General features: G+C 41.4%; 4 protein-coding genes, 1 long non-coding RNA gene and 1 pseudogene across 11 annotated transcripts; all 6 read left to right on the forward strand.

Moving 5' to 3' along the window:
- Positions 1–7155: 7155 nt before the first annotated feature.
- Positions 7156–32446, forward strand: LOC104608746 (single-stranded DNA endonuclease family protein). 5 transcript variants are annotated; one of them, XM_010274825.3, is made up of 15 exons: positions 7156–7360; positions 7537–7610; positions 7735–7892; positions 9198–9259; positions 9384–9511; positions 12142–12193; positions 12284–12356; positions 12487–12560; positions 13112–13171; positions 13421–13589; positions 24430–24529; positions 24687–24769; positions 26318–26418; positions 31303–31433; positions 31707–32446. In XM_010274825.3, the coding sequence occupies exons 2-15, from the start codon at positions 7543–7545 to the stop codon at positions 32182–32184; spliced, it is 1737 nt and encodes a 578-aa protein (XP_010273127.1). In that variant the 5' UTR covers positions 7156–7360; positions 7537–7542; the 3' UTR covers positions 32185–32446. The 5 variants fall into 5 exon arrangements, with proteins under 5 accessions (XP_010273127.1, XP_010273128.1, XP_088746875.1 ...); XM_010274826.2 differs by lacking the exon at positions 7156–7360 and adding an exon at positions 7413–7431; XM_088890749.1 differs by lacking the exon at positions 7156–7360 and having other exon boundaries at positions 7553–7610; positions 9380–9511.
- A 14974-nt stretch (positions 32447–47420) lies between these two features.
- On the forward strand, positions 47421–51254 carry LOC148790767 (short-chain dehydrogenase/reductase 1-like). 2 transcript variants are annotated; one of them, XM_088889275.1, is made up of 5 exons: positions 47421–47647; positions 47745–47988; positions 48821–48889; positions 49185–49367; positions 50489–51254. In XM_088889275.1, exons 1-5 carry the CDS (start codon positions 47607–47609, stop codon positions 50852–50854), a joined length of 903 nt encoding a protein of 300 aa, XP_088745401.1. In that variant the 5' UTR covers positions 47421–47606; the 3' UTR covers positions 50855–51254. The 2 variants fall into 2 exon arrangements, with proteins under 2 accessions (XP_088745401.1, XP_088745402.1); XM_088889276.1 differs by lacking the exon at positions 49185–49367.
- Positions 51255–61379: 10125 nt separating this feature from the next.
- Positions 61380–65606, forward strand: LOC104608745 (short-chain dehydrogenase/reductase 1-like). Its single transcript, XM_088889878.1, has 5 exons — positions 61380–61568; positions 61666–61909; positions 63148–63216; positions 63503–63685; positions 64871–65606. The coding sequence occupies exons 1-5, from the start codon at positions 61528–61530 to the stop codon at positions 65243–65245; spliced, it is 912 nt and encodes a 303-aa protein (XP_088746004.1). The 5' UTR covers positions 61380–61527; the 3' UTR covers positions 65246–65606.
- A 4358-nt stretch (positions 65607–69964) lies between these two features.
- On the forward strand, positions 69965–70765 carry LOC148790768 (uncharacterized). The gene is made up of 2 exons (XR_016077275.1): positions 69965–70324; positions 70424–70765. It is a non-coding gene; the product is annotated as an uncharacterized LOC148790768 (long non-coding RNA).
- Positions 70766–82256: 11491 nt separating this feature from the next.
- LOC104608793 (short-chain dehydrogenase/reductase 1-like) lies at positions 82257–84422 on the forward strand (annotated as a pseudogene). The gene is made up of 5 exons (XR_016077098.1): positions 82257–82409; positions 82504–82747; positions 82836–82910; positions 83079–83258; positions 83684–84422. The product of XR_016077098.1 is annotated as a short-chain dehydrogenase/reductase 1-like (transcript).
- Positions 84423–89421: 4999 nt separating this feature from the next.
- Positions 89422–91792, forward strand: LOC104608743 (short-chain dehydrogenase/reductase 1). The gene is given in 6 exon segments (XM_088889879.1): positions 89422–89621; positions 89737–89942; positions 90093–90200; positions 90331–90498; positions 91002–91228; positions 91230–91792. Coding segments are annotated over 5 exon segments (792 nt in total). The 5' UTR covers positions 89422–89621; positions 89737–89801; the 3' UTR covers positions 91378–91792.
- The last annotated feature ends 33725 nt before the right edge of the window (positions 91793–125517 follow it).

Genomic DNA, 125517 nt, shown 5'->3' on the forward strand with positions numbered 1-125517 from the left:
AATTTAAATTTAAAGTAGGAGTAATTGACTAATTAATAAAAGAAAAGTTAGAATTGACTAATCAAGTGTATTGGGATATATCAGATTGTTTTGAGCTCGTATCAGTCAATACAAAGCCAAAAATAACCTAATACGAGCATGTATCAACGATACATATGGAAAGAAACGGAACCGATGATTTCTACACATTCCACATATCAGGCTCTTGTTGGAATGATACGTATCGGCTAATATAGCCTGATATGTTACGAAATTTTGAACCTTGTGTGAGCCTTCCCAACCCATGTATACAAATGTGAATAGTATGTCAAAATCACATATTGCTAATACATTTGAACCGCAATTCTTCTTCCTATATAAGGAATTTTCTCTATAACTAACACAATAGCTAAAATATGTGTGTGCCGTCCATCATAGCCCCAAGCAATCCTAATACCATAACCCAATATAATTATAGTACAATATGAAAAAAATTTAATAATGAACCAACTAACCAATCTCAAATGGAACAATTACCTTAATCAACGGATAATATCTCTCTAAAGTCCTAATAAATGTTGAAATTTCATTGAATGATGGTAGATTTACAAGCTCTCTCCTTAACTTACAGATTGCTATAATACCTTCTTGAAATGTGTGTTGATTGTCCAAGAAGAATGTTGGAAGCACTCATCCATTATATGATTTCTCTCATTCTGACCAATCATTAACAAGAAGAATGCAAAAGACTCATTAATTGTGGTCTTTCGTATATCGTTTAGATATTCCATCCGCCTAATAAAATTTGCTAAATTTTTTGAATACATATCTCTCTATCCTAAATGAATTATAATATCTATTCGCGTGTTCTAAGTCATTTAGAACTTCATTCCAAGCATATGTGTGTCCACTTAAAGAATTGTCATACATGGTTGTTTAGAAATTCATGTACTATATAACTCTGATACTAGAGGGAATACGTAATACATCATCATTTCTTTATCCGATGAAGATGATTTTTTATAACTATCATCAATTGAATACATCTATTCTGCATATACAAACTATCAAGTTAACGTTAACATAAATATCTCAACCTAAAATTTGTTTAAAGCATGGTTTTCAAAACCGGACCAGACCGAACGGTCAAATCAAAAAAATCAGGAACCGATCAGGTGACCAGTTCTGTTTTTCCCCAAAACTGGATTTTTCCCAAAAACCATTGGTTTTGGTCAACAAACCGCTGACCTAGGCGGTTAACCGTTCGAACAATTTTGACCATTTTTTATTTTTTTATTTTCTTAAATTTTTTTGTCAGAACAGGCCAACCGTTCGATTCAAACGGTCAGACCGTTCAACCCGTTAACCGGACCCCTAACTGGTTCATTCTCTAGGTCGGTTTTAAAAACCTTGGTTTAATGTATGTGGTGGCACATAAACCATAAAGTAAAGTCATCAAACATTAAAGTTTAACATAGAGACCTAAACTAATATAACTATAGTACAAACTAACAAAGGAGGGAATAAGTCAATTACTCAAATTAATTGCTTAGTTGTCCATTGCCCATTAAAACATGCAACTGAGCAAGCCTTAGTTCTGGTGTCATTATGAGGAAAGACTCCCACCTCTTTATATTATGGAATAGTTCAATCGCCTTAAAATAACAATAGTTGGGGAATTGTGAAGCTTCAAAAACTTCATTGAGAATCAAAATACATCGTTGAATACCTGGAAGTTCTCTTTGTTCCCTCCCCCTATCCCTAGCTACCATCCTCTCCTCTCTCTCTCCCTCTCCTTTTCCTTAATCATCTTTATTTGTTCTTTCTCTATCTCCATCTATTTTTGCATTTCCCTTTCATTCTCTTTGATCTTGATAGCATCATCTATACATAACTTCTTTAACTCCACCCATGAACTAATGGCATACTCAGTGCCTTAAATACGATAAAAAAAATAGGGATTTGTTAGTGAGTCTCCAATGTATGGCATGTCATAGTCATCAAGAATATCAATATGATTACTATTCATTTGTTGGGTGGAATCAAACACTTGCTCAAGGTCCTTGATGGTTGAATAGTGCCTACTACTAGTTGCTTGCGTTGTATTAAAGACATATTCTAACTCATCCCAAAACCGGTAATTCTGCATCCTGAATTTCTTTGCCCATTTGTATTTCTACATATATTAATTTATAGTCAAGATTTATACCAATAAAACATGGATATTATATTAGGTATAGTAATATACTTACCCTATATATGTTCAACCATACATCCTCATTAGCAATTGGCTTCTTAGTTATTAAGTCTACCATGACATCGATGTGGGAACAAATTTTATGGTATTGTTCCATACATTGGTATAAATGATTGTATTTGTTCTTGAATTATAAATGGGCATAGCTCTTATTATGGACCTTCTTGAAATTGTCCCTAATGTGAGCCCAACCCTCATTGTTAAAGCTTAATATAGGCCTATTATTGGCCTTCACCATCTTCATCATTAATTTGATAAATGTTTCCTCCTCTAAGTCTGTCCATGTGGCTGATAAATCCACCGCCACTTTATTATCATCATAAATTTTGTTACATAATTCCATCTTGTTTGATACACCAATAGCAAGAGACCCTATCAATTTTATGTTTACAAGTGAGTTCACAAAAAATAAGATCTGAAGTTTTTCATTTTATGATGGATAGCCACTCTTAAAAAGTGTTTAATAGCAAACATGCTTGAAGGAAAAAGTATGATGGTGGAACCAAGCATATGTGTTATGTGTGTGGTTTGTCCTATTCATGTATATTTTGTTACAGATGTGTAGTTGTAACAACATTAACAATGATTAAGGTGTGTTTCTTTAGTTTATTAAGTCATTTTCTAGTACTTTTATTGTAGTAGTTGTAGTAACTGTTGTTGTTTGGTGTTAAAGGTTGTGCATGTACTTTTTATTTTGAATGAAATAGTTGTAAGGGTTTGTTATGAAAGTATCACAGTGCATGTAGTTGAACAAATTAAAAGATATAAACTAAATTGAAGAACCCCAAATTAAACCTAAGAATCTTGTGTTTGCAATTATTACTTTGTATTTGCTTTAAATTAAATCTTTTATGAGAATTTGATTAGTTGTTGATATGGATTTAATATCGAAATTGGTGTGGCTTACAAGAAGTTTGATCATCTTACATCATCATATATGGTTTGATAATGTTAAACAAAACATATGAAAAACAAACTAAAATTGTAATTATGTTGATCTTCTTACATCATCTTTCAAAATCTTTTTTGGGAAAAACTATATTTTTTTAATATGAAGATCTTTTTTGTAAACAGGTTTGGACTAATATAATAGTGAATACTTGTCACTTCTTGTATATTCCCATGTACAAACCCTAATTGTACAAGGATTTCCATTCTCTTTTAATCAATATAATACATTACATTTTTAATGGGTTTATAGTTCTATACCCCACTCATTTTTTGTTATAACTACAAAATTCAGCCATTCAACCTTAATTGGTTCCATTGTTCTTTGTTGTATAACAAAGTAGAATTCTTCATTCCAAACCTGAGTTATTAGTTCCCTAACTATTTGTTGTACATCGCTATTCCTTGTTTCAAAATTAGATTGAAATTGTTGAAATATAGATCTTGTTTTTTTGCTAAATGGTTTGTTATCCTAATTTTCTGGTATGATTTTTTTTTGTTCATTTGTTAGTGAAACCCCATTATATTCATTTCACCTTATATAATATATGAATGGTTATTTTACCTTTTACACATGTTTGGTTTGATAGATGAACAATGAGTTGTTGTATGTAATCACTAGAGTTGTAGTGGCATTGAGTATTTTAGAAAAATGGATGAACTACATGGATAAGGAACCCTTTGTCGGTTGGGGTTATGAGGATATTGATGAAGGAGATAATGTTGGTGGCTCTACTATTTAAGCTAAGACACTAGAAGATGGTAGTTTTATTAGGGTTGCAAGGTATTAATGCTGGTGTCACAGGACTTCCAATTGTATGGCTAGGATTCTTAGATCATGGGAACATAGGGTGTTGTTGGACTAAAGGTAGAACATATTGAACATGCTATACACATGGAAAAAATTGAGTTGATAGAAGAGTGATTGTTGGAGGTTCTATAACAAGCAACTATGGTTTTTGTTGTCATCTCAAATTTTTAAAAGTGCATAGACAAGAAAAATAAAAGAGCAAGGTGCAAACCAGCTGGTTGGTAAGGTCTCTTCCTGGTCGTAGCGGAGACTTGGGATCTAATCCCGCTTGCACCTGGTTGGGGTGGAGCAAGGTTTAGTTGAACGCTTTAGTTGTTTAGTGGGTTGTGGAACCAATGATAAGGTTCCACGCCAATATTTAAATACATAGCCCCACATTGTTTACAATGGGGCCATGGATTTATTATTGGCGTGTAGGGCTGTTAGTTGGTCGGGGCCGACCCGATGGACCCAAACTGATTGGGCCGGTTTTGGTTCTAGGAACTAGAATCAACAGGTTGGTTCCAGGTCCTGATATAGGGTCCCGATTACTATCGGTTTGGAACTGGTTCCACCTAGTTCCGAACCAATTTAGACTCAACATATATATATATATATATATATATATATATATATATATATATATATATTATACATATAATATAGGGTAAATCTCTTAAACTACCCCTACTATTTGCAAAATTGACTAATTGTACCCTTACTATTTACATATTGTCTTAAACTACCCTTACTGTTTCTAAAAATTGATATCGTCGTAAAGTGCTAATGGAAAGAAACGAAATGTTGAATTTGCCCTCCACTATTCCTCAAATTTTAAAATAAAACCCAACTGGAAGAAACAAAGTGATGTTTCGGAAATGGATCAAATTGGTCTCCGTCTGAAATGCAAACCCAAAAACTAACTACCATTCTGTGTCCTCATCGACTGGTTTCAGAACCTGTTGCAAGGCAGACATGAGCGAGAGCTCCCCTGCAAGTACGGAGCCAGTTACAATGGTGGCCAAACAGTAGATACATCTAACGGTCATGCCTTGAAAAGACTAATCGAAAGCCTTCCGATCTGAATACTTTCTACATTTTATGTGAATTTGAGATCCTCTTTCTGCTTGCTTTTTTCTGTCTTTGGAGAATGGGGATTTACCAAGTGATGTGGGTGTTATCACTAGAGCTATTCAACAAATTTTGAACCTATGTAAAGCTCAAAATGCCGAGTATAGTATGAAGGTTACATTTCTATCTAAACAATGAGGAAATAATAGATCTTTTGGCTCCCAAAAAATGCACACAATTCATTAATGACAATCCCTTGTGAAAGATGGAAAAGGGGATGTTTTTGGAAAGAAAACAGAGCCTAGACATCTTCTTGCTTGTCTTGCTGCTGCAATAATGGGTTTGCTTCCAACTGATATCTTAGCATCTGGTTTGCCTCTAACTTCATGCTTGAGAGGATTTGATTGCTTCCAACTGATATCTTAAAAGGTCCAAGTCCTGGTGGTTGTTGTCGTTCAACCAGAATCATTTTTGTATTTTAGAGGATAATGGAGGATTTTGTTGCACCTAGCTGATATCTTACAAGGTCCAAGCCTTGGTGCTCAAACCCAAAACCATGGAAGCTTTAGCAGAGAAGATCTTACAGCAAAATTTGTAGACAAAAGAAAACTGAAATTTTCTGTTGTCGTTTTTGTGAGCAAACAAACAATCACCAGAGACTGTAATAGTCCTTCTCAAGTGGCTCATGGATCTCTGCAAATGTTTTGTGATTCATCTTTCGAATTGTACAGGTGAACAAGAAGATTCATCTTTTGAATTGTTATATGAGATCTCGGTGATTGTCACTCCTAGGGACAGTTCGGAATTGGAATCTGAAAGATGGCGAGAAGATTGTTCTGCAGAAAAAAAGAGAGATGGTCTTCTACAGTGGAGATATATTCTTATGAGATTACGGGCTTGGAAGCTCTTCGACCGGCAAGTCCTAGTGGTAGTGGAAGCGGTGGAGGCGAAGATTCCAATTCTACTTGAGAAGTGGATTCCATGTGGGAGAAATAAGGGTAATTGTGATGGTCGTCGGAAACTTGGGTGTCTTTGGCGTATCCGATCCTTATGCCAACTCTTTTCTTCTTTCGGGAAATCTGGCGAGAAACAGTTGGAATGGATGTTATTACAGTTGAAGAAGAAGAAGAAGAAGAAAGAAGGAAGAAATAGAGAGAGAGAGTGGGGGGCTCAGGACGAGGGTAATATTGGGTTTTGAAAAAAATTTATAGGTCACATGGGGTCACATGTGCGTAGATCGTGATGGAGCATTAACGGATGCTAACGGTAGGGGTATAGCTAGTCAATTGTTAGAAACAGTAGGAGTAGCGTTAGACAATATGTAAACAGTAAGGGTACACTTAGTCAATTTTGCAAACAATAGGGGTAGTTTAAGAGATTTACCCTATAATATATAATATAATATATAACATAATATATAGAACATTTAATATATATTAAACATAAATATTTATTTTTTATTTATTATAATCGGGTCTGTTGGGTTCGACCCGATTGTCCCAAGAATCGATCGGTTTACAGAACCCATTAGGTTTGGGTCCTCAACATTTCATGTTGGGTCAATTCCGATTCTAGTTGGTTCTAACCCAAACCCTACCCATTGGCAGCCCTATTGACGTGAAACCTCGTCATTGGTTCCATAGCTTGTTGAGCAACTAAAGTGTTCAGCTAATCTGAATTCATTGGGGGTAGGGGGTTATGGGTTGGGGGATGGGCTACCCCCATTGCGTAGAACTTCGAAAGAAATAAAAAAAAAGTTAGAGGTTTTAGGGAGAGAGATATTAAGCTTATTCATTTGCTCTGATGTTTGGCATATGAAAGTGCAACAATTACATTAAGGGATATATTGGTATTGGTGAACTTTTCTTTTCTTTGAGCTTGAATGCAGAGAATGTTATTCTGAATTTTGAAAATTATCAAATGTTCATTTTAACCCCATACATGAAAACTTTTATTTGCCTTTTGGGGGTATTATTAGAAAATAAAAAGTGTAAGATTCTTCTTAAGAAGAAAAAATGAATACCCATTTTCCTCTTATCTTAAATTTATAAGATTCCTCTCAAGGCAACGAAGAGGCCCATCCATTCCTCTTTTGAGTTGTTGGATGGATGACTGCCTCTCTTCTTCGGTTTGCATGCGGCATTCCAACGGAGAGGATGATGAATAATGCACCCTTGAAGCAAAGTTAAAGGGTGTTTTAGTAAATTTACTTTCTCCGAACAGGGCCAAAGGTGTTGGAATCTGAAAGTTAAGGGGTCTTTGTCGCGAATGAATGCTTGACGGTGGACCAAGTATCACTACCTCGAAAGTACAGGGTGATAATCTGTAAAATGATAATCCGAGATTCGAAGCATAGATTTATCTTTTTCGTGAAGTTTAAATTCAAGTTCTGGAACTTCCTTTCCCTCCCTCCTTTGCTCCTTGTCTGATATTGTTTCTTGGATGCAGCCAATGTGAGAGATTTTGTTTCTTTTTTTTTTCCCCTTTTCAGAACAAAATGGGAGTAAAAAACCTATGGGATATCTTGGAATCCTGCAAGAAGATTCTTCCTCTTCACCACCTCCAGTAATTTCTCTCAAGTCTAATACTCCGTTTTTTCTTTTGTTCCCAATATTACTACTTTTTTGAACAATTTCTCAATTACTAATTACTTGCTGTTTTTATTTTTTTCACGTTTTAATGGGAATAGGAACAAGAGGGTCTGCATTGATCTTTCATGCTGGATAGTTCAGCTTCATAACGTCTGCAAATCTCACTCCTGCATTAAGGATAAGGTTTATCTGAGCGCTCTATTCCATCGCCTTAAAGCCCTCATTGCCTTGAATTGTAGCCTTATATTTGTAACAGGTCATCCTCTCGTCTCTCTCTCGTTACTCATATCATATCATATTGTCTTTTGGTGTTGTAATTGTATATGGAGGATTAGTTCCAATTTATACTGTAGCTTGTTTATTTAGCTTCAAGGAAGTTTAGGTTAGGGGTTTGCGTTTTTTTTTTTTTTTTTTTCTTGAAATAGCCGGTTTGAGAGGTGAAAATGATGTTTCGTTCATATGATCTTGGTAATTCTTTGTATTTATTGCCGATGGGTACTTTTCTTTTTGTCATTATATTGCATGTAAAATATTGATTTCATAGTTCCGCATACTTTACCTTATTGAAATGCAGCCCTTGCTCCATAAGCCTATGCCATTTTTTTTGGTGATGAACTCTAATTTCTAAATAAGAAACAGAAGATTAAAATAAGACAGTTGTGATGTTTTGAAGTCTTTTATAAAATTTGTTCATCTAAATATGTGAACTATAGGATTTTGAAATTTTTGGTGGTCTTTTCAGCGTCATTTTTCTAGGTGGTTTGAGGAAATTCGGTCAAAATTTCTTTTTAGAATACCCATGGCTGTATCCATAGATGGTGCTAATTATGTTGAAAAATCAGGTCTTTTCACATTGGTGGACCTATGGATAGGAAAATAAAGGTTCCTGATCATCATCATCATCATCATAATCCAAGCCTTGTACCAAGTGCCAACTATGTGGGGGTTGGCTATGTGAATCCTGTTTTGCCATTCCCTTCTGTTTAGTGTCATATCCATTGTTAAATTATGAGTGCATAAATCATTTCTTACTACTCTGAGCCAAGTCCCTTTTGGTCTACCCCTAGCCCTTCTATCCTCTTCAACTTGCAACAGATCACTTCTTGCGGGTGCATACTAACGTGCTGATATGGCATAAAATTCATTAATGGGATTAGATGTGGATATGCTATTTTCTACTCAATGAATGAGAACTGGGTTGACAATAACAAAATAAGCAAAAGGGGTTATATTTGTTTAAAGTTTGTCCTGATATTGGTTAGTCATAGATGACACCACTTTTGTTTTTGAGTCTTTTCACTAGTTAAATTGGTAGTAGGATGATTTTCACTAGTTATATTGGTAGTAGGATGATTTTCATATGTTCTTGTGGTCTTTGTTTTAAGTAGTCCTGCATTATGCTAGTAGTTGGAATATTTTAAATATTCCCTATGATATTTCTTTTGTTCAAGGTGTTTTTTATTTCCTTTTGACTCTATGTTTTAATTAGTAAATCCTCCCTTTTATGTTTTCAATTAGATGGAGAGATATTAAGGTGTGAGTGACCTTTGTTATTTGATAGATGGATCAATTCCTGCCATCAAAATGTCTACTTACAGACGGCGTTTGGGGTCAGAAAATGAGGTAAAACTTTCTCTGTAGTCTTCCTGTCCTTGCTGTTTGTTTTTTTTTTTTGATCAATTTCCGTTCTTGCTGTTTCTCCTTCCCTATTTCTTTTTCTGCTAACATTGTTACATGATTAAGACAGGCTACTCGAGATGAGATGAACTTACAGAAGGTTTCTTCACTTCCTCGAAATATGGGATCTGAGTTTTCTTGTATGATAAAGGAGGCAAAGGTCCTTGGCATGGCACTTGGAATCCCATGCTTAGATGGGTAAGTGATGCAGGAGCTTTAGAGTCAAGATTGTAATTTTATGTATTTCTGTATTTTTGGACAGTAGGGGTATTTTTGTCATTTTACAAATTTCTGTGGGGTCCAATGATAGGATTTAATTTGTCTAGTTATAGTTTGTTGATGTTTAAAATTTCAGAGTCATTGAATAAGTAGGATTAGAGTTATTGAGCCTTTTTGAATTGACATAGGATATGACAGTTTAGTTCAAGTCCTACTAGGATGATTATGAATCTAACAGTTTGACTTCTAGTATTATTATGGTAAGTGATCCCCATACCCTAGAGATTCTAGGTACCCTGTGAGTGATTCTGGGTAGTCTGTCTCTTCTTTTTCTCTTTCTATTTCCTTCTTATTCCTTCAAGAAGCCATTGCAGCCATCAACAGCCATAAATATCTGATCTAGGAAAATCCTTCAACATTCTCTAAGGACTGGAATTTAGTTGGTCCTACATTAGTTTGGTATCAAAGCTAATGGTTATTCACTATTTTATCACTAAGTGACCGGTTCTATAGGCCTAGGGTAATTTCTAAACAATATCACAGATCTAGAATCCATGATAATTGAGTTTTTGAACCATATGAAGGGTCTTTGGTTGACTTGTTTGAGAAGATGGAGGAAAATAGATCTAATAATGATGACTATAGGAGTAAGGCTTTTAAGAATGTTAGTGGAGAAAAGGAAATACCCAGATTTCAGAGGAGATGATGACCCAGAAGTATTCTTTGATTGGATTGCTGAACTAGAAGAGTATTTTGATTGGCATGATATGTATGATAAATGAAGGATTAGATTTGCATGCATAAAGCTCATAGGTCATGCTAAAGTATGGTGGAGAATTCTTTAGCAATGCATAATAAATAGAGGTGATGATCCTATTGCTACATAGGCAAAGATGAAGAGGTGTTTGCAAGAAAAGTATGCTCCATTAGACTTCCATGATGATCTATATATGGAGTTCATTAATCTTAAGCGGGTATACTATCCATAGTTCGACATGTGCATAAGTTTGATGAATTATCTATTAGATGTGACACCACAAAAAATGAAATGCACAAATTAGCTCATTTGAAGAATGGACTACAGTTCAGATTTATGACTTAAAGCATGCTTTTGAATTGGCTTTCAATGTAGAGAAGCAACAAATTACAACAAAGAATTTAAAGCCAATGGGCAGAAGGTATGAAGTTGAAGATAAAGTAGACGATTTCTTGCATGTTGATGATTTAAGTGTTCAAGAAGCTGATGTTATTGGTGATTTAACAAAGATGGTTATGAAAGGAAATGTTTTAGAAATACATTTCTTTCCAGATCCTTTTCAAGTTATGCATGTGGCATCTATTGTACAGTCCAAGCATGTAGCTGTGTGAAGTTCAACTTTTGTCGCTGGGGCATATCAACTTTTCATCCTCAAGTTCTTCAAAACTTGAGGACAAGTTTTTTTGAACTAGGGGAGAATGATGCAGGAGCTGAAGAGTCAAAATTGGAATTTTATGAAATTTTATGTATTTCTGTATTTTTGGACAGTAGGGTGTTTTTGTCATTTTGCAATTTTCTGTGGAGTCCAATTATAGGGTTTAATTTGTCTAGTTATAGTTTGTTTATGTTTAATTTTAGAGTCATTGAATAAGTAGGGTTAGAGTTATTGAGTCTTCTTTGAATTGAAATAGGATATGACAGTTTAGTTGAGTCCTGCTAGGATTATTATGAATCTGACAGTTTGGCTCCTAGGATTATCATGAGTTTAGAGTCTATAAATATGTATGACGTTTTACAAAAAATCAATGAAATTTGAGTTTTTGTTATGCTAGTTATGGTGAGTGATTCCTATACTCTAGAGTGATTCTAGGTACCCCGTGAGTGATTCTGGGTATTCTGTCTCTTCTTTCTCTTTCTATTTCCTTATTCGTTCAAGAAGTAATTCAGCCATGAACAGCCTTAAATTTCTGATCTAAGAAGACCATTCAGCATTCTTTAAGGACTGGAGTTTAGTTGGTCCTACATCAGTAAGTTTGACTACAGTGGTAGATTTCTTTTGCTGTTTGCTATAGAGCACATTTAGTTTACAGAGAAAATGATTGAAGTAAAGTTGATACACTCTTAAAAGCTAGATCCTCTTTCATTGTTTACTACATTAACTTTTTATGTCATTGTAACTTGGTCAGTTGATGGATTTAGCATGATTTAAGGGCTTTGTTGCTTAGAATGACTTGAAACTTTGATGCCATGAAAAATTAGTTTGATAAGATTTGTCCAATTTGACAAAAAAAAAATAAAGAAAAAAAATAAAACAACAATCCAAGTGAAAGTATATGTATCAGTGAAATAGATAAAAGCCTTTAAGTTTTCTAAAGAAGCTACTCTTGATTATTTCTGAGTTCTTAGTAGTATTGTACTATTGTCTTGCCAAATTTGCAGAAAGTTCTATGTATGAATGAATGAATGGATGTATGTATGTATATATGTATGTATGAATGTATGCATGCATGCGTACATGCATGCATGTATTTATGAGAAGGTAGGCAATCCAGATTATTGACATAATACTATAATAGTGAACACTCCTTTTCTTCTCCTTTTTTTTGTTGAAAAAAACTTTTTCTTTAACTAGGCTTGAGGAAGCTGAAGCACAGTGTGCCTTACTGGACGCAGAATCATTATGTGTGAGTAGAAACTGTTTTTCTTGAATTCTATTTGGATTTTCTGATACCCACCACTGAGAGAATCATAATGTGCTATACCATCATTTCCAGGATGGATGTTTCAGCACAGATTCAGATATCTTCCTCTTTGGTGCGAGGACAGTTTACAGAGATATCTGCCTAGGTGAGTTGATCCATTCTGAAGTTCTCTAATTTCTTGACTTTCTATTCTGTACCAAATTCTAAGTGTATCTTTGGATATTTTTAACTCAATTATCTTATGTTCTGTTGAAAACTCTTTGCTTGTGAATTAGGGGAAGGTGGTTATGTTGTTTGTTATGAAATGGTGGACATAGAAAGAAAACTTGGATTTGGAAGAAACTCATTGGTAAGTTTCTCTTTTGTTCTTAACACTATTTGTTGATGGAGAAACATGTTGCTTTTTCTATTTTGCTTTTAATTTTCTCTCGGTTCTTTTGTGCATTTGTGTTTCCTTCTAATTTATCAATATTTTGAACACAAAGTTGGTTTTGGTCAAAACTTCCCAGCAATTGGTAGTTGCTTTATCTAACAAACAACGGTGTTCTGATTTCCAAAATAATGTCTCCTTAATATTCGTTCCTTTGTAAGATGAGTTTTGACAGAATCTCAGGATACTGAAAATAAATCTTGATTGTTGAATTCTAGTTTTTGTTATTCTTTGAAGGCAGGCCTATTTCTAGTTTTATTATTGAAACATAAACTGCAGATTTGTACAAAAATTGTATGATTTTTTAGTTTTCAACTTATACAATATATGGTACTACCACAAGTATTAGTCATGGTTCCTGAACAGAACTCCCATGAGACTATCTCATATTCTGAGCTTTATGGACGTTTAATGTTACTAGAACTGGGTTTCTTTTTAGCTTAACAACTTTGATGTCTTTCAATTCTCAGATTACACTGGCCCTTCTTCTTGGAAGTGACTATTCTCAGGGAGTTCATGGGTTTGGCCGTGTAAGCTCTTACTTATTATTGTTATTTAATTTTTGGAGGCTAAATGGTAAAACATGTACAAAGGCTATTTGCCCCAATTTTGCAGAAAGAATGGATTCTTAACTTTTTTTGTTTTGTTTAATTTTCCAGTCTGATTCATCTCATATGTATTAGAAGCTTTATGTTCATCATGAAATGTAGTGGGTGTATCAAGTTGGATACCTTTGCCCTCTTTCTTTCTCACACATTTTGCATTTGAATTGAATATAGGAGACAGCATGCCAGATTGTTAAATCAGTTGGGGATGATAGTGTTCTTCAGCGTATTGCATCAGAGGGATTGGCATTTGCAAAGAAGATGAGAGGGCCAAAGAAACAGAGTCAAGCTTTAAAATGCAACACGAATCAAGAGAATGATTTGGTTCATAATGTGAATATTGGTAGTAACTATACATACCTTCCATTAGTGATTCTTGTTGGATCAGAACCATGTTTGGTTCCTTTTATCAGTATCAATGTGTTTTAGTCAGGAACCCTGTTGGATTGAGGAAATGACTTGGTTTGTGTTAGGATTGAACCATTGAATATTCAAAAACTTGAAAAGATCAGGTACTTGATAAACTGTATCTACCCAGTACTCGAACACAGAAAGGCCAGTTGAGTAGCTGACTGAATCTAGGAAGTCTCATTGAACCTAGGTATAGTCTTGTACTGTGTTACCTGGATATGGAATGAGTAGAAGATCAAGACTGTAATCAGTCTTGAATCCTAATAGGTTTTAGGTTTGCAAAACAGAAGAAAAGTGAGAGAAAGGAGAGAGAATAGAAGAGAAACAAGAGAACACAAGTTGTTGAAAGGAGGGACAGATTCTAAAACTGATCTGCCGCCGCCACTCTCTTAATATTTATAGGTTATGTTTAGTACATAATGGAAAGGACACATCTGCCCTTAGTACTTACATAATAAATAAAGTAAATAAAAGCTGAAATAAATAACAACTGAATTAACAAACTGACTCAAACTGACACTACTATATCTGAAACAAATAACTACACTGCTGTCCTACGAGCACATTGGGGACCACTGCAGTGGGGCCCACATCAGTGTTCTCTACACTCCCCCTCAATTTGGGAGTAGATATCTATCGTTCCCAACTTGGATAGGTCTATCTCTAACTTCTTCCTTGGTATAGCCTTGGTGAGGATATCCGCAAGCTGCATATTAGATGTGATGTACGGAAGACACACTTCTTGTGATGTGACCCTTTCTCGCACAAAATGTCGATCAACTTCGATATGTTTAGTTCTGTCATGTTGCACTGGGTTGTGGGCTATATTAATAGCTGCCTGATTATCACAATACAACATTAAGGGCTTTTCATAGTCAATACCCAACTCTTCAAGTAGTGACCTCAGCCATAAGATTTCAGCAACTCCATTAGCCATTGACCTGTATTCCGCTTCAGCACTGGAGCGGGAAACAACACTCTGCTTCTTACTCCTCCAAGAGACAAGGTTACCTCCCACCAGGGCACAATATCCAGAGGTAGACCTTCTGTCATCAACACTTCCAGCCCAATCGGCATCTGTATAGACTTCCACCCTCATGTGATTATTGTTCTTGAGCAATATACCTCTACCCGGGCATCTCTTCAAGTATGCTAATATTCTCTCTGCTGCAAGAAGATGAGAAGTTCTAGGGGAGTGCATGTATTGGCTAACAACACTAACTGCATAACTAATATCCGACCGAGTGAGGTAGAGATATAGAAGCTTTCCAACCAATCGTTGGAACATAACTTTGTCTTCAAGAGGCTCCCCACCCTTTGCACTAATCTTGTGATTTTGTTCGATGGGTGTATTAGCCGGCTTAACACCCAACTTTCCAGTTTCCGCCAACAGATCTAGAACATATTTTCTCTGAGAGATAAAAATCCCCTGCTTGGATCTAGCAACCTCAATACCCAAAAAGTACTGTAGTGCACCAAGATCTTTCACCTCAAACTCTTGATGAAGGAGCTGTTTGAGAGACTCAATCTCATGACTGTCATTTCCTGTCACCACAATATCATCAACATATATTGCTAGTAGTGTCAGAGAGGACTCCACCCTCTTGATGAATAGTGTATGATCTGACTGGGCCTGTACATAACCAAACTTTCCAAGGGCTAATCTGAACCTATCAAACCAGTCTCTAGGTGACTGCTTCAAACCATACAATGCCTTGTTCAGTCGGCAAACCTTCTTACCTGTCTTTGTATCATAGAATCCAGGAGGCAACTGCATGTAAACCTCTTCTTGTAAGTCTCCATTCAGAAATGCATTTTTAACATCCATCTGAAACAGGGGCCAAGAATGATTTGCTGCAAGGGATAACAGAACTCAGATGGTGGTCATCTTGGCTACTGGGGCAAAGGTCTCCAAGTAGTCTATACCATAAGTCTAAGTGAACCCCTTTGCAACCAGCCGGGCTTTGTACCTTTCAATAGAGCCATCAACATTATGCTTCATAGTGAACACCCATCTGCATCCCACCGGTTTCTTTCCTTTTGGTGGGTCAACCAGTGCCCAAGTATTATTCTTCAACAGGGCATCCATTTCGACTTGCATTGCATCTTTCCATTTTGGAACTGATAAGGCTTCTTGCACTGTTCTTGGAATAGGGACATCGGCAATGGAAGTGAGATAGGACCGGTAAGATGGTGACAGACGATCATAGGATAAGAACTGTGAGCTGTAGAAGTGGTGCAATGTCGTTTCCCTTGGCGAATGGCAATAGGAAGATCAAGGTCATCCACAGGAGGGGAAGTGGCAACAGTGAGAGGTATCTCAGTAGGCTCTGGATCTGGAGCCGTAGAAGGAACTGGAGGTGGCCAGGACTGTCGAAGACTAGGATCAACATGCCTGCATCGCCTGTGATAGACTCTCAACTCCGGCTCCCTTTGACCACCCTCACCACTACAACCTTCATTACCCAGTGGAATAGGTAAAGGAACAGCCCCACTTCTACCAGCCCCACTTCCACTTTCACTGCTCTCCCCCTGAGGAAAGAAACTCAAAACAGCCCCATTCTCACTGCTCTCCCCCTGAGGAGAAACCCTAGGATAATAGGGTGTCTCCTCAAAGAAGGTGACATCCATGGAGACAAAACGTTTCCCTGAAACCGGATCATAGCAGCAATAACCCTTTTGAGTTTGTGCATAACCAAGGAAAATGCATTTGGAGGCCTTAGGTTCAAACTTGGAATGATGAGGCCCAAGAAGCTGAACGAAACAGGTACAACTAAAGGTTTTAAGGGGAACAATGAACAACTCCTCGTCTGGGTATAGAAGGGAAAAGGGGGTTCTCATATCAAGGACCCGGGAAGGAACTCAATTAATGAGATAAACTGCCGTGAGGATAGCATCACCCCAGAAGCGAATAGGTACATTGGAGGTAAACATAATGCTTCTAGCCACCTCCAAGATATGCCTATTCTTCCTTTCGGCAACACCGTTCTGCTGTGGTGTATAAGGGCAAGTACTCTAATGAATAACTCCATGGCTAAGAAGGTAGGAGGTCAATGATTGAGCAAAGTATTCCTTTGCATTATCAGATCTAAGGACTTTGATTTTGGTCCCAAACTGAGTGAGAACCATCTGATGGAAGTTTTGGGTCAAAGCAGGAACCTCATTCCAAGAACGCATAAGATAGACCCAAGAAAACCGGGTATGGTCATCAACAAACAGTAGAAAATATCTGTACCCACCCATAGAAGAGATATGATATGGCCCCCAAACATCAGTATGCACAATATCAAAAGAGGAATTACTCATTTTATTACTTAAAGAATAAGAGGTTCTACAATGTTTGGCAAACTCACAACTCTCACACCTCAACTTTGATAACTCAACAGACTCAAATAAAGCAAGAAACAAACTCTTCAAAGACTTAAAAGACAAATGACCTAATCGGTTATGCCAAAGCATAACCGAACTCACAGACTGGGAAACAAAAGACTTCTTATCCATTGACTCCTCCCGACGAGAACTCTCTCCAAGCAAATAGATCCCGTTCGTCTCACGGCCAGTCCCAAATCACCTTCCTCGTCTCCAAATCCTAAAAAACACATCGGTCAGGGAAAAAGGTTACTGAACAGTTCATGTGTTTGGTAATACTACTAACTGAAAGCAGGTTAGTATCAAGCTTAGGAATATGCAAGACAGAAGATAAAGAGATAGTATCCGATAGCTTGATGTCCCCCTTGCCCGAAATGGGAACAAGAGAGCCATCAGCAATGGATACTCTATCTCGGCCAGAGGACAAGTGATAAGAAGTGAACAAAGATGGCAAGCTAGTCATATGGTCAGATGCACCTGAATCTATTACCCAACAGTGATCAGTATTACCTAGAGCTGAAGCATGGTAAGCTGAGGCTCGAGTACCTGAATGTGCAAATGCAGATGTGGCAGGAGCTGATGGTGACTGAGATGGCTGAGCTGAACTCCCAACTTCCTTTTCCAACTGTATGAGGGCAGCCCGAACAGCAGCTAAAGTCTCTAGGGATGTGCCTGATGAGGATGTTGAATCAGTGTTCACTGCCATATGAGCATTACCCTTCTTATTTCTTAGTTTTGCTGGGACCAAGTGAGGATGTAGCTTCCAACAAGTATCTTTTGTGTGTTTGGGTTTCTTGCAATGTTCACATACCAGATCCCGTTTATCTTCCTTCTTCCGGTCCCTTTCTGAGTCACCCCCTGGCTTAGGTTTAATAGCTGTCAAGGCTGGGAAATAGGGCTGAGGCTGCATCATGACTTTCCTCCTGGTCTCTTCACTATGCACCAGGGAGTATGCTTGAGAAAGGGTCACACTATCTCTTGTCAATATCTGTTGTCGCACAATGTCATATTCTGAATTCAAACCAGCCAGAAACTCAAATACCCTATTCGTCTCGACTTGCTTTCTGTGAGTCTGTGCATCTTTGGGACTCTCCCACTCAAGGGTCTCTAGATGGTCAATCTCATGCCACAAGGATTTCAAGGTAGAGAAGTAGACAGAAACTGGCTTCTCTCCTTGTTTAAGGCTGTTCACCTCACACTTCAGTTCATAGGCTCTGGCAACATTAAGGGGTTGGGAATAGGTTTCTTTCACAACATCCCATATCTCTTTGGCTGTCTTTGCCCACAAGTAATTTTGGTTGATATGTGGCTGCATAGAATTACACAGCCATGCCATAACCAAATAGTTCTCTTGAACCCACTTGGTGTATGTTGGGTCCTCCTTGGAAGGTTCTTTCACATCTCCCAAGAGGTAACCCAGTTTTCCCCTTCCTCCAATAGCCATCATGGCTGATTGAGCCCACTCCAAATAATTTGACCCATCAAATCTCATAGTTGTAATCTGAAACCCGGTTTCAGATACACTACCATAACTGTGGTTTCCAAAACTACTTTCTCCCTGACCCTTAAACTCCATCTTTGATCAAGATGGAATCTGATCCAAAACTACACTACCATAATTGTTAGAGCCACTATACCAGAAAACAGAGTCAAACAAGCAAGTCTGGAATCTGATCCGAAACCAACACAAATCTGATCTGATCTGATCCGATCTGAAACCAACCCAAATCTGATCTGAAATCAATCGCCTATCACAGTATATGCAAGAAATCAACTCAAATCTGATCTGAAATCAATCGGCATGCACAGTACCAGGCAGCCTATCAATCTGAGATGCTATTTTCTGAAATCACTACTGTGGGGGCCCACTGCTGCGAGAGCAAAATTAGGGTTTCAACTTTAGGTCTGAAGTAAGTGCTCAGCTGCACTCTCCAAGCAGTCCGCACAAGTGGGACTTGTCGTAGGGCAATATGAAACCCTAAAAATTAATCACCTTTAAAGAGGGGGGTTCGGCCCAATAGTCAAACCCTAGAAACAAACTTAAACACAGTTCGGCAAGCCAAACCCTAGAAACAAACTTGAACACAGTTCGACCCCTCTTTCTAGATAGGTCCAACCTATCTCGACTGATTGCAGTCTCTGAAACTCAGTAAAAAAACTTACTTATGTACTTCGGTTTACTGTCTTCTAGGGTTACCTGAACCCTAACCTTCGTTGCCTCTTCTTGATTACCAACTCTCTGCAAGCCGCGGCAAGTCTTCAACTGCTGCGAACCTCTTCTGGTAATCTCCAAGATTCAGCCACCGAAACCTTCTTCAAAGCTTCCAGTCCTAGCTAGTCCTCTTGTGGTCGGCTGGACTAGACACACATGAGAAGCCCTAGATAGGCTCTGATACCAAGTAGAAGATCAAGACTGTAATCAGTCTTGAATCCTAATAGGTTTTAGGTTTGCAAAACAGAAGAAAATTGAGAGAAAGGAGAGAGAATAAAAGAGAAACAAGAGAACACAAGTTGTTGAAAGGAGGGACAGATTTTAAAACTGATCTGCCGCCGCCACTCTCTTAATATTTATAGGTTATGTTTAGTACATAATGGAAAGGACACATCCGCCCTTAGTACTTACATAATAAATAAAGTAAATAAAAGCTGAAATAAATAACAACTGAATTAACAAACTGACTCAAACTGACACTACTATAACTGAAACAAATAACTACACTGCTGTCCTACGAACACAGTGGGGACCACTGCAGTGGGGCCCACATCAGTGTTTTCTACAGAATGGACACAGCTGGATACAGTATCAGGTATGGGATTTGCACTAAAAATTGAAGCATCTAATACAATATTGGCATCCTTGTACAGGAACCTGGGTATCATAGGTCCTGCATTATTAGATCATCAAAGCAATTTATGGAATGAATTCATTACTCAAGAAGCAAAAATAGTTTAACCTTTACTTTTTCTTTTTATTTTAATTCTAATGGGTTCTATTGATCTGATGCTTGTTAACTATAAGGATTTGCATGAACTCTTCTTGGTGTGTAGGAATATGGAAATTCTTGTTATAATAGCACTTCCATAAACATGAATTGAGATATATAGCACCATATTGACATTAAAATATGTTTGAAAGTTTAATGCACTTTTAAGATACACAAAGTTGTATTAAATAGATATGCATTTATTGCTTAAAAGAAGTTTTGAAAGTAATGGTGTTACCACGACGATAATCTATGCTAAACTATGCAATATAGGAAGTTCACTAGAGGAGTGTCTTAGAAGCAAGAAGAACAATTAAAGTCCAATGGGTTCTTAAAGCCTGAGGTGCAAGACGCAAGGCAAGGTGAATACTTGAACAAAGTGAGACCACTTTTGGTAAAAGATTCAAAAGAAAAATTAATATACAAGAATGTGCAAATCTAAATTCCGAAAGAAATAAAATATTTCAAAAATTTCTTTTAGCTCAATTGGTTAGAGCTTTGTTTTACTAACATGAAGGTTGTAGCCTTGTATGTTGAGTCCTGTATGGGATTAAGTAAACTGTTTAAAATTTAAACATTATACTAACGACCCAAAAATATAGTAAACTTCGTTTTCAACATTTGATTTATGGTTAATTATAACAACACCAACAATCTAGGTTATGCACACCTCCCAAGTTATCTTTTTCACATCTTTTCAAAGGCTGTTGATGGATTTTATTTACACAAACAGAAACAATATAATATATTACTATGGTCTACGGGTTTAGCAGATAAGGTATATGATTAAGAAGATTATATTCAGGTAACACGCTCCTATTCATGCATTTCAAGGCAAAAATATTGAGATATATTTTTCTATCTCAGGAATCCTTTAAATGAAGGACTATCATTTTTTTTGATAATTAATGAAGGGACCATCATTCAGACGAGGCAGATATTGGAATTAACAACATAGGGTTTAAAACGAGTTCTTAAGTAAGGTTTTTCTGAAATCCTTTTTTCTTTTGTCAAAGATTAATTTCTCACAAGATTAAATGTGATGTTATTCTTTAACAACAACAACATAGGCTGTCAATGGGCTGGTTTTGGTTTGGGGCAGGGTGGACCAGTTTCAAATAGATTATTAATTGGTTTTATGAGTAGACCCAGAACCAAACCTTAATAAAATGACAGTACATACTAAACTCTTTATATGCTGATAAAAAAAGTGTTTTTTAACCAAATTTTTTTATGTACTGTTTATGAAATTTACCATTTTAGGCGTCCTATTTGCATTGAGAAAGAAATCTCAGGGGGAGGTCCCTCTCCGTTCAGGTTTGAGAATATGTGGTTTGAAGACTCCACATTTAAGATCAGGTTGAAGGAATGGTGGGAGGAACTTAGACCTTTGGGGAGGTTGAAAATGCAAGGCTTTGCCAGGAAACTAAAGAGGCTAAAAGAAAAAAAAATTAAAAGAATGGAATAAAGCCCATTTTGGAAGGTTAGAAGAAGTAAAAGAGAAGTTGGTGGGGAGGATTGAGGTTCTTGATAGGAAAGAGGCCCTTAGAATTATTTCAGAAGAAGAAAGAGGGGAAAGATGGAATCAAAAGCAAAATCTAGAAGAGATTTTACGAAAGGAAGATATTTGCTAGAAGCAGAAGTCAAGGTGTTAGTGGTTGATAGAGGGGGATGGTAACACTAAGTTTTTTCACTCTCTTGCAAACGGTAGGGGAAAGAAGAATTTAATCTTCAGTGTGGAGGGTCAAGTGGTAAGAGAGTCAAGAGATGACAAGGATTTTTGTTAATCACTTTAAGGAAATCTTCTCAAGATCAAATGGAGTGGTGTCAGACTTGCCAGAGCTGGAAGGGGATGTGCTTTTAGAAGAGCAATCTCTCTTTCTAGAAAGGAGGTTCTCCATGGATGAAATCAAGGTAGCAGTTTTTTCAATGGATAGGTCTAAAGCCCTTGGCCGGATGGGTTCTCAATGGCCTTCTACCAAGAGTATTGGGATATGCTGAAATCAGACATCTTGGAAGTCTTTAACAAGTTCTTTTCCAAAGAGGAGGTTTCACCAGGAGTAAATGCCACGTTTATCACTTTGATCCAAAAGAAGAGGGAGGCCAAAACTCCTCAAGATTTTAGACCAATAAGCCTTATTGGGAGTGTTTATAAAATTATTTCAAAGGTCTTATCGGAAAGACTAAAAAAGGTGTAACCTTTGATCATTTCTCCTTTCCAAGGTGCTTTTGTGGAAGGAAGGCAGATTGAGGATCAAATCCTGGTGGCCAATGAATGCGTCGTTGAAAAAAGAAAGGATAGAGATAAGGGGTTGGTTTGTAAAGTAGATCTAGGAAAAGCCTATGACTTGGTCAATTGGGAAGTCCTCCTAAAAACACTAGAAAGTTTGGGCTTTGGAAACGGTTGGGATGCAAAAGTTGCCCCTCACAGTACTACAACTTCTTCGTGGAAAGCAATTCATGAAATCTACCCTATTTTCCTCAATTCCACGATTTGATGTGGGTCAAGGTACTAAAGTTCGTTTTTGGGAAGATCTTTCTTCTTTAGGTAGGGGAAACCCCACTTAAAGACCAATTTCCTGATCTCTTTGCGCTCTCAAACCTCAAGGAGGAAGTTGTTTCCAATTTGGGAACACCGTGTCCAAATGGTGTGAACTGGAACTTGGGCTTCAGAAGGGGACTAAGGGAAAATGAGTGTGAGTCTTTATTTCGTTTGTTGGACCTTTTATGGCAAATCCACTTGGACTTGTTGCTGAAAGATTCTAGGATTCGGGTAGGCTCTTCAGATGGCCTCTTCTCTTGCTCTTTGTTCTTCAAAGTACTTGCATCCCCTAACTCTCTAGCTGGGGATTTCCCCGTTAAAGAAATTTGGTGCAAGCCTATCCCCCCAAAAATTCAAGCGTTTTGTTGGGAAATTTTTCTTGGAAAGGTAAACACTTGTGATATGCTGCAAAGAAGAAGGCCTTACACTTGCCTTTCTCCTTGTGTGTGTTCTTTGTGTAAGGAAAGTGGCGAGACTCTTTAATGATATCCTGTTCTTTTGTGCTTCGAATTTGGGGTTTCTTTTGTACTCTCTTTGGCTGTAGGTGGGTTCCCCTCAAGATGTGGCAGGACTTTTCAACCGTGACTTCTTAGGAAAACGGAAGAAAGGAGGGATGGTAATGTGGAAAGCAACAAAGGCAGCACTATGCTGGGTAGTAAGGGAAGAAAGGAATAAGAGGATCTTCTTGGAAAAAAAACAGAGCAGTAGGGGAAGTGATTGACAGCATCAAGGTGAAAGTAGCTCATTGGGTAAAATCCTTGGACAGCTTTCAAGTCTTCTCAATCACAGACATTCTAAGAACCTGGTCTGAAGTAGCACAGTCCTCGAGAGTGAGAGATAAAGTAGGGCTGGAGTGAAACCACTAGAAGGCAATAAAGTGAAACTGAATTTTGATGGGAGCTCCCTTGGAAATCCGGGAATTTCAGGTATAGGAGGAGTAATCAGAAATTCTGAAAGGAGGATAGTAGCTATATTCTCAGGACCGATTGGTATGGGGAATTCACTGAAGGCTGAACTTTTGGCATTACTACAAGGTCTGAAGCTAGCTAAACAGATAGGATGCAGGCATATTGAAGTTGAAGGGGACTCAAAAGTGATAATTTCCTGGGCTGCAAACAGTAGCCATACCCCGTGGACGTTTGAACATGCAATTAGGGAAGTGGAAAAGATTGCAAAGGAGGTTGAGGCTGAATTTAAGTGGGTCCGAAGGAGTGCAAATGGTTTAGTTGATTATCTAGCAAAACAAGGGGCATTGAGACAACAACTATTTTGGGATGCTTTGTAATGAGGGACATAAAAGAAAGATTAAATGGGATCATCAATCCCATTACCAAGTTGTGTAAACTATTCCCAATCTGAAATTTAAATAAATTCATGCTTACTGATAAAAAAATACCATTCTAGACATAAAATATAACAAAAATTACAAGAAAACCAGGAGACCTTTATATATTACTATGTAATTAGTTTGGGTCTTAATTGATTTAGAACAGTAAGAACTGGTATCAACCTAATTATTAGTTGGGACGCAAACCACAGAACCAGAAATGACATAATCGATTAGGTCGGTTCGGTTATATTTGGTAGAGCCAAGCCATTGACAACTTTATAATAACAGTAGCAGTAGCAACAGCTGTATAATAATTGGCTGTCTTATCAAATGGTTTGGGTTAGCTGGTTCCCATCAATGGGGCTTGCTGGATTGTTTTGTGTATTTGTGTTATGTATAAAATTGTTATCCCATTGTTTGCAGTAATGTATCGACCAATGTTAGGAAAATGTAGCTTTCTGTATTTATTTGTCATCAGCTACTTCGTTATTTGAAATGATGATCATGATCCAGCTAACTCTTTTATGAATGCTTGGTAATATTGTAGCAAGTGAGAAAAACCAACAATGGGATAATCAGTTCTTGCAAGTGATTGATGCATATCTAAAACCAAAATGCCACTCAGCAGATTCAGAGGCTGTTCATAGGTGAAGTAATTTTGTACTTTTAAAGTAAAGCAGAAGGGGGGGGGGGAGTAAATGAGGTTTCAGGAAATAGGCTTGAATTGGATTTACACCTGGTTGCATATCTAACTTACCTATTAGTAGATACAAAATATAAAGGAAGGTTTGTCTTTATCTGTAGGGTTCTTGGTCAATATCCATTTCAGCGCTTTAAGCTCCATGAGATATGTGCCCAATTCTTTTGCTGGACTCCTGAGAAAACAGGTGTATTTTCCTCCCCTTACAAACTAGCAGATTCAGTTGTTTATATGCACTTGCATGCACATAAATGGGATCTTAGATCTATATGAGGGATATGTATGCGTAAGTGAACATGGATGCATGTGTACTTATTATACAGGCAGTATATAATGTTCCATGCTATAAAAGCTCATTCTGCCATAAATGGTGGCTATCCCAAAGTCTCAGGGGCTGTTTGATATCAGCTGAAGTGGCTGAACCATAGTTGTCAAGGCAACACCTAGGCGACAAGGCTCCCTTGGAGGCTCGCCTCGCCTAATCACCAAGCAGTTTTGTATATATTGTTATAAAATATTTTTGTAATTCTTAATTTTTTGAGATTATAATTACAAAGTAGACATTATTAAACTAAAATATTCATTTTATTTATTTTTATACTAATTTGTTTTTATTATTTTCTTATTTGTTTGGGTTTAATCAACACAGACATTGCTAAATACTGTATTGAACCCTCAGACTTCAAAACCTGAACCAACAAGGAAGAACTTAAACTTTTGTCTAATCAAGACATTTTTGTCTTCTTTTTCTTCTTCAACCTTTTCTTTTCTTCTTTTCCTATAACAAAAATAGGGGTTCAGTGCCTATATTTTTTTATTTTTTTTCTTTCTTCTTTTTCTTTTCATGAATATGTTGATTTTCTATACTTGAACATGAAGTTTATACTTTTCTTATGAGGAAAGTATAACCTTTTCTTATAAGTTTATACTTTAACATGATATTATTAAGGAAGTATGGTTATGGAACCTAGGGAACTACCCTAGTATATATGTTTTTTACTTAAAAAAATCCATTGCCTAAGTGGCACCTAGGTGTCTGCCTAGGCGGTTAGGTGACAAGGTGCTCCCCTGTCACCTAGCCTCACCTTGGCACCTTGAAAACTATGGGCTGAACTAAATAACTTGTTGCTCTGCCTTTTAACAAATGAGTCATTAAGTAGGTTGTAAGCTCCTTAATGGCTCGATGGAATGTTGGATCGGTTACCGTTGGCAATGTATGGTTATTGTGTTATCTTTTTTGTATTGAATAAAATATGGGAATAGGCAGCCAAGTAACCTATTCCAGTTTTCCCCAAACTTCCTCTTTTCTATCTTTTCTCTCTTGGAAAACATATTCCAACTGCTAAATTTGCGGTTTTTATTGTTGTTATACCACCAAGTATTTTGTTATTTAACTATTTTATCCACTAAAAGAAAAATCAATAAGTCATCCAGTTCAGCCACTTCAGCTGTTATCTAGTGTCCTCTCAATGATCCAACCATCAAATAACTGAAATGATCTTAACTGTCCAAAATCCTTGGAATTTTACAGTTGTTAAGTGATCCATTTTGGAAGCCAGATATACAATAATGTTGTATTGGGTGAAGGGTGGATACAAAAATTTTCTAAAATGAGCTACAAAATGAAAGATCCCCTGTAATGCTTACTTATTTCATGTTCTTACATATTGGTTGCAGTGGCTTTTGCCCTTTGCTATTGCTTCAGTTTATTCATGATTTCCTTTTATAATTCCAGATGAGTATATCTTACCTAAGATTGCCGAGAGAGACTTGCGGCGTTTTGCCAACCTGCGTGCAACTTCATCAGAACTTGGAGTTCAGCTTCCACTTTGTGAGGTATTTTTTTTTCTGTAATTACTAGGTCCTTGTTAGGGGCTGCAAATTCTGAATCAATTCAAGATTCATTTCGAATATGCACATATCAGAATTATAGGTGATTTGAATCCTATAGATGTTAATATTCCAGTTTTAATTTGTTTCGAATCTGACAAATATTAATTTCCCAGTTTGAATTCAATTCAATTCAATAAGATTTTGAGTGCATTAACAGTTTTTAAAGTTACTTGGCCCAACCCGACCCACACCCTAAGCGTAATAATATTTGTTTGGTCTTAGGACAAGGACAGGCTTGCCCGTGTTAATTATAATTTTTTATTAATTTTAGTTACTAGGTTTCAAATTATAATTTTTGATAATTAACCGATTAAATAGAATTTGAATATGAAACAAATAAATGGAATTTGGATGAGAGCATAGTTGTCAAGGCGACTAGGCAGTTTTCCAGTTATGCCTCGCCCAAACGCCTATAGTTTTGTATATTAGGCGACCGCCCAGAGACTTAGGTGGGCGCCTAAACACAAGGTGGGCACCTAAATCCTGCTTCAGTGTTTTTTTTATTTTATTTTTTCGAAAAAACAGGGGCTCCACCCCTATAAACCTCCCTTCTTCTTCTTCTTCCCAGCGTCAGTTCTTTTTTTCTTCAAAAAAATAGGGGCTCTGCCCCTATACTCCTCCCTTCTTCTTCTTCTTCTTCCAGCCCAGATTCAATGCTTTTTTTTTTTTTTTTTTGAAAAAACAGGGGCTACAGATATCAGGTATGTATATTTCTGCGGCAGTGCCGCTGAGAAAACAGGGGCTCCGCCCCATTTTTTTGAGCAGTTACAGCAACTCAGCCACTTCTTCTTCTTCTTCTTCTTGCACTTATTATTTTTAACAGCCGAACCTACTCCCTTCCTAGTTCCTAAACTTATAAAATAGTTTAGGTCGAAGTATAGAAATCCATAGATTAACATATTTATAGATTCCGTCGCCTAGGTGCCTGGGTGCCCCATGGTTGCCTAGCCTATTCTCTCTCTGTCTTTTGTATACAATAGACTAATAATGGAAGAGGCCTATAGAAATATGCTAAAATAGGTTAATGATGGTAGGGTGAGACCTATGTCTTAGTATCCTCTCTCATTATTTTTAGGTGATTTAACCATTTATGATATTTTTATTAACTAAATTTTAAACTGTTATTTGTTTACAGATTGGGCTTGGCCTGTGTTGTCCTTGAAGTATTAGGCCCATGCTTGGCCCTAAAATTTGCGGGCCTGATATGGGCTCGAGCCTGAGCTGGACTGAAATGGTCACTCCTAAGCAAATTACTTTTGATTTATTAGATTAATGAAGAGAGGAGAGAGAATAAAATAAAAATAAAAAAGAAAAAGAAAAAAAAGGAAAAAAAGTCGATAACTTTTAAGTAATTTAATGGAGTAATTGAGAGGAGAGAGAATTAGTAGAGTGAGTTATTGGAGGAGGGAGAGTTAATGGAATGATTAATAAGAGATAATTGAAAGAGTTAATGAAAAAGAGAAGAGAAAGTTAATGGAGAATTCATTAGGAGTGAGGAGAGATTTATCAAGGGAAAGTGGAACTATAGAAGCTGATAACTATTATAAGGAAGAAATGCAATATTGTTTAAAATAATTAATTTTTATTTTATTAATTTGTTACAAAATTAATTTAGTAATTTGGATTAATTACATTAATACTTTTTAACAAAAATAATAAATTACTACTAATTACTTAATAAAATAAATTTTTTCATATTATTTATTAGTGTTCTATTTTATTTATTTTACTATATTAATGAATAAATGTTACAATTGTTTTTTGTAAATATTACTTAAATATTTAAAATACTTCAATATTAGTTAATATATAAAACTAGGTTGTAGTTATAACTAAATTAATCTATAGATTAACATTTTTAGTCGTAATTAAATTAATGTAAGCTGAAGCTTGAGGTTTAAGACTTTGGGTTGGGCTTTGGTTAATCCTCAACCTAACCCACCCCCCTAAGTTGCATCCATAAGAGTGCTATGATACTCGTGATTAGATTCAACCAAACTGAATACAACCCATGCATGCATTATTTTTGGATTTTTAACTATTTTTTTAGATGAAAATTATATATATTGAAGTTGAAGCAACTACGGGGTATGGGCTACCCCATTGTGTAGCCTAATGAACAAAAAAATAAAAAAGGATCTTGGGTCAGATTTTGATACTGTATTAAGAGTTTTTAAGGTTACCTGGCCTATAGCTTGGCCCACAACCTAAGCATAATAATATTTATCTACGCCTGGAACTAGGATAGGCTTGCCCACGTTAATTATAAAACTTTGATTTTTTTTACAAATTAAAATTTTTATTTAATTTTAGTCTATTATAAAAATGTATAAATTTTTTTGTCTATGTATTAATATAAAACTTGTTATCTAAATATATATGTGTATAACTTCTAGGTTCTAGCTCAAGCTTAGGGTTTGCTTAGCTTAGCTTGGGCCTTAGTCGCTAGGGCTATCAATGGACTTCGAAAGTCCGATATTGGATTCGACTCTAAATTCGATTGTCCTGGATTTGAATGTTAGAACTTGCATCCGATTAATAATTGAATTATAGATGCGGATTTAACCCTATCCAATCTGACTAAATCCAAGCGCAATAAAAATTATTATTTTATGTATATATGTAGTATAATTAAGTGTATATATGTTATGTATAATTATATAAAGTTGATAATTGATAAAATTAATATTTTATATTTATATACATTTATTATACATATATACTTTAAAAATAATTATATATATATTAAGTATATATATTATGTATAAATATATAAAGTTGATAATTGATAAAATTAATATTTTATATTTATATACATCTATTATACATATATACTTTAAAAATAATTAAGTTCTTAAAAACTTTTTTAATTTTTTGGTCATTTTAAACATGATACAATGGGGTGGATTAAATTTGAATCCGATCCAAAATCCAACATAACAATCGGATGCAGATACAAATCTAGAGATTTCATAATCGAATGTGGATGCAAAAGATCCAATACGTTTATAGCCTTATTGCCTGCATTATGTGTGGGCTTGGTACAAATCTAAGCTAGACCTAGGTTAGAAGAAAATAGTTGCTTGATCCCGGAAATTTATGGGTCTAGTTGGGTTGGGCAAACTAATTGGGCCACTATTAGTTTTAAGGCATTTCTAATTGGGCCACTATTAGTTTTATTATTTTTATTAATTCTTATAATTTTTATATGGAATGCAAATGGTTTACTATATTATTTTAAATATTTTTTAATTTTAATTACCCTATTACTATTAATTATTTTTAAATAGAATTCAAATGTGTTTTAATTTTTAATTTATGAACAATTTATTAATTACTTCATTTTTAATAGTTGCTAGATAAAAACTTACTAAAATTTAATATTTTTATTAATTTTAATAATTTTTTATTAATTATTGTTATTAGGTTTCAAGTTACAGTTTCTTGACAATTAACCAATCAAATAGGATTTGAATATGAAATAAATGGAATTTGGATGAGAGTAAAATTCTCTCTTTGGAATATAATAGGCTAATAATGGAAGAGGACTATAGAATTATGCTAAAATAGGTTAATGATAGATGGGGTGGGACATATGTCTTAGAATTATCTCATTATGTTTAGGTGATTTAACTTTTTATGATTTTTTATTAACTAATTTTTAAGCTATTATTTGTTTACAGGCTGGGTTGAGTCCACGCCGGCCTTGAAATTTGTGGGCCTGATGCGGACCCGGGCCTGGGTCAGACTGAAATGATTGCCCCTAAGCAAATTGCTTTTGATTTATTAGATTAATGAGGAGAGGAGAGAGAATGAAATAAAAAAGGAAAAAGGAAAAAAAAAATAAAAAAGGAAAAAAATAAATTATTAATTTTTGATGAATTAAGATTACATTAATTTTAAGCAATTTAATGGAGTAATTGAGAGGAGAGGGAATAAGTGGAGTGAGTTATTGGAGGAGAGTTTTAATGGAATGGATTAATGAGTTAATGGTTAGTTAACGAGGAGAGATGAAAGTTGATTGGCTACTTGAGTAATTTTGTTCAATTTTAATAATAAAAATTCAAAAAAACCACAAAATAGATATATGGTGGGGGAGAAAGGAGAGCCATGCTGATATGACACAAGTACCCTTTAATGTTTTGTCTTTTATGTTAACCATTAAGTCATCGAATAGGCAACATCCATTTAATGCTTTTGTCTTTTATGTTAACCATTAAGACTTAAATACCCTTTATTTAATAAAAAATTCTTTCAAAAATTTATGGCCATTTAAATTTCTATGAAGGGAATATTTGTATACTTATATGTAATTATTATGCTATTTATTATATATTATAAATATTATATATTTTATTTAATCGAATCGAATTGGATTATAAAGGATCAAATCAGGCTCTATCTGAATTCAACCCAATTTATAATCGAATCATATATAAGGCTTCTAATTCAATTTGTTAATATCAATTGGATATCCGGATCCAGTATAAACAAATTGGATTCAAATTGGATCAGATTAATATCCAATTGATTTGCAGCACTAATCCTATTCTAATATGGGCCATGATATATTTATTCATATTTTCTTTGTCCAAATTGAGTTATTTTTTGCTTAGAAAATGATCAATCTTGGGCAATGACTTCATACATAGTGTAAACCCATCTTATGAACATGCTATGGTTTAGTTTCCTTAACGTTTCTTATAATATTTTAATTTCTATTTGTAACGACTCTGAAGTTGATTTGGTTTCTTTCTGGACAAGTTCCATTTTGGATCAGTCTTAGCTTTTACAGAGATTGATTTATATTCTTTTTTGGTTTCACAGTTACCAGTTATCTGCCCTATCTCTGCAATTATCAAGCACAGAAGAATGCGGGGAAGAGACTATTACGAAGTAACCTGGGAAGAACGGGATAGGCTACAAACTTCTATAGTCCCTGCTGATCTTGTAGAAAGGTAATTGAAGTTTGAAAATGTTGTTTTCTGTTAGCTGTTAAAACCCTCTCTATTTTTTAGTGATACAGATGAGGCAGCTATGATTTTAATCTATTAAAAGAATGCTTTACTTCATATTTGTTGATAATTCCGATTGAAGTGTGTCTAACTGTTTCTTCTAACCTCTACTAATCATTTTTTTTCTTACCAAAAAGTTTCTTTATGGTCGCATGATTTATTATAGAATTTGATTCTTTAAGCATGAAAATATCTTTCCTTGTTTTAATCTTCCAGTGCTTGCCCTGAAAAGATAGTGGAGTTTGAGAACAGAAGAGCCCTAGGGAAGAAAAAGAACCATAAACCAAGGTCAAAGAAAGCAGGAAATAGCACTGCTGTGAGTGAAATTGATCAAAAGCTGCAAAATTTGTTGCTTGATGCAGAACCAGGGAGAAATGATATCTGTAATGCTATCGTTTATTATCCCCAAGGGTGTACGAGCAACGTCCTACCAGAAGTCATTGATCTCTCAGGCAGCACCCAACCAGAAGTAATTGATCTATTACAAAGCAACAAACCAGAAGTCATTGATCTCTTAAGCCCTTCTCCTGTCAAAGCAGGCAAGCGTCAAGAGGTTATAGAACGACAGATTGATGTAATTTGTTTGAGTGACTCAGAAACTGATACCTCATCTCTAGAAAATGAGGATGAAGAAAGAGGGCTGAGTTTATTTATAGCTAATAAAAAGGAAGATCTCCCTGGCTTCCGTGATTGAAACGTGTTTCAGTGTTTGGAGTGAAAGAGTATTGCGTCTTCCTTTACCTTTTTGCTTTATTATCTTCTTGTTTTGTAGTTTTTTTTTTTGTTTTATTTTGCCTTGTTTTTGTTTTTTGAGGGGGGGGGGGTGATGCAATTGTAATTTGTAAATATTTTGATCTTGTATCATTTTGAGCATCTAAAACTATTGTAAAGCTGATACTTACCTTGGTTTTAAAAGTCAAATCTAATTTTATAATGTCAAACTTATATTTTATCCATTAGTTGTGCATAGCAGTTGCATAACTATATAGTTAAAATAAAGGGAAAATTATTGATTAGTATCCTGTACTTTGAGTCTAGTGCCATTTTGGTCTCCAAACTTTATATGATAATCTAGTACCTGCCGTTAACTAGCTGTTAACCAGTCGTTAAGTGGCATTTAAAAAAGACAAATGCTCTTTGAGTGTCATCTAATTTTTTTTATCAATCACCCAAACATTGGCAAAAAAATTAATAGTCCCAAATCCTTACCTGTTTCATTCAAACAAGTTAGGGTCATGTTTGTATGGACATTCTGGTGGCCCCAACTTTTTGAATAGAAGAGAATGATTTGAGACTGTTAATTTTTTGTCAATGTTTGGATAGTTGATAAAGAAAATTAGATGACACTCAAAGGGCATTTGTGTCTTTTTCAAATGCCACTTAACGGTTGGTTAATAGCTAGTTAACGATAGATATTGAATTGTCACGTTTTGAAAGTTTGGATACTGAATTGTCGCATTTTAAAGCTTGGGGACTAAAGTGGCATTAGACTCAAAGTGAAGGGTACTAATTGGGAATTTTCCCAAAATAAAAGAGAGTTTCACGTCTTTTTTGGTCCATCTTATCTCACTCATTGTGCTTTTGTTTTTTCTCTCCAGAAAGTAGAGTTTCGTTTTCATTATGTTAGCATCAATTCTTATTATCAATGAAGAAGGTATTATCTGTAGCAAAAGTAATTTCTGGGATTTTTACATCATTTCTTGTTGCCATACAAAAAGATGTTATCTGAAGCAACAAGAATTTTTGGCATTTCTCTACATCCATTTTCCTAATAGAGATAAGTTCTTTTCAATTAGTTTCTCTAATCTCAGTCCACCACATTCCTTCCTCCTGCACACTATTTTCCATCTAATTAGATTATTTTTCTTGGCTTCTCCCAGTTCTCACAGAAAATTCCTCATTATCTTTGCTAATTTTTTAGCAATGACTGAAGGCATGTTAAACACCAAGAGGTAATATACAAGGAGGTTTGCTAAAGTAGATTTGATTAGTGTGATCTTCCCTCTTAATGAAATGCAATTTCTTTTCTTCCTTGCTAGTTTCCTTTCAAATCTCTCCACTATTGGAGCCCAAAAGTCAAGGGATTTAGGGTTTGCACCTAGCGGAAGTCCTAAATATTTCAAATGCCAGCCACTTGTTAAACATCCCAATTCCCTTGCCCACATTTCAATCACTTCTTGGTCTAAATTGACCACAGTCACTACACTTTTGTTTAGATTAATCTTAAAATTTGTTACACTCTCAAAAGTAGCTCCTTCATCTCCCTCATTCTCACAAAAGAGTATAATATGATCATTTGCAAACTGTAAGTGAGTTATCACTATCCCATCCCCTCCTACTCTCCACCCTTTTATTAGGCCCACTTCATTTGCTTTCTATATCAATCTACTAAAAACCTTCACTATGATAGTAAAGAGAAAAGGAGATAAGGGGTTGCCTTGTCTAACTCCTCTTAAAGCTCCAAAGAAGCCTTTGACCACCCCATTCAATAACACTGAGAAATGGCAAGATTGTAAGCACCCTTTTACCCACTTACACCATCTTTCACTAAACCCACATTTCCTCAAGATCTCAATAAAAAACCCCTAATCTATTAGATTATAAGATTTTTCTAGATCCAACTTACATACAATGCCCTTTCCCCTTGATTTTCTAAGTCCATACACTCATTAGCTATTAATAGTTGATATATATGATATTTGTCCCTCTTGGATGAAAGTCTCTTGATGATAATTGTGGGGAGAACCTTTTTTACCTGATAGGATAGAACCTTGGACAATATCTTGTATTGGCTTGTCACCAAACTAATTCGTCAAAAGTCCTTAGGGCGACAAGCACCACGTTGTTTAGGGATGTGCCATTGGTTACCAGCATTGAACATATTCTACGTTGAAGGCCAATGGGCCAATGGGTATAGACTTGTTGTAGCAGCTTCCACTGCCTGTATTAAGGTGTTTATTGGAATGGAATCAAGGAGTGCACGGAGTAAGTAAATTAAGCACCTAAAGCATTCTTTGTAATTGGAATAAGCTACATATTTCATCTTAAACTAGCACCTGTGCACAATTCTTCTGCTATTGTAATAATTTGAAATGAAAACAATTATCTGAGGTGATCTTAATGTGTCTATTGCAAAGTACCATAATTTTCAATGAAACTATTATCATTGAGAATATTTAATAGACTGTAGAAATCAACTGGTGAAGATGGAAAGTCTTCAATGTTGCCTCTTAGGCGAGGAAACAACCATGACCATGAGACCTTAAGAAGTATGTTATGACTGTTTGTAGGATTGTGTAGATTGATGACCTTTTCTCTCTGAAGTTTCCTTAGCTAATATTCTAATAATTGGAGAGGCAAGCATTCGGCATTCAATGCAATGCATTGCAACTTGCAGACCATGTCATATGGATATGGATGATTGGCAAATCCAAAATAGAACTTTGAGTCTTTTGTCATTGCTACATTAATTGTTTCGGCTTCTCTTGTGGCAAGAGGGACAACATATTCGACATGGAAGGTTATAGGTGAAAGACTTTCTTTTATTTTCTAATTTTTGGCAATTTCACTGGGAATAAAATGGAACACCGAAATCTAAAATTGAAACTAATGGAAATAAGCACAAAAATTCAAGTCAAGAGAACTTGCAAATTATTTTTCTTAACTTGGAAAATCGATCACCGAAATTAATCCCATTAACCACATGCCATCCAATGATTTTTTTTTTGTTCGTTATTGACATTTTGTAAAAGTAAAGATCAAAATTTTAGATTACATGTGAACCTTGGATTGGGCCCAATTTTATAGGTAGTATTTAGAGGATGAGACTCGATATTAATGGTTTTGATCTATCATAAAGCCATCATCCAATCCAATGTTAGTCCAGCTATATATCTAGGGTCTTGGGAGGGGTAGATTGAGTACGTTTCTAACCTTTGGCCATGGCAAAAATCAAGCTGCAAACCCACAAGTTGGGCATTTTAGGTATTGGATTTAAACATCCGAAATCCTGTAAGGGTACCATTGATATTTCTCTCATTTAGCAGTAAAATCATCTATAGGGGATGTTCAAGGATAATGATGTGGAGGTTTTAATATTTATTAAAACTAATGTAAGAGGTGAGTGCAAGTATTACCTATATATATATATATATATGATATATGACATTTGGATTTAACCACTATGATATGCATAAAACTTCGAGATAAGTATTTAATTTATATAATATTAGTATAAGGGCATATGTTATGTATATATGTTTAGTACAGGATAAAGATATAAATTAAACATAACTTTTATGATCTGCACTAAAATCAAGGCACGTATCAACTTTATAATGGTATACATTATTTTAGGAGGAGGTTTAAGGAATTTTTTTTTTTGTATTAAAAAATAAATTTGAAATGACTTTGAAGGGTGAAATTTAGATGTGATAAAGTATTAAAATGGATAAGTTAAAATAGAAAAACATAAAATAAAATCTTATAAATAAAGGTATTTTTATCAAATTCAAGACATATATTGGAGGAAAAATTGTTAAAATCATTTTCATAAAATACCTATTTTGGGATTGATGGAGGGTGATTTGACCCGACCTCCTAACCAGGGGACACGTGGACATGACTTGACGTAAATGACAGCTCAGCATGACAGTTTGGCCACAACTCGGCGTAATGAGCTCGCTGAAAACTCAGCATGAATAGCTCGCCACAAGACGGCTCGCTACAGTTCGCTACAGAATGGCTTGCTGCAAGGCAGCCGCTATTGGAGCTTGCTACAAAGGAGCCCGCTACGAAGGAGCTCGCTATTGAGTAACTCGAAGTTTTCGGGAAACTTCTTATTCGACAAGACCGTGCCTGTCAGATTGCTCCCACGTCTCTTGTCTGGCGGCATAGCACCTGCTAGTCCAGAGGACTGCGCCCACGTCTCACGTCAGGCAGCGTCGTGCACGGCAGCTCTGCGTAACCTCTCTCAACTGACGGGACCGTACTCTGTGACGGTTACCTGCACCAGTCGAATCAGCCTGGCGAATAATGGCTGTAGTAGAGAATCAGAGGCGGTTACACCCGATTTGACAGAGCATTAGTATATAAAGGCCCCGATTTCCAAGGGGCAAGGTAATCGAAAATGGCGCATCTTCACTCTTGGCATTTATTTCTTCGTAACTCTCTCAGTTTTCCGCTGAGTTCTAACTTAAGCATCAGAGTGTTCCCGCCAGGCAAGCTCCCCGGGAATCTTTCGTTTTCTTCTCTTTCTCAGGTGCTGTCCGTTGCCATCTAGGAGAGAGGCCCCTGCTAGATAGGAGTGACCAGATCGCGTTACATCATTTGGCGCCATCTGTGGGAAACACTTCAAAAAGCCTCTCACCAAGCAACTTCAGTAAGACTTCAATGGCTTCCTCCAGTAACGCCGGATGAAGTGCTGACCAAAACACCTCCAGGGAACGATCTCAGCTCCCTATAGTTTGCATTGGCCAGTTCACTGTACCCCTCTCCGCGGACGGAGTCCCTACCCTGAGCACGCCTCAGGTCATGGCGCCAGTAAATTCTCCACTCCCTTCGCCGGTACAGGCGACTTTTGCAATACCGTCAGTTCTCCCAATGGCCGCACAAAACCAACTAGAAAACTTGGTACACTGCATGCGAACTGTGCAAGCTCAAATGCAGTAGGTCCACCAGTTCCAGTTGTACCAGCAGCAAATGCTCCACCACGTCTACCAACAACAGTACCAGCAACAGTTCCCACCGCTGCCTTAGCATCAACAGCAACTTCCACCTTGACACCCTGCTATGCAGCAGACCCAGCCCCACCGTCGCAGCGAGCGTCTCCCCGCCGAGGAGAGACCTCCAGAACTCAGAACCCTCTCGGAAGCCAGGTCTCGTCCCATGGCAGGAAGGAAAGACAAGTTACTCCCCCCACCTCGCAACCTGTTGTCAGGTCGGGGGCCTCTCAGCCAGTCAGACTCGCGTTGCCTCGGCCTTCACAGTTCGAGCTTCTGCTCGCCGAGAACCAGCTCGAGGTGCTGACCGCGGACTATAGACAAGGCCATTCAGTTCACAACCATCAGTAGCAATCCGAGCCCCACCTTGGGCTCATCGAGCTCGACAACACTGAAGCAAGCAGTACTAACACCGAGCCAGCGAAGCAACGGAGACGCCACCGAGCTTGCCGAACTGCCACTCACAACCTGCCCGAGCTCAAGGGTAACGAAGAGGTGAGCTCAGACGAAGTGAAAGCCACTCCGCTCCTCTCAGTGCCGTCCCCTTGTCTCCAGAACTTCTAGCCGTCCCTATGCTAAAGAACTTCAAGCTTCCTCCCTTGGACAAGTATGACGGATCGTTCGATCCAAATGACCATGTCGATGCCTTCCAGTCGCAGATGCACTTGGCAAGGGCCAGTGAGTCCTGCATGTGCATGGCCTTCTCCACCACCTTCAAAGGAGTAGCCTGCACATGGTACAGGAACCTTGCACCCGGGTCAATAAGAAGCTGGGCGCAGTTCATGCAAGTCTTTACCTCCCATTTCGTCACCAGCAAGTGGTGCTTGAGAACCCAAGAAAGTCTCCTCGACATAGTCTAGAGAGAAGGGGAGCCTATGCGCAACTATATCAAGCGGTTCAATGACGCTTGCCTACAGATACCCCACTTGGACCCCGCAGTGCGACTCACAGCAGCCAAGAGAGAAACTGAGTCCTCAACCCACGAGGATAGCAAGAAGAAGAAAGACCCAGCACGGGGGGCAAGACCATGTCAGCCTTTCCGAGCCCCTCCAGCAGAAAGAACTGACTATACACCCCTGAACGCGAAGCGGGCCGAGATCCTTATGGCGATCAAAGATGCCCCATATGTAAAGTGGCCACCCCGGCTGAAAGGGGACCCCAATGTAAGAAATAAGAATTTGTATTATAGTTTTCGTAAAGATCATAGTCACAATACCAAAAGTTGTAAGAACCTCCGCGATGAGACAGAAGAGCTCATTCGTCACGGATACTTAAGAAATTTTGTACAAAATAGTAATAATAAAGCAGGTTGGCAGGGGGAGCAAGGTAGAGATGATCCCGAGTCCAACATTTGGCAAGCAGAGCAGCCGCAGAGGCAGCCCTCTGAAGAGAGACCAGTTCGGGGGACTATTCATGTGATCGTCGGAGGTTCGATCATTGTGGGCTACACTTCGGTTGCAGCTCGGATTTCAACCCGTGAGGTCGGAAGGGAAGAGTAGAACCCCCCAAAGCGGCCAAGGACAGAAGACCCGATCTTCTTCACCGAGGACGATGCGTGCGGGGTCCACTACCCCCACGATGACGCGTTCGTCGTGAAGATAAGGATTAATGACTTTGAAGTCAAGCGTGTCCTCGTCGACTCCGGCAGTTCGGCAGAGATTCTTTTCAAGGCGGCATTCGATAAGCTTCAGCTCCAAGAGAGCGACCTCAAGCCCGCAAGTACTCCCTTGGTAGGCTTTAGCGGAGAGGAAGTCAGGCCCCTGGGGAGAATCATAGTACCTGTGGAGGTCGGCACTTGGCCTAGCATAGTAAGGTTCAACCACGACTTCTTGGTGGTCGCAACTCCCTCCCCGTACAACGCCATAATAGGGCAGCCCATCACCCACACTCTACGTGTAGTGGTCTCCACCTATTAGTTGGCGATGAAGTTCCCCACGGACTTCAGAGTTGGGGTAGCGCGAGGCGATCAGCTCGAGTCTCGCAAGTGCTACGTTGCCACCCTCAAAGGGAAAGCTAAGGTGGCTGACGACCTCGAGTTGGAGCGACCTACAGAGCAATGCGAAGAGCGAGCTGCACCAACGGAAGAGACTGTTCTCGTGCCCACTTCGGCGGAGGACCCAACTCGGACACTCCAGATCGGCGCTTCAGTCCAGGAGCCCCTACGATATCAACTGGTATGTTTTTTACTTCAAAATTTAGATGGTTTTGCATGGTCCGCGGTAGAGATGCCCAACATAGACCCTAGCATCGTAGCTCACAGGCTAAATACTGATCCTGAGGCCCGTTAGACAGAAGAAACGCAACTTAGCCCCGGAGCGCTGGAGAGTAGTTAACGAGGAGGTCGGGAAGCTCCTCGCAGCCGACTTCATTAGAGAGGTCCATTACCCGAGCTGGGTAGCCAACCCAGTCTTGGTAAAGAAGGCCAACGGTAAATGGCGCATGTGCAGCGATTATACCGATTTGAACCGAGCTTATCCGAAGGGTTGCTTCCCATTCCCTAAGATTGACCGCCTGGTAGATGCGACCTCAGGGCATGAGTTGTTGAGTTTCTTGGATGCCTACTCGGGTTATAACCAAATAAGAATGGACCCTACCAATGAAGAAAAAACAACTTTTATAACTGAGCTAGGCCTGTACTGTTACAAGGTCATGCCCTTCAGACTGAAAAATGCTGGGGCTACCTTCCAAAGACTTGTAAATAAGTTGTTCGAGCCGTTGATCTGCAAGAAAATAGAATGTTATGTAGACGACATGGTGATCAAAACTCAGTTTTCAAATGATTTAATAAAAGATTTGAATTCTATTTTCGAAATTTTGCATAAGTTTAACATGAAACTAAACCCAAACAAGTGTTCCTTCGGTGTCACCTCGGGTAAATTCCTAGGGTACATCGTCAATCGGCGTGGCATTGAGGCCAACCTGGAAAAAATTAAGGCAATCCAAGATATGAGACCACTCCGGAAATTGAAGGAGGATCAGAGGCTGAATGGCCGTATAGCCGCTCTGAGCTGCTTCATGTCCAAATCGGCAGATCGCTGCCTGCCTTTCTTTAAGGCAATTAAAAGCAAAGGCTTTGAATGGACTGAAGAGTGCCAGTTCGCGTTCGACGAGCTCAAAAGGTACCTCGCCAATATCCCAGTCTTAACCTGACCCGAGGAGGGTGATGTTTTGGAGCTGTACCTCTCTGCAAGTGACGAGGTGGTCATCTCGGTATTGATAAGAGAAGTAGATCGGGTCAAACGACCTATCTACTATGTTAGCAAAGTGTTGCAGGGTGCAGAGACGAGGTATCCAGAGATCGAAAAGTTGGCGTATGCGCTAGTCATTGCAGCTCGGAAGCTCCGTCCATACTTCCAAGCTCATACTGTCGTCGTCCTCACCAACAAGCCTCTGAGGCAAGTCTTGCTCAAGCCCGAGGTCTCTAGTGGTTGACAAAGTGGGCCATCGAGCTCAGCAAATACGACCTCCAATACAAGCCACGATTTGCTATCAAGGCCCAAGGCTTAGCTGACTTTGTTGCAGAATGCACTTTCAGCACCGAAATCCCCAGGCCGGTCGAGTCCGAGGCCCCCAGGTCGGATGAGCCCGAGGTTCCTAGGCCGGTTGGGCTCGAGCATCGTGAGGTAGCAACCAGTGCAGCTTCTCTCATAGTTAGATCGAATCCGAGCTAGGATGAGGAGCCCCGGATCCTTCACGTGGATGGCTCGTCCAACCAGCAGGGTAGTGGAGCTGGAATCGTTTTGTATGGGCCAAGCGGGGTGAAACTGGAGTATGCGTTACGCTTTGAGTTCACGGCGTCCAACAATGAAGCGGAGTACGAGGCGTTAATAGCGAGGCTGGCTCTAGCAAATGAAGTGAAAGCCAAGCACATCGTCATCTGCAGTGATTCTCAGCTCGTGGTCAACCAAGTTACATGTGAATATGAAGGTCGCGAGCCAACCATGATCACCTACTTAGCCAAAATAAGAGAGGCTCTGCTCAACTTCTAGTCTCACTTCATCAAACAAATCCCGAGATCTGAGAATGCTGAGGCCGACGCATTGTCCTGGTTAGCCAACACCAATGATAATACCATGAGAATCGTGTACATAGAGAACTTGCCTCGGCCTAGCATTCTTGGGGGGGGGAGCAGGGGAGGTCGGTCCTATCGGGCAAGCAGAGTGGATTGACCCGCTCGCGAGCTTCCTGCTGCACAGGACCCTCCCTATGGATCGTAATGCCACCAGAAGGGTAGAGCGCCAAGCAGCCAAATACGTCATGATAAACGAGCGACTGTACCGAAGGTCATACACGCTCCCCTATCTGCGCTGCTTACGACCTTCTGAGGCCGAGCTCGTGCTCCGCAACACTCATGAGGGCCTGTATGGTGGACACTTGGGGGGCAGGGCATTCGCCCAGACAGCGCTACGATAGGGATACTACTGGCCAACGATGAAGGCAGATTCGATCGAGCTCGTCAGAAGATGTGACAAGTGCTAGAAGCACGCCATGTTCCACCACCAGCCCGCCACCGACCTAAAATACATCACCAACCCGTGGCCTTTCGCACAATGGGGGATCGATATACTCAGACCATTTCTGGCAGCGACAGGGCAGAGGAGGTTTTTAGTGGTGGCAGTTGATTATTTCACTAAGTGGGTAGAAGCTGGACCTCTCACAACGATCACAACGCGGAATGTGCAGAACTTCTTCTAGAAGAATATAGTGTGCCGTTTCGGACTACCCTGAGTACTGATCTCTAACAATGGTAAGCAGTTCGAGGATATTAAATTTCAGAACTGGTGCAAAGATATGGGAATTCAACAAAACTTCACCTCGATGGTGCACCCTCAAGCAAATGGTCAAGCGGAGGTCACGAACAGAGCCATTCTCCGCGGACTGAAGGCACGCCTCGACCGAGCTAAGGGACTATGGGATGAACTACCCAATGTACTATGGGCCTATCAGACCACGGTAAAGACTGCAACAGGCGAGACCCCCTTCAACGTCACTTATGGCACTGAAGCAGTCATCCTAGCCGAGGTTGAGGTTCCCCCGCTACGTCTAGAAGTGTATGACGACAAAACAAACGAAGACGAGATACGCACCAACCTTGACCTACTTGACGAGGTACGAGACCTCGCATACATTAGGATCGCGGCCTACCAGCCGAGAGTAGCTCAGTACTATAATGCCTGCATCAAGAAGTGGAACCTCCGCGTCGAAGACCTGGTCCTTCGTAATGTTATGGTGCTTGAGCCCGGTGTTGGTAAGCTCGGGCCAAATTGGGAAGGACCCTATCGAGTAAAGTGGGTGCTCGGGGAAGGAATGTATGAGCTCAAAACCCTAGAAGGGAAACACGTACATCAGGCATGGAATATTGTCAACTTAAGACAATATTACCTGTAATCACCGAGCTGAGTGGACTACAAGTCGCTCTCCAAGCCTAAGGGCCAATACGCCGAGCTAACAAAGGACCTCGGCACTATAAGACCCAGTCGCCTCTTCGGCATGTGTGAACTTCAGAAGGGGGTGGACCGTAGTCACTCCTAGATCCTAAGGGCCAACACGCCGAGCTAACAAAGGACTTCGGCACTATAAGACCCAGTTGCCTCTTCGGCATGGGCGAACTACAGAAGGGGGTGGACCGTAGTCACTCCCAGAGCCTAAGGGCCAATACGCCAACCTAAAAAAAGACCTCGACACTATAAGACCCAGTTGCCTCTTCGGCATGGGCGAACTCCAGAAGGGGATGGACCGTAGTCGCTCCTAGAGCCTAAAGGCCAATACGCCATGCTAACAAAAGACCTCGGCACTATAAGACCTAGTCGCCTCTTCGGCATGAGCGAACAGAGTGGACTATAAGTCACTCCCCCAGCCTAAGGGCTAAAACGCCGAGCTAACGAAGGCCTCGACATCGTATAAGACTTAACCGCTTCATCGGCATAGCCTAAGTATTAATACCAAAGGCGTAGGCAGCTCGGGTGTGAATCCTGTGATGCATAGCCCACCCCGGTATACAAGTTAGACTCGTTAGGGACAACCGACTTCAACTTCAGTAACCCAGGTGTAGACAGGTCGGACATATGTTTTATTATGTTGCTCACCTCAGTGTACATCATAAAATCACCCCTACTAAGTACGGGGAGACAACTCGGGGTGACGATAGTCGAGAAACCCCACTTCGGGTACTTAGCTCTAACAGTTTGAGTGAAATAGTCACTTCGGACAAGGAGTAAATCACTTAGCAAAAAAAAGAGAGGAACATTTCATTACTAGTTCTTAAAAAAAAAACTGGGCCTAACAACCCGGGAAAGTACATCAAGGCAAAAAGAAAAAAGAAAACCGAGCTCAACTGCCCGAGAACAACCACTCCAAGAGATTCATTCGAAAGAAGAAAAAAAAATAGCAACCAGCCTCAATGTCCCACCACCTCTACGTCCTCGTCACTCTCCTCCAGGGAGTCGGGCTCCTCCTCCTTTGTAGTGTCCGCCGTCTCTAGGGCCAGGTCCTTCATTGTCACGTATTCAAAGTTTGAACCTTGAACGGTAGGACTTTGAGCCACACTCGACATGGAGGTCATGGAACTGCTGGGACTCTTTAAAGTCCTCCACCGCCTTATTCCGCTCTTCCTCCACCGCGGCGTTGAAGTTTTGGGTGCGCTCATGGAGCGTGGACTCCAAGCTCTGGACCCGCTGACGAAGATGCTCCCTCTCCGTTGTCACCCTCGAAGACTCCTCCCTGTAACGGGCGCTCTCCTCAAACAATCGGGAGATCCGCGCTTCCTGGTCCCTAACGAGCAGCTCCTGAGCCTCGCTCCCCTTCTAAGCCTGGAGGACCTCACCCCAGGCCTGGTTGAGCTCACGTTGGAGCCTCCACACTTCCTACCTCTGTTTGGTGGCGTCCTGGGAGTGAATAGAAGTCTGACAGGCCATGGAGTGGATGGCGGAGTTCAGCTGCCAATAGAAAGCCGAGGTAAGTAAAAAAAAAAACAAAAGAAAAAGAGAAAGGGGGGAGAAAAAGGGAAGAAGCAGGCACTTACCACCATGTAGTGAGTCAAGGCCAGCTTGGAGAACGACCTAGGGTGCATCCCGCCCTAGTCCGTGATCACATCATGACTGACCGCCTGCCGGCTCGTCCACGAGGCCATGAGGAAGTTGGCGACTCTTTCATCCCTCCCCTCGGTAGGAAACCGTGGGAAGACGGTGGGGCCGGACCGCGTGGCTAGAGGGTATTGCCCCTGGGGTGGGACCTCTTCTTCTTCGCCTCCCGCGACTACTCCCTCGAACGACACAGGTGGGACCTCCGGTGGCGGAACAAAGGCTGGGTCCGCAACCTCAAAAAAAAAAAGAGAGAGAAGGCGACCTAAAGGTAACTGCACGAGCTTGTCCTCAGCCAAGTAATCCGAACAGAGAAAGCCGACCCCCGCCCAGGACTGCAGCGTTTCCCGAACCTTCGGGTCCAAGTCAACGCCCGGATCCTGAATGGCGGCCCTCCAGTGGGTTGGAAAGGGCCACCCCTCGGAGTTGCGAACTACAAAATAACCCCGCTTCCTGGCTGGGATCCTGTTAGGCAGCTCGTAGAGAAGCTTAAAGCCCGGACGGGGGGAAAAGTAATAAGAGCGCCTTTCTTGAGGGGCTCCGGGGGAGGCATTCTTAATTGACAAGATAGAGGCAAAGGTATCAAGGGAAAGAGGAAGACAGTACTCAAAGAACAGGGAAATAGTCCCCACCAAGTTCCAAACAGAGTTCGGGTGCAGTTGGTTTATGTTGACTATCAAAGGGTGTAGAGGGAGTCAGAGACTAGCAACGAGCTGCTCCTCAAAGATCCCGATCTTGTCGTGATCGTGTTCCGAAGGATAGTTGCCGGATGGGAGGCCGTAAATAAGATCCTTGGGGAGGTTATAATGAAAGACTAGGGCCTGAAGTCTCTCCATAGACATGGAGGAAGGGCCGAAGCTATCCGGCTCTCGACCCCGGGAAGTGGAAGCCAAATTACCAGAGGCTTCCCGAGCCTCCAAAGACCGCCCTTCAGGGAAACCCCAAGCTCCCCCTGAGCTCGAGGAGACCTCGCCCTGGTTACCGTCCCACGGGTACCCAGACATTGTTGGACAAGACAGGGGACTCACCAGAAAAAAAAATGAACTGAGAAAGCGATGCGAACGGGGAGAGCTCGAGCAAACAAAGCGAAGGCGCGACCTCAAAACCGAAAGCAAAGCAAGTTGGTGTAAAAAAAATAAGGCCTGGGGTCCTCCTATTTATAGCCACTGTGCCTGAAAGCCAACGACTCCGATTGAAGCGAATCCAATGGCTCGCAATGAAGACGACCGCACATCTTCCGAAACTGAAGGCAGTTTGGCATGTTTTTTGGCGCCCGAAAAACCTGAAAACCACGCGCGGTCAGTCAAAGTAATTTGAATTGCGGGTCAAATCCACCCGTCATTTCATGAACTCCCCGCGCTAGAGCAAGACCCTTAGCTCGAGGAGTGGGGGGCAATTGATGGAGGATGATTTGACCCGACCTCCTAACCAGGGGACACGTGGACATGACTCGACATAAATAACAACTCAGCATGACAGCTTGGCCACAACTCGGCGTAATGAGCTCACTGAAAACTCGGCATGAATAGCTCGCCACAAGACAACTCCCTACAACTCGCTTCAACTCACTACAGAATGGCTTGCTGCAAGGCAGCCGCTATTGGAGCTCGCTACAAAGGAGCTCGCTACGAAGGAGCTCGCTATTAAGTAACCCGGAGTCTTCAGGAAACTTCTTATCCGATAAGACCATGCCTGTCAGACTGCTCCCACATCTCTTGTCTAGCGGTGCAGCACCTGCCAGTCTAAAGGACTGCGCCCACGTCTCACGTCAGACGGCGTTGTGCACACCAGCTCTGTGTAACGTCTCTCAACTGACGGGACCGTACTCTGCGACGGTTACCTGCACCAGTCGAATCAGCCTGGCGAATAACGGCTGTAGTAGAGAATCAGAGGCGGTTACACCTGATTTGACAGAGCATCAGTATATAAAGGCCCCGATTTCCAAGGAGCAAGGTAATTGAAAATGACGCATTTTCACTCTTGGCATTTATTTTTTCCTGACTCTCTCAGTTTTCTGCTGAGTTCTAACTTAAGCATCGGAATGTTCCCGCCGGGTGAGCTCCTCGGGAATCCTTCATCTTCTTCTCCTTCTCAGGTGCTTTCTGTTGCCAGTTAAGAGTGAAGCCCCTACCAGATAGAAATGACCAGATCGCACTACATCAGGGATCATATTTCAATCTTCCCTTAACAAACCTCCCGTCTTTTGGTGATCAAAGGTGGTGGTACAAGTCAATAGGTAAATAAGATTGAAACAATGAACACGACATGTCTCACATATTTTACTTCATAATCATGGGTTGAGTTCTAATGACCTAGTAGCTCAGATGGTCATTTGGCATCTTTCTCATAAATTCTTTATCGTGGAGTTAGTGGATCTCATGTGTTCCTTGCTTTGTCCCCGACCATTAGACCTGTTCACATGCTGGATTTTAGGCCCAATTTTACACTGTTTCAGGCTTGGGATTTCGGGATGGATGCATTTAAATTTTGATAAAAACCAAGCCCGACCCTGGATCATACCATTAGCACTCAATCAGCATATTGATGTGGTGTTTGGTATTGCAACCAATTTTTATTTTTATTTTTGTTTGGACTCAGTTTAAATAAAGTACAAATACAAATATGTAGAATGCAAAACCTTATAATTCGCATTATTTTGTATATATCTGCACAGTACATATTTCCAAACTCAGCCTTAATTCCTGAACGTGTCATAACAAATATGCGTTCTTTTAAGTTCCAAAATATGTATATCACACCTTGCAACATTTGATAAACATGGATTTAATATATTTTGAAAAATATAAAATATTTATATTTTAAAATTCTAATATTTTGAAATATTAGACGGAACTATTTCTAATATTTAAATTTTAAAAATATTTATATTGATTTATATCACTATAATATATATATGGTGAGTTCTAGAATATAGAGAGGAAAGTATATGGAAAATATGAGGCATGGCGGCGCCGGATAAATGGACTAGAATTTTTGAGAGATTGGGATTGTGAGATCCATGAGAGATTAAAAATCACATCAAGCTCAATATTACTGTGAATTGACTTTTACTAATCAATCAGAGGTAACGGTCTAATTTAAAATATTAGAAAAGCACAAAAATTTCCAGAAACAAAACAAAGAGGCCTGTGAATATATAGGACCATTTCTAGCTAGCTATCTGCACTTAATGAGCTATTTCTAGTTCCAACATCCGTCGGTTATACGAGACAATAAGGATCTATATCTCATCTCCTTCACTTGCAGACCAAAAAGAAGAGATCTTTGGCTATAATCCTCCGGACAAATTCATCGAAATGGCGGAAACAATCGAAAGTCCTACTCTTGCCACAAAGAGGTAGTTGATATGTTTGCTACTTAAGATTAATCAAATCATTCCTGTTAACGTTCTGATCGCATCCTCCAACATCTCCAATTGTGGGTCTGTTTTGCAGGTGTGCAGTTGTTACAGGAGCCAATAAAGGGATTGGACTGGAGATCTGTCGACAGTTAGCATCTAAAGGTGTACTGGTGGTGTTAACAGCTAGAGATGAGAAGAAGGGTCTCCAGGCTGTTGAAAATCTCAAAGCCACCGGACTCTGTAATGTGATTTTTCATCAGCTAGATGTGATGGATCCCTCTAGTATTGCTTCTCTGGGAGATTTTGTCAAATCTCATTTTGGGAAGCTTGATATCTTGGTAACATTATTTAATTGGAACCAACGCTTTACAACATGAATGTATCTGTTTTTGTTTTCAAAGGCAAAGATAAGTTGGTTTTGTTTCAAATTAAAAAAATATTATATGTTTATGATATTGGTTTTTAAAACAAAAACAATGTTTTTAGTATAAAAGTTATATGATTTATGGAATATGCATGAACATGTTGTAGAACACCCCTTAAAAAGGAATATTTTTCAAATTACAACATGAATGTTTTTGTTTTCGTTTGTTTTTTTAAGTTGCCACCTTGGAAAAAAAAATTGCATTTAACTGTGTCCTTGCATTGAAAAGCAGAGACGAGTTGGTTTTTGTTAAAAAAACAAAAAATACATTAGGGCTAGCTGCAAACATTATCTGAATTTGAATTTGATCCTATTAAGGGTGATCTGAATTTGACCCATTTAGAATTGGATCAAATATGGATTTACCCCTCTGATCCGATATAATCTGATTCAATTCGATTTAAATATATATGCTCATGTATAACTTAAAAATTATCTTATATCTTTCACTGAAGTTGGTCTCAATGCATGTTTTATTTTCACTAAATTGATGTCATAGGCTCAAGTTTTGTACAAATAAATTTCGATTCATTTTATTCATAAAATGATCCAATTATAATCCGAATTCAATTTGAAGTCGCTAGATATCTGATGGATATGATCCGGTTCTGAATATAACAAATTAAATTTGAATATACTTATATCTGATTTGGATTCAATCCGATCCATTTGCAGTCCTATAATACATGTTTTTTAAATCATCAAAATGAAATGAATACATGAAAGAGAAATCGAATCCTTTGCAGGTGAACAACGCTGGGATAAGTGGAGCGATAGTAGACTTTGATGCTTTCCTGAAACTTCTGACTATTGAGGTAGAGTATAATCTCGCCTTTTATCAACCTACTTATTTTTTCTGCAACCTAGTCCTTTCATCAAGCTTCTCACAAGGCGATAGCTGAATCTATTATTTAACATATTAACGATTGTTAACTTTATCTCAACGGCTGAACCTAGTGAGCCATATAACTTGTTAGCAGAGTTGCTAACCAGAATTGTTGTATAGATAAACAATTATTGGGTCAAAGAGAAAATTTTATTATTGTGGAGGATGTGGGTGCCATAGTGTTATTAGCTACCAAACAGACTGAGGTTGTTACATTGATGCAGAGAATAGATGAGAAACCAAATTGGAAAGAAGTAGTAATAAGCGAAACTTACGAATTGACAGAAGAATGTCTGCAAACAAACTACTATGGAGCTAAAAGACTGAGTGAAGCACTTATTCCCCTCCTTCAGCTATCTGATTCAGCAAGAATTGTTAATGTTTCCTCTTCCATGGGGAAACTACAGGTATAAAATCTTCCTTCGAATCAAAACAATTGGCAATCCTTAATTGTATTATACGAAAGAAATTGCATGTGGCATGTGAAGGCAACGACAACTTAACTTCTCTCAGATAGGGATGGGGATTGTTTTGGTGGGGTACTGGGAATGGGGACGGGGATTAATAAGAATTCCCGTATAAAATGCTATTTATATTAAATATTTATTATTATATTATATATATATATATATATATCAAACCATATTTAAAACATTATTTATAATAAGTAAATTCATTTAAAAAAAAATACTGTTATTTAAAAAATTTTGAAGATTCGGGTCCCTGTGGGGAACCATCTCTATCAGAGATCGGGGATAGAGACTAATTTCATAATCGGGGGCGGAGATGGAGAATATGATCCCTGCCCCGTTGCCATTCCTACTCTGAGATTCTGGCTGACCCATGCATCTTGGTGGTTTTTCTACTATCAAATGAAGCAAATTATTACTTTTACCCCATTAACTGAATTTTACTTTGTATATATTTTATTTTTAGTAAGGCTATGTTTGTCTGTAGCAGTGTTTTCCCGTTAACCCATATGGTCGGGGTGTTCGGCCTGGAAATCGTCTAGGCAATCGGTTCCGTTTCACCCTTAACTCGATCCTTGGTAAAATACTGTTGATTTGGTCAGTGAGCTACCGACCTGGGCGTTCGAACCAGATGATCGAATTGTCAACCCAAAAACCGGTGGCTAGAACGATTCTGATTCTAAATTGGTTTTTAAAATCCTTGGCTTGCAGTACAAATCTTATCGAATGCAAATTTTGATCTGGTTCAGTTTTATATTTGTTTGCAACTATGATTTGCATTATTATTTCATACAAAAGTGTCCTCATTTGCACTTGCTAGCAGTATAAATCTTGCATTCAAAAAGCTGATGCAAAATTTGCACCACCTAGCCTTCTTTCCTACCACAATTCTATATATATGGAGATCATATCATTTTGCTTCATACTCCATGATTTTACTTCTGATAAACAAGTCGAATTTAAAGCAAAAGTAAATCAGAAATTTACACGAATTTAAATGAGTGGAAGGCTGTGCATGCATTACCGAATAATTGACGCTGGTTTTCTTAATGTTGCAGCATATCTCCCATGAAAGAGCTAAAGAGGTGTTGAGTGATATTGATGGCATCACGGAAGAGAAAGTGGATGAAGTGATAAATGAGTTTCTAAAGGATTTCAGGGAAGGTTCTTTGGAATCTAGAGGCTGGCCTTCTTTGTCTGCCTATATAGTCTCTAAGGCGGCTCTCAATGCATATACACGGATTCTAGCAAAGAAGCTTCCCAATTTCTGCATAAACTGTGTCTGTCCTGGTTTTGTGAAAACGGATATCAACGAAAATACCGGTGTTTTAACTGTTGAAGAAGGTGCTGTGAGGTTGGCTTTGCTCCCTGATGGTGGACCTTCTGGCCTATTCTTTTCTCGTAAGGAATCATCATCCTTTTAACTTTATTTGGAAGGTTTAGACCCAACTTCAATTCACCGATCAAAAATAAAGTGGAGAAGTTCATGTGCTCTCACAACTCTTTGCGCCATTAATTTGTACTATGCTGCTTTTCATTTTTATAGTCTTTTAAGGATATTACTCATTTTTAGTTTTTAGTTTTATTTTTGGAGTTGATTTGTTTTTTAGTTTTTTGAATCTGCTCCGAATGAAGACAAAATTTTATAGTGTTTTTTGTTTAAAGTGTAAGGCTTGGCCTGCCTTATTCAGCTTATGAGTCCGATTTGAATATATACGAAGAATTATGTATTTTGGGTTTTTTTTTTCTTGTATACTTTTCGTCTTTATCTTGTTTGGAAAAGTCAAAAGACTTTGGATGTATTTGAGGTTTATGTTTTTCTATGAATGAGATTGTGAGTGTATAGCTTTGTATTCTTTTTCATTGCTTATATTGGTATTATTTGGCCAAAACTTTTTGCTACATACATATCAGAGGCTGGAGAAATGATTTAACACTTTGAAAATCTCTTTATGCAAAATTTGCATGGATAGAGTCCCTACCCTAACCGTCAGTTCTCCCGGTGGCCGCACAGAACCAACTAGAAAACTTGGTATACTGCATGCGAGCTGTGCAAGCTCAAATGCAGTAGGTCCACCAGTTTCAGCTATACTAGCAACAAATGCTCCACCGCGTCTACCAACAGAAGTACCAACAGTAATTCCCATCGCTGCCTTAGCATCTACAGCAAGTTCCACCTCGACACCCCGCTATGCAGCAGGCCCAGCCCCACCGTCGCAGTGAGCGTCTCCCCCGCCGAGGAGAGACCTCCCGAACTCAAAACCCTCTCGGAAGCTAGGTCTCGTCCCTTGGCAGGAGGGAAAGACAAGTTACTCCCCCCACCTCGCAGCCTATAGTCAGGTCGGGGGCCTCTCAGCCAGTCAGACCCGCGTCGCCTCAACCTTCATAGTTCGAGCTTCCACTCACCGAGAACCAGTTCGAGGTCTTGGCCGTGGACTGTAGACAAGGCCCTTCAGTTCACAGCCATCAGCAGCAATCTGAGCCCCATCCTGGGCCCATCGAGCTCGGCAACATAGAAGCAAGCAGTACTAACGCCGAGCCAGCGAAGCAGCGGAGTCACCGCCGAGCTCGCCAAACTGCCACTCACAACCTGCCCGAGCTCAAGGGTAAGGAAGAGGTGAGCTTGGACGAAGTGAAAGACACTCCACTCCTCTCAGTGCCGTCCCCCCTGTCTCCAGAACTTCTAGCCGTCCCTATGCCAAAGGACTTCATGCTTCCTCCCTTGGACAAGTATGACGGATTGTTTGATCCAAATGACCATGTTGACGCCTTCCAGTCGCAGATGAACTTGGCAAGGGCCAGTGAGTCCTGCATGTGCGTGGCCTTCTCCACCACCTTCAAAGTTGTAGCCCGCACATGGTACAGGAACCTCCCGCCCGGGTCAATAAGAAGCTGGGCGCAATTCGTGCAAGTCTTTACCTCCCATTTCGTCACCAGCAAGCGGTGCCAGAGAACCCAAGAAAGCCTCCTCGGCATAGTCCAGAGAGAAGGGGAGCCTATCCGCAGCTATATCAAGTGGTTCAATGACGCTTGCCTAGAGATACCCCACTTGGACCCCGCAGTGCGACTCACAACAGCCAAGAGAGGCATAATGCACAAGGAGTTCAAGTGGCATGTAGTTGTCAACCAGCCTAAGACTGTGACCGAGTTCCTCAAGCTCGCGGACCAATTCATAGGGATGGAGGAGGAGATTAACTAAAAGAATGAAAATGTGCCTGAAAAGAGGAAAAGAGAAACTGAGTCCTCGACCCACAGGGACAGCAAGAAGAAGAAAGACCCAGCTCGGGGGGCAAGACCAGGTCAGCCTTTCCGAGCCCCTCCAGCAGAAAGAACTGACTATACAACCCTGAACGCGAAGCGGGCCGAGATCCTTATGGCGATCAAAGATGCCCCATATGTGAAGTGGCCACCCTGGCTGAAAGGGGACCCCAATGTATGAAATAAGAATCTATATTGTAGTTTTCGTAAAGATCCCGGTCATAGTACCGAAATTTGTAAGAACCTCCGCAATGAGATTGAAGAGCTCATTCATCGCAGATACTTAAGAAATTTTGTACAAAACAGTAATAATAAAGCAGGTCGGCAAGGGGAGCAAGGTAGAGATGATCCCAAGTCCACCAGCAGGCAAGTAGAGCAGCCGCAGAGGCAGCCCCCTGAAGAGAGACCAGTTCGGGGGACTATTCATGTGATCGTCGGAGGTTTGATCATCGTGGGCTGCACTTCGGCTGCAGCTCGGATTTCAGCCCATGAGGTCGGAAGGGAAGAACAGAACCCCCCGAAGCGGCCAAGAACAGAAGACCCGATCTTCTTCACCGAGGATGACGCGCGCAGGGTCCACTACCCCCATGATGACGCGCTCGTCGCGAAGATAAGGATTAATGACTTTGAAGTCAAGCTTGTCCTCGTCGACTCCGGCAGTTCGGCATACATTCTTTTCAAGGCAGCATTCGACAAGCTTCAGCTCCAAGAGAGCGACCTCAAGCCCGCAAGTACTCCCTTGGTAGGCTTCAGCGGAGAGGAAGTCAGGCCCCTAGGGAGAATCACAGTACCTGTGGAGGTCGGCACATGGCCTAGCATAGTAAGGCTCAACCACGACTTCTTGGTGGTCGCAACTCCCTCCCCGTACAATGCCATAATAGGGCAGCCCATCACCTAGGCTCTACGTGCGGTGGTCTCCATCTATTATTTGGCGATGAAGTTCCCCACGGACATCGGAGTTGGGGTAGCGCGAGGCAATCATCTCGAGTCTCGCAAGTGCTACGTCACCGCCCTTAAAGGGAAAGCCAAGGTGGCCGACGACCTCGAGCTGTAGCGACCTACGAAGCAATGCGAAGAGCGAGCTGCTCCTACGGAAGAGACTGTTCCCGTGCCCATTTCGGCGGAGGACCCAACACGGACACTCTAGATCGGCGCTTCAGTCCAGGAGCCCCTACGATCTCAACTGGTAAGTTTTTTACTTCAATATTTAGATGTTTTTGCATGGTCTACGGTAGAGATGCCCTGCATAGACCAAAGCATCATAACTCACTAGCTAAATACTGATCCTGTAGTTAGGCCCGTTAGACAGAAGAAACGCAACTTAGCCCCGGAGCGCTGGAGAGCAGTTGACGAGGAGGTCGGGAAGCTCCTCGCAGCCAACTTCATCAGAGAGGTCCATTACCCAAGGTGGGTAGCCAACCAGTCTTGGTAAAGAAGGCTAATAGTAAATGGCACATGTGCGTCGATTATACCGACCTGAACTGAGCTTATCCGAAGGATTGCTTCCCACTCCCCAAGATTGACCGCCTGGTAGACGCGACCTCAGGGCATGAGTTGCTGAGTTTCTTGGACGCCTACTCAGGCTATAACTAGATAAGAATGGACCCTACCGACGAAGAAAAAAACAACTTTTATAACTGAGCTAGGCCAGTACTGTTACAAGGTCATGCCCTTCAGACTGAAAAATGCCGATGCTACCTTTCAAAGACTTGTAAATAAGTTGTTCGAGTCATTGATCGGCAAGAAAATAGAATGTTATGTAGATGACATGGTCGTCAAAACTTAGTTTTAAATGATTTAATAAAAGATTTGCATTCTATTTTCGAAATTTTGCGTAAGTTTAACATGAAACTAAACCCAAACAAGTGTGCCTTCGGTGTCACCTCGAGTAAATTCTTAGGGTACATCGTCAATCGGCGTGGCATTGAGGCCAACCCAGAAAAAATTAAGGCAATCCTAGATATGAGACCATCCCGGAAATTGAAGGAGGTTCAGAGGCTGAATGGCCGTATAGCTGCTCTAAGTCGCTTCATGTCCAAATCGGTAGATCGCTGCATGCCTTTCTTTAAGGCAATTAAAATCAAAGAATTTGAATGGACCGAAAAATGCCAGATTGCGTTTGACGAGCTGATAAGGTACCTCGCCAGTATCCCAGTCTTAACCTGACCAGAGGAGGGTGATGTTTTGGAGCTATACCTCTCTGCAAGTGACGAGGTGGTCAGTTCGGTATTGATAAGAGAAGCAGATCGGTTCCAACGACCTATCTACTATGTTAGCAAAGTGTTGTAGGATGCAGAGACGAGGTATCCAAAGATCGAAAAGTTGGCGTATGCACTAGTCATTGTAGTTTGGAAGCTTCATCCATACTTCCAAGCTCATACTGTCGTCGTCCTCACCAACAAGCCTCTGAGGAAAGTCTTGCTCAGGCCAGAGGTCTCTGGTAGGTTGACAAAGTGGGCCATCGAGCTCAGCAAATACGACCTCCAATACAAGCCGCGAACTGCTATCAAGGCCCAAGACTTAGCTGACTTTGTCGCGGAATGCACTTTCAGCACCAAAGTCCCCAAGTCGATCGAGCCCGAGGCCCCCAGGTCGGATGAGCCCGAGGTTCCCCGGCCGGTTGGGCTCGAGCACCGTGAGGTAGCAACCAGTGCGGCTTCTCTCCTAGTTAGATCGAACCCGAGCTGGGATGAGGAGCCCTGGATCCTTCACGTGGATGGCTCGTCCAACCAGCAGGGCAGCGGAGCTGGAATCGTTTCGTATGGGCCAAGCAGGGTGAAACTGGAGTATGCGTTACGTTTTGAGTTCGCGGCGTCCAACAATGAAGCGGAGTATGAGGCATTAATAACCGGGTGGGCTCTAGCAAATGAAGTGAAAGCCAAGCACATCGTCATCTGCAGTGATTCTCAGCTCGTGGTCAACCAAGTTACAAGTGAATATGAAGCTCGTGAGCCAACCATGATCGCCTACTTAACCAAAGTAAGAGAGGCTCTGCTCAACTTCCAGTCTCACTTCATCAAGCAAATCCTGAGATCTGAGAACACTGAGGCCGACGCCCTGTCCTTGTTAGCCAACACTAGTGATAATACCCTGAGAACCGTGTACATAGAGAACTTGCCTTAGCCTATTATTCTCGGGGGGGCATGGGAGGTCGGTCTTGTCGAGCAAGCAGAGCCGAGCTGGATCGACCCGCTCGCGAGCTTCCTGCTGCATGGGACTCTCCCTTATCTGCGTTGCTTGCGACCTTCTGAGGCCGAGCTCGTGCTCCGCGACACTCATGAAGGCCTGTGCAATGGACACTTGGGGGGCAGGGCACTCGCCCAGAAAGCGCTACGACAGGAATACTACTGGCCAACGATGAAGGCAGATGTGATCGAGCTCGTCAGAAGATGTGACAAGTGCCAGAAGCACGCCAACATCCACCACCAGCCCGCCGCCAACCTAAAATACCTCACCAGCCCATGGCCTTTCGCATAATGGGGGATCGATATACTCGGACCATTTTCGGTAGCGACAGGGCGGAGGAGGTTCTTAGTGGTGGCAGTTGATTATTTCACTAAGTGGGTAGAAGCTGAACCTCTCACAACGATCACAGCGCGGAATGTGCAGAACTTCTTCTAGAAGAATATAGTGTGCCGTTTCGGACTACCCCGAGTACTGATCTCTGACAATGGTAAGCAGTTCGAGGATATTAAATTCCTGAACTGGTGCAAAGATATGGGAATTCAACAAAACTTCACCTCGGTGGTGCACCCTCAAGCAAACGGTCAAGTGGAGGTCACGAACAGAGCCATTCTCCGCGGACTGAAGGCACGCCTCGACCGAGCTAAGGGACTATGGGTAGACGAACTACCCAGTGTACTATGGGCTTATCGAACCACAGTAAAGACCGCAACAGGCGAGACCCCATTCAACCTCACTTATGGCATTGAAGCAGTCATCCCAGTTGAGATCGAGGTTCCCACGCTACGTCTAGAAGTGTATGACAGACAAAACAAACGAAGACGAGATACACACCAACCTCGACATACTTGATGAGGTACGTGACCTCACATACATTAGAACCGGGGCCTATCAGCAGAGAGTAGCTCGGTACTATAACGCCAGGGTTAAGAAGCGGAACCTCCGTGTTAGAGACCTGGTCCTTTGTAAAGTTATGGTGCCTGAGCTCGATGTTGGTAAGCTCGGGCCGAATTCGGAAGGACCCTACTGAGTAAAGCGGGTGCTCGGGGAAGGAACATATGAGCTCGAAACCCTAGAAGGGAAACAAGTACCTCAGGCATGGAATATTGTCAACTTAAGGCAATATTACCTATAATCACCGAGCTGAGTGGACTACAAGTCACTCTCCAAGCCTAAGGACCAATACGCCGAGCTAACAAAGGACCTCGGCACTATAAGACCTAGTCACCTCTTCGGCATGGGCGAACTCCAGAAGGGGGTGGACCGTAGTCACTTTTAGAGTCTAAGGGCCAATACGCCGAGCTAACAAAGGACCTCGGCACTATAAGACCTAGTCGCCTCTTCGGCATTGCGAACTCCAGAAGGGGGTGGACCGTAGTCGTTCCTAGAGCCTAAGGGCCAATACGCCAAGCTAACAAAAGACCTCGGCACTATAAGACCCAGTCGCCTCTTCGGCATGGGCGAACTCCAGAAGGGGGTGGACTGTAGTCGCTCCTAGAGCCTAAAGGCCAATACGCCAAGCTAACAAAAGACCTCAGCATTATAAGACCCAGTCGCCTCTTCGGCATGGGCAAACTCTAGGAGAGTGGACTATAAGTCACTCCCCCAGCCTAAGGGCTAAAACGCCGAGCTAATGAAGACCTTGGCACCGTATAAGACTTAACTGCTTCATCGGCATTGGCTAAGTATTAATACCAATGGCGCAGGTAGCTCGGGTGTGAATCCTGTGATGCATAGCCCACCCTTGTATACAAGTTGGACCCGTTAGGGACAACCGACTTCAACTTCAATAACCAAGGTGTAGACAGGTCGGGCAGATGCCTTATTATGTTGCTCACCTCGGTGTACATCATAAAATCACCCCTACTAAGTACGGGGAGATAGCTCGGGGTGACGATAGTCGAGAAACCCCACTTCGGGTACATAGCTCTAACAGTTCGAGTGAAATAGTCACTTCGGAAAAAGAGTAAATCACACAACACTTAGCCAAAAAAAGAGAGGAACATTTCATTACTAGTTCTTAAAAAAAAAAAAAAAAAAAAAGAAAAGAAAAGAAAACCAAGCTCAGCTGCCCGGGAACAACCACTACAAAAGATTCATTCATTCAGAAGAAAAAAAAAGAACAACCAGCCTCAAGGTCCCACCACCTCTACGTCCTCGTCGCTTTCCTCCAGGGAGTCGGGCTCCTCCTCCTTCGCAGTGTCCACCGTCTCTGGGGCTAGGTCCTTCATTGTCACACCTTCAAGGTTAAGGCCAGAGAACTTCTTCCGGACCAGCCATCGACAAAGCTTGAACCCTGAATGGTAGGACTTCGAGCCGTACTCGACCTTGAGGTCATTGAATTGCTGGGACTCTTTAAAGTCCTCCATCACCTTAGCCTACTCTTCCTCCACCACGGCGTCGAAGTTTCGGGTCCGCTCATGGAGTGTGGACTCCAAGCTCTGGACCTGCTGACGAAGAAACTCCCTCTCCGTCGTCACCCTCGAAGACTCCTCCCTGTAACGGGCGCTCTCCTCAAACAATCGGGAGATCCGCGCTTCCTGGTTCCTAATGAGCAGCTCCTGGGCCTCGCTCCCCTTTTGAGCCTAGAGGACCTCACCCCGGGCCTGGTCGAGCTCGCGTTGGAGCCTCCGCACTTCCGACCTCTGTTTGGTGGCATCCTGAGTGTGAATAGCAGTTTGACAGGCCATGGCGTGGATGACGGAGTTCAGCAGCCAATAGAAAGCCGAGGTAAGTAAAAAAAAAAAAATAGAAAAAGAGAAAGGGGAGAGAAAAAGGGAAGAAGTAGGCACTTACCACCATGCAGTGATCCGAGGCCAGCTTGGAGAGCGGCCTAGGGTGCATCCCAGCCCAGTCCGCGATCTCCTCCTGACTGACCGCCTGGTGGCTCCTCCGCGAGGCCACAAGGAAGTTGGTGACGCTTTCATCCCTCACCTCGGTAGGAAACCGCGGGAAGACGGTGGGGCCGGACCGCGAGGCCGGAGGATACTAATCCTGGGGTGGGACCTCTTCTTCTTCGCTGCCTCCCGCGGCTACTCCCTCGAACGACACAGGTGGGACCTCCGGTGGCGGAACAATGGATGGGTCCACAGCCTCGAACTCGATGGCCCCAGAAGTGGATGCTTGGTCGTGGCGCGACCTCTTCATCCTACGCTTCTGGTTGCTTGACAACAGGTGACGTGCATCCACACCAGACATGTTGGCTGCAAGAATCACAAGGCATTAGTCCAGCTCGTAAAAAAAAAGAAGGCAACCTAAAGGTAACCTACCGGGGCTCAGCCAGCATGCACAAGCTTATCCTCAGCCAAGTAATCCGAATAGAGAAAGGCGACCCCGCCCAGGACTGCAGCGTTTCCTGAACCTTCGGGTCCAAGTCAACGCTCGGATCCTGAATGGCGGCCCTCTAGTGGGTCAGAAAGGGCCACCCCTCGGGATTGCAAACTACAAAGTAACCCCGCTTCCAGGCTGGGATCCTGTTAGGCAGCTCATGGAGGAGCTTAAAGCCCGAACGGGGGGAAAAGTAATAAGAGCGCCTTTCTGGAGGGGCTCCGGGGGAGGCATTCTTAATTGACAAGATAGAGGCAAAGGTATCAAGGGAAAGAGGAAGACAATACTCAAAGAACAGGGAAATAGTCCCCACCAAGTTCCAAACAGAGTTCGGGTGCAGTTGGTCTATGGTGACATTGAAATGGGTAAGAACCTCCACTATCAAAGGGTGTAGAGGGAGTCGGAGACCAGCCACGAGCTGCTCCTCAAAGATCACGATCTCGTCGTGATCGTGTTCCCAGGGATAGTTGCCGGATGGGAGGCCGTAATTAATATCCTTGGGGAGGTTATAATGAAAGACTAGGGCCTGAAGTCTCTCCATAGACATGGAGGAAGGGCCAAAGCTATCCGGCTCCCAACCCCGGGAAGTGGAAGCCAAGTTACCGGAGGCTTCCTGAGCCTCCAAAGACCGCCCTTCGGGGAAACCCCAAGCTCCCCTTGAGCTCGAGGGGACCTCGCCCTGGTTACCGTCCCACAGGTACCCAGACATTGTTGGACAAGACAGGGGATTGACTAGAAAAAAAATGAACTGAGAAAGCGACGCGAGCGAGGAGAGCTCGAGCAAACAAGGTGAAGGCGTGACCTCAAAACCGAAAGCAAAGCAAGTTGGCATAAAAAAAAATAAGGCCTGGGGCCCTCCTATTTATAGCCACTGTGCTCGAAAGCCAACGGCTCCGATTGAAGCGAATCCAACGGCTCGCAATAAAGATGACCGCACGTCTTCCGAAACTGAAGGCAGTTTGGCACGTTTTTTGGCGTCCGAAAAACCTGAAAACCACGCGCGGTCAGTCAAAGTAATTTGAATTGGGGGTCAAATCCACCCATCATTTCATGAACTCCCCGCGCTAGAGCAAGACCCTTAACTCGAGGAGTGAGGGGCAATTGATGGAGGGTGATTTGACCCGACCTCCTAACCAGGGGACATGTGGACATGACTCGACGTAAATGACAGCTTGACCATAACTCGGCATAATGAGCTCGCTGAAAACTCGGCATGAACAGCTCGCCACAAGATAGCTCGCTACAACTCACTGCAGAACGGCTTGCTGCAAGTCAGCCGCTATTGGAGCTCGCTACAAAGGAGCTCGCTACGAAGGAGCTCGCTATTGAATAACCCGGAGTCTTCCGGAAACTTCTTATCTGACAAGACCGTGCCTGTCAGACTGCTCCCACGTCTCTTGTTTGGTGGTGCAGCACCTGCCAGTCCAAAGGACTGCGCCCACGTCTCACGCCAGGCGGCGTCGTGCACGCCAGTTCTGTGTAACGTCTCTCAACTGACGGGACCGTACTCTGTGACGGTTACCTGCACCAGTCGAATCAGCCTGGCGAATAACGGTTGTAGCAGAGAATCAGAGGCGGTTACACCCGATTTGATAGAGCATCAGTATATAAAGGCCCCGATTTCCAAGGGGCAAGGTAATCGAGAATGGCGCATCTTCACTCTTGGCATTTATTTATTCGTAACTCTCTCAGTTTTATGACGAGTTCTAACTTAAGCAGCGGAGTGTTCCCGCCGGGCGAACTCCCCGGAAATTCTTCGTCTTCTTCTCCTTCTCAGGTGCTGTCCGTTGCCAATTAGGAGTGAGGCCCTGCCAGATAGGAATGAACAGATCGTGCTACATCAGGGATCATAACTCAATCTTCCCTTAACAAACCTCCCGTCTTTTGGTGATCAAAGGTGGTGGTACAAGTCAATTGGTAAATAAGAGTGAAACAATGAACACGACATGTCTCACATATTTTACTTCATAATCATGGGTTGAGTTCTAATGACCTAGTAACTCAGATGGTCATTTGGCATCTTTCTCATAGATTCATTATCGTAAAGTTAGTGGATCTCATGTGTTTCTTGCTTTGTCCCCGACCATTAGACCTGTTCACATGCTGGATTTTGTTTGTATCTGCATAGTACATATTTTCAAACTCAGCCTTAAAGAGGCCTGTGAATATATAGGACAATTTCTAGCTAGCTATCTAAACTTAATGAGCTATTTCTAGTTCCTACATCCGTCGGTTATACGAGACAATAAGGATCTATATCTCATCTCCTTCACTTGCAGACCAAAAAGAAGAGATCTTTGGCTATAATCCTCCGGAAAAAATCATCGGAATGGCGGAAACAATCGAAAGTCCTACTGTTGCCACAAAGAGGTAGTTGATATGTTTGCTACTTAAGATTAATCAAATCATTCCTGTAAACGTTCTGATCGAATCCTCCAACATCTCCAATTGTGGATCTGTTTTGCAGGTGTGCAGTTGTTACAGGAGCCAATAAAGGGATTGGACTGGAGATCTGTCGACAGTTAGCATCTAAAGGTGTACTGGTGGTGTTAACAGCTAGAGATGAGAAGAAGGGTCTCCAGGCTGTTGAAAATCTCAAAGCCACCGGACTCTGTAATGTGATTTTTCATCAGCTAGATGTGATGGACCCCTCTAGTATTGCTTCTCTGGGAGATTTTGTCAAATCCCATTTTGGGAAGCTTGATATCTTGGTAACATTATTTTATTGGAACCAACGCTTTACAACATGAATGTATCTGTTTTTGTTTTCAAAGGCAAAGATAAGATGGTTTTGTTTCAAATTAAAAAAATATTATATGTTTTTGATATTGGTTTTTAAAACAAAAACAATTTTTTTAGTATAAAAATTATATGATTTATGGAATATGTATGAACATGTTTCTGTTTTGAAAATGAATTTTTTTATTTCACTTTTGAAAACCAAAAATACACACAATCAAGAATATGGTTTTGCTTTGTTTCTGGAAACCGCAACAAGAAAAACAATTTATGTTGTAGAACACCCCTTAAAAAAAGGAGTATTTTTCAAATTACAACATGAATGTTTTTGTTTTCGTTTGTTTTTTTAAGTTTCCACCTTGAAAAAAAAAACTTGCTTTTAACTGTGTCCTTGCATTGAAAAGCAGAGACGAGTTGGTTTTTGTTAAAAAAACGAAAAATACATTAGGGCTAGCTGCAAACATTATCTGATATTATCTGAATTTGAATTTGATCCTATTAATGGTGATCTGAATTTGACCCATTTAGAATTAGATCAAATATGGATTTACCCCTCTGATCCGATATAATCTGATTCAATTCGATTTAAATATATATGCTCATGTATAACTTAAAAATTATATTATATCTTTCACTGAAGTTGGTCTCAATGCATGTTATATTTTCATTAAATTGATGTCATAGGCTCAAGTTTTGTACAAATAAATTTCGATTCATTTTGTTCATAAAATGATCCAATTATAATCCGAATTCAATTTGAAGTCGCTAGATATCTGATGGATATGATCCGATTCTGAATATAACAAATTAAATTCGAATATACCTATATCTGATTTGGATTCAATCCGATCCATTTGCAGTCCTATAATACATGTTTTTTAAATCATCAAAATGATGATTTAAAAAAAAATAAATTTTATTCTAAACAAATTCAAAAATATATTTTCTTAAGAACTAATTTATTTTCAAACCAACTGATTTTAATTTGTTTTTAGAACTTGCAACAAGAAAAACAATTCAGACTGAAGAACACCCCCTTAATTTTTGTTTTCATTCTCACTATAGTTTAGAGTTTTAATGGAATCCCGTTGTTGCAATAATGGTACAGGAAGCACTTGTCTCTTTTCATTTGATTTCATTTTTCTTATAATCCATTAAAGAAAGATTTACTGCATGGGGAAGAGAGACCCAGAAGTCGAATCCTTTGCAGGTGAACAACGCTGGGATTGGTGGAGCGATAGTAGACTTTGATGCTCTCCCTAAACTTCTGAGTATTGAGGTAGAGTATAATCTCGCCTTTTATCAACCTACTTATTTTTTCTGCAACCTAGTCCTTTCATCAAGCTTCTCACAAGGCGATAGCTGAAGCTATTATTTAACATATTAACGATTGTTAACTTTATCTCAAAGGCTGACCTAGTGAGCCATATAACTTGTTAGCAGAGTTGCTAACCAGAATTGTTGTATAGATATTGGGTCAAAGAGAAAATTTTCTTATTGTGGAGGACGTGGGTGCCATAGTGTTATTAGCTACCAAACAGACTGAGGTTGTTACTTTGATGCAGACAAAAGGTGAGAAACCAAATTGGAAAGAAATAGTAATAAGCGAAACTTACGAGTTGACAGAAGAATGTCTGCAAACAAACTACTATGGAGCTAAAAGACTGAGTGAAGCACTTATTCCCCTCCTTCAGCTATCTGATTCAGCAAGAATTGTTAATGTTTCCTCTTCCATGGGGAAACTACAGGTATAAAATCTTCCTTCGAATCAAAACAATTGGAAATCCTTACTTGTATTATACGAAAGAAATTGCGTGTGGCATGTGAAGGCAACGACAACTTAACTTCTCTCAGATAGGGATGGCAATTTTTCGTATCTCCGACATAGGGTCGGGGATAGGGATTGTTTTGGTGGGGTACTGAGAATGGGGACAGGGATTGAAAGGAATTCTCGTATAAAATGCTATTTATATTAAATATATATTATTATATTATATATATATATATATCAAACCATATTTAACACATTATTTATAATAAGTAAATTCATTTTTCAAAAAAAGATACTGTTGTTTAAAAAATTTTGAAGATTCGGGTCCGTGTGGGGAACCATCTCCGTCAGGGATCGGGGATGGTGACTAATTTTAGAATCGGGGGCAGAGATGAGGAATATGATCCCCGCCCCATTGCCATTCCTACTCTCAGATTCTGGCTGACCCATGCGTCTTGGTGGTTTTTCTTCTATCAAATGAAGCAAATTATTACTTTTACCCCATTAACTGAATTTACTTTGTATATATTTTATTTTTAGTAAGGCTATGTTTGTTTGTAGCAGTGTTTTCCCGTTGACCCATATGGTCGGGGTGTTCGGCCTGGCAACCGTCTAGGCAATCGGTTCCATTTCACCCTTAACCCGATCCTTAGTAAAATACTGCTGATTTGATCAGTGAACTACCGATCTGGGCGTTCGAACCAGATGATCGAATTGTCGACCCAAAAACCGGTGGTCAGAACGATTCTGATTCTAAATCGGTTTTTAAAATCCTTGGCTTGCAATACAAATCTTATCGAATGCAAATTTTGATCTGGTTCAGTTTTATATTTGTTTGCAACTATGATTTGCATTATTATTTCATACAAAAGTGTCCTCATTTGCACTTGTTAGCAGTATAAATCTTGCATTCAAAAAGCTGTTGCAAAATTTGCACCACCTTGCCTTCTTTCCTACCACAATTCTATATATATGGAGATCATATCATTTTGCTTCATACTCCATGATTTTACTTTTGATAAACAAGTCAAATTTATAGCAAAAGTAAATCAGAAATTTACACTCGTTATTAATTGCACTATTGCATTTACACGAATTTAAATGAGTGGAAGGCTGTGCATGCATTACCCAATAATTGACGGTGGTTTTCTCAATGTTGCAGGGTATCTTCCATGAAAGAGCAAAAGAGGTGTTGAGTGATATTGATGGCATCACGGAAGAGAAAGTGGATGAAGTGATAAATGAGTTTCTAAAGGATTTCAGGGAAGGTTCTTTGGAATCTAGAGGCTGGCCTTCTTTGTCTGCCTATATAGTCTCTAAGGCGGCTCTCAATGCATATACACGGATTCTAGCAAAGAAGCTTCCCAATTTCTGCATAAACTGTGTCTGTCCTGGTTTTGTGAAAACGGATATCAACGGCAATACCGGTGTTTTAACTGTTGAAGAAGGTGCTGAGAGTGCTGTGAGGTTGGCTTTGCTCCCTGATGGTGGACCTTCTGGCCTATTCTTTTCTCGTAAGGAACCATCATCCTTTTAACTTTATTTGGAAGGTTTGGACCCAACTTAACTGCTTTTCATTTTTATAGTCTTTTAAGGATATTACTCATTTTTAGTTTTTAGTTTTATTTTTGGGGTTGCTTTGTTTTTTAGTTTTTTGAATCTGCTCTGAATGAAGACAAAATTTTATAGTGTTTTTTGTTTAAAGTGTAAGGCTTGGCCTGCCTTATTCAGCTTATGTGTCCGATTCGAATATATACGAAGAATTATGTATTTTGGTTTTTTTTTTTTTTCTTGTATACTTTTCGTCTTTATTTTGTTGGAAAAGTCAAGAGACTTTGGATGTATTTGAGGTTTATAATTTTCTATGAATGAGATTGTAAATGCATAGCTTTGTATTCTTCTTCATGCTCTTAATAGACCACCACTTTAATTTGAGTTCAATAAGAGGCTGGAGAAATGATCTAACACTTTGAAAATCTCTTTATGCAAAATTTGCATGGACAGAAATCGTTAGGCTCAGTTTGAAAGGAGTACATATGCAAATTTGTAGAGTGTAAATACATACAAAATATTACAAAATACATGGTTTTACACCCTACAAATTTGCATTTATACTCCTCCCAAACTGAGCCTTATAAGAAAAATGGTTAACATATGCCAAAATCTTTTACAGGATATAAAGAATACTGGGTTAATGGATATTCCACATCATCCTGATACGTGGACTTCATATGTGCAGAACTGATGGTGCAAATAGTTATTTCCATATCGGCCCAACATTTACTTGTAAAACCATAGACAATTCAGACATAGATCTCTGAGTAGAGAGATGAAGGGATGAGAGATCCATCGTATGGATGGCCAAACCCTGCAGGAAGGTTGAGCGAAATTTCAAAATTTCTCTCTCCCATTTAGGAATCGCATTGCCTATTTTAGAAAACTGCATTTTCAAGAATCGATCTTGAACTAAACCGGACCAGATCTGCAACCAAAAGGGAGGAGAGGGATATACCTGATACGGAGTAACAGTAACTCCCAATAAAGGTGTTCACGCCCAAGGAGAACACAAAAAATTGCTCCCACTGAAGATGACACGATGTGAGGTGAAGCAGAATCAGCAGGATGACTCTTAAGTAAGAACCAAATTCTTCAGCAAGAATGTAGTGGAGGGCTGGTGAGCACAATTTCAGATTACCTCTTCTAGCAAGAAGCAATATCAAGAACGGTTCTTGATCACTCTCACAAGTGGAGATCGAACTGGGTAGGGGCAGCAAGAGCAGGGAAGAAAAGAGTAGAAGACAAAAGTAGTCAAACTATGTAGTCTTCTCTTTGTATTCAGCGAATAGTGTGTATGGAGGTCGGCCCTGCTCTCTTATTTATAGCCTTAAAGAGAGAATCTCCTAATCCCATTAAGAGTTTCCTAATCCAAACCTTTTATTTGGATCTCGAATCTCTTTAATAGATAAGGATAATCCCTTATCTTATCTGCAGATAAAGATCAACCTTCCTAATCAAATTAGGAGTTCCTTTGATCTAAATCTTTATTTGGATCTGGACTCTTTAAGTGGATAAGGATAACTCCTTATCTTATCTATTGATCCAAATCCTAGATCTGCCCCTATTTAATTAATCTTATTAACCCAGTTTGAATTGGACTTTAGGCCCATTAAGTTTATGTGCTCATTTAACCTCTTAACCTGCTACCCAGTTGGCTCTCCTTGTATGGCGTGGGACCCAAACATTGATCTACACATTAGCCGCATGGATTCAACCCAGCCTTTGTTACATGGCCTGGCCGAATTCACTGTAGGAGACAGTGAATCCCTGAGTCCACCATGGGCTCTCAATGGGCCTAACATTTACACTAAATGGTCATTGGGTCCAGCCACCTTATGAAAACCCAAGGACTGTGGGCAGATGCAAAATTAGCCCATCAGGTATTACCCTCAATGGTCTTACACTTAACCTTTCAGCCCATAATGATCAGACACTGCTCAATAAGAGAGGACATTTCCCTCGGTTGCAAGATGTAGTGCTGCACTCTTTACTCACATGGATCCCGGGAATTAAAACATTTTGCAAACATTTTGAAACCATAATATATATATATATATATATATATATATATATATATATTGCAAAACAAATTTCAACGGTTGAAATCAACTGTCAGCAGTTTAGGTTTCCATCAGAGATAGTGCATCCCCAATCATACACTTTCTCTGACAAAGGGGCTGATCCTGTCACTGTGATCACCCACTCAGATGAATTCTCGGGCTATCCCAACATACCCAGGTTTTGACTCCATCTAAGGATCTCACTGATTGGCATATCAAAGACAGATCGATCCGACACCTAGTGCAGTACCATAATCGAGTCTGGGGGTCAGGTGTAACATCCAGTTTTGCCCATCTATCTCCAAGGTCCAGGGTGGTACATCAGTGTCAACCTTGGTAGGATAAATCTCCCAGATCTATCCAACGGCTATGAAGATTCTAAACTAACATGAGTTTCATAAATGCCTAGTTTAAGGGTATTACACAGAAACACACCACAATGACACAAATCAATTATGTACTTTATTCATTTACAATAAATGTCAAAAGATACATCAATCTGATTGGAGATAAGGGCATAACTGTCTAACAAGAGACCCATGCATCAAGCTAGCTTCTTCTTCGGTTTTTCTTCTTTGGTTGGAAAGACCGGCATTGTATTCCTATTCTACAAACTTGGGGTAAAAAATGGGCCTTTTTTCTTACCTAATCCAATGCCACACCAAACACCATATAAAAGTCATTCCTTGCCCTATTCAGCAAAAATGGTAAAAATGTCTCATTCTCTTAATTCTTGCTCATTCTAATGAATAACATTAGAGTGTTTGGTTACAAAGTTCTTGCCAAGGGCCACATTATTTTTAGAATGAAAAATCAGTTCCATAACACAAAAATTGAGTAATCTGTGGCATGAAAAATAGTCATGCCCCATCTTGCTCATTTCATTATTTGAGGAAACTCTGACTACAAAATTGTTGCCATAGATGTTTACTTTTGTGAAAACTTTTTTACAAAAGTACTTTTACAAAAACATTTTTATAAAAGTACTTTTACATGAAAACAATTTTACAAACCCACTTTTACGAAAGCACTTTTATAAAAGTACTTTTACATGAAAGCACTATTACGAAAGTACTTTTATGAAAACACTTTTATAGAAGTACTTTAAAAAAGCACTTTTACGGAAGCACATTACGAAAGTACTTTTGTAGAAGCACTTTTATGAAAGTACTTTTACAAAAGTACTTTTATAGAAGCACTTTACTAAAGTACTTTTACAAAAGTACTTTTACGAAAATGGAAGTGCTTTTATAAAAGCACTTTTATGAAAGCAATTTTATCAAAGTACTTTTATGAAAGCGCTTTTATAAATGTATTTTTATGAAAGCACTTTTATAAAATGACTTACGAAAATACTTTTATAAAAGGACTTTTACAAAAGCACTTTTATGAAAGTACTTTTATGAAAACACTTTTATGGAAGCACTTATATGAAAGTACTTTTATGAAAGCACGTTTATGGAAGCACTTATATGAAAATACTTTTATGGAAGTACTTTTACAAAAGCACTTTTAGGAAAGTAATTTTATAAAAGTACTTTTGTTAAAGCACTTTTGTGAAAGTACTTTTACAAAATATCTATGCCAACTGGTGGTAAACATTGACTGTTGGAGACCTATGCTGGAGGTTTGTGAATATCGACACAACTTTTTTTTTTTTTTTAAGAATGAAAATGAGCAACATAGGACATTTGTCAATCTGAAAAGAATTCATTTTTAGGGAAAAAGTGTTTGGTTCATAGCAATATTTTCTCATTCTGCCTATTTTTACATATTCTTGTCCATTTTAAATTTCATCTTGGGTAAGAATCAGAATTGAACCAAACATGGCATAAAGTTAATGAAATAGATAGGGCTACAAAAGTTGGGTTGCCTAACTTGAAGAATTTTGAGTACATTGGGTATGGGTTTGGGCCCATTGAAAATTTAACAAATTCTCAACCCAACCCTAATCAAGTTGCACCCAGACAAATGGGGCCTATATGTCCAAGAAATTCTAGCCATAGGGTGATATATAGGCAATGAGATCAACCTTTACAAAGAACAATAATACGTAGAATCCAACCACCATGCATTTAGAATTTTTTTATGGTGAATTACATCAAAATTTTAACCAACCACTTTAAAGGCAGTCACGCGGTCTATTTAAATTTAATTGTCATTGTTTTTTTATGGAAAATGAACACCTATTTTTTATTGGTTCACATGCTTTATAAAGTGTATTTTCATGTATCGCAAGGTGTAGGGCCCGTTTGGCAAATCTTTTTGAGAAGATCTTCTTGTAGTTTTGACAGTCAAAAGACGCATTGAACTTTTGACATAAGATTTGGGCAGCCCGAAGACTGTTTGGCAGGCACACATCTTTTCGTGTGTCATTTCGGGTCTTTCCACGCAAGATTAAAACATGAAAGACGCAAGAAGTTTCATTTGGAGCTTCCTGAAATCAGCCCAAACGAATAGACCAATTTTTGGTCTTGCCAACTTGTAAACAGCCGAAAGACTACACGGAAAGACACGCCAAATGGGCCCATATTTATCATTAAAGACTTTAACACATTAAAAATGTTATTGTGACTTATGGTTTTATCATTTTATCATTGGTTCATTCACATTTTAGTTGCAACAGTTTTCATATAATGCAATATGTGTTTTAGAAATATTATCTAAAACTCGCCATGACTTTTAAATACATCCATAGAGCCCTGTCAATGATCTGCCGTTTAATGATAAATGGTATAATCAAATTTCCCTTACTATCCCTCCAAATATCCCAGCATATGATGTTGGGAGAAGTATTATTCATCATCTTCTTCCTCCCAATGACTGAACTAGAGGCAGAGAGGTGCCTCTCTCTCTCTCTCATCCCTCTTATCCCTTTCATCGCTTTCATCTTATTTTCTCAGGTGAAATTTGTAGAAAAAAATAAATAAGTAAAAGAGGAGGGGAAAGACAAATAGACCAAGAAGTTTCTAGCAAACACTGAGCCTCAAGAAAGAAAAGTAAGGAAAAATGATGGTGAAATTAGATTTTCCTGTCTAGCAATTGGTGTCATATCTGTAAGTCTAAGACATTATCTTTTCTATCAAATTTCTTTGTAGGTATCGGTCGTTCTCCTCTATACCAATTCCAACAATACGAGCTGGGGCAACTCAAATGTTTGGCAAACTTAAGGTTTCAGTTGATGGGTTTTTTGTGGGATTTAGTTGTTTTGAGTTTCAAAATAAAGGGCCCTAATGGGCCAAGTTGCGTATTTGTGGGGGTTTCTAGATCTCTGTTTGGTTTTTCCTCATTTAGTGTTTGGATGAAAAATCATGTCATTTGATTACATTCTAGATAATATCAGAATCACAGGTTGTGGTTTCTTATTTTAATGGAAATCATGAAGTGGTCGATCGTGTTCATTGTGGCTGTTTGCTAATCCAAGGCGATTGTTTGACGGCCATCAGCTTCAAGATCCATGGTGGTGGAATCATTTGTTTCTGGATGGCTTTGGCTTCAGAAATTGGAGATATAACCATTTTTATTCGTAGGGGTTGTCAAACAGCATTAAGTACTTGTTTAAACAAGTATTTAACAATAAGTATTTATACAATAAGTACTTATTTCTCAAACCACTTAATCACCAAACATAATCTCAATATCCTAGTTCATACTTTTGCTGGTGCAAGTTTTGGAGTTGAAGGGAAACGGGTATCCACAGCCCCTCTTTGGGAGGACAAAAAAAGGAGGGATTTGTTGAACGGGATGGATGGTGTTGATCTATACAGTCCTTGTGTACAATCTACGAAACAATGCAACAACTTAGAACCATCATTGTCCACATAACCGCCAAAAAGTGGCTTACTATTTGGGGGTGGTTTGGTGATCTAAATTGCTTAAATGATTATGTAGATAATTTCTGTTAATGAATCACTAAGGGTGATCCAATGGAGGGTGAGCTTTGGACAATAAAAACTCTCTTCTAGATCGATGTTTTAAAAAAATTGTGGTGAATTTAAGAGAAAATGTGAAAATGTTAAGGTGAGTTTTAGATAATATCCCTATATTTTATCTGATATGAATCACCCAAATGTTTAATAATTAAAAGCCCTTCAAGTTACTTGTAACTTAATAACATTTATCACTCTCGTTAGTCCTTCCATCCAAAGCCCCTAATTCCCTAAGACTGAATTATGGTTGCTTGTTTGTTCTCTTTTTGTATGATACTAGTAATTAAATGTGCACATGCATTGCACATGATAATTTCAGTAATAGCTCAAAAAATGATAATTTCATTACCCTTATCTAACTCGAAATAAAAACGTAAATAATTAAAGCATGATATGCTTGTCGATTTAAATTTTTTTATTTTTGTTTTCATTGTTAATAAAAATAATAATTTATCTTGCCTATTTTTGTTTAATATGATAAATGTATGAATTTAGATATGTGCACGTTTTCTCGTATTTTTCTAATCTTCTGTTTTTATCAATTTTATGAGTTTTTATTGTATAATTATGACATCATTTGTTTTTGACTTGAAAGAAAAATGATCTCATTTTTGGGTAGTTTTAAATTTTCTATTCCACTTTCATACTTTATTTAGAAAAAGTAATTCTTGTTTATCACATTTATTTTTGTTTAATATGATCTCATTTGCTAAGTTTTCTTATTTTTTATTTCCATATATTTTAGTAGTTATTATTTAATTATGAGATTATTGGTTGACCTATTTTACCTAAATAATTCGGATTTCCTGCTAACCTCTTCCTCTTCTCCTCTCTACTAACCTACTTAAATCAGGCCACCTATCCCCATCTGTCCAACCTCCCAACAAATTTCCAACAAAGGTTAACCCTCCATTAACTAAATTATTTTTTATGGATTAATCTTTTGAGAAAATAGATCCCTACTTTTTAGTTACCCATGCCACACATTTTCCCTTTTTCTCTCTATTGATTGTCATTGGAAACCTAAACTGGATAGAACTTAGAAGTACTCTGCAAGTCTGAATAAACCAATCTCCTCTCTCCCAATACTGTTGAATGCACTTGCAGACAAGACAGCTCTTCTTTTCCGTGGATTAGAAACAAGCTTAGATTAAAACAGATACTCTTGGCACTGTATTTTCTTCATCTTCAATAATCGTACGATCAACTTTTGAAATAATCTCTATTTTATTTTTTAAAAATTATTTGATGTAGTTATTTATGTATTATGGATTTTTATTTAATAATATCTCAGAAAAAAAATATTGAAGACAAGAAAGAGATCTTCATCTTTTATAATAGTGCAATTGAAGTTTAGAAAGAACCGCAATCAAAATTTGCTAAATCTTTAATAATCGAGTGGTTTCCCCCTAAAAAATAATTTAGTTAACGGAGGGTTAACGTTTGTTGGACATTTGTTGAGAGGTTGGACAGATAGGGACAAATGGCCTGATTTGTGTGGATTAGCATAGAGGAGAGGAGGAAGAGGTTAGCAGGAAATCCGTATTGGTGCAAGGTGGGTGGGTTGAACTCAACCCAAGCCCAACCCCTAAGAGTTGGGACTAAGGCTTGAGTCCAAGTCTAATTTGTTAAGTCTAGGCCCAATCCAAACTGAAATTTGATTTACTCGGGTTGGGCCCAGGCCAGGGCCAGGCTCATGTTGCTAAATCAACCCACACTAAAATTTAGCATAAATGTATGTGTTTATGTATGCATATATGTATGTATTAGCGGGCCCTCACGTGATCAATGGGGAAATCAGCAAATTGGTTAATTTTATTAATTGATAATTTAAAAGATGTCAGGATTTTTCTTTTTTTTTTTTTTTGTAAAGGTCAAAGTACAAGTAAGACTTAAACATTTTTGTTCCATGGAGCTACACAACTAGGGTGATCATCTTCCAAACCCATAAAGCTCACCAACCCAAGTGCAAATTGGATTTGATCCTAAGTCTTTGCTACACAACTATTAGGAGACTTTACCAACCAACTATTTGACACTTTGGTAGGGAATATTTAAAATTAAATTAATAAAAAAATCTCTATTTATTGTTGTTTTCACAATAGAAAAAACTTAAATATCTTGAAAATCCTTAGTATAGAATATTGCTATGAATAAATTACTTTTCAAAAATTTATGAATACATTTTTGAATTGATATGAAAAAAGTTTTCAAAATTTATTGATATGATTAAATTAATTTTCAAAAAATCTGAATTTGTGAATAATTAATTATAGAATATATATAAAAAAATTTAGTAAATTATATTTTTTGACTTAACATTCACTAAATTAAATTACCAAAAATATGAAAATTAGTTCATGGAAATCACTAAATTAAGATTTCACAACAAATACCAAAAACTAATATAAATTAGCAATAATTATGGAAACTATTAATAATTACCTAATGTAAATTATCAATATTAAAATTCCTCAAAACGTTTCCATTTCAATAATTACCAAAAACCAATGTAAATTACCAATAATTAACTATGGAAATTATTAAAATTTTCCAATTTGATATTTCAAATAAATATTAAAATTTCAAAATATTTATGGAAATTCAAATAAATATTAAAATTTCAAAATATTTATGGAAATTCAAATAAATATTAAAATTTCAAAATAGTTATGGAAATTATAAGTATAGATAAAATTCTAAAATAAATTTCTAATGTAGTATTTAATAAGTACCAAAAACCAATGTAAATGAAAATATCAATAAATAATTTTTTTACCTAAGTTAATTTCAAAGTCAATAATTTTCTAAATTTCCTAAAAGGTTGAACCTTTGACCCACCACTTGAATAGGAAAATGGCTATGTTTTTGGGTATTTTTTGAATTTTTTATTTCATTTTAATCATCAATAAAAAATTTTATTATTGGCCATACTTTTTTTAATATGACAAATATATAGTATTGGAGATGTGCTCAAGTTTTTCCACTTTCTTTTTGCATTTTTTGTATAAATTTTAGATTTTTATTTATCTTTATTTTTTTATTATTTAACTATGATACCATCACCATGGGTTGGCCTATTTAATCCAATGATTTAACTACTTACCATCTAGAATGAAGGACGATTTCGTTTCCATGTTCTAAACACATAGGTTTTGTACTGTTAAAATTATTGGATACTAATTTAATTATTACAATTTATTATCGAAAAATAAAAATATCTCAAATAAAGGATTTGATCATAAAGAATGGGAGTTAACACATTTAGGACTCAATGAGACGGAAATGAATGATGTGAAAAATAGTTCAAATTACATTTTTGTCCTAATAGTCAAAGATGGACCAAATTCAAAAGTAGGGGTGTTTTATTCAAGAAAAATTCTACAAAGCTTATTTCTTTAATGTACCTTGATCAGAATGAAAGAATAAAAGTAATGATTCAAATTACATGTTTACCCTCATAATTAAGAGTGATCAAATTCAAAAATAGGGATTTTTTAATAAAAAAAGTCCATAATTTGAACATATTTATCTCTTGGTTTTGATTATGTTGTTGGAAAAACATGACATTGGAACATCTTATAACCAATCATCGGGCATTGTAAAAGTGGTAACCAATCAAGTGAGTTTTCATCAAAATTCATGACAGGGTTTTGATTGGTCAAAGCCTTTTTGGTAGCATGTCTTTTTAGCATCATAAGTTTTTCATTTCCACTTTTGAAAATAGAACAGATGGGAATTGAATTAATTAGAGAGCCTTCCGATTAAAGGTTTAGCTAATATTAGACCTTGTCTATGTAGAGATAAAGAGACTTAGCCGAGAGGGCTATTTCTGTAATTTAAATCTTGTTGTATTTTATTTTCTTCTTGTACACTATCTTCTCTTGTACTCTAAGGACAATTTGGTCCTTTTACTTTTCTTAACATAAAGTTCTCTCCTAGGATGTCGAGCTCCACAATGGACACACTCACAAACTTACTGTTGTCTTTTTCTCTTCTGTTTTACAAACCTAGACCAGCCTGTAACATGGTATCAGAGCAAGTCACGATTTGACCTTTTGAGCTTGCTTCTTTGTCCCTTGAATTCTTTGGCATTTAGGGGTTTTCCTAACAATACTTGGGAACCCTCTTGTGCCCTAGAATTTTCTCTCTCAAGGCAGTTTCTATCAGACCTTGACAGATATGAAATCTAGAAGTTTGCGCCATCAACTTCATCTTCTCTCTTCGACCTGCACTTGGAGACATTAGATCTACTTGAAACTCTAGATCTAGTGTCACCCAAAGGATTTCTTTTGATCCTCTTCAGCTAGGCTGAAATTGGTTTGTTTTAAGATGGGTTTTATCTTTCTCTTAGTTCAGCATACTGTGATAGTTTCCTTTTTTGGACATTTGATCGAAAGGTACCTGTCTATCATCATCTCTTCTTTAGTTTCTGATATCAGTCTTGGAAATCAGTAATTTTCTTTGTAATAATGGCTTCGGAGAGAGTAGATGTCCTCCTAGTTAAATTCAATGGATCAAATTATGCTTCATGGAAGTTTAATTTCCAGTTTCATGTTGAGGCAAAGGGCCTTTGGGGCTACTTAGATGGGACTATAACTAAACCTGATGACTCATATGTTAAGTCTTTAAATCAGTGGAAAATTGACAATGCAAAGATTGCATTATGGATCCTCGGATTTACTGAGATTGACGTTGCCATTCTTATGGTAGGTTATAGAATAGCCTATGAGATGTATGAGTATCTTGATAAGGTATATCAATAATCAAACACCTCTAGGCAATACCAAATAGAGGTTGATATCTTCTCATATTATCAAGGAGAGAAAGGTCCAAGAGTATTATGTAGGGTTTATTAATCTCTAGATAGAATATGAATTAGTACACATGGGAAAGGATTCATCAAACTGCTGTGTGAGGTATGTGAAGGAACACTTTGATAGAATGAAGGTTATGCATTTCTTAATGCATCTTAGGCCTAAGTTTGGAGTTGCTAGGTCTAATATCCTGAGTAGAGGAACTCTTCCCAATTTATATACCATTCTTAGGGAAATTCTGAGAGCTGAAACTAGATTTGCTACACAGTCCACACTTGATGGGAGGAAAGACTCTAATATTGATGTTGTTTTCTTGGAAACCAAATCAAAGGGAAGAGGGATTTCTCCAGAATTCAATGCTATGAATGCAAAGAGTTCAGACATGTTGTCTCACATTGTAAGAAGAAGAACACATGCATGTATTGCAAATAATAGGGACATACCATTACAGAATGTCCCACTTGGACACCAAAGGGAAATGGATCTAATAAGAAGAAAGCGTCTTATAAAGCCTATTAGACAACCATGGAGAATTCAGATACCTCATCTACCATTACTTCAGTGACTTCACAAAATAACTCTTTTGGTGGTATTTCTGAAGATTAGATTCGGCAGCTCATGTCCTCAGCTATCTCTTCCACTTTCTGAGCTATTGGCCTGTCTAGTAACTCTTCAACCTTCTGTCCCTCCTTAAACCACCTTTGGATTATAGACTCTGGCGCCTCTAATCATATGATGGGGGCCTCCGTTAGTCAGTCTCCTAAACCCCATCTTTCTAATATACACATTATCACTACAAATGGTGAAAAACTAGATGTACTTAGTTGTGATGATTTACACCTATCTACCTCAAAATCATCTTACTTTCACCTACACAAGACCTTATTTGTACCCAAATTAACAATTAATTTGATTTCTGCTAGTCAACTTGTGGAAGATGGTAATACCATTTTATTTTCCTCTAATGGTTGTTTGATACAGGACCAACAAACTTGGGAGGTGAAGGGGAAGGGGCATAGACTGGGTTAACTGTTTGCTCTAGAGTTTGAGAAGAAGAAAGTTGATTCAGTTTTTTCTTCGTGTTTACTTTCTACTGCATATAGTTTTAAACTTTTTAATTGTAATAATGACTGGAACTTGTGGCATAGACGCCTCAGTCCTCCTTTTACTAAGAAACTTGATTATCTATTTGCTTCTGGTAGTTTACCTAATGTTACTACTTCTGTTAAGAATGTTAATAAATATTGCATTACTTGTTTCTTGAGCAAAATTCATATTTTACACTTTCCTTTTTCCTTCTGAGCATGCAACAATACCTTTTTATTTGATACATAGTGATGTTTGGTCGTCTCCAGTTACTTCTAGAATGGAGTTCAAATATTTTGTTACTTTCATTGATGACCGCACTCATTTTACTTGGATTTATTTCCTCTACAAGAAATTTAAAGTCTATCATAAATTTAAACTTTTCCAAGCCTATGTTGCCACCCAGTTCGAAGGAAGAATATGTATTTTACGATCTGATTTAGGGGGAGATTACTATGATGGGGATTTTTAGGCTTATTTTAAAGAACAGGGAATCCAATCCCAAAATTCATGTTCTGGTATTCCACAACAAAGTGGATTGGTAGAAAGAAAGAATATAAACATCTTGAGTGTAGTTCGGACCCTTCTGTGAGACTCTCATGTTCCTTCTTGGTTTTGGGTGGAGACGGCCAGCACTGCTGTGTATCTAATAAATCATCTTCCATCTTCTATTTTGAATAGTACCTCTCCATTCCAGTCATTGTTTCACAAACCTCCTAACCTATCCTTGCTCAAAGTTTTTGGTTGTGTTTGTTTTACTCATCTTCCGCCCCATGAACATACCAAGTTGATTGCACAGGCAGCATTATGTGCTTTTGTGGGTACAGCCCTGACCACAAGGGATTCTTGTATTACGATCCCGAAGCTCATCATATTAGGATCTCTCATAATGTCATCTTTCTTGAGCATATTGTTAAATTTCCTGCTCCTTTTGTCTCTTTGTTGCACAACTTTGGTTCCATAGATCCTCCAAATGCTCCAACATCACCTGCACAACAACTTTAGACCTACTTCAGAAGACAAAAGTCTACATCAGCTCCTATGCCCCCTCCGCATTCTCCAACATCAGTTGCTAATCCAGTTACTCCATTCATCTCTGTAAGTTCTCCTAACCTACCACTTGAACCCATTGCCCCCACATTGTGCCGCTCTTCTAGAATTATTCGCCTTCCTAACCACTATGGTTACTCTCCAGATCATAGTTCCTTTTCTACTGTCTTATCCACCACAGACATTCCCAAGACTTATCAATAGGCTGTAGCTATCCCATATTGGAAAGATGCCATGGACTCTGAGATCCAAGCTCTTCTTGAGAATGACACCCGGGAATTGGTCGAGGCTCCTCTTGAAGCCTCTCTCATTGGAAGCCGTTGGGTCTACTAAGTAAAGTTGGAGTCAAATGGAAGTCTAGATAGGTACAAGGCTAGACTTGTTGTGCAAAGCTATAAATAGGAATATGGGATAGACTATGAAGAGACATTTGCTCTTGTGGCAAAAATGACTACAGTCAAAATCCTATTATGCATCTCTACAATTAAAGATTGGACAATTCATCAGATAGATGTGAAAAATGCTTTTCTTCATTGAGAATTGAAGGAAACAATTTACATGAAACCTCCCCTGGATATAACACAGATCCAGAGCTTGTTTGTTGTCTCAAGAAGTCTCTATATGGCTTTGAAACAAGTACCCACAGCCTGGTTTGAGAGATTCAGATCTGTGATTACTGATGCAGGTTTATTCAAAGCTTTTTTTATCACTCTCTTTTCACTTTGCATCGGATTCAGGGTATGACTCTTCTCCTCCTATATGTTGATGATATAATTATTACAGGGAATGGTGTGGAGGGAATCACTGGTCTGAAAAAACTCTTTTAAGATGAACGTTTTGGGACCTTTAACCTACTTATTGGGACTTGAGGTCAACCGTAATTCCCATGGCTATTTTGTTAACCAGCATAAGTATGCAATGGATCTTGTCAAAATGGCTAATTTCAGTGACTCCAAGATTTTTGATATTCCCTTGGAGGTTAATTTGAAATTAAGAAAGGATAAGGGCTCTCCTCTTGAAGATCCTACTCTGAACCGATAGTTGGTGGGTAGCTTAATATATCTCACGATGACTCGGTTGGATATTATCATATACAATCCAAATAGTGAGCCAGTTTGTCTCATCTCCACGACAACCTCACATGTTTGCAGTTCATCGGATTATTAGGTATCTGAGGGGAACCCTATCTCATGGTTTATACTTCTCCTCCTCCTCATCCACCAGCCTTACTACCTATGCTGATGCTGATTGGGCTGGTTGTCTAGACACTAGATGATCTACTACGGGATGGTGTGTCTTTCTTGGTAACTCTTTCATTGCTTGGAAGTGTAAGAAACAATCTATAGTTTCAAAATCTTCTACTAAAGCTGAATATAGAGCCATGTCCTCTATATGTAGTGAAATTATATGGCTTAGGACTCTGCTACATGACATACTACAGGAGTCATTGCCATCAGTTCCCCTCTTTGCCTCTAATCCTTTTTTCCATGAACGCATAAAGCACATTGAAGTTGATTGTCACTTTATTTGCAATCTTCTTCAAATTGGCACTATTTCTCTTCCTCATGTGTCCTCTGGGCTTCAACTTGCAGATCTCTTGACAAAAGCTATGATGTGGGCACACCACTTTTTCCTTATGGACAAACTGATGTTGATTCCTAGGCATCAATTTGAGGGGGAATGTAGTGATAAAGAAAGTTGGCCGAGAGGGCTATTTCTATAATTTACATCTTGTTGTATTTTATTTTCTTCTTGTACACTATCTTCTCTTGTACTCTAAGGACAATTTGGTCTTTTTACTTTTTTTAATATAAAGTCCTCTCCTAGGGTGTCGAGCTCCAATTGGACACACCCACAAACTTGCTTCTGTCTTTTTCTCTTCTGTTTTACAAACCTAGACCAGCCTCTGACAGTCCACTTGTCCACTTGTCACAAATTCAGTTGACTTGGAGAAGTCCCTTAATTATGAAGTCCAATTCCATGGAATTGGAACTACTTTTCATTTCAATCACTAAATTAAAAGCAATTTAAAAAGGATATCATGTTTTAGAAAAACTTCTAAAAAAATAACTGCTATAAATATTATATAACCGATCAAATTGGGATTTTGTTCCTTTAATCATTATTTCCCATCATATATTTTATTTAACTAGTAATTAAGCATGTGCATTGCACGTGAGAAATTTTTTTCATATTAATTACTTGAATTTTAGATATATCATAATTAAGATAAAAATTGAAAATTAACAAAAGTAACAATATGATTAAAAATAAACTCAAATGCTTGTAGTAAATGTGCATGTGCATTGCATGTGAAAATTTTAAATTACAATAATAGACATAAATAAAAATAAATTTTATTTTAATAATTATTTTTATTTATTATGATGAATATATAACATTATAAATGTTCCCAAATGCGATAGAATTTTTTTACTTTTTCATTATTTGTGTTCTATCTTTTTTTTAAAAAATTTATTATTCAATTATGACAACATGTGTTTCTTTGAAAAGTTGGATCATTGATCTACCATCTAGATAATAAAATAGCTTTAGTTTCGGATTTGTTTTAAATTATATATCATCTACATTATATAAATAACTTTTACTTATCATACTTAATTTTTGTTTGACATAATTAATAAATAAATTTTTTATATATTCTTTTGATTACTTGTATTTTGTTATTTTTTTAAAGATTTATTATTTAACTATCATATCATCGGTTAATGCATTTGTCCCAAACCACTAAACCACAACCCAAAAAGGAAAATAATTTGATTTCTAGGTTGACACTAAATTTTATATTACAATTCCATCATTGATAATGAATGTATATTATTAGAGATGTACCTAATATTTATTTTTATGAATATATAACATTAGATTTGTGTCCCAATTTTTTCTATTTTTATTTTTTCTATTATTTATTTTCCTATTTTTTAAAGTTTTATTATTTGACTATGACATTATTTCATTTATAGGTTGATTTTAACTTTGTCATTCCATTTTCATCATTAATAAAATTACTTCTTACATTTCATATGCATTTTTGTTTAGTATAATGAATAGGCAATATTAGATATATGTCCAATCCTTTTTACTTTTTGTATTATATATTTTATATATTTTAATTTTTTATTATTTAATTATGACATTATTTATTAACCCATTTAACCGAAAATGGATGAATTGCTTACCCACCATTGGGAGGGAAGGAAATAGTTTTTTTTTAAATATTTATTTTTATTATATTAAAATTAATTTTGTGGATTTAATAAGAGAATATACATTAATATGAGATTTAATGAGAGATAATAGGAAATTAATTTTATTTGTAATTGGTTTTAAATTTACATTCTATTTCCATCATTAATAAAAACATTTCTTATTTATCATACTTATTATTGTTTAATATGTCAAATATATAATGTTAAAAATGTTCCCAAATTTTTTAATTTCTATATATATTTTTTATTTTATCTATTTTTATCTTTATTATTTAGTTGTGACAACATGGATTGGCCCATTTGACCCGGAATGGCTTAATTTCTTATCACTATGTAGATGAAAACACTATTTTTTTCAGGTAGATTCTAAATGTATGTTTTTATGTTATTAGAATTATTAATTTATTATATATGGATTTAATTAATAGAATTTAATGATGAGAAGAAATAAAAATTCCTTAAATATATGATTCAATGAAGGTGAATGCAAATTAATACCTTAAGTGTTGGATTTAATTAGAGGAAATTAAATGCATTGAACATCTTATAATTGTCTCTTTTCAACTCATTTAATATTAATAATTGATTACCCTTTTGCCCTCATTTTTAACAATAAATTTAAATATGAAAGGGTAAATTTTGTCCTCAAAAAATTACAGAAATATTATTGAGGCTATTGGTGCTTTTTAAAGTAGTATAGATTCTTCTCTTTGTAAATTTTATCCCCATTTTTTGAATGGGAGGAGAAGGTACTCTTTCCAAACTGAGCCAATGAAAAGAAAAAACTGAATCGTGTCTAACCTCATTTCAGATAATCAATTACAGGCCCATGAGACGCCACGTCATTTCTTTGAAGTTTGAATTATGGACGGAAACAAATATCTTTAATTTTGGCTGTTATATATCCCCGGACAAACTCATCTTCATTTCGCTGGAAATGGCAGAAACAATCAACAGTCCGGCACCAAAGAGGTATATTACAGATCGATGGCTCTTTCTGTCTAAGTCTCCTGACAGAATCGATCCTCAAGGTCTCTAACATCCCCCACTGTGGTTCTATTTGCAGGTGTGCAGTTGTTACAGGAGCCAATAAGGGGATTGGATTGGAGACATGTCGGCAGTTGGCATCTAAAGGTGTAATGGTGGTGTTAACAGCTAGAGACAAGAAGAGGGGTCATGAAGCTTGCGAACATCTCAAAGCATCTGGACTCCCTAATGTGGTTTTTCATCAGCTTGACGTGATGAACCCCTCTAGCATTGCTTCTCTGGCTGATTTTGTGAAATCCCATTTCGGGAAGCTTGACATATTGGTAATATTAATTGCAACCCAACTGATCACTCGTGTACTTGTACTGGTCTTATCCTTCTCTTCTGTTGAACCCATTTATCTTCTTGCAGGTGAACAATGCAGGGATTAGTGGAGTCATAATAGACTGTGATGCTTTAAGGGCTTTGCAATCTCTGGATGATAAGGTAGAGCTTTTACAAACATGTTTGATGGACTCAATGTAGACTGTATTTGAAGCCTAGTTCAGTTATCTGTGCACTTGCTGTAATTAGAATTTTGGTGGAGATCTTCTGGGGTTTGATGGTATTATCTGCAAAAAGGACTAAATTACTTTTAGTCTTTTATCTATGCAGACAAAAAGTGAGCCACCCAATATGAAGGAAATAATGAAGCAAACTTATGCCTTGGCAGAAGAATGCATGGAGACAAACTACTATGGAACTAAAAGAGTGACTGAAGCACTTATTCCCCTTCTCCAGCTATCTGATTCATCAAGGATAGTTAATGTTTCCTCCTCCATGGGGAAGCTCCAGGTAGGTAGGAAACCCATTAATTTAATTAGCGATAGAAAGGCAAGTGCTGTTTAATTAGGTATGTATTTGGTACCGTTTATGTTTATTTTATGTTTATTGAATAAACATTTGTATTTTATTTGTTGGTAAAATTGAGAAATGCAATAATTGCAACCGTTTATGATAACTGGGCGCCACTTCAGCGTAACAATAAATAAATGCTTAGCCATTTATGAAAGTTTCAAAATATAATTTCTACAAATGACTAGCATGCACATAAACCAAAGTTCACTTTTTATATTTTAGATATATGCACAAGAACAAGAAAGAGGAAATGCTGAAATGGTGCCTATGGGCACTATCAATAAACTTTTACTGAATAAACATAAACGGGTACCAAACATCACCTAGATTGATGTTGGTTTTTCTTATTTCATTGTCTTCAGAACATCTCCAACGGAAGAGCGAAAGGGGTCTTGACTGATATTGATAGCCTTACAGAAGAGAAAGTGGATGAGGTGATAAATGAGTTTCTGAAGGATTTCAGGGAGGATTCTTTGGAATCCAGAGGCTGGCCTGCAAATCTCTCTGCCTACACGGTCTCCAAGGCAGCCATGAATGCATATACACGAATTCTAGCAAGGAAATTCCCTGCTTTCTGCATAAATTGTGTGTCCAGGTTTTGTAAAAACAGACGTTAACTGCAATACTGGGATATTAACCGTTGGGGAAGGTGCAGAAAGTTCTGTAGCTTTGGCCTTGCGTCCTGATGGTGATGGTGGGCCTCCTGGCCTATTCTTTGTTCGGAAAGAGGTATCACCCTTTTGATTGGAATGGTTGGGCTTACTGTACGTTTCTACCAAGATATTACTCATTTACTCCTACCAGCGTGTGAAATTACCTGCGTGTGAAATGAAGTCTTTCACACCACTGAGTGACACTTCAAACCTCTAGCTCCGATGTCATAATTGCTGCTTTTTGGAAAGAATGCAAATAGAGTGCAAATGCAAATACCTAGAGTGCATTCTGATGATCCGATCCACACAAATGTAAAGTTGGTTTATTTTATTTTAGATTGATAAATGTATTTATTGCCGAATGGTTTTTGGTTGTAATTAATGAATGTAAACACGAATTCCTGATATTGAAAAATACGTTTTCAACATTGATCACTTTGATTGCAAACTGCAAATGTTTACATATTTTTATCGACGTAAAATTATCTTTCATTTGTATCTTAAAAATTGTGTCTTTTGTTACTGTTAATGCATAAATACATTCTTGTGAAACACTAAGAAAACTGAACCAGAGCGCATATTTACACTAACGAGAACCGCTGTTCCCGCGACTGTAAAAGGCGCGTCCTTTTTCCCCTTTCTACGTTTTCAAATCGAATCTCATCGACCAAAGCGGTTTTCAAATTCAATCTCATTAACTATAAAAGGCGCATCCGGTACAGAAACCAGGATGCTTTCAGTGACTATAAAAGGCTGCGTCCTTTTCCCCATGCGAGAGAGCAAAGAACGAAGGGCAGAGGAAGGCGATGAACAGTGTCATTATCCTTTTATTTTATTGTCAAAAAAAGTTACCTTTGATTATTTTATAAAAATATTATCTTTTATTTATCTGCAAAAAATCCACAAAAAAGATTAATTATAGCATGGGTCCTGTTTTTTCTACTTATAGTTTGTGGGCATAGGGGTGTCAATTGGAACGGATTTGGTCCAATCTGATCCAATCTAATGTGAATCCATTACAAATGGAGCAGGTCCAATTTAACTCTATAAATATTTTAATTTGAACCATTTTTGACCGGCCTAATTTAATGTCTGGACTGTCTAATTTGTTCAATTTTGTTTTAATTTAGATTAGTTCTGACTAAATATGGTCCATTGACACCTATATTCCTATCTTCTATCAATGGACTAAATATTGGCTCAATCAAATCCAATCCAATATAAATTTATTATGGATAAATCAGGTCCAATCCAATCGAAAAATTACTTCCAACTACTATAATTCAATGCTTTATTGGTCCGTCCAATCTATCTAAATTGATTTTAATTTGGATGAATCCACCCCAAAACCGGTCCATTGACACCCTAAGTGCGAATAGTTTGTGTTATTTGTTTGATTTGTTGTATTGTGTTTAAAAAACTCTGTTTGGACCGATAGAAAGGTTAAGGGGTACTCACCACTCAGCATCGGATTAAGACTGAAAATTTTTATTTTCAAGTTGATGTATGACTTGATTGCGTGTGCATAGGTGAAGTGTTCGGAAGGACGCATGGGGTGATCGATGCCATTTGTGCTATGTTGTCTTCTTCTATCAATTTGCAGTCCGTTTCGTCTGGTTCTACACAGAGAATAAAGAATGGGCCACGAATTTAAGGCTGTGTTTGGTTTGAAGGAAAAGTTAAAAGGGGAAGGACTTTGTACAGGTTTCCCGTCCTTTTCCTATTTTGTCCTTCAAATCAATCAGGCTGGAACAATCATAACTTCATAATACGTTTGTGATTGCGATGGCTACCAAGATCGAAATAAAACCATACCAGCCCTCTGTTTGAACAGTAATGAAGCAGGGGACCATCTTACCTTTAGGCTATATTTGGTTTGAAGGAAAAGATAAGAAAATCTATACAGGATTTGTAAAAGTTTTTCTATTTTTCTCTTCTCTTTTCTATTTTTTCCTTCAAACCAAACACAGCCTTATAAGTGTTTTTCTTAAAAAGTATTTTGAAAACTACGTACAGGTTAAAATAGGTTTAGAAATGTAATCAATATTTATTGAAAAAATAAGCTAAAAATTTTGGTTTCTTCAAAACGGACTTATTTTCTATGGATTTGATTTAAAACAAATACTTAAAAATAAGCACTCTCAAACTGGGGTATACTAACACTAACTCATCTAGGATAATTATAAATTACCAAATGGCATATGCTTATAAGAACATTGAATGGATCCAACCACCTAAACTTAGAGAGAGGACCGACCTATAACCAAACCGGAGGAACCCAGGATCAGAATTTCAAGGCCCAAAATACAGTTGGAATAGGTGCCAGCTCAGAATTGGGCAGACATTAGTGTAATGTTTATAACTCTGCAATGGAATTCAAAAATCTGCATTGAAGTTATTTGTACTTCTCCCTAACCAAAATCTGCATGACCATCATTTTCAGAGCTTTCAAATAGTTTAATATAACCTTTTGCACTGTCACGATATTTGCTTAAAATATCCAAATCCTATGCTTTTGAAGCAAATATATGAACGGTGACGAAAGCTTTATTTAATTTTTCTTAAGGTAGAAAAAAATGATGGGTGGGTCATCATATAAACAATAGTCATCAAGTTTGGTGACCAACGGAATTTGAACAGGCGTATCAATCTGATGCCACGATCCATATCCTTAGGGGGGTGTGGATCTTCACAAGGATCCATATTCCAGATAAAATTGACCTGGATCCAATTACAAAAGTTGATCAAAATCCAGGCCGGCTATACGGATGCAATTTGAAAGGACTTGGATTTGTTAAACTTTAAATGACCCAATCCAAAGTAAAATCTATTCAAATAAAATGCCAATATAAATTGGGTTTGGGCGTTTAATTGGACTCCGGATCTCCTGTTCATAAGAACTCTGCTCACGTCTATCCGTAACATACAAGTTATTGTAGGTATGGAGATCCGAACTTCTTTAATTGACCTCATATAAAGATCAGAACCCATTTTTCCATTTAGGTGTGGATTGGAAACATTTCTTGTATTTGTCATTAAGAGATGTTTTCAATATACAGTTATGATGTACGTTCAAATTCTGAGTCTGAATCTACTCTTTACACAACGCTCTTTACACCGACCTCACCAGCACATCCCACCATGTATTGGGAATAGACCTGTTCATGCCCGGACGGGCTTGAGCATGTGTTTTAGCCCGTGGGTTTGACTTCGGGCCTAAAAGCCCAAGCCCGACTATTTTACGGGCCGGGCTCGGGATTTGTTAAAAAAGCCGGGCCTGAGCCCGACCCGGCCTAACTTTTCCTAAACTACCTAACCCTAACCCTAAATACTTAAAATTTTTCTTTTCATTCTCCTTTCTCACTCTCACTCTCATAGAAGCGGCTCTCATTTCTCCCTCTCAACTCTCAAAACCGGTGAACCCAACGCACCTGCGAACTCAGTCACCGACGACCAACTCCACCAGAAGGTCCAGAACTAGTCATCTCTCTCTTTGGCGGTGATCTCTCTCTCTCTCTCTCTAGCTGGCACCGTTTTCATCTTCTTTCTTCTCATTCTCAGTTCTCTCTCTTCTTAGAACTAGGTCTTCTATCTTCTCAGTTCTCTCTCCAGCCAGCGGCCCAGCGCCACCAGAACCCAGGCACACCGTTTTCATTCTGCGAACTCAAGCATCGCCGCTCCGGCGGCTGGCACCACCAGATCTAGATCGTCTCTCTCTCTCGAGCGGTGAGCTCTCTTTCTCTCTCTCTCTCTCTAGCTAGCACTGTTGTGTGTTGTCATCTTCTATTTTCTCACTTTCTGGGTTTCTGTTCTCACTCTCAGACTCCTAGGAATCGGCAAACTCAACAGGCACCATTCTCTCAGATGACACCGGCGCTCAGACTCCCAAGTCAGGCTTCGGGCTCGGGCTCGGGCCCGGACTTCGGGCTTTTTTGAGGGTCGGGCTCGGGCCCGGACTTCGAGCTTTTTTGAGGGTCAGGCTTGGGCCCAAGTTTTAGGCTGTTGGTCGGGCCGGGCTCGGGCTCGGGCCTGAAAAGTTTATGTTAATAAAGAGAAAAAGCCCGGCCCAAGCCTGGCCCGGCCCGACCCATGAACAGGTCTAATTGGGAACATCACCCACACATGTTATTATTTCATGGGAGATGCCCCAGGGGATCAGATATACTACCCATGAGATCTTACAGTTGCGCATTACAAATACCCTCTTTATCATTCATGGGGTGGTGTTCCTAATATATACATTGATATAAGTAGCTCTCTTTGTTTTTACCAAGGTTTTTAAAGCTGAACCGTTCAGGGGTCCGGTTCTCAGGTCGAATAGTTCGACCATTCGAACCGAATGGATGGCTCATTTTGATAAAAGAAATAAAAAATTTAAAAAACAACCAAAAACCGTTGAACGGTTTGAACGATTCAACCGTCTAGATCAACAGTTTACTGACCAAATCAATGATAATTGTCCAGAAAGACAATTATAAGGTAAAACGAAACCGATCAAGTGACTGATTCTTGATTTTTCCAGTCTAGTTTTGAAAACCATGATTTTTATTAGATCATTGATGAGATTGATCAGGATATCATTTGGCATTCCTCCAAAATAGGTAGCATAGGAATAAGTGGGGCCATAACTATTGTCGTAGCAAGTCACCAAATCACTGGGTGTACGTGGTATGCATGGCCAGTGGTTTTATGCACCCTGCTGTTCTGTTTTGTCTCCTAATTTTCCTATGTGTAAATAATTAGTAATGCAAAATAGGAATAAATTCTTAATTAATTCATAAGAAATATTAACTAATTAATTATAGAAATAATTAATAAAAAGCATTAACAATTATTATTTAATTCATTATAAAATACAAAACAATACAAATGCTACTAATAACCAATTAATTAATAATTGCAATTAAGGTTGATTTTCTCACTATTTTCCCTTTTACAATAAAATTGGGGTAATGACTGTTCAGCACATGCTAAGAATTCTTAGTTTCAAAGTACAGTTGGTGTAAGTACAAACTCGGAATTGATGACAATACACAGGCAGATATTAGTGTTTTAAAGTGGGGGTATTTATTATTTTAAATTGTATAGAATTACAGTGGAATTCAGAATTGTGCAATTGTGGTACAATATACTTTTCCGAAAAAACTTCCACCCACATTTTTTTTATCATCCCTCCCATCCCATCTTTTCCCATTCCACCAAAATCTCTCGTCATAATTTCTTTCCAGCTGGGGCCTGATCCTGCCTGGATCCACCGAACTAATCAATGGTCAACCAGTGAGCAAAAGGAAGAGAAAGCAGCCACCACGTGGTTTTAGGCTTTTACCACTGGGGTCATTGCACCTATAATTTTTGATTCCCAAATGCCCCGAAAAAGCTGCCTCAGCCAATCAAGATGATGTCTCATTTTCATTGGTTTAAAACTTTGAATCAAGGTAAAAGCCAGACCAACCTTGAATATCTCAATAAACGATGTAATTAACGATATAGCTAGATCTGGTGAGATTACGAGTCAGGATAGTCTTAATACTGTAATTGCCTCCATCGTCACATCTTATATAGGAAACTCCTTGGACGAAACGAAGTTCTCATTTCACCAAAAGAACATGGCAGAAAAAGTCAACTTGTCTTCTCCTTCATCGAAGAGGTAATTATCTAATTACTGCTTTTCTTGAACTTGTTCTTCAATTATTTTTTTCTGAGATTAAATCCTCTCTGATCGTCTAGCATTCCCCCACTTCGGCTCTATTGTAAATGTGCAGTGGTCACTGGTGCCAATAAAGGGATTGGACTGGAAATATGTCGACAATTGGCCTCCAATGGGGTAATGGTGATATTAACAGCTAGAGACGAGAAGAGGGGTGGTGAAGCTGCTGAGAAACTCAAAGGATCTGGCCTGTCTAATGTAGTTTTCCATCAGCTTGACGTGATGGACACATCCAGTATCGCTTCCTTGGCAGATGTTTTGGTAGAAACTTCACTTCATGTATCTTTAGAATTAGAGACTCAGACAATTCCTGATCAGATTTTGTTATAAAATTGTCAATCGTTTTGAGATTCCTTTGATGGTTGTATATAATAAAATGGATAAATTAAGTGAAACCACAACTATTTTCAGGTCAACAATGCAGGAGTTAATGGAGTCAAAGTTTTTGATCGTGATGCTTTCATGTCCAGTCTCCTTGTCGTTGGTGGTAGTGGTGATGGTGGTGGTAGTAGTGGTGGTGTAAGTCTCTCATTGTTATTAACCCATGATTAAATTAAACATTATTTGTACTTTTTCTAAGTAAGTTGTAATTTCCTTGTGGTGGTGGTGGTGGTGAATGGTGATGCACTCAAATGAAATAACGACACAGACATACGATTTGGCAGAAGAATGCCTGAAAACAAATTATTATGGCACCAAACGAGTCACTGAAGCTCTCATTCCTCTTCTCCAGCTATCTAACTCAGCTAGAATTATCAACATTTCCTCCTCCTTCAGATCAGTTCCAAATCATCTGAAACCAGATAACTATCTTGTGGTATTCAAAACAACAGGGTCCATGTATATCTAAAAAAAAAAAAAACATAAAAACAAAAGGGTCCGTTTGATTTGTAGTTGGAATTGGAATGATCTATTCTTATAATCTGTTTATTTCAGATAGGAATCGAAATAGGAATTGAAATTAGTTGGAACAGAATTTCATTTTCTAGGAAAAGGGGTGAAATGGTCATTTTCTCGTGGGAAAATGTGATTTCACCAAAAATAGGAATGGAATTCCAATTCCACACAACTAAACAGTTAGAATCGAAATGATCCATTCTAATTCTAATTCGAGACTCTTATTCCTGCAAACCAAACGGACCCAGGCTTTTCTCATCTTGGTGACCAGAGCCAGGAATGAACCTCTGATATCCTTGGTGAATAATATATATTCTTCTTTAATTTCTTGTGTTCTCATTCTATGAATTTCAGCTTTCGTTTTATAGTCATCCGTTCTATTTTTGATATTGGGTTTTCCTCCGTGTTTCTTTCTTACGCCAGAATATCTCCAATAAAAAGGCCAAACAGGTTTTAAGCGATGTGGATAACCTTACAGAAGAGAAGGTAGATGAAGTATTGGACGAGTTTCTACGCGATTTCAAGGAAGACAGCTTAGAAACGAATGGTTGGCCTGCTAGTGGATCTGCCTATAAAGTCTCCAAGATAGCTATCAATGCCTATACAAGGATTATGGCGAAGAGGCTTCCTAATTTCAAAATAAACTGTCTGTCCTGGATATGTCAAAACCGATATGACACAGAACACTGGGGTGTTAACTGCTGATGAAGGGGCGGAAAGCCCTGTAAGTTTGGCTTTGATGCCTGACGGTGGTCCTTCTGGCTTCTTCTTTTCCGGCAGGGAAATTGCACCCTTTTGATTAAAAATGGTTAAGAACTAAGAAATCTCTCTCTTTCCGAAGCCATTAAATCTGAAACAGCTTAACTGCTTTTCCGGTCCAAATTTGTGCTTTTCCGGCACAAATGAGTCCGTTAGTGGGCCCACTTATTGAATGTGGTTGAAGTTGGAAGAATAAGTTAGTAGGTGTCTTTAGGTGTTGGGCTATGCATGGAATATAGAGCCACGTGGGCCATTTGTGAAAAGTTGTTATTAATTTATTACTTATTTATGGATCAGCTAGTAGTGAGAGTGTGTCATTATAGGTCATTTGTGTATGGGTCTAATGGGTTATGGCCTTATGGGTAGTTGTGTGAGAGTTGAAGTGTATATATACTTCCATTGTTTCTTTGAGAGGGATCAATTGAAGAATCTTACTTAAACAGTTTGGTTTTTTATTGGAGGTCCCTCGTCTCCCTTGAAGCAAATCACCGTTCTATTGGAAATGTAATAAAAAATGTTGTGTGCTTCATTAATACGCTAAAAGCCTTAAGACTAATGAAACAAAAAATATCCTATACCCCTCAATATTGAGACGGAATCAAACAGGCAAACAAAGAAGATCTTCTAGAAAAAATACTACGCCCCTCAAAGATAAAATTTTTTCTCTAGCTTGCAATCAGGGATAAACTTCCCTCTTAAGAGAGTCTCCATAAGAAAGCATTTAAAATTGAACCTCAATGCAATTCGTAAAGAATGAGTGGGGCTGTAGCCCACATCCTAGTTAACTATGCTAGTTGGAAATTACATCCCCACCCCGACAAGATTGAATCCCACCCCAACAAGGTTGAAGGAAAAGGTAATGAAACCTGATGTGGGTTAGTTTGGCCCAGCCCACTAACGCCTGCTAACGTCAGCCACATCAAGAGGAAGCCCTGTTGCATTCGTATGGAGTCAATCACATAACTATCTGGCATATCATCAGGGCTGCAGTCTGACCTTGTATGGTTCTCATTCGAGGCATTCATCTTCACCTACCACCAGCACGCTCAAGTATAAATAAGAGGTAACTGCCCCTTAAAAGGGGTTGGAACAAAGTAACTCCAACATTTACTCACTCATTTACTTCCTACACCTACATTGTCTACTTAGCATTAATTTAGCGAGATCTGGTGCATCCGAGGACTCTCTCCAGAAGCACTCTCACACTCTCCCCTGCTTGACACCTCGTACTAACTTGAGCATCGGAGCCTCCGCCTCGGGTATCCACCCCGAGGCCTCTGACACTCCCTGTCTTGCAATATCTCAGGTCACCAGGGACCTTGCCTCGACAAGCAGTCCTCGTCTACCATAGTCCTCGGAAGGAGTACTTCGCCTCAGTTTGTTGTCCTCGGCTTCAATCAACCTCTTCTGAAGCCTTGAGGTCCTTGGATAATGATCGGAACTTGAAGAGTAAATTTACCTTGTTGCCCTCGGCCAACTCGTGCGGCAACAATTGGCGACATCTGTGGGAACGTGGTTGCTAAGACGACGCCCACTCTAGGATAAACAATAATAACACTCTAGATCCAAACCCTCTTTAAGCTTGGAAATCATGGTAAGGAGAGCTAGGAACAATCTGAACCTGGTTACCATCGAACAGTTTTAGGCCGTCCTTGATTGTTTGGATCGCCTCACCCGGTGAATGGAAGAATTTTGCCCCCGAGCAGGAGGTCCCTCTCAAGGCGACCGCCCCGCTGGGGTGTTAGAGGATCAGGTCCGACATGAGAACATCGAGGTACCAGCCCTCGGCCATGGTAATCCGCTAACTAAACCATCGGAATCAGGCAATAACCACCTCCCAGACTCACCTCGAAGAAACGTCTGTCCTCCTAGCCGGAGGGAGAGTGTGCCCACTCAATCCAAAGACAGTCATCAATCTTTGGAGCAGCACCACCGCTGTTGTAGGGAGACCCCCCAGGATGATGGAGGGCAGTTCGGCTGCCCTGGAGTTCGCTCCCAAGGCGAGAGCCGATGCCATCCCACTCCACCTCCCATCTCAAACCTCAGGGACGTTCTGAATGACTGTCATGTTTGCCGAGGAGTGCGCGACCCTGCCGAGGAGCATTCGGGAGTCCGAGCCGACACCCATCAGGTCCGCGAAGACAGGAGTAGAGCCCATGCCCGTGCTAGCCCAGGGCTTGCCGAGTTGCGAGCCGAGATTGGGGCCATCAAGGACGAGCTCCACCATGTTCAGGAGAGCCGAGCTGACGCCTCAACCAGTCAAGGCAACTCTGTCGGTCGCATGGACGCCTTCACCCAGGAAATCATCTCAAAGCCTCTCCCCCCACATTTCAAGGCTCCCACGCTGGAGACGTATGACGGAAGCACTGACCCCGGTGACCACCTAGAGGGTTTCAGGGCACTCATGATATTGTACGGCTATTCCGACGTCTTGATGTGCCGGACCTTCCAGGCTACCTTTAGGGGGGGCGCTCGCCACTGCTTCTCCAGCCTTCCTCCTCTATCAATCAGCTCGTGGGAGCAGTTTACTACCCTGTTCCTTGCCCGTTTCATCAACAACAGACGGTGCCAGAAGAGCGTTGTCTCTCTAATGTCGCTCAAACAGGAACCGGGTGAAATCCTACAGTCTTACATCAACCGCTTCAAGAAAAAGGAGCTCAAAATTCGAGACCTCGACCCTATGGTCTCCATGCACACGGCCATCAATGGACTCCGCCCCGGCTCGGCTCTCAAGTGCTCGGTTGCCAAGACCCCACCAAAGACTAAACTCGAGTTCTTAAAGAAGGCCCAGAAATGCATTACGGCTGAAGAGGCTTCGGCCGGGGAAAACCAAGAAAGGGCAGCCGAGCACCACGACGGGCACCCAGAGAAGAAGAGGAAAAGTGGGGACCAGCGCCACCCCGGCAACAATAGCGGCAGAGATAGCAAGAAGCCACCAGCTCCAGTGTTGGCCTACAAGGACTACACGCCACTCAACTCCACCCGCACCCAGATATTGATGCAGATAGGGGAAGAGAAGTTCGTGAAGTGACCAAAGAAGTTGAAGCGGAACCCCAAGAGGGGGAACCTTACGGAGTACTACAAATACCATCGCGGCACTGGATACGACACCGATGACTGCTGTGATCTAAAGAATGAAATAGAGTCCCTCATTCGCTGATGACACCTCAAGCAGTTCGTCGGAGGAGAGGCCGGTGCCTCATCATCCCAACAACAGCAACAACAACAGCACCAGCAAGTGGCAGGCGTCATCGACGTCATTGCCAGGGCATGGCCTCGGGTGGAGCCTCAGCTTCAGCCCGAAAAGCCTACGCCAGGCAGCTCAACATCCAAGAGCCTGCCCCGAAGAAGCAGAAATACCCAGACACTCCGCAGAGACCGAGATGTTCACATGCCCTTGTCTTCACCGATGATGACTTAGAAGGGGTTACTGTCCCCCACGACGATGCCCTCGTGGTCGCAGCCATCATCTCCAACTTTATGGTGAAGAAGATTTTGGTGGATTATGGCTCATCAGCGGACATCATTTTCTATGACACCAATGAGAGAATGAAGCTCGCATCAGAGAGTCTCCGGCCAGCTGACACTCCTCTCGTCGGCTTCTCCGGTTGCGTCACCCGATTGGAAGGAAAGATTACCCTGCCCATCATGATAGGGACAATGCCCCACCAGGTGACTTGGATGCATGAGTTCCTAGTGGTAAAGATTGCCTCTCCCTACAATGCAATAATGGGAAGACCAACCCTTCATGCACTAGGGGCAGCCATGTCCTCTCATCACCTGGCCCTTAAGTTTCCCACTGAGTATGGCGTCAGAGTCGTTAGTGGGAACCAATAGATCGCCTACCAATGCTACGTGATGGCACTGAAGGGAAAGAATAAGGAGGCCTTATCATTGGAAGGCCTCGACCCCCAGGAAGATTCAGTGAGCCGAGGCCAACCAGCCGAGGACCTCATCTCGGTTCTCCTAGATGAGTCAGCCCTAGAAAGGACAGTCCACGTCTGGTCCAACCTCCCCCCTAAACTCCTATCTGAACTGGTAAGTTTCCTTAGAACTAACGGCGACGTCTTTGCTTGGTCTGCCGCTGACATGCCCGGAATTGACCCTTCGGTGATTACTCACAGGCTGAGTGTGGACCCGAGCTCTAAACCAGTTTGGCAAAAGAAGAGGAACTTTGCACCGGAACAATGGAAGGCTATAGGAGAGGAAGTTGACAAGCTACTCGACGCCGGATTCATCCGTGAGGTACATTATCCCAACTGGCTGTCTAATGTGGTTTTGGTAAGGAAATCTAATGGAAAATGGCGGACCTGTATTAACTTCACAGACCTTAACCGAGCCTACCCGAAGGACAGTTTTCCTTTGTTGAGGATAGACCACCTCGTCGACACCACTACAGGGTATGAACTGCTTAGCTTCATGGATGCCTTCTCCAGGTACAACCAGATCCAGATGCACCCCGACGACGAGGAGAAGACATCTTTCATCATCGAGCACGACACGTATTGCTACAAGGTAATGCCGTTCGGCCTTAAGATTGAGGAGGAATGTCAAAGCCTACGTGGACGACATGGTGTTGAAGAGCCTGAAGGCCGAAGCGCACACCTCGGACTTGGCCGAGACCTTTGATACTCAACGTAAATTCAATATGAAGCTCAATCCGAGCAAGTGTGCCTTCAGGGTGAAGCCAACCCCAGGAGCATTGAAGCCATATTAGACATGAAGCCAACCCTAGCAAGGTACAGGCCATATTAGACATGGCACCCCCTCGGTTAGTGAAGGAGATTCAGAGGCTCACTGGTAGAATAGCCACCCTCAACCGCTTCATGTCGAAGTTGGCAGACAACTGCCTTCCCTTCTTCTGCACCATCAAGAAGCTTAAAGATTTCCAATGGATGGAGGAGTGCTAGTGTCCCTTCGACGAGCTTAAGCTGTACCTCACCTCACTTCCGCTCCTCGCTCGGCCAGTGTCAGGGGAAACCCAGTATTTTTACCTATTAGTCAGAGACAAGGCCATCAGCTCGGTCCTGGTGAAAGGAGACAGAGTTCAGAGACCTTAGGGCCATCCTCGCCAAGCTAGAGACTTCGGGGCTCCTGATTAAGTGGGCAATAGAACTATCACAGTTTGACATACAATACCAGTTGAGGCTCGTGATTAAAGCGCAAGCCTTGGCTAACTTCGTAGCAGAAAGCACTTTCAACATGCCCCTTGGTCGGCCTCACGAAGGTGATCCAGAAGAAGCACGACCAGTCGAGGAGGTCCCCCCTGCGTGAAGACTTTTCGTCAATGGTTCATCCAATGCCAAAGGAAGTGGAACGGGCCTCATTCTCCTCACCCCCGACAATGCTGTCATAGAATATGCGATGAGATTCGAGTTCTCTGTGTCCAACAATGATGCTGAATACGAGGCCCTCTTAGCGGGGTTGTAGTTCGCCGAGACTTTGGCTCCAAGCACATCGAAGTCCTCAACGACTCGCAATTGGTGGTGAATCAAGTCAACAGAGAGTACGAGGACAGAGAACAAAGCATGGCTAAGTACCTCGCCAAAGTTCAATAGTTAGTCTGCCACTTCCCACACTTCTCTCTGCAGCAAGTCCCGTGAGCCAAGAACTCCCAAGCCAACACCTCTCCAAACTGGCGAGTACCTCGGATGCGGTCCTCGGCTGCACTGTGCATGGGGAAAGACTAGCCCGACCCTCTATAGAGGACATCCAAGTCCTATCCGTGGAAGCCGAACATCTTGGATGGATCCTTTCATCGACTTCCTACTGACGGAGAGGCTACCCGATGACAAGAATGAAACCCGGAAACTCCGATGACAGGCATCGCACTACACCTTGGTAGAAGGAAAGTTGTACAGGAGGTCCTTCACCTTGCCTTACCTCCAATGCCTCCACAAGGAGGAGGGCGAGTACGTGCTCTGGGAAATTCACAATGGCATCTGCAGCAATCCACTAAGTAGGGGTACTTTTGGTCGCTTCACAAGGATGCGGCCGAGCTGGTGTAGAAATGTGACCAGTGTCAGAGACATGCCAATCTCTACCACCAACCAGCCACCACACTCTCGGCCCTCAACAGCCCCTGGCCCTTTTCCAAGTGAGGGATGGACCTCCTCGGCCCCTTCCCTCAGGCAACAGGAGGCAGGAAGTACCTCGTCCTCGCTGTGGATTACTTCACTAAATGGGTGGAGGTTGAACCTCTAGCCACTATTACTGTGCAGGCAATTCAGAACTTTTTTTGGAAGAACATCATTTGTTGCTTTGGCCTCCCCCACATGCTGGTCACGGACAACGGAGAGCAATTTGATGACGCTAAATTCCGAGAATGGTGCACCTCTCTCGGCATCAGGCAACAATACACCTCGGTGGGGTACCCCAAATGATCGACCTGGCCAAGGTCACGAACAGAACAATCTTGGATGGACTAAAGACCAGGCTGGATAGAGCTAAAGGCCTATGGGCCGACGAAGTACCCAGCATCCTTTAGGGGTACCGAACCACACCTCAGACAGCGACGAGAGAAACCCCCTTCAGCCTAACCTATGGCACAGAAGCAGTGATCCCAGCAGAGATTGGCCAACCAACGCTTTGGATCCAAGGGTATACTGAGGACGGGAATGACGAGGCGCTCAGATTAGACCTGTTGGTAGAAACCCAGGAACAAGTACAGATTAGGATGACTGCCTATTAGCAGCAAGTGGCCCGCTACTACAACTCTAGAGTGAAAGAAAGACACTATAGAGAGGGAGACCTTATCTTCAAGAAGGTCATGGTTCCCGAACCTGGAGTAGGTAAACTGGGGCCCAACTGGGAAGGCCCCTACCAGATCAAGCAAGCTCTCGGCCCCAGCACATTTCGATTGGAAAACTTAGATGGAAGACCCGTCCCTCGGACGTAGAACTCGAAGAACCTCCAGATGTACTACAGATGAATATAATTTTTAGATGAAAGTAATAAATGAATGAAGCAAATTTAGTCTTCACTTCACCTCATCACCTTGTCACCTCAGAACGTGGTACGCCCTCGGCTATCTACACTCAACGCAAAGAAAATAACGAGACAGATCCCTCGGCTTCACCGATGGGATGCCTCAGCCTCCCCCGAGAGAAAACTTGGTAAGAATGAGTCAGGGGAGCTACACCCCGATGGTGCTACTCCGCCATGGCTCTTCATCCACCCAAGTACCTCGGTGGTATACTTCAGCCCTGGACCTCGGCCAAGGTTCCAGGTCTCTTCGGCCTCGCCTGGGATAGCACGGGACTTGGAAGCCAAGCGAGCCCCGCAGCGAGAGTATGACTCCGCCTCAACTCCCAATATCCCGACAAGCCGAGACGAGTGTGCAAATAAACGAATGCTACAACTGAATCGTGTGTGCCTTGTGTATCATGGTTTCAACCTTTCGGAGGGGCAAGGACCTCTCACATAAAAAAAAAGAGAGGAAAGAGACAACATACACAAAATAAAGTATACACAAAAAATGGCTTCGTTCATTTCTTTCACTATTCAATTTTGATCTTGTACAGCCTTTGCAAAATATTGTATTGTGTTCAAAAAAAAAAATAAAACAGATAGCAACTATTACAGCAACAGAACAAAATAAGAAGGGGAGAGGTCTACACCTACGCCTTGTCATGGGCTGGAGGGAGAACGACGTCTTCAGCTGGGGGAGCCTCGGCAGGAGTGTCGGGGATCACTTGCAGTCCCTCGACATCAAAATCCGGTAGCACCAGTAGGAGTGCCTTCTTAGTATCTTCTATGTCGTTGAGGTAAGATGACAAAGCGTACTTCGACAACGCATCCAGGTAGTCGGAAGACTTCTTGTACGTCTCCACTGCCTCGGCCGCTACCTTCTTTGACTCCTCTACCGAAGCTAGGGCTTCGATAACCGTCGCCTCTGCCTCAACATCTCTCTTTAAGGCTTCGACAGCCCTCTTCTCAGCCTCGACAGCCCGTCTCTCCGCTTCCGTAATGATACTCTCCACCCACCCCCACTCCACTTGCTCTTTGGAGAGCCCTTGACGCGCCTCCTGCAGCTGAACTTCAAGACGGTCTCGAAGCGATTGTTCATCCAAAAGTGCCTTGCAGAACTTCTGGTGCTTCTCCTCAGTAGCGGCAATTACCTTCTGGAGCTTCTCCTCCACGACCTTCTTCTCCTTCTCGGCCTTTTCGACGCGACCTATGGCCAGCCTTGTTCAGTCCCCCAAACCGATGAAATGTAGATAGGCCTACCACAAAACTAATCAGCAAGGATAAAAAATAAAAAGAAGCATATACATGAGGAAATATTGAAGAAAGTCTTACCTCGGCCAAGTGGTACAGGCCCTCGTCGTAAATAGACCTGGGGTCGCTTTGCAGAAGGCGGTAGCGATCCCTTGGCAGGATGGATCCGCTGACCAGCTCCTGGTCGGAGCCTCCATTGAGGGCGGAAAGTCATGCCAGCCCCTTCTGTCCTCTCAGAGGCACCTTGCACGGATGGGGGGGCTGATGAAGGCCCAGGCGTGGACCTCCGCACCAACTCCTCGGCCTGCCTATCTGTGTTGGCAAGCTTCCACGGGGGCTCCTCCCTCGGTGTGTTTGCAGTGGGCCTCTTCTTTTCCGCCTCGGGCCATCCGTGGGTCTCTTCAGCGCCTCTTCCTGAGTGGTGGGCTTCTTAGGCTCTTCTCCCCCGATGGTGGGCTTCTTTGGTGCCTCCACCATCTTTTTCGACGCTACCACCGTCTGCTTTACCTTGGAAGGTACTTGCGAATCCCCCCCTTTATCGGGGCAGGGGGCAGCTTCGTCACCGGGCCTCTTCGGTGTCTGTCCACCGGCCTTCTTCCTAGCTTGCTTTGCCTGGGCCTTCGCCAACAATCACTCCTTGACATCCATTGGAACTTTTGCAAAATAGCAAAAGAAAGCAGTTAGCACATCAACAAAAAGAAAAAGAAAAGAATATGGAAGACGCACTAACTACATAACCTCTCCCACCGAGGGGGGTTGGGCTAATCACAATGAAGACTAGAGGGACCTCCTCCTCCACCAACGGCTTCGCCTGGAATGTCCCCATTACAAGTAGATGAGCCACTATAGCAACCTCTTCGTCTCGAAGCGGTGGGGGATATCTCTCGATGACGACGCGGGCCTCCCCCTAGTCAGACCTAAAGCACTAGCCCTCGGGGCAGGAGACATAGAAAAACTTGTCCTTCCACCCATGAACAGAAGAGGGGTTGTGCACTGGCTTCCCTCTCCTCGGGTGGAAGAAGTACATGTCAGCCTCAGAAGCATGCTTCCTCGGCACGAACATGATGCGGAATAGTCTCCACGTCAACTCCACACCCCTAAGCTGAGCCCATACCATCATTGCCACGATTGTCCTGAGGGCGTTAGGTACGAGCTGGCTAATAGTGATGTCGTACCACTCTGTAGCTCAGAGATCAAGGTTGGGAGGGGAAACCTAAGGCCAGACTCTAAAAAATGCTAGTAGATGCAGATTTCCCCTTCTCGGGGGCCCATGGCCTATCGCCCACGTCGGGTACCCACAGGCTGTAGGACCGAAGTATATGGAACCTCTTCGCCAGGGATTTGACCTGGCACACGTCCAAGGAGCTGTCAAACTCCGAACGTGGGACACCAACGTCAGCCACCCTTCGAGCAGCACTCCCTCCTATTGGTTCGGCGATGAGTTCCATGGCATGACCCTTGGAGAGAGGATATCCCTCAAGCTCCATTGGCAACACTGAGGTGGCACTTTCATGGGGAGAAACATTTCCCTGGTGACTACCCTCGGCACCCCCCAAGGTTAACCTCTCCCTCAAAATGGCCACCTCCCGTCGATGGGGGACTACAGCTAGAGAACTAACGGGTTGCAGGAGAGCTCCCTCCCAAGATGTTCGGGAGTTCATGGCACTCGGGACTAGAGTCTGAAAATGACATTTTGAGATTACCTAAAATGGATGAAGTGTCCCAAAGAAAGAAAGAAGCAAAGGAGTTCTAGAGACTTGAGAGTTAGGCTGTGTTCACTCAAGTGCAAGGGCGTCTAAGTTCAAATGGAGAAGAAAAGAAGTGTGAGGGCCCATATTTAAAGAAAAATGAATGGCCTGGATTTATCTAAATCCGATGGCTGAAATCAATCCGCTCCCACCATCCAACTACGATGTGCCACCTAGCGTAGGCCCTCGGAAGACGAAACGACATCCAAAACAACGGTTCAGATTGGCGCAGATCCAACGGACGTGGGAGCCCCCTAGTGCAAGCCCTCGAAAGACGAAACGATGCCCAAAGCAACGGTTCAAATCAACGCAGATCCAACGGATGCGGGAGCCCCCGCTTCTGTGAACCAATCTCACCGCACCTCCTAGCGCATGCCCTCGAAAGGCGAAACGACGTCGGGTGAACTACAAAGACTGCTTGCAATAACCTGTCGAGCGAACCGAAAAGCCCGCTCGTCACGGACCACCAGGCAAACCGTTCAACCCGGCAAACACAGGACTCCTGGGATGGCCGTCCCCTGCACAGCAGCCCCGCTAATGTGACCTGCCCGAGCAGGATACGGGACACCCCTGCCAGGCTGAGGCATCCACTTCGCACGTGCTTCTGAACCGAAGAGTGACAACATGAACAACGAAGACGACGCCACTGCAAGGTATCCCCCGACTGACGATTCCGAAGGCATAACAACCACTACTCCCAATGATCGAAGCCAAAGCCTCACTTCGATGACCACCCTCATTACGGGCAAAAGCCGAGGCCTCACCTCGGTCTCGGGAGTGGGGGGCAAGTGATGTGGGTTAGCTTGGCCCAACCCACTAACACCTACTAACGTCAACCACTGTAAGAGGAAGCCATGATGCCTTCGTACGGAGCCAATCACATAACTATCTAGCGTACCGCCAGAGCCTAACTATCTGGCAAACCGCCAGGGCCTACAGCCTAACCTCGTACGACTCTCATCCGAGGTGTTCATCTCCACCTACCACCAGCACGCTCAAGTATAAATAAGAGGTAACTGCCCCTTAAAAGGGGCTGGAACAGAGTAACTCCAACATCCTTACCAACAAACCTCTAAGGCAAGTTCTGCTCAAGCCCGAGGTCTTCAGTAGACTGACGAAGTGGGTTGTTGAGCTCAACAAGTACGACCTCCAATACAAGTCGTGAACTGCTATCAAGGCTCAAGCCTTAGCAGACTTCATCGCGGAATGCAATTTCAGCTCTGATGTCCTCAGGCCGGTCGAGCACGAGGCCCCCAGATCGGGCGAGCCCGAAGTTCCCAGGCCAGTTGATCTCGAGCACCATGAAGTAGCAACCAGTGCAGCATCTCTCGTAGTTAGGCCAAGTGCGAAATGGAATGAGGAGCCCTGGATCCTTCACGTAGATGGCTCGTCAAACCAGTAGGGCAGCGGAGTTGGAATCGTTCCGTACGGCCCAAGCGGCACAAAACTGGAGTATGCACTATGCTTCGAGTTCGTGGCATCCAACAATGAAGCGGAGTACGAGGCGTTAATAGCCGGACTGGCTATAGCCAAGGAAGTGAAAGCCAAGCATATCGTCATCTGCAGTGAATCTCAGCTCGTGGTCAATCAAGTCACAGGCGAATACAAAGCTCGCGAACCAACCATGATCGCCAACTTAACCAAAGTAAGAGAGGCTCTGCTCAACTTCCAGTCACACTTCATCAAGCAAATCCCGAGATCGGAGAACGCTGAGGCCGATGCCCTGTCCCGATTAGCCAGCACCAGTGATAATACCATCAGAACCGTGTACATAGAGAACCTGGATCGACCTAGCATTCTCGGGGGGCAGAGGAGGCCGCTCCTGTCGTGCAAGCAGAGCCGAGCTGGATCGATCCGCTCGCAAGCTTCCTGGTGCATGGGACCCTCCCTATGGACCGTAAAGCCGCCAGAAGGGTAAAGCGTCAGCGGCCAAATACGTCATAATAGACGGACGGCAGTACCAGAGGTCTTACACGCTCCCCTATCTGCGTTTCTTGCGACCATCCGAGGCCGAACTCGTGCTCTGCAACACTCATGAGGGCCTGTGCAGCGGACACTTGGGGGGCAGGCCCTCGCCCAAAAAGCGCTACGACAGGGATACTACTGGCCAACAATGAAAGCAGGCGCAGTCAAGCTCGTCAGAAAGTGTGACAAGTGCTAAAAGCATGCCAATATCCAACACCAGCCTACCGCCGACCTAAGATATCTCACCAGCCCGTGGCCTTTCGCACAGTGGGGAATCGATATACTCGGACCGTTTCCACCAGCGACAAGCCAGAGGAGGTTCTTAGTGGTAGCAGTTGATTATTTCACTAAGTGGGTAGAAGTTGAACCTCTCGTAACAATCACAGCTCGGAACGTGCAGAACTTCTTCTGGAAAAATATAGTGTGCCGCTTCGGGTTACCTCGGGTACTGATCTCTGGTAACGGTAAGCAGTTCGAAGACATTAAACTCCAGAATTGGTGCCAAGACATGAGAATTCAATAGAACTTTACCTCAGCCACACACCCTCAAGCAAATGGCCAAGAGGAAGTCACGAACAGAGCTATCCTCCGCGGATTGAAGGCACGCCTAGACCGAGCTAAAGGACTATGGGCAGACAAGCTACCCAGTGTGCTATGGTCTTTTCGGACCATGATGAGAGGAGAGTTTATCATATTTTTATCCCCAACTACTCTGTCTTTTATACTGAAATAGCACCTAATTGGACTCATATTTCTGTTCAGGGCAAGAAAGAAGGCATCAAGAGCAAAGAAAGACAAATTGGATGATTTTTCACAATTTCGACATCGTTCAGTGATCTAGGCCTAACTCGCATCTCCGAACTCCGAAGGGCTGATTCAAGACCCTCTGGAAAGATAAGAGAAAAAGCCACAACTTTTGTATTTTGGGCTTTCACTGATTCGGCCTGAATCGAAGTCAAATCCGGGCCCGAAGTTGGGGCAATTTCGTAGGAAGGCCCAATCCGCAGCTAAAGCCCAACTCGCAGAAAAGCCTGGCTGAAGCCCAATTCGCAGAGGAGGTCTATTACGAATCCAAGAACAAGAAACTGAGAAGAGTCCTTCCAGATCTAAATTCTTGATGTAATCTTAGAGAGATAAGAGGATTGAGTTCATTAGATAAAAAGATAAGATTAGAATTAGGATAGGACTTTCTATTCTTTTAAAGATCAACATCAAGAAGAAGTAGGAGACCACCCCCTCCCCTTTAAGCTATATAAAGGAGGAGGCAGACTAGCTAAGGGCACCAATGAATCACTCAATTTCTTATTTGAATCAAGAAGCAAGGAGCAATCAGTCAAGAAGGGTTCAAGAATTCAAGAAACTTCAAGAAGAAGGTGGCGGCAAGAAGAGGAGATCTCAGCACCATGGGCGAATTCAAGAGTTCTTTCTTCCCATATGTTTGCTTTAATTCTTCCATCATGAACTAATTTGTTTTCTTACTAGGGCTATGGAAAGCCTAACCATATTAATGAATATATTTTTATCTTCTTGATTTATCCAAGATTGTGATTTTCATATAGTCTATGAATTATTGTGCTTATTGCAATTAAGAGCTTGGCCACTTCTTAATTAATTCGGGTTATGTGAATGAATTGAGAGAGGAATTCACATAATTGACAGAATAATTTATAGTGTGAATTGAATGGTATATAGAGATATATATATACATGATTCATCTGAATTTAATGGTTTTATTGGACTTAATGCACTTCCATCTTGAGAGCTCTACTCGAGAGATCGAAGGGTTACCTGATGGGCGTAGGTTTAGTATATCTCGAGAGAGAATATTAAATAAATTTGGGAAAATCTCAGCTTATGGGAATGACAATTAGTCTTGTATAATCGGACCCATCAATATTCATTACATTGGTTAGGTGGACCAAAAGCCCTAGCGATTTCATCATTTGCATATTCGGTTAGTGATCACCCTTGTTTTTATTTTCTTTTTCTAGTTTTTATTTTCAATAGTTCTTGCTTAAATCTAAATTTCGATTGTCTAAATAATTAGGGAAGACTGTGGTTCTAATACTTATTTTGTTAAATCCACGTGGGAACGATATTATTATACTACTTGATAATTAGTGCACTTGCTAGGGTTATATTTATTAGCTATCAGACCATAGTGAAGACCGCTACAGGCGAGACCCCCTTCAACCTCACCTACCGCACTGAATCAGTCATCCTAGCCAAGATTGAGGTTCCCTCGCTACGACTAGAAGCGTATGATGACAAGGCAAATGAAGACGAGCTACGCACCAACCTCGACCTACTTGACGAAGTACAGGACCTCGCATATATTAGGACCGCGGCCTACCAGCAGAGGGTAGCTCGGTACTATAACGCCAGGGAAGCGGAATCTCCGCGTCGGCGACTTGGTCCTCCGTAAAGTTATGGTGCCTGAGCCCGGTGTTGGTAAGCTCGGGCCAAATTGGGAAGGACCCTACCGAGTAAAGCGGGTGCTCGGGGAAGGAACATACGAGCTCGAAACCATAGAAGGGAAACAAGTACCTCGGGCATGGAATATTGTCAACTTAAGGCAATATTATCTATAAGTTACTGAGTAGACCACGAGTCACTCCCAAAGTGTAAGGGCCAAAATGCCGAGCTAACGAAGACCTCGGCGCGATAAGATCCACTCGCCTCTATGGCATGGGCGAACTCTAAGAGTAGACTGTAAGTCACTCTCCCAGCCTAAGGGCTAAAATGCCGAGCTAACGGAGACCTCGGCACCGCGTAAGACCTAACTGTTTCATCGGCATAGGCTAAGTATTAACATCGAAGGCATAGGCAGCTCGAGTGTGAACCCTATGATGCATGGGTCACCTCGGTATACTAGTTGAACCCGATAAGGGACAACCTACGTCAGCTTAACCCAGGTGCATACAGGTCGGGCATATGCTCACTATGATAACCACCTTGGGGTATACCATAAAACTACCCCAAGTATTGAGGAACAGTTTGGAGTAACAACTACCGAAAGACCCTATTTTGGGTATGTAGCTCTAACAGCTCGAGTGATAAAGTTGCTTCGGCAGAAAGTAAAAAGCACACAACACTTAGCAGAAAAAACAAAATATCTCATTACTAGATCTTATAAACAAAAACAAACAAAAAATCGGGCCTAACAGCCCGAGGGAAGTTCATCAAAAACAAAGAAAAAACCGGGCCCAACCGCCCGAGAGAGTTCATCAAAAAAGAAATATTTAAAACCGAGTCCAAACACCTGGGAACAACCATTCCAGAATCAGAAGAAAAAAAGAGCATCAACCGGCCTCAAGGTTTCGCCGCCTCCATGTCCTCATCGTCCTCCGGAGAGTCGAACTCCTCCTCCGCCATGTCCGCCGCCTCTGAATCCAAACCCTTCATCGTTTTGCCCTCAAGGTTTAGCCCAGAGAACATCTTCCGGACCAACCATCGACAGAGTTTGAATCCCGAATGGTAGGAGCTCGAGTCGTACTCCACCTGGAGGTCGTGGTACTCCTAGGAGTCCTTGAAGTCCCACACCGCCTTAGCTCTCTCTGCCTCCACCATGGCGTCAAAGTTCCGAGTCCTATCCTGGAGCATGAACTCCAGGTCCTGGACCTGCAGGCGAAGGAGCTCCCTCTCCGCTATCACCCTCAACGACTCCTCCCGGTAGCGAGCGCTCTCCTTAGATAGCCGGGTGATTCGTGCTTCCTGGTTCCGGACGATTAGCTCCTGAGCCTTGCTCCCCTTTCGAGCCTGGAGGATTTCACCTCGGGCCTGGTCGAGCTCGCCCTGGAGCTTCTGCACGTTCGGCCTTTGAGTGAGGACGTCCTTGGAGTGAATGTTAGTCAGGAGGGCCATGGCATGGATGGCGGAGTTCACCTGCCAGCAAAAGGCCGAGGTCAAAAAAGAAAAAAAAAGAAGAAAAAAGAAGGGAAAGGAAGGAAAAAGCAGCCACTTACCACCATACAGTGAGCTGAGGCTAGCCTGGTGAGCTGCTTAGGGTCCATCCCTCCCCAGTTGATGACCTCCTCGTGGGTGACCACCTGCCAGCTCCTTCGCGAAGCCACGGTGAAGTTAGTAACGCTTTCCCACTTCCCCCCGGTAGGGAACTACGAGAAGGCGAAGGGGTGGGACTGCACACACGGAGGGTACTGCCCTTGCACTGGGACCTAGCGTTCTTCTACGCTACCTTCCGTGGCTACTCCCTCGAAAGGCAACCTACCGGGGCTTAGACCGGCCTGCGCGAGTTTGTCCTCGGTCAAGCAGTCCAAGCAATGGAAGCCAATCGCTGCCCAGGATTGCAGCATCTCTCGAACTTTTGGATCCAAGTCAACACCCGAATCCTGGATGGTGGCCCTCTAGTGGGTTGGGAAGGGCCACCCTTCGGGGTTGCGAACTACAAAATAATCTCGCTTCCAAGCCGGGATCCTGTTCGGCAGCTCGTGTAGGAGCTTGAAGCCGGGACAGGGAGAAAAGTAATAAGAATGCTTTTCTTGGAGGCGCACCGGGGGAAGCATTTTTGATAGAAAGAATAGAGGAGAAGATGTCGAGGTCAAGAGGGAGACAATACTAATAAAACAAAGAAATTGTCCCAACTACATTTCGGATGGAGTTGGGGTGAAGCTGGTCTATAGTAACATTAAAATGATTTAAAACCTCCACTATCAAAGGAAGCAGAGGAAGACAAAGGCCAGCGACGAGCTGTTCCTGGAAGATCACGATTTCGTCGTGACCGTGTTCCCAAGGATAGTCACCGGATGGGAGACTGTAGATGAGATTTCTGGGGAGGTCAAACTGAAAGACCAAGTGAAGGGATGAGAGATCCATCCCATGGATGCCCAAAGATTGCGGAATAAGGGGGCGAATTTCAAAATTTTTTCTCTCCCTTCAACTGGGAATCGCATTCCCCATTTAGAAAATCATATTTTCAATGATCATTCTTGAACCATAAACTGAACCAGATCTGAACCAAAAAGAGTAGGAGAGAATTATACCTGATACGGAGAAATAATATCCCCCAATGAAGGTGTTCACGCCCAAGGAAGGATCCAAAGACTGCTCCCACTGAAGATGGCGCAGTGCAGGATGGAGCAGAATCAGCAGTGTTCTTCTCCAAGAACTCTGTCCTTCGCAAGAAACAGCAAGATGGCACGTGAGCACAGCTTCCTATCAATTCTTCCTCCAAGAACTGATGTCAAGATCAAATCCTGACTTCTCCCACAACTGGAGATCGAACTAGCAAACAGGGCAGCAAGAACAGGGAGGCAGCAAGAAAGAATTCTGCAGGGATGCTTAATTCTTCCTTCTTGATTTCAGCACTGAAGAGGATCTGAATATCTCATTCATCTAAAGGTTGCCGCCCCCTTCTTCTTTTGTTAATCCTAAAGGATCAGCTCCTAATCCCATTAGGAGCTGCTTGTCCAAATCATATTTGGATCAGCCCTCTCTTTAGGTGATAAGGTTAAACCCTTATCTTATCTGTAGATTAGATTAGCTTTCTCCTAATCTCATTAGGAGGTTTCTAGATCTGAATGACATTCAGATCTGGACTCTCTGAATGGATAGGGTCAAGACCCTATCCTATCTGCTAATCCATCTCAGAATTCGCCCCATAATTAACTAATTAAATAGCCCAGTTCGAAATGGGCTTTAGGCCCATTAAGCTTATGTGCTCACTTAACCTTCCTAACTGCTGCCCAGTTGGGCTTCCTTGTATGGCGTGGGACCCAAGCATTGATCTACACATCAGCCACATGGGTTCGGCCCAGCCTTTGTTACAAGGCCTGGCCGAATACACTGTTATGGACAGTGCACCCCCTGAAACCCATCAAATGGGCTCTATGGGCCCAACACTTACCTTAAGTGGTCCCTGGGCCAAGCCACCTTATAACACCCAGGGACTGTGGGCAGATGCAAGATTAGCCCATCAGGTATTATCCTCAATGGTCTTACACTTAACCTCTCAGCCCATAATGATCATACACTGCCCAACAAGAGAGGACCTCTCCCTCGGCTACAAGGAACAGTATTGTACTCTCTAGTTATATGGATCCCGGGAATTAAAACCTTCTTGCAAACATTTTAGAAACCATAATATATATACTTTTATATCTCATATAAAATATACTTTGCAAAACAAATCTCAATGATTGAAATCGGCTGCCGGCAGTCTTGGTTTCCATCAGTGAGAGTGCATCCCCGATCATTACCTTTGTCCGACAAAGGGGCTGATCCTGTCACTATGATCATCCACTCAGATGAATTCTCGGACTATCCCAACATACCCAGGTTTTGACCCTCGCTAAGGATCTCACTGATTGGTACATCAAAGACAACCCAATCCGACACCTAGTGCAGTATCATAATCGAGTCTAGGGATCAGGTGTAACTTTCCAGTTTTTCCCATCAGTCTCCAAGGTCCAAGGCAATACTGGAAATCTGGTCCAGTTCATAGATTCAATTAATCCTACATTGTATGTGCCTAGGGTCTCACCCTAGCAGCTGAGACAGGCCACCCCAACCGACTTGGTGGCACCACAATGTCAGCCTTGTCAGGATAGGTCTCCCCAGACCGATCCATTGGCTGTGAGCATTCTAAACTAACACGAGTCTCATTAAGTGTCCAGTTTAAGGGTATTACACAGAAACATACCAAGGGAACATGAATCAAATATGCACTTTTATTCATTTACAATAAACTCATAAAGTACATCATTCTGATTGAAACTAAGGGCATACAAAACTGTCTAACACCAAGGTCCTGAGTCTCTCCATCGACATGGAGGAAGGACCAAATCTGTCCGGCACCCTACCCCGAGAGTTGGAAGCCATTTCTCCGGAGGCCTCCCGAGCCTCCAGAGCCTGCCCTCGAGCTACCCCTGAGCTCGAAGGGGCGTCATCTTGGTTACCGCCCCAGGAAAAGACATTGTACGGGTACCCAGACATTGCTGACAAAGCCAGAGGACTCACCAGGAAAAAAGCTTAACCGAAAGAACGGTGAACAGGAGAAGAGCTCGAGCAGCTAGGTAAAGGCACTACCTCAAATCCAAAAGCAAGGCAAGTTGGCGTAAAGGAAATGAGGCCTGGGGTATAGCCACTGTGCCCACAAACCGGCAACTTAGATTAAGGCGAATCCGACGGTTAGTAATCAAGCTAACCGCACGTCTTCTGAAACTGAAATATGACTGGCTGCACGTCTTCCATGATTAAGGTGATGCTGGCTACACGTCTCCCAAAACTGAGGGCCATTTTGGCGCGCTTTTTGGCGCCCAAAAAGTCTAGAAATCGCCTGACATCCGCGTGTGTATTTAATGCGATCGGTCAATCATGTTTGGATTTCGGGTCAAATCCACCCATCACACTCCATGAACTCCTCACGCAAAGGTAGAACCCTTAGCTCGAGGAGTGGGGGGCTGTTGATGGAGGGTGATTTGACCCGACCTCCTAAGAAGGTGACACATGGACGTGACTCAGCATAAGTAACAGCTCAGCGTGACAGCCTGGCTACAACTGAGTAACGAGCTCATTAAAGTCCTCGCAGGTCAACTCGCTACATTACAGCTCGCCACGGAACGAGCTCGCTACAACGCGAGCTCAAGTCCCCAGTATGCTGAAAGGGAATACTCCAAGATAAGTCTATCCCAGCTCGCGGGCTGAGAGAATCAGCTCACCATGGGATAGCTCACTACAAGGCAGCTCGCTATTGGGCAACGCGACATTTTCAGGAAGCTTCTTATCTGACGAGACCGTACCCGTCAAACTGCACCACGTTTCCTGACTGACGGTGCAGTCCCTGCCAGCCCAGCAGACTGCACCCACGTCTCTTGACAGGTGGTGGCATGTCTATCATTTCCGGGTCGTGTCTCTCATCTGATTGGTCAGTACTCTGCAACGGTTACCTACGCAGCCCTGGAAAATAACGGCTGCGACAGAGGGCCAGTGGCGGTTATGCCCGATTTGACAAGAACATTTGTATTTAAAGGCCCCGATTTCCAAGGGGTAAGGGTAATTGAAATTGAACTGATCTAGCACTATCTTCCCTCTTAGCTTTCTTTGCATCCTTTACATCTCTCTCAAGTGTTCTAACTTAAGCATCGAAGTATCCCCACCGGGTGAGCTCCCTGGGAATCCTTCACCTTCCTCTTCTCAGGTACCGTCCGTCGCCAGTTAGGAGTGTTCGGATCACGCTGCATCAAAATCAATTTCAAAAGAAAACATACACCACCCAATAATGAGATAATTCAATGCTGAAAATAAAAGACTATCTAGAACACTAATCAGATCTAAGGAAATAAAAGTATTAAATAAAAAAAAAGGGTGATGTGAGTAACTCACCTCTTTATGGCCTTTAAGCAAATGTGTTGAGGGCAATGGAAAAAATTGTTGGAGAAGATGGAGTTGAAATGTTCCATGTCCTCTTTGAGTGATGTCTTACTTAATTCAACTAGCTGAGGGAGTTGGCTCGAATTCCCCCTACCTTCTTCTTGCCTAGTCTCCTTTCCGAATGGCTTTTCTTGCTCTTCCTTCTCTTGGCCGAATCGGGTAATGGTTCTAAGGGTTTGATTGGGAGAAGATGCATGGTAGGAAGAAGAAAGCCCAGTTCAAGTTTTGCAAGGGATAGAGGGTTTTTTTAATTCAGATCAACCATGGAGGGTTTGGAAAGTGAGAAGAGTGGAGGGAGATGATGAGAGAATGGAAGGGATTGCTGGTTCAGTTCTGGGATTTTTGGTTGTTGGGGAAGATGAGTTGAGGAAGATAGGGGAGTGAGAGAGGTCAGGTTTGATTCTAGATTATCAGGGTGAGAGGAAGATCGTGGAGGGGAGAGAGTAAGAGTGAGTTTGTTAAGTTCCTTACACGGCCAAAAATGTGAAGAAACTCTATCTTCGTCCTCTTACTTCTTCTCTCCTTTTCTTTTTTACTCTTCTTTTCTTCTTCTTCCTTATTCTCTTTCTCTTCTACCTTATTCTTGCTAGTGAAATGGAGTGGAGTGTGGAGGGGGAATGATGGACGGTACATGGTGGTTCGATTATCTTGTTTAAGTGTAGGAGGAGAGAGCTAATGGGATTCAGTCATGCAGATTGAGGGTGAAAGGAAAGGAGAGTTAGGAAGAGATGGAGAGAGGAGAATGGAGGGAAATGATGAGAGATATGGGGTGTATGTGTGTGTATGTGTCCCCTTAGGTTCGGATTTAAGTCTAATGGCCTTTTTCCTTTGATTTGTTTTTTTTAGTTTTTCAAGGGTTTTTTGGTTCAGAAACAAGTGGGAAGGGTCTTAGTTTGGTTTGGGGGTTTTGGTTGGTTAGAATTGGATGGGAGAGGGGTTTAGTTAGGGTTTTGATTTGGTTTCTTTTAGGGTTTAGAAAGGATGGAGGGCTAGGATGGTTTCATTCTAATGTATGGGTGGGAAGGTTTCAAGAGTTTTCTTTGTTTTTCTTTTTTCTTTTTTTTCTTTCTTGTTTGGGAAGAACCTAGATTCCTTCTTGTCTAGGTCCAGCCATCTCTCTCTCTTCCTTGATTGCCTAGACAAGCCCCCTTAAATTTCTTCCATTTGTCTCCCTATTAAATGGTCTAGAAGGGGCATCTAGGGTTTTGATATTTAGGGTTTTAGGGGTGATAAGTTAGGATGAGAATGACCCAAAGGTGAAGAGAGAGTGGGTTTAGATCTAGGGATAAGGTTGCATCTAGGGTTAATGGTGGGTCTAGGTGATTTCCAAGAATGTGCAAGAACCTAAATGAAAATGTGCAGGGGATCTTTGCAATGAAAGGACAAGTCTAAGGGGTGTGATGTGCAAGATTCAAGGGCTAGGATTAAACCTCAAGATGTTAGGGTTTATCTCAACCAACAAAATCACATGATTTACAGGAATGTGCAATGACCTAAATGAAAATGTGCAGGGGTCTTTACAACAATGAAAGGGCAAGTCTAAGGGGTTTGACGTGCAGGATTCAAGGGCTGGGATTAAACTTCAAGATGTTAGGGTTTGTTTCAACCAATAAGATCGCATGAATTGGAGTCTTTGTAGATAGAGGAGTAAAATAGGAAATTTTGTAATAAAAATTTCCATGGGGGTTCTAGGGTGTCTAATAAGGGTAATGATGGGGTTTGATAGCCTTAGGGAGTGTGTTAGAGTGAGAAATCATGATTTAGAGCATGTTGATTAACGGGGAGGCCATTGAATCAAGATCGTTCTTGATAGAGAGGTATAATGGTCATTTTGAGTCTAAAAAAAATAAGGATGGTTGATTGGGACATCTAGTAAGGTGATAGCATGGTCTAGGCTTATCAGAGGGCATACTGCGATGTAGATTTGAATTTGGGTAAATATGATTAATGAGAGACCTCAATTTGGAACCTTATCAAATGAGGGGTAAAATGGTCAATTTAAGGATTAGAATTTGTTAGGTTGTCGATCAGGAAATTTTGATGGGGTTTGGATGTATCAGATGGTGAGTAACAATGGATATCTTGAATTTGGAAAGTATTGGGCGACGAGGATAATCTGTTTGGAATCTTTTTCTGTGAAGGTTAAAGTGGCCATTTTAGGGTTTAAAATTTGATGGATTATCTATTAGGATGTTTTGATGGGGTTTGGGGGTGTTGGATGATGTGTGACGACGGATATCTTGAATTTGGAAAGTATCGGGTGATGAGGATGATTCATTTATAATCTTTTTATGGAGAAGGGTAAAATTATCATTTTAGGGTCTAAAATCTTATGGATTGATGATCGGAAGGTTGATGAAGGTTTCGATAGGGTTTCAAGGTCCTAGATGGTGTGTCTCAATGAAAATCTTTAACCTCAACCTATTTTAAGTGAAAGTTTAGTCAATTTTTAAATCAATAACTTTTTATTATTTAACCTCAACCTATTTATATTATTACTATTCTCTCTCTCTCTCTCTTAAATGTAATAACAACATGCATTAAAATAAGAGAGGCCCTGGAAAACCCAAATCTCTCTCTATATTTTAAAACAAATATATATATATATATATATATATATATAGATTCTCTCTCTCTCTCTCTCTCGCTCGCACTCTCTCTCTCTCTTTCTCTCTTTGGTAGTGCACAACTTTATTGATCTAATCAGAATAGACAATAATTACATTTTTATATTTTTATAACAAAAGAAAATAGGAAAATTGCAAAAAATGGAGAAAATAGATAAATAGCTTCTTTCAAAGGAGAGACATACTGACATGGATTGTCCAATTTTATTATATTTATATAGATTAATTAATGCATTAATACAAAGTTATCTAATAATATTATTAAAACTATCAATTAATATTTTTATGTCTAAATTTCTTATTTTTATTAGCATTTATTAAGTTTGACTTTTAAGTGGAATTGAAACACATTTTTAATATTTACTAAGTTTTGCTTATATTTATTTTAAGTGAAAGTTTAGTCAATTTTTAAATTAATAATTCTTTTTATTATTTAACCTCAACCAATTTATGTATGTGTTTGGTTTCGTTGCGTTTATCGAAAAAATGTTGCCACATAGGTGTTGATGTTTATTGCATATGAAGCAAAATGAAACAATTGTTTGGTTTCACCGTTTAACAAATAAATTGTAAAAAACTGAAACACATTGATTTTTGTGCATGGAGCATTTGGGGAAACACCAAATTCTTGTTTCCCCCAACGCCCCGGCATTTTTTGAAACCAAATGCTGATGTGTCACACTTTAATTAATGGGTATTAATCTGAGGTGGAGAATAAAAAACGTTTAAAGTGAAGCCCAACCAAAAAACAAAAATAGGAAACGTTTAAAGTAAAAAAAAAATGTTTAAAGTGAAAAAGTATAAATAAACGTGATGGAGGGTGATTTGGCCCGACCTCATAATAAGGGAACACGTGGACATGACTCGACATAAGTGACAACTCAACATAACGAGCTCGCTATAACCCAGCCTGACAGCTCGCCGCAAATGGCAGCTCGCTACGAGATAATACTCCATTGCCCCGAGCTAAGATTCTCCCAAGTAGAGAGCACCCCGAACTGAAGGCACTTCGGGTTAAGCTTGTCAGCTCCCTAACTAGAATAAGCTCGCTCCTGTCCAAACCTAAGTAGGCTACCTCGGACACCTGCCTTGGGTAGAAGCACCTCGGCGCATCACCAGCGGCTCGGTGTAAGGTAGCTCGCTATAGAGCAGCTCGGCGTATCGCAAGGGGTTTTCTGCCTGACAACCGTACCTGCCAAACCTGGAGACTGCACCCACGTCTCTCACCTGGTGGCGTCATGCCTACCAACCACTAAGCTCTGTAGGACCGTACTCTGTAGCGAACACCTTTGCTCGCCAGCTAAGCTCTAACAAATAACGGCCAGCCACTCCAAGCTGTTATCTGACAGTAGATCGCCACAGTAGAGATTCAGAAGCGGTTGTACCTGACATGTCAGGATACTAGTATATAAGGACCCCGACCCCCAAGGGTGAAGGTATTGCGTGGTCATCACTCTAGCTCTTTAATTTCTCTACAACTCTCCCTCTCTCTCTTTCTCTCCTAGCTTTCAATCCGGTTACTAACTTAACCATCGAAGTGTTCCCGTCGGGTGTGCCCCCCGGGTTCCTTCATCTTCTTCCTCACAGGTATCTCTCATCCGTCGCCAGATAGGAGCGCAGCCACTTCCAGCTAGGAGTGACCAGATCGCGCACCATCAATTGGCGTCGTCTGTGGGAAACGCTTCGAAAAGCCTCTTTCCGCCAAGCACTTTCAGTCAAGTTTTCATACCTTCCTCCAGCAATGCCGGACGTAGCGCGGATATGAATACTTCCGGAGAGCTACCTCAGATCCCGATGGTGTGCATCGCCTAGTTCACCGTATCTCTCTCTGTGGATAGGGTCCCGACTCTGAACGTGCCTAAGATCACGGAACCAGTGAGTGCTCCACTCCCCTTCACGGTAGGTACAACCTTCGCCGAACCGTCTGTACCCCCGGTAGCCAGACAGAACCAACTCGAAGACCTGATGCACTACATGCAAGCTATACAAGTTCAAATGCAGCAAGTCCAGCAGCTCCAACTGTATCAGCAACAAGCACTACACCATGTTTATCAACATCAGTACTAGTAGCAGTTCCCACTACTGCCTCAGAACCAGCAGTTGGTTCCACCTCAGCATCTGGCCACACAGCAAGCTAAGCTTCGCCGTCGGAGTGAGCGCCCCTCTCGCCAGAGAGAGACCTCCTAGACCTAGAATCCTCCTAGGAGCCAACTCTTGTCCCACGGTAGGAGGGAGAAACCAGTTACTCCCACCTCGCCGCGCATGGTCAGGTTGAGAGTTCTCAACCTAACAGACCTGCATCATCTCGACTTTTAGATTTTGAGATCCCGCTCGTAGAAAACCGATTCGAGGTCCTGCCTGCAAACACTAGACAAGGTCCCTCAATCCACAGCCATCGCCAGCTGTCCGAGCCACTCCCCGCGAGAACTGTGCCTAACAACACAGAGACCAGCAACACCAATGCGGAGCCGACAAAGAAGCAACAGAAACGCCGCAGAGCTCACTGAGCTACAACCCAGAACTTGCCCGAACTCCTCAAAGGAAAGGAAGAAGCGAGCTCGGGAGAAGTGAAAGCCACTCCATTCCTCTCTATGCCATCTCCCCTATCTCCCGAACTCCTGGCCGTCCCGATGCCAAAAGATTTCAAGGTACCTCCCCTGGACAAGTATGATGGGTCATTCGATCCGAATGATCATGTAGATTCTTTTTAGTCACATATGCACTTAGCCGGGGCAGGTGAGTCTTGCATGTGTGTAGCTTTCTCTACTACATTTAAGGGGGTAGCTCGCACATGGTAAAGAAACCTCGCACCCGGGACAATCAAGAGTTGGGTGCAGTTCGTGTAGATCTTCACCTCACACTTCATCACCAGAAAGAGGTGTCCGAGGTCCGAAGAAATCCTTCTCGGCAAAGTCCAGAGGGAGGGGGAATCTATCCGCAGCTACATCAAGAGATTCAAAGATGCATGTCTACAGATACCTGATCTAGAGCCCGTAGTGAGGCTCACAGTAGCCAAAAGAGGCATAATGCACAAAGAGTTCAAGGGGCACATGGTTACCAACAAGCCCAAGGACGTAACCGAATTCCTCAAGCTCGCAGACCAATTCATCGGAACAGAGGTGGAGATGAACCAGAAAAATGAGAACCCATCTAAGAAGAGGAAAAGAGAAGGTGAGACCTCAACTAACGAGGACAATAAGAGGAAGAAAGAACTAGCTCGGGGAGGAAAGCCAGACTAGTCTTTCTGAGCTCCTCCAGCTGAAAGGACGAACTACACACCCTTGAACGCGAAGCGAGCAGAAATCCTCATGGCGGTCAAGGATGCATCTTATGTGAAGTGGACACCTCGGGTCATAGCACCGAGGTCATAGCCATTTTCATAGAGATCACGGTCATAGCACCGAAAAATATAAAAACCTTCGCGATGAGATAGAAGAACTCATCCATCGCGGGTATTTGAGGAATTTTCTAGTGGTCGCAACTCCCTCCCTATACATTGCCATAATAGGTCGGCCAATCACCCACGCTTTACGCGCAGTGGTGTCCACCTATTACATGGCTATGAAGTTCCCAACGGACTTCGGAGTAGGGGTAGTGCAGGGCGACCAGCTCAAGTCTAGCAAATGCTACGTCGCCGCCCTAAAAGGGAAAGCCAAGGTGGTCGATGACCTTGAGTTTGAGCGACCTGCGGGGCAACATTTAGAGTAAGCTACGCCCATAGTAGAGATGGTCATTGTACCTACTTCGACAGACGATCCAGCTCGGACTCTCCAGATCGGCGCTTCAATTGAGGAGCCTCTACGATCTCAGCTGGTAAGCTTTCTACTTAAAAATTTATATGTTTTTGCATGGTCCGCGGTAGAGATGCCCAGCATAGACCCTAGAGTCATTACTCATAAACTGAACACTGATCCTGTAGTTAGGCCCGTTACACAGAAGAAACGCAACCTAGCCCCAGAGCGTTGGAGAGCAGTCGATGAAGAGGTTGGGAAGCTCCTCGCAGCCGAATTCATCAGGGAGGTCCATTACCCGAGCTGGGTAGCCAACCCCATTCTGGTAAAAAAGGCCAACGGTAAATGGCGCATGTGCATTGATTATACCGACCTGAATCGAGCTTGCCCGAAGGACTGCTTCCCACTTCCCAAGATAGACCGTTTGGTGGACGCGACCTCAGGGCATGAGTTGCTGAGCTTCTTAGATGCTTACTCGGGCTACAATCATATCAGAATGGACGCTGTCTTTGAGGAAAAACGGCCTTCATAACCGAACTAGGCCTGTACTGCTACAAGGTCATGCCCTTTGGGCTGAAAAATGTCGAGGCTACTTTTCAAAGACTTGTAAACCGATTGTTCGAGCCATTGATCGACAAAAAAGTAGAGTGCTATGTAGACGACATGGTCGTCAAAGCCCTGTTTTTGAATGATTTAATAAAAGATCTGCATTCTGTTATTGAAATTTTGTGCAAGTTTAACATGAAATTAAACCGAACAAGTGTGTTTTCGGTGTCACCTCGGGTAAATTCTTAGGTTACATCGTCAACCGACGTGGCATTGAGGCCAACCCTAATAAAATTAAGGTTCAGAGGTTGAACGGCCACATAGCCGCTCTAAGCCGCCTCAAGTCTAAATCGGCAGATCGATGCATGCCTTTCTTCAAGGCAATTAAAAGAAGCAAGGACTTCAAATGGACCGAAGAGTGCCAGCTCGCTTTTGACGAGCTCAAAAGGTACCTCGCTAGTATCCCAGTGTTAACCCGACCCGAGGAGGGAGATATTTTGGAGCTGTACCTCTCCGCGAGTGACGAGGTAGTCAGCTCGGTACTGATAAAAGAAGTAGATCGGGTCCAACGACCCATCTATTATGTTAGCAGTGTTGCAGGAAGCAGAGATGAGGTATCCAGAGATCGAAAAGTTTGCGTACGCGCTAGTTGTTGCAGCTCAGAGACTTCGACCATACTTCCAAGCTCATACGATCGTCGTCCTCACCAATAAGCCTCTGAGGCAAGTCTTGCTCAAGCCCGAGGTCTCCGGTAGGTTGACGAAGTGGACTATCGAACTCAGCGAGTACAACATCCAATACAAGCCGCGAACTGCTATCAAGGCCCAAGCCTTAGCTGACTTTGTCGCGGAATGCACTTTCAGCATCGAAGTCCCCAGGTCGGACGAGCCCGAGCACAGCGAGGAAGCTTCGACCAGCGCGGCCTCTCTCCTGGTTAGACCAAACCCGATCTGGGATGAGGAGCCTTGGATCCTCCATGTGGATGGCTCGTCAAATCAGTAGGGTAGCGGAACTGGAATCATTCTGTACAGGCCAAGCAATGTGAAATTGGAGTATGCACTACGCTTCGAGTTCACTGCGTCCAACAATGAAACGGAGTCTGAGGCGTTGATAGCTGGGCTGGCCCTATTGAGTGAAGTAAAAGCAAAGCACATCATTATCTGCAGCGACTCCCAGCTCGTGGTCAACCAGGTCACTGGCGAATATGAAGCTCGCGAGCCAACCATGGTCGCCTACTTAGCCAAAGTTAGAGAGGCTCTACTCAACTTCTAGTCCTACTTCATCAAGCAGATACCGAGATCCGAGAATGCTGAGGCCGATGCTCTGTCCCGATTAGCCAGCACAAGCGATAACGCCATGAGAACCGTGTACATAGAGAACCTGCCTCGGCCTAGCATTCTCGGGGGGGCAGAGGAGGTCGCTCCTGTCATACAAGTAGAGCCAAGCTGGGTTGATCCACTCGTGAGCTACCTGCTACATGGGACCCTCCCTACAGATCGTAATGCTGCTAGAAGGGTAGAGCGTCAAGCAGCCAAATACGTCATGATAGACGGACGGCTATACCAAAGATCCTACACGCTCCCTTATCTGCGCTGCTTACGACCTTCTGAAGCCGAGCTCGTGCTCCGTGACACTCATGAGGGTTTGTGCGGCGGACACATGGGGGGAAGGGCTCTCGCCCAGAACGCGCTACGACAGGGATATTATTGGCCAACGATGAAGGCAGATGCGATTGAGTTCGTGAGAAAGTGTGACATGTGTCAGAAGCATGCCAACATCCACCACCAGCCCGCTGCTGACCTAAAGTACCTTACCATCCCATGGCCCTTTGCATAGTGGGGGATCGATATACTCAGATCGTTTCCACCAACGACAGGACAGAGGAGGTTCTTAGTGGTAGCAGTCGATTATTTCACTAAGTGGGTGGAGGCCGAACCTCTCGCAACGATCACAGCACGAAGTGTGCAGAATTTCTTCTGGAAGAATATACTTTGCCGTTTCAGACTACCTTGAGTGCTCATCTCTGATAACGACAAACAATTCGATGACATTAAGTTCCAGAACTGGTGCAAAGACATGGGAATACAACAAAATTTCACCTAAGTGGCGCACCCTCAAGCGAACGGCCAAGCGGAGGTCAGAAACAGAGCCATTCTCCGTGGACTGAAGGCACGTCAAGCCCGAGCTAAGGGACTGTGGGTAGACGAGCTGCCCAGCATACTATGGGCTTATTGAACCACGATGAAGACCGCAACGGGCGAGACCCCTTTCAACCTCACTTACGACACGGAGGCGGTGATCCCAGCCAAGATTGAGGTCCCTACGCTACACCTGGAAGCATATGACAATGAAGCAAACAAGGATGAACTATGCACCAACCTCGACCTACTTGATGAGGTACGGGACCTCGCATACATTAGAACCGAGCTGAGTGGACCACAAGTCGCTCCTCGAGCCTAAGGGCCAAATTGCCGAGCTAAACCTCGACATTATAAGACTCAGTCGCCTCTTTGGCATGGGCAAACTCCAAAAGAGGGTGGACCACAAGTCGCTCCTTGAGCCTAAGGGCCAAAGTGTCGAGCTAAACCTCAACATTATAAGACCTAGTCGCCTCCTCGGCAAGGGCGAACTCCGGAAGAGGGTGGACCACAAGTCGCTCCTCAAGCCTAAGGGCCAAAGCGCCAAGCTAATAAAAGAAGCTCGACACCATATAAGACCTAGTCACCTCTTTGGCATGGGCGAGCTCCAAAGGAGAGTGGACTATAAGTCACTTTCTCAGCCTAAGGGCTAAAATACCGAGCTAACAAAGGACCTCGGCACCATCAAAGACCTAGTCGCCTCTTTGGTATAGGCGAAGTGCTAAGGCACACCCAACTCAGGTACGAATACCTATAATGGTTGTTACGACATGTAGCCTGTGTGCAGACAGGTCGGGCGTATACCCTACAATGTCGCTCACTTCGGCAAATTACTCCTAAGTATGGGGTGGCAATTCGGGGTAACAGCTAAGGAACCCCTAGCTCAATGACTCAATAGTTCTTAGAAAATTACATAATTATGATCAAAAAGGAGGTAATTACTTGACACTTTGCTAAAAGAGTATTTCAATAATTTTGTAATTCATTACAAGGGCAGAAAAGGAACAAAAAATGCCGAGCTCGCAGGCTCAAAATACAAAAGACCACTCAGACTACTTAGGGGACTCGTCACTCTTGGCCGAAGCCTTCGCAGAAGTACCAGCCTGATCAACGACATTGGCCTCTCCAATGTCATCATCACCCACCTCCTTGGAGTCCAGGTCCTTAGCAGCTAGAAGGGCTACCTCCTCAGTGATTCGCGAAGTGGTGATGGCGCTTACATCGAGCTGCGGGAACTCGCACTTGATTAGCCACCTGTTGAGCTTGAAGCCATTGCGGTAGGCCTCCACCAACGCTCCATCGAACTCTTCCGAGCTCTTATAGTCATCAACGGCCTTCACCTTGGCCTCGTCCATAGACTTGAGGAGGATCTTTGTTCGCTCCTTAACATCGGCCTCGAGGCTCTCCACCCGGCGCAACAAATCTTCCTTCTCCGACATCAACACCTTGATATACTCTTTCTGAGCTATCGCGTCACTTTCTAGCCGGTGGATCTGACCGCGAGCTAACTTCAGTTCGGTGTGAGCCTCGCGGGACGAGCTCTCGGCAGCCAAGGCCCGCTTCAAGTGCATCTCGGACTGGAGGGTTAGGGCGTGCACAACGGAGTTCACCTGCCAAGAGAATACTAGTTAGTACCGGCAAGGCTTCAAAACTAGAAATCAAGGCAGAACAAGACTTACCACCATGCAATGAGTAGCGGCTCGAGCTCCGAGCTGGGCGATCGATAGCTCTGACCAGCTCGTGACTTCATAAGCATATACCGCTCCCTTGCTTTTATGGAGGCTGTATTCTGGAGTCAAAATACTCCGAACTGCCCCTTCGCTGCCCGAAGAAACTGCAGCTATAGAAGGAATGGGCTCCGAGGGCACCTCGGGTGCATGAGGGCTCCTCTCCGGCTCCTCGACCAGGTCGATCACTTGAGGAGAGCTTGGAGGTTGTTCGGGCTCGGGAGTAGGGGGCCGCAGAGATTCGACGTGAGCTCTTTTAGCAGCCCGCTTCTTCCTTCCCTTCATCTTTCCGAAGAGCTTGTCCGCGCTGAGCTACTGCAAGGGGTCTGCAATAAAACTCGACATTAGCGATGCTACCAAGAAGAAATACCAGCTACTGAGGTAAAATACTAACTCTAAACCAAGGTGACCTACGAGGACTCAGGCCGGCCTGTACGAGCTTGTCCTCGGCGACATAATCCTTGTAGTTGAGGCCAACCTCCGCCCAAGATTGGAGCATCTCCCTTGTTTTCAAGTCCAACCTAATGTCGGAGTCCTGAATGGTCACCCTCCAATGAGTTGGGAAGGGCCACCCCACGGGATTGCGGACTACAAAATAATCCCACTTCCAGGCCAGGATTTTACTAGGGAGGTCGTGTAAAAGTTTGTAGCCCAGGCGAGGGAACAAGTAATAGGGGTCCGCCTTTACTCGGGAAGGACACAGAAGCATTCTTCTTTATTGACAAAATATATGAGAAAATGTCGAGGTCGAGGGGCAGGGCATAGTCAAAGCAAAGGGAAATTGTCCCGACCACCTTCCAGATGGAGTTCGGGTGAAGTTGGTCTATGGTGACATCGAAGTGTTTCAAGACTTCTATGATTAGGGAGTGTAGAGGAAGACGGAATCCAGCCGTAGGCCGTTCTCCGAGGATCACGATCTCATCATGATCATGTTCCCAAGGGAAGTTGCCCGCGAGAAGGTTATAGGTATACTCCCTCGGGAGGTTGTACTTATGTATTAGGGCCCTAAGTCTATCTACGGTCATGGTTGAGGGAGTGAACTTGTCTAGCACCCGACCTCAAGAAGAGATGGATGCCGGGTTATCTAAGGCCTCCCGCGCCTCATAAGAGGATTGCACCTCGGAAAGGCCCACTTGAGCCGAGGTACCCACCTCGGGCTCATCTAGAAGGCTATCGAAACTATGGTTTGACATAACTATTGAACTAAAACGAACTGAAAAGAGAAGCTAGGGAGACTCACCAAGAAGAGAGACCAAACTGAAAGACTGATGAACTAGAAAACCCGAGCCGAGGACTTTAACCGCGACCACAAGGCGAGTGCTAGTAAACTTATGGTGGAGAAAATGACTCGGGTCCCCCCTATTTATAGCCACAAGGTCATGGGATCAACGGTCGAGATCAAGAAGATATAACGGTTCCTGAGAAAACTGGTTGCACGACCCTCGAGGTCGAAATCAGTTTAGCGTGTTTTTGGCGTCTGCGGAGTCTATAGATCGTGTGACATCCGCGCGTAAACCGCACGCGACCTGAGTTATACATGGTTGAGCAAAGCAGCCGAATTGGTCCGACTGACGAACTATCTGACTAGACGACCTGAACCTCGAGCCAAATCCACCCGTCACGCCGAGAACTCCCCGCACCAGGTCAGGACCCCTGGCCCAGGGAGTGGGGGGCAATTGATGGAGGGCGATTTGGCCTGACCTCATAATAATCGGACACGTGGACGTGACTCGACATAAGTGACAACTCAGCATAACGAGCTTGCTACAACTCAACGTAACGAGCTCGCTATAACCCAGCCTGACAGCTCGCCACAAATGGTAACTCACTACGAGATAATACTCCGTTGCCCCGAGCTAAGACTCTTCCAAGTAGGGAGCACCCCGAGCTAAGATTCTCCCAAGTAGGGAGCACCCCGAACTGAAGGAATTCGGGTTAAGCTCGTTAGCTCCCTAACTAGAATAAGCTCACTCCTATCCAAAACTAAGTAGGCTACCTCAGAGACTTGCCTCGAGTAGAAGCACCTCGGTGCATCACCAGCAGCTCGGTGTAAGGTATCTTGCTACAGAGAAGCTCGGTGTATTGCAGGGGGTTTTCTGCCTAACAACTGTACCTACCAAACCTAGAGACTGCACCCACGTCTCCCGCCTGCTGATGTCGTGCCTGCCAACCCTGGAGGTTGTTTCTTGTCTGGCAGGACCGTACTCTACAGCGATCACCTTTGCCCGCCAGCTCAGCTCTGACAAATAACGGCTAGCCACTCCAAGCCATTATCTGACAGCAGATCGCCGCAGTAGAGATTTAGAAGTGGTTGTACCTAACATGTTAGGATACTAGTATATAAGGACCCCGACCCCCAGGGGCGAAGGTATTGCATGATCATCACTCTAGCTCTTTAATTTCTCTACAACTCTCTCTCTCTCTCTCTCTCTCTCTCTTTCTCTCCCAGCTTTCAATCCGGTTACTAACTTAACCATCGGAGTGTTCCCATCAGGTGTGCCTCCCGAGTTCCTTCATCTTCTTCCTCGCAGGTATCTCTCATTCGTCGCCAGGTAGGAGCGCATCCACTTCTAGCTAGGAGTGACCAGATCGTGCACCATCAAAATGTTTAAAGTGAAAAGGCACAGATTAACGACCACCCATAAATATAAACGGAACCAAACACCCTCAATATTATTACTATTCTCTCTCTCTCTCTCTCTCTCTAAATGTAATAATAACATGCATTAAAATAAGAGGCATTGAAAAACCCAAAGCTCTCTCTCTCTCTCTCTCTCTCTCTCTCTCTTAAATATAATAATAACATATATTAAAATAAGAGGCATTGGAAAATAAAAAAAAAATGAAAAAAAATTAGATAAATAGCTTCTCTCCAAACATAGACATATAGATGATAATTGACCAGGCCAGTATTCTCACAGATCGGCGTGTCTAAAACACAACCATATAGAGAAAAGCAGGCCATTAATCCAAACTCAAATGTTGACAAATTTATTACTTCTTTGCTTTATCTTTGGGATTCTATCAAAAGAGGTCAACTTTTGGGCCCTAATATCAATAAAATTAATATTTTTAATAGGTTAACTTTTT

This window comes from Nelumbo nucifera, chromosome 6 (genome assembly GCF_055504915.1).
Source record: "Nelumbo nucifera cultivar China Antique chromosome 6, China Antique-T2T, whole genome shotgun sequence".
NCBI lineage: Eukaryota > Viridiplantae > Streptophyta > Magnoliopsida > Proteales > Nelumbonaceae > Nelumbo > Nelumbo nucifera.

What these genes read in the sequence shown, in the direction of transcription:
- LOC104608745 (XM_088889878.1), top strand. Translation starts at nt 61,528, where the DNA reads ATGGCGGAAACAATCGAAAGTCCTACTGTTGCCACAAAGAG. An exon ending in CCTACTGTTGCCACAAAGAG is followed by an intron (nt 61,569 to 61,665) that starts GTAGTTGATATG and finishes TCTGTTTTGCAG; the next exon opens with GTGTGCAGTTGTTACAGGAG. An exon ending in CTTCCATGGGGAAACTACAG is followed by an intron (nt 63,686 to 64,870) that starts GTATAAAATCTT and finishes TCAATGTTGCAG; the next exon opens with GGTATCTTCCATGAAAGAGC.
- LOC148790767 (XM_088889275.1), top strand. Translation starts at nt 47,607, where the DNA reads ATGGCGGAAACAATCGAAAGTCCTACTCTTGCCACAAAGAG. An exon ending in CCTACTCTTGCCACAAAGAG is followed by an intron (nt 47,648 to 47,744) that starts GTAGTTGATATG and finishes TCTGTTTTGCAG; the next exon opens with GTGTGCAGTTGTTACAGGAG. An exon ending in TTGGGAAGCTTGATATCTTG is followed by an intron (nt 47,989 to 48,820) that starts GTAACATTATTT and finishes AATCCTTTGCAG; the next exon opens with GTGAACAACGCTGGGATAAG.
- LOC104608746 (XM_010274825.3), top strand. Translation starts at nt 7,543, where the DNA reads ATGGGAGTAAAAAACCTATGGGATATCTTGGAATCCTGCAAGAAGATT. An exon ending in TGGACGCAGAATCATTATGT is followed by an intron (nt 12,194 to 12,283) that starts GTGAGTAGAAAC and finishes CATCATTTCCAG; the next exon opens with GATGGATGTTTCAGCACAGA. An exon ending in TTACAGAGATATCTGCCTAG is followed by an intron (nt 12,357 to 12,486) that starts GTGAGTTGATCC and finishes CTTGTGAATTAG; the next exon opens with GGGAAGGTGGTTATGTTGTT.